Here is a 144,179-nt window from a genome sequence, read left to right on the forward strand (position 1 = left end):
TTGGGCCCCAAATGCTTTTCTACCCAGTGGTACTGCCAAGGAAATGGAAACAGATTTTCAGTTGAATTTCACAGATTGGGGCAACAGTTGATGACAACTGAACAGTTCTACTGATCCAGTAAACCTAGTACTACAGGGGTCTCAAAGTCCCTCCTTGAGGGCTGCAATCCAGTTGGGTTTTCAGGATTTCCCCAATAAATATGCATTGAAAGCAGTGCATGCAAATAGATATCATGCATATTCATTGGGGAAATCCTGAAAACCCGACTGGATTTCAGCCCTCAAGGAGGGACTTTGAGACCGCTGTAGTACAAGCACTCTGATAGGTCAGGCATCCCACAGGTGCTTTTCTCATTCTAGCTCTTAGTTTGAAAGCGGTTTAAAATCAAACCCCATGTTAGTTTTACATAGAACAATAACTGAATAATATGTAAAAACCTTGGGCACAGTATTCCAAAGGAAGGGACCAGCATATGAGAATGTCGTATGATAATCTACTCCTTGAGGATTAATTTCCATATAGATCATTTATTTATTAGGATTTATTTACCACTATAAATTCACTTAAGGTGGTATACAGCAAGAATAAGTCTCCTCCCTACTTCTCTCCTTGCTGTTCGTAACCCTACGATCATTTTGATATGTAACCTCTTGTAACTACTCCCTCCTTACTGTTTGCAACGCTATGTTCAATTTGATATGTTACCACTTGTAACCACTTGTTCAATTTGATATGTAACCACTTGTAATCTTTGTCTAACTAATGTGAACCGCCTAGAACTCTTCGGGGTATGGCGGCATACAAAAATAAAGTTATTATTATTATTAAAAATATTCAAATAATACAAGATATGGCATTACAATGTCAACATAATAGACAACATTTTAATGAACAGCATAGGGTGTAAGTAAAGATGGAAAGTGGATAAAATACAGTAACAGATATTGGATGACCTGGGAACCCTATATCCAGCAGCTACCGGCCAGGGCATGCAGCTTTGTCTTGAACTCTGCAATTGTAACCACATTTATTAGGAAGATTTTGAGAGGTGGAGGGGGGGGGAGGCTAGAGTTGGGTATTTGTTCCTTTTTATATATGGGACTCCTTTTCTATTATTAATGCCAGTGTGGGTATTTGTTGATTTGGGTGCGTTGGCTAGTGTGGGAAGGTGGACTGTCTTCTTGAAAGAAAGTTACACATGAAGTCAGGCAGATGGCAGAATATATGATTCAGCACACCCTGAAGCTGAGAAAATTGATTTAGTATAATAATAACAACAATTCTTTTATATACTGCAGGACTGTGAAGTTCTATGCGGTTTACAATGATTAAAGATGTTACAGATTGAGTGGAATCAACAAAGTATAGACTTGGTGATTGACAGTTCAAGAAATAATTTGTTGAGGAGTAAGATTGTATAGGTTGGTTTCCTAAGTATTTCAGGAACAGATGTGTTTTTAGATGTTTCCTGAATTCCCTATAGGTAGTAGGCACGAGTAATTGTTCTAGATCTTTACCCCACAGTGCTGCTTGTGAGAAAATATGTTGGTGATGACTTTTAAATTTACAACCTCTAACCGGTGGAGAAACAAAGTTCGGGTGTGAGCTTCGCCTATGTCTGTTGGTTGTGAAAGAGAAAAGATGTTATATATTTAGGGGCTAAGCCATAAAGTACCTTGAAGCAAAAACAACCAAACTTGAATTTCACACGTTCCTCCATCGGCAGCCAGTATAGAAGACGATAGGAAGATGTTATGTGATCAAACTTCTTCAGTCCACAAAGTAGCCTAACCGCTGCATTTTGTACCAGTTGCAATCACCGCATATTCTTCTGGGGGAGTGCCAAGTAGGCAATGTTACAATAATCGAGTTGACTCAGTATAAGGGATTGTACCAGAATTCAAAATGATGAGACATCGAAGTAAGCTCTGATGCACCAAAGCTTCCAGAGGGTGAGAAAGATTTTTCTAATCAAGGAGTCTACCTGGACCCTACCCACACAGAAGTAGGCAACATTCTAACATCAATTGTGTGGATTTTTGGCCTACTTGCAAAGAAGAGGATTGCATAAGACAGTTAACAAAATTGTAAGTTTTGCTCTTCATAAAGGCGGTTAATCTTAAATTAATTTAAAAAAAAAAAGGCTGGCCTGCACACAGTACTGGTACTTCTTCAGGCGGTTTGTGCAAATAGTGCTGCAAACAGGAGAAAATGGTAATTGTGTCAGTAATGAAGGGGTTTAACCAGCACTTAGAAAGAGTTTGAAATAGCAGATGATCCCTTATACCATAAAACTGAAAAAAGTTACAAAATACAGTTGGTCTCTTTACATCTCCATGCTGATTATCTTCCTAGCATCAATGGCAGCTGGAATGGGTTCTAGCTCCAGGAAGAAATTGGAAGATTCATACACACAGGCAATTTTAGCCTGAAATTACAATTCATTGTTAAAGCATGTGCAAAGAGAATACATAGTAGATAGGAGTCCTCATCCTGCAGAATAGCTTTTTTATTTTCTCCTGAGTCCATATTATGACATTTTGAAGCAAAATGTTAAAGCATTATAAAATGTAGAATAGGGAATGACACGGTGACAAAATTCATCACCGTTCCCGTGGATAACCGTGGGAAATAATCCCATGTAATTTTGTAGTGTCTATTTCAACCTCAGTCCTTCTACCCCATCATTCTTCAACGCAAAGCTTGAGGGTCAGTGGCTGGGCCCACTCATATTCTATTCTTCCCTCTCTCCTTAAAGAATGACATGAAGATGGTTTCCCGCGGTTATCCGTGGGGATGGGAACGGTGATGAATTTTGTCACCATGTCATTCTCTAATGTAGAATTCAAGTTCCTCTACAAATATAGGGTTACTTCCCCCCCCCCCCCCACACACACAGACCTAGTTTAGTAAGCCTTTAATTGGCTTGAGCTCAGGGTCAACCCTCTAGGTATGTAATCAATTTTTAGTGCGTATGGCCAAATTTATTCTTCTCAACTTAACTCAGCACAGACGGTAAAGAGTTCCTCTCCCAATAATAAGTTTACTCTAGTAACTAGCAAAAATGTTAGGCACAGTAGAACAATAACTGCTGTCTTTAAGATTTTTTTTTTAAGTCCCTTTAATAAGCATGTCATTACTTAACATGTATAATGTAAAAGGCAAATTGTCCATAGCATCAGGGTAAATTTATTAGGATTTATTAAATGCCTTTTTCATGAAGAGATTCACACAAAACTGTTTACAATATATTGAATAGTAATCGCATATTCTTAAGTATTTTCCCTATCTGTCCCAGCAGGCTCACAATCTAACTGTGGTACCTGGGGCAATGGAGGGATTAAAGCCCAGATTCACTATCAATTTTGCATGCTCAGTGAGGGATTCAGTTGGTGCAGAGCGACAGAAGCAGCCTCTGTCACTGCTATCAGGGCTTCTGTTTTTTTTATAGCACAGATATTTTGCGTGTATTACACGCAAAGTATCTGCCCAATAAAAAAAAAACCCCTCCATCCCCCCCACAATGCATATGACACCAACAACAAATGGCAAGAGGAATGCCTACTCCTTCCTGCCACCATACACCCCCTCCTCCACCACTGACCTATTAAATATGGCAGGAGAGATGCCCACTCCCTCCTGCCACCTAATTCCTGATGCCAACAAATGGAAGGAGGGATGCCCACTCCTTTCTGCCAGCGGAGACCACCCTCTCTTGGCCCCCCTCCTTTAGTTGGGAGCAGGAATCCCTCCTACTCCCATCAGACGCCACAATGCAGGCCTTAGGACATTCCCCGTGCATCATCCCTCCTGCCATAAGTTTGGTGGCCAAAACAATTTGAACAAAAAAATAAACCCAAAAAACAAGGAAAAGAATTTAGAACAAGAAAAATTCCTCCTAGTAACAAATACATTGGGAGATCAACATTTAAAGAGGACATTTGATGTTGAATTTACCATTTTGAATTAGTAGCATTTTGCACATAATACACTGGAGAGTTTTATATCAATGTATGTTTTTGTACATTTGTCACAAAACTCACAGAGTCCAGTGATGTTACTCTGTGAATAACCCTGTTGGGTTATACTCTTTCAGCTCTATATTACAGGCTGGGCTTGATTATGAGTTAAGTAAACTGAGGACTCATCACAATTTTTTTAATATATTAATTATAACAATTATTTAATGTGGTTTACATCTTTGCTAGTGATCGCCCAGTGTATCTGTTATTATTAGGATAAGTTCAGTGACAGCAGGGGCACATTTTTTTGTTTTAAGGAGGGAGGGGTTTTGGCATGGGTTGTTGAGGATTTTTATTGGGCAGATTTTTGCATACATAATATATGTGAAAACAGGTTTAGCAATAATTGCTTACTTTAGTGAATCAGGGCCTATGTGACTTGTCCAGAGTCACAAAGAACAAACTAGGCTCATACAACTTCAGGGTGCTGCGGCAGCAGTTTTAACCATTAGGCCAGCAGTTGGCAACCTGCAGCTCTTGGATGTATCAAGGTACCCGATGGTCCAGTAGGGGGCATTGTTGCAAGCACATAGCTTTCTCCCTCCTGCCTCTTCACAGCTGCCTTCTAAAATAGCTGCTGGCTGCATTTCCTGTAGTACCGCTAGCTGCTGTGAGAAGTCACGCTTTTGCCACAAGGACCACCAGCTACCCCGGTAGGCAGGGGAAGGTGCAGGGACCTGCAAGGGGTTGGCAGGAAGAGAAGCTATATACCTTGTGGCTCTTTGTAAATCTATGGTCAAATATTTTGGATAAATTGGCTCTTTGTTGAAAAAAGGTTGCCAACCCCTCCACTAGGCCATATCTCCAGTCACCACTGATCATAACCATTAAAGAAACATAAAGGTCTCCTTGGTATAACTTCACTGATTTCCACCTGCAACATCTTTCCTACTGGTTGCAGATGGCAAAATACAACTTTTTGCTGCTGATGATGTTGCAAGTCTGTTAGTTATTTACATCCCTTTCTTCTCAGCTTGGGTGATGTGCTTTTACAGATGGATTGCTGAGCCTCTTATAATTTAGTTTGGTAGTAAGTTAATACTCTTATCCAATAGCCTTGGCTTTGGAGCTCTCTCTCTGATATCACTTCCTCCCAGAAGTGACATCAGAAAAAGTGTCAAAGCTGACATGGGTAGCAACTTCACTGCTAATATTAAAAACGTGCAGAGAAGGGTATGCCAGCACCCAAGGAAGACCATAACCACCACCACCCCTGACATTCCCCTTACTACACCACTGCATATGTGCCCACACCTAATACACAGTTTAAGTATGTTAACTAGGATAAAACTTCCATTGGGAAAACTTGCACTGTAAGGATAACTATGGCAAATTGTAACCTGATAGTAGTAGTAGACCCCCCTAGTACAGGGCTGCCCAAGTCCGGTCCTCAAGATCTACTGGCAAGCTAGGTTGTCAGGATATCCACAATGAATATGCATTGAGAGAGATTTGCCTGCACTGCCTTCTTGATATGCAAATCTCTCTCATGCATATTCATTGTGGATATCCTGAAAACCTGGCCTGCCAATAGATCTCGAGGACTGGACTTGGGCAGCCCTGCCCTAGTATATGTTACATTACATTACATTAATGACTTCTATTCTGCCTGTACCTTGCAGTTCTAAGCGGATTACAACAAAAAGATAACTGGACATTTCCAGGAATAGGAATACAATTAACGACGTAGGGCCTAATACATCTAAACGATAGCTGGACGTTTTCAGGAAGAGGATTACAGTTAAAGGCGTTAGGTCTAAATCACATTTTGAAGGGAGGATCCTAAGAAGGGGAGAGAGGGGGGAAGAGTGGGGTTAGGAAATTAGGATGTATTTCTTGAATAGTATGGTTTTGATTTCTTTTCGAAAAGCTTTGAGGTCAGTTGAAGCTGTCAGTAGGTTGGTGATGGAGGGGTCCAGTTTAGCTGCATGTGTTGCTACTAAACTACTAACTGTCAAGTTAGAATGAAAACTTGCACTGTAATTTTGGTAAATCTAGTGCAAAATTATAACCTAGCTATATAGTAAGTACATTCTGTTTAACCTGACTGGCGAGGGGGTACTCCAGGACCAACTGACTGTTCTAGTCAGTGGTGTTATTTCCCACTGCTACAGCAGGAATCCACTCCAGATTTTTCACTCTGCCTCTGTTATACTTCACTGGGCTCTCAAGCACCACCTTCAGTTCATACAAGCCCCTGTAGAACAGGCTTAAACAAAATTGTTCTGCTCAAAAAAAAAAATACCTAAAACAGTACCATTAACCACCAACAGAGGCTTGAAAGGAACTACATCCAGTGTGGCAACCATGGATCCCAGCAAGTGAAGAATTCCATGCCAAAGGAGCAAGATGCTCTAGAAGGGAAGAAATCTGGATGCACAGGTTTTGTCTGCATGCTTCTGGTAGACAGATGCAGCCTGCCACCATTTTGAAAAGGACTCTCAGCTATTCCAGCAACTGCTCATCATGAAGTTGACATCCAGACCAGGTCCTCCAGAACCTAGGAGAGTACCCACTCCACCATGTACTGTCCCTCGGTCAGTGAGGGAGCTCCAATCAGCCAGTTCTCCAAGCAAGGGTGAACCTAGAGACAAATCTTTCACACTATCACCATCACCCTGGTGAAGGTCCAGGGTGCTGTCACAAGCCCAAAGGACAGGGTTGAGAACTAGTAATGCTGTTCCAGAACATGAAAATGCAAAAATTCAGTGGACCGGAAAATGGGAATGTTGAAGTATGCCTCTGAGATCCACAGGCAAGAAACGCTCCTGGGGCTATTGCTGCAATGACCAAACACACAGTCTCTATTTGGAACTGGGGAATATTGAGAGCCACATTCATGTTCTGAAGATCCAGAATAGGCCTCTACTCATCTGAGCCTTTCTTTGGCACTTCTTTGAAGTAGGTGGAGTATCTGGGCCCAAGAGGTCAGCTTGAATATCCAACAAGTGCAGAATGGTGGTTTAAACCTTCAGCGCTTTGTCCAGGTGACCCGCAGGAGAGTCCACAAACTAATCTTGCAGAGGTTGGACAAATTCCAGCTTGTAGCCTGACTGAATAATGTCCCCAAGACTTATCTGAAGAGGAGCATCCCTCACCCTGGCACCATTGTGCCTCTTCAGCAGGGTGAACACAACTAGAGGTGGAAGGCCGGTGGTAGCCCTGTGAAAATATCTGTGATGTGATACTCGCATCAGAATTGTTGAGCTACAAAATTAGAACTACCAGAAGCCTAGGAGGGTCTGGGTTTGCTATCAGGCAGAGTCATAAGGTGACAGTCCATCTCAGAATCCATGAGGTCATCCAGCCCTTTGCCAAACAATAACTGCTCCTGAAAAGGCAGTCTAGCCAAAGAAGCCTGGGAAGTGGAAGCACCAGCCCGTCTGAATTAAAAGATGCCTGGAATGCACTCCCAAGAGAGGTGGTGGAGAGGAAAACTGAGTTTTTTTAAAAAAGCATGTGATAAAACAGAGGATCTCTAATCAGAAAATACAGTACTGGGCACACTTGCATGGTCTGTGTCACGTATATGGCCATTCAGTTGAGGCTGGGATGGTTTATGAGCTGGAGTGAGCTTCGACAGAGACTCCAGTATATACACAATACCAGGCAGCACTCTGTTTCTGGCCCAGAAATATCTAAGAAAAAGAACAATTTAAATTAAATTATAGTGTATATGTTTGGGTAGACTGGATGGACCATTCAGATCATTATCTGCCATCATTTACTATGTTACTATGTAAAAGCATTCTGGAGGCAGAAAAGTATGCCAACACCTATGCCAAACTTGCATCACATCATACAATGCATCCGCTATGTAACCTGTCCCTCACCAAAAAAAAAAAAAAAAAAGGTGGAGGAGAATAAGGCAGTGGTTCTCCCTCAGTGTGCACATTTGAGAGACAAGCACGTGCAACAAAGACATCACTGAAGCAGCTTTAATGCCTAAAGCAGCTGCATCAGAGTTTCCCCGAGGACCACATCCAGACAGTGGTCCTGTATATCTTCTTAACACTACACCACCCACACTGGGGAAAGAGGTGCATTTAGCCACCTGTGCCATCAAAAAATCCATCTTGGACTAAACCAAAAGTTGCTGACACTCATGTGCCAGGATATCAGCATGACAGCTCTAGCACTTTCAGAGCACCCTCCGGAGAGTCAAACTGCTCAGAGACCAGAAAGCACATATCAGGATGTCAGAAGGAAGGTAGCAGACTGCAAGTACACACTACAAAGCCAGGGGGAAGAAGTTGACAGGGCTGGCTGAGTGACCAAATTGACCTGCAAAGATTCAAAAATAAGGTCCAGCAAAAATGCAGGACTCAAATAAGTGCAGGATCACAAGAACATTTCCAGGCTCCTAAAACCCCAAAGGGATCCACAGATCCAGCAGACAGTCATGATCTTCTATCCTGGGAAACACTGCAAGTCATCCACATCAGGATCCCCAGATCAGGGTCAGGCAGTGAAAGCATAGTAGCAGGTTGAATCAAGAACATGTCCAAAGAAGCAACACAACTGAGAGATGCAACGGAGGTGGCTTGGGACTGCACCGAGGGAGAATATTGGTTCTGAAATTCAGACCACAAAAAAATTTAAAAAATACAGAAAGTTATCTAGCTCCTGGGGCAGTCACCCTAAGGTGATTAAAATTTGTTTCCTAGGCTGCAAAAGGTCTGGCGGATGGAATTAACAGCCATGCTGAGCCCAGAAAGTCACCCTGCCAGGATAGCTGAGCGTTTGATCACCTGCATCAGTGGGAGAGAGGCTAAGTTGGACGCTACATCCCACCTGCGCCACAAAAATGCTTTAAAATCGCTAAATAGGCACAATCCTGGCAAGCATCCACACGAGGAGAGTTCAAGGACTCTTATCTCACCAGATTTCTAAGCAAAACTTGAAGTTTTGAAGAAGCAGGGAGTTTTAGAAAAGATATTGTTAAAAATCCAAGATGGCTGCCATAAATAAATTCACATCATAATTGCAATATTTTTCTCACTTCCCAACCTCTAAAAACACAGATTTTAGGATTTTTCAGGAGGGGGAAACATTCAGAAACACTCAAAAACCCACTTTTCAAACCTACCCCGATTCCTCTGTGCTATAGCCTCCTTTCAGTTCTCACAGTAGCTGGATGAGAAAATTCACTACCACAATGCTGAGAATGTCTGTAAAGCTGATCTTCTGGCTATCAGTCAGACTCCTACATCTGACTACACTTCCAGCCTGCAGCGCCAACGGTATGGGCTGAGGCGCAACACAGCCAGCACCTTGCAAGACACCGCCAAGCATTCTAAGGGTGCCTAACAGCCTGCACGCGACCCCTGATTAACAGTAGGCGAGACTACCTCAAAGGCAGCCTTGAGCTCGAGAGAAAACTATATAGGCTGGCTAACAGATACCCAGCAGAATCGGCCTGTCAGTTACAGACTGGTTTGTGAATTCTCAAGCAGGCAGAGCTTCAAGTTCACTCAAAGCACTAAAATTGCATTGAACTAAAAATAAAATGGAGAGAGCAGAACTCACTCCTGCAGGCATGGGTGCAGAAAGAAAGAACCGAAGGTGGAGCTAGAGAGCCCAGTAAAGTATAAGACGCAGAGTAAAAAAATTCCAGAATAGATTCCTTCTGTAGCAGCATGCGGCTATAGGGAAATCCTACTGTCTAGATAGAATCTCACCTACTGCACTGTAAATACCTTTTGCATTATGTAGATGGTGGGAGCTCCAACTCCTAGACAGTTGAATAGCCTTACATATAGGGGTTGAAGTTAGGAACTTTTAGTATGTAGCAGATGACGATATTAAGATTTAGCAAAGCCCTTGGGCAGCAGGCTTTTAAGACAAGCTAGTCAGATATAGTAGGTATATTCTAATTGCCGTTTTAATCTTAGGATAGTTACCCCTTTATAAAAAACTACATTCCAGACTAAATATCATGACTACACACATGCTGCTGCCCCCCACCCCCACAAAGGGCCCAAGGGCTGCAGCTGTTGTCTAAGACCATTTGGCATCTCTTTCACAGGAAGAGAGGGCTGTTACAGGAATTCCATACTCAGCTGGGCATTCCAGATCAGTACAACTGAACCATTGCATTGTACCCCAAGCCAGGAAGAGAGTCTATATGCATTCCAGAGCAGTACAACTGAACCATTGCAGGAAGCCAGGAAGAGAATCTATATGCATTCAACTCTACAATTTTAAAAGGCTGCTTGTTCTGCTTTTTAAAATAGGTAAACATACTATGAAGTATTATTTCACAAGTCTGTGATGCCTTCCCATTATTAGCAAAACCATAATTGTCCATTTCCAATCAAGTTAGTGCAGTGACTTTACAAACGTGTCAAAACAATTTTACTTTGGAAAACATGACCGTGCACATTTTATCAGTTGTCTAAGTAAAGTTTTAGCCCTGATGAGGGTGTAAGGCAAAACTCAGCCATAGTGGTTTTAAATGTATCCTTAGAAAACATTTGGAAATTTACACACACACAAAACTCTATCTGGCACCTTGGGGATTAGTGGATATTGGCTAACTGTTGTTTCTGGCTGCTTGAGTTACTGTTTAAAAAAAAAAAAGTTGTCTCCCTTCCCACCTTCCCCCACTTGTAGATCCATCATCTATTCTTCCCTGCTTTCTGGGTTGCTTTCTCTTTCCCCACTCCCTCCCTTACCCAAAGCAGCAGAACCAGTTCTAACTCCTCCTTCCCTCCCTCCCTCACCTGAAGCAGTAGCAGTAGCCAGTAAACAGGCAATTTCCAGCCAGGCCCAGCAGGGCCTTTCCTCTGCTGCTGATGCCTCTGGAGGGAGGGAGCAGGATCATTACTTTGGACATCGAGGAGCACAGGAGACAATTTTTTCTGGTTGGTTGAGAGTGCCAGTTAACTGAGAGTCTACTGTATATAGTTTATCCTAGCCACCTCATTGACTTATGCAGTTGTACAAATGGAATAGGTGTAGATAACAGCTGTTTAGTCAAAAAAACTAAAAATTAGCACAATACAAAGTGGAACCATTTGTGCCTGTGAATTGCTTAGTCAAATTTACCACTTAATACACATTAGACCAGGGATCTCAAAGTCCCTCCTTGAGGGCCGCAATCCAGTCGGGTTTTCAGGATTTCCCCAATGAATATGCATTGAAAGCAGCACATGCTCATTCATTGGGGAAATCCTGAAAACCAGACTGGATTGCAGCCCTCAAGGAGGGACTTTGAGACCCCTGCATTAGACTAAGACAGCCTTCCAGAGAATCAAGCCCCATTTATCCCTGCATATAAATAAGAATTTGAGGCTGGATCTTGTTTAAACCACTAGTTTGCATCTGCTGAGGGGGGAGGGAAGGGGAGGTTTAGTTACCAGAGTTCGAAGATATGGCAATGATCACACAAAAACAGTACTTGTTTTAGATAAGGTGTTAAAGGAGCCTTAACATTCACATTTGTTACCAATATGGTGCTTGGACACCACCTTCCCTAACCCCTTAAATAAAAACATGTTTTTCAGTTAAAGCTTTTTAAATTAGGTTATCTACAAGGCAGTTAGTATTAACTTAGTCTATGATTAGCACAGTTTCTATGGTTGGGTTCAATCTCTAGGGAGCATTCAGTCAGCTTTACTGTATGTTTATAATCAGTAATTCTTATATATTTGCTTTAGAAGAAACTGTCCTTTAGTTAGCAAGACACTATCCAAAAGCAGATTAGACAGTAAACTGAGCAATACTAGTGAGGAAAAAGGAAGTACACAAGCATTTTGATGTTATTTATTCTGACGAGATTACTAAATCCACTCAAACTATCCTCAAGATAAATTTACAATTTGAACACACATGCCATTTGCAGCAGCTCTGGAGACACAAGACAAGAGGTAAAAAAAGGTATTCTTAAAAAAGATGGTAGTACATAAAGTGCTTCTTATGAAAGAAATTTTGAAGATGAACAGTCAGGCTCAAAGTGTGCCACTCACAAGCACAAGGGGGGAACCGTCAGAGGAAAAAAAGGTCCAGGCCATCTGAGACAGCATTACCCAAGTACGAGACTAGACTTGCCTCCTGGGGGGTTTCTTCTGGATGGTATTGTTGCTGGTAACACAGGAATAGGCTCAGCTGGAGGCAAGAACGTGGGAGCCATTTCCTCACTCTGCTCTAGGGTGCTTGTATCCATTTCAGTGTTTTCTATTTAAAAATAAAGTTGCATTTCTAAATCCAATCTACACAGCTGCATTGAAAATTCAAGTCAAATACTGCAGACAATCATACCTAGAATTTGTTTCAAAGTTGATTTAATACTACTTGAAATACAGCAGTCTCACTTAATCCTATAAACTTAGCTGACATCAGCATCAAGACGTGTCTGTTTCTCTTTGGCATCATGTTTAGGTAGCAGTATTAGGAGATTAAAATTTGTGTGAAGTATTGTTACTGCTTCCTCTTGAAATATATACATTAGTACCACACCTACTCTATTCCTTCTCCACTTTTTCTGTATCAACTGTATCTAAGCACCTGTCAGTCCTGTTTACAACAGAAACTACTGTACACTAACTCTGCTCACCTTTAATAAAGCCATGAGATGAACTGTTTCTCACGGCTTTAAGTGTTAAAAACCAATTTACCAATAAAAACTATTTCTGTTACCAGCATCAGGATGACAGCACTGGGAAACATGCTCACAAGTGAGACTGCCAATCTAAAAGTTAGGCCACATCTCACCGGCCAGAAGGGAGCCAAAGTATAGGAAGGTTGAGTGACCCAATTCATACTTACTGCACACTCATACTAGAGAATGACATTGGGACAAATTTTTCCCTGTCCCCACGGGAACTTAATTTTCCCCTGCCTGCCCCATTTCTGCAAGCTCTGTCCTAATCTGCACAAGCCTTAAACATTTTAAAATCATGTGTTTGAGGTTTTTGCAGTTAAGGCAGAGCTTATAGAAAGGGACAGTGATAGAACTTGAAGGGATGGGACGGAAAATTGAGTTTCTGCATAGAAGGGGAAAAATTTGTCCCCATGTCATTCTGTAAATCACACTTTAACAGTATAGCTACTAAACCAGAGAAAATCTAATATTTTGGTGGGAGGACAGTACAAATTTGATACCTTGCATAGGTAAGACCAGCACCATGTTAGAGCCTATTAAAGAGAGTGGTGAGTAAAGAGGTAAGCTGCATAACTCACCTACCTTACAAGGCTTCCTCAGATTCAAAAATCAAAGCATACCTTTTGATCACACTATCTTTGAGGTCTGAAGTTATGACAGTTATGCCTTACACTGAATTATTCACTTGCAAAGTCCAGGGTATAACCATCTTCCCTACTTCTTAACATGACATCTGCAACTTTACACCACATATATGAAACATGCACTGGAAATTATTCCTAGTTCATTCATCCCACTAGAAAATTCCCATTTGAAAACATCCTAGGGTAGCAATTTTTTGCTTGGTTAAGTGACAGCACACTGTTCCTAAGACTGGGCAGCATCCCCTGCTTGATAATCTGTTGCTAGTGCTGAAAAATCAGAGCTAATGAAAATGTAATGGGCAGAAGTTTAAGCCTTGACTATGTTGTAGTCTTTGAGACTTCTGTATTTTTTGCTCCTTAAGGCACACCCCAGATTTAGAGGAGGAAAACAAGAAAAACATTCTGAACCAAATTCTCCCTGCCAGGCTCTGCACTCAACCCCACACTCCTTGCCAAGCTCTGCACCCTGTTCCCCCTCCCTGCCAGGCTCTGTACCCTGTCCTCTCTCTGGTGGTAGGCTGGGATAGGGCAGACAGGCACAGGGCAGGCCAGCCTAGTGGCTGGCTGGCAGGAAGGCCTCCCCCTCCCCGGCATCCCCTCAAGGCATGCAGGCAGTACTCCCCCCCCCTCCCAGACAGGCCTCCCCCTCCCAGGCAAGCAATCAAGCAGGCCTCCTCCCTCCATGCCTCCCTGCAGGCAGGCCCAGCTTCTCCCTGCTCCCTATTTTTAATTCGGTAGGGCAGACAGGCCAGTCCCAGTCTCTCCCTCTTCCCTCCCTACCCCCCAGGCAGGCAGCAGGTAGGCCCTGGCCTCTTCTTCCTCCCTGAGGCCTCCCACGTGTACCTTTTTTTTTTTTTAACTTCTGGACCCGGCGCCTCGCTGAGAACAGCACACCAGGCTGGCTGCCTGGTTCCCGCTGCTTCCTGCGATAACTGGCGCAGGACCAGGTAGGCAACCTGTTGTGCTGCTATGTGAGAGAACAGAAGAGGAGGCAGCCGGCAGTTCTCTGAGGAAGTGGTGGGAACCAGGCAGCCAGCCTAGTGTGCCGCATCCAGAAGTTAAAAAAAAAAAAATGCACAGGAGGCATCAGGGAGGAGGAAGAGGGTCAGGGCCTGCCTTGTGCGCCGTGTCCAGCAAGGGAGGGCGCGCTTTGGGTATTCACTCCATAAGACGCACCCTAATTTCCACCCACTTTTTTGGGGAAAAAAAGTGCATCTAATGGAGCTAAAAATATAGTATGTGACCAGCTATTAGTTCACTTGGGGTTCTCACAAGTGGAACAGAACACGGGTGAAACAAGCCTTTAAGGCAAGCTATATGGCCATAAGAAAAACATGGCTCCCAGTAGTTCTCTCTACCCTACTTGTTTACCAATCTCGCTTGTGAACCATTCTATGCCTCATATCTGGCTTTAGGCTATATTTGCAAGACTGCCACAGAACAAGGGAATTGAAGGAAAGTAGATTAAGAGATTTGCTGAATTTTGCCCGATTTAATGTTACTAGTAGTACATTTTATTTGCTTCATGCTTTGGAATATAACTTATGGTTTCTCTTATTTTCCTTGTGTTAAATGCATCATTTATTAGACAAGCTAAGCTTGTACTGTTCTTCCAGAATATTCAATAAAAATTGCAGCCAAAACCACTGTGTGAGCATCTAAATATATCCCAACCGGTAGTTGAAGTAGATCTCTCATCCCTGCTCTATTCTATGCCTACCTGCATGTCCAGTGCGCCTATTCTCGCTGATTGTTTGCAGCCTGTTCCAGCCCTCTTATCCCTGTATCTGCTTCATGTACTTTAAAACCTTACTTTGTACCTAATCTTCGCTGATTGTCCAGCTCCTCTTATTGTAAGCCACCTCGAACTACTATGGCTTTGGCGGTATAAGAATAAAATTATTATTAAAAGCACCTACGATTTAAAATGCATTTGTTGAAAGTCATCAAGGTTGCAGTTATGTCAAAACTCAGTTTTAGCTATACAAAGGGGAGGGGGGGCCATTATCCTTGACTGTTCAAGGCGAGTGTGGCTGATCATGCTGCCACACTTTCATTGTTTCCTTATGTATTTTAAGAACGTTAACCTTCTTTTTTAGAAAATTACTGAGTCCTAAAGTGTGACCATTGACTTATGAAGTTGCAATGACTGGAAGGTGAACTCTTAAGGAAGAGTAGCAGCCTTCCCTTCAGAGTTTCATCTCTCTGAGCTTTTTTTATATAGTCACTTGGATCACACTTTATGGACTAGTATTTATTGAAGCCAGTTTGGTGTGATACACTTTCATTTTTAGCAGTTAAATGAAACCAAATAAGTGGAAGCATTTTTGAAAGATACTGTAATAAAATGCTTGAAACTTGCTCTTTATTATGTGTATTCTATATATAGTCACCATACATCTCTACCAAGGATGTGCAGGTTTTTTTAAAGCAGTTGCCAAAAGGCATCCATTTTGTACTTCCTACCTCCGAGTTGAGTCGGGGGATGTGCCGTTATAGAACACAAAGTTTTGTACCTATTGCCCAGGTTATATACGAGCACATATGCCATGGTACAGGTTGATAAAATGCTTACACCTTGTTTGGCACAAAACTACAGGTTTATGCTAGTAAGCCCCAACCGCAGTTCCAGTCATCTAAATTTTGATAGTTTATCAAATACACCCCATGGTGTCCAAACTTGTTTATCATGTCCCTAGTCTTACAAATGAGTTTGTACACTGTAGCTCAAAAGCAGAGGCTTGTGGAGTTCTAAAGGAAAATGGGCAGCTGCTCCAGCAGCAAGCCTCTAGAGAACATGAGGGGAGTGAAGCAGGGTTGGTACATAAGTCAAGAGACCTTATAATGGAGGCATTCTTTTCCTATCCTTCTAGGAAAGGATTTGGCAAGGACTGTTTTAAAGTCTTGATAGCAGTTGTTATGGCTGAAGATTGGGCTAAGAGCGTGCAGCTACAATTGATTTGTCTTCCTGTTTAGTAGGGCTTGATCCTAATAAAATAGGAGTATGAGCAACTTAATCTGATGGCATAACCGATCAGAAAAATCTGGGCACCTTTTTGACCATCAGCTATTAGTACCCATAAATTTGGGCTGTCTATAGTGATAGCTGAAGGTTCTCTGAAATCTTGCAAATATGGTAGTTTAAAGAGACACAAATGTTTTTTCTTGAAGTACAAACAGCTGCAGCAATTCAGCACACCACCCTATCAATGACTCATACAGAATGAGCCTGAAATCCTGGTGTGGTATACACCAAGGTAGCAGTTGTCCCTTGGCCATAAGAGTAACCTCACTCAAGAACATAATGAATTCATCTGCCTTCCTATACTAGTTAACCACTCCTCATTTGTCTGCTTTGCAAGCATTCCAGGACTCAAAATTGTACAGACTAAAGTCAATTACTTTTGTCCCATGCATAACTCCCAAGTTGCTATTGCTGACATTAAACCCTCTTAATTCCAGATGGAAATTAAGGCCGGACTATTCCATACAGTAATGAAACACTGTCAGAAGACTATTTTACTACAGTTTAATCTGATATTAAGAGACCCATGCAAGTGTTAAAAGTTAACACTTCATTATAAAATGGAGAAAACCACTACAAGATGTGACCTCTTATCCAGATCAATAGGGAAAAAAATGTTTACTCACCAAAATCATTTGCTTCTCCCTGAAAGAGAACAGACAGTAAGACACATGAATCGTACAAATCCTGAATAAAGCTACAGCACATTAGCACTTCCTGGCCACTTCTATAAGATATGATCTCATTTTAAAAGCCTCTGCCTTAATAGGTGGTGGCAACTTATGGCCTACCAATCACTTTCAGATATTAGACTATGTTCCAAATTAGTTTATGTACTGTTGATAACAGATTACATTTCAGGCTTGCCCAGAAATCTATTTGACTTCTAATCAGTGCTGTCAAAAGCTGAGGATGCAGCAGGAGGACATTTCATAGGCAGGAGTTCAAACCCAGTCAACCCATAATTATCAGATTTAAATCCTGTGACTATGTCCTGAAGGAGGATGAGCTGCCATGACAGCTAGGCCAGCTCTGGGAAGAGAAGGGTGACAGGGGAAAGAACCCTAATAAAAAAAGGTTCATGATACTAAATCCCATCTCCACTTGAAGTCCAGAGGAACAGGTTGGAATTGCTCAACCCCAAAAACTGCTTTCCTGTGTATACGGCACAGCAAATAATAAAACACTTAGGTAGTTATAAAATAGTTTGCTATGGATAACTGGTTTACTTAGTGTGGACAGAAGCAAGACAGGTGAGACAGGTGAAAATAATAAAATGAGGAAGGATGAAGTAAGGGGAAAAACCCCACTGCAAGCTGATTCACTCAAATTAGATACTAGAGGATTGCAATTACTTTAATTAAAGCTGGTGTCCAGACCTCAAAGAATTTGAATTTGGTTTCAGTGGTAGCTCAAGGTGAGCTGTAGGTCCCTGTCCCCAGATAGTTTACAAGTAACACCATTGGGCTTTCGTTTTCGACTTAAGATTCAGGTTCTTTTATCTTTGTTCTCTTTTTGTGACTGTATAAATGCTCATTCTGGATAAAGATTGTAAAAGCAGTAGTATAAGCTTATACTATTCATCTGTAATTAATAAAGATGGACTAAATTGATAAAGCTTTCCTGGTTCTTGGCTTTAAAATGTACTGGATCAAGTCCCACTTCCAGAACTCAATGAATAGTTAAGCTCTGAACTCACTGCTGGAGATATGGTTAATAGTGGTATCTCCTGTCAAAACAGATTTTGATGAGTTCCTGGAAATCCATAATCTACTATTAAGATAGACATAGGGAAAGCAGGACAATTTGCTAGATGGACCAGTCTGACTCAGTATGGCTATTCTTATGTTCTAAGAGTTTGATTGCACTTAATGAACAAGATACTATTTGTGCTAGCAAAATCATTTGCTAGGCAGAACATGTCACTCCAGGCACCAACCTTATCTGCAGAGTCTCCACAATTTCCACCTGAGGAACTTCTCCGAGGGCTGGATTGATTTAATTCTTCATGTACACTAGTGGTCTTGTCCCCTTAAATAGTTAAAATGTCAAAGTTGCAATGAGCTACTAAAAAGAAACTTGGCCACAAACCGTACTTTAAGCCAACATAAGCTTTAAAAAAAACAAAACAAAACAGTAAGTTATTGGACCCATACCCAAGTCCATAAGTAAATGTGATTTATATAAGCATTGTTTTTATTTTTAAGTTATGTAAATTGCCTAGGTTTTTAGGCAGTATAAAAAAATTTATAATAAATAAGGAAGCGTGTTTGGTCTTCACCATTAAGTGGCAACTCATTTCACAACTTGAAGTTTCTGACCTATGAAAAAATTATGTCTAGAAAAGGTTGCAATATCATTTAATATCTGTGGCTCTATCCATCCACTGTCAGCCTACAAACTGACAACTGCATACATGTAGTCGACTTACGACCGCAATTGGTTCTGACTGCTAGGTCATAAGTGGATCGGGACTTAAGTCGGCCTATGTTAAATTAAGGCAAGAATATTAGACTGGGGTAATATTTTAATCATTTTAAAGCAATCTGTTAAGAACATTTTCTTTCTTCAGAAAGCGGAAATCGCGTTGTAAGGTAGAACAGTCATAACTTGGATAGGTTGTAAGTCGACAACTACCTGTACTTCAGTGGCTTATCCAGAAGCAGTCATCCTGTTATAATTATCCCAGAGCAAACTGGAAAATCCAGTCACAAAAGGACCCAGAAATTGTATCTACAGATCTGCAGGCCTCTTAACCAAGGTTCATGCATTATCCATTAGGGATGAGCACACAAGCGTGTTCATTTGGAATTTTATTCCAATGTCTGTCATAAGTACATCCGCTTAACAAGCATACTTAGTGCAACCTCTTCTCAACAGGGCATGCACATGCAATAGTTTGTGCACCTGCCCTATGTGGAAAAGCATACTGTATAAGATACACACTAAGAATTGGGTGGAGTATTACCAGCAGATAACATTTGTTTCAAATGACAGCTTATCCCTATTAGCCATTAGGAAAAAAATAGCACAAGTCTTCATGGAGGTCAGCTAGGAGAAAAATCACTAAGAATATTGAACCTGGAATAGGTAGCAAAGAGCATCCAAGATGAGCCCTAAAGCTTCTAAAATGTTCAAGAAGAAATAGCCACTTTTCCATTACTAACATTTTTGCCAAACAAATTCCTTGTAGGAGAATCTACCATCAAGCATGGTGACAGAAAGCATTGGGCTGCTTAGCTTAGAAGTTGGGACAGCCTGCCATCGATAGAACCTTGAATAAGCTGTATAGTGCTACAGAAATTCTACTTCTTGAAGTTTACTTATGAAGCCGACTGCCTTTAGGGCCACAGAGCATCAGACCATTTATTCTTCAGCTAAAGGGTGGAGGAGACAGGACACGACACCTTTGTAAGTGTACTACAGCATTCGCACATAAAAAAGATTTAGGTTCTTACCTAAATATATAGTTTTGGCCAAGCTTTTTCATATATACATATACACACACACAAGAAAGAGTTAAGATTTAGGTTCTTACCTTGCTAATATCTTTTCTAGTAGACAGGTGTGTCATTCAGGACAGACAGGTAATATCCCCAAGCTCATAAGCCATGCAGAAGAAATCCACTCTAGCTGTTGAAACCTTCACTAGAGGACTCTGCTGCTCCCTTCAGTTAGTACCAAAGCAGGCAATAGCCCCATATAGAAACATGTGAAGGGATACAGGGAACCTCAATGAACCTACAACTCTATTCCAAAATCATAGATGTTCAGCATGGCCACTGAACAGGCAAAACATCACAACAATCAAACCAAAACGTTTTAAGCTCAAGTATTATCCCCAATATGTTATAGCAAGATTTTTTATACCCTTAAAGGTCTGACTCACATCCAAATTTCAGTGTGGACTTGAACTTTCTGATTGAGACAGTAGGCAGGCACAGTAGATAACCAACAGGGTGGGGCTCCTGAATGACATACTATCTACTATAAGAGATACTAGTAAGGTAAGATTATTATATTTTCTAGTGCAATAGGTATCATTCTGAGCAGACGGGGGATATACAAAAGTAGTCCCAGAAATCTAGAGCATGACCATTGCACTGGCTCATTAACACTAAGGGCCCAAGGGCAGAGTCCTCCCTTGCTGTACATCCACTCTGTAAAACTTGGAAAAATGTAAAGTGGACCAAGTCACTGCCCTACAAATCTCCCTGGGGAGACCGCCAGAGCTTCTGCCACAAAGCAGCCAAACTTCTAGTCTAATGCATCTTTATGGAAACTAGTGACTTTTCCACAGGCAATATATGCTGACAAAATGACCCTAAGGATCCATTTGGAAACCATGGCCTTGGAAGCTGGTGTGCCACATCTAGCCTGATCAGCAAGCACAAAAAAAAAAATGGTCAGATAGCCTGAACTTGGTGACCTCAAGATATTGTAAAAACACTCTTCTCATCTAACTTTCTAGAACCTGTGGACTGGAATGCTAGCAATCTGACCTCTTGATTTGACATACAAAGCCAAAACAACCTTCAGTAAAAAGGTTGGAACAGCATTAAAAAAAAAAAACAAAAACCCAAACAAACTCTGGTCCCTGAATTTGAGGAAAGGCTGAAAGAAAGAGCCTGTAGCCTTGAGACTTCCCTTTGAGGTAATGCCACAAGAAAAACCACCTTGTAGCGTCAAATCCATCAAGAATGCTTCCTTCAGTGGCCTGTATGGAGCCTGACCGAGGCCTTGCAAAACCACATTAAGATTCCATGAAGAAAACTTCACAGCAACCCCTTTAGGGATCTGGCAATGTCTGGATGAAATGCCAATGAAGCCTTACACACTCAATCTCTGAAACAAGAGTCCTATCACTTGGACTCTGAGGGATGCCACTGTTAAGCCCCTTGTCAAGGCCACCACCACCAAGATTGGAGCAGAGAATGGCTTTGCCTTCTCCTTAATGCACCAGTGCTGGAAAGTTTCCCATGCCATATCATAAGCAGAGACCATCGTAGGTTTTTTGGCTCCGAGTACAGTAGACATGACTACTTCCGAGTACCCACTGCATGCCAACACCTCGCTAAAGAGCCATACCGTAAGAGCAAAGCAATCCAGATCTTCTATGACCACTGGTCCCTAAGAAAGAAGGTCCAGCTGTACTCACAGTCGAAGACTAGCACCCTTTAAGACAATCTATCCATCAGACTCTTTCTGGCTCATGTGCAGCAGGAAAAACTGAAGGAGGCAGCAGAACCCTCTAGTGAAGAAGGAGAGATTCAAAAGCTGGTGTGGATTCCTGCACAGCTCGTGAGCATAGGGATATTACCCGTCCGTCCAGAATGACACACCCATTGCACTAGAAAGGTTTTGGTAACCTACACCCCCTAAAGAAGCCAATTTAAGTGCTCATACATTTTCACATAATGAGACTTAATGGTTGAATAGTCTGTATACCCTTTGTTCAAGTTACAGGAACAAAAACTCAACTGGCATAAACTTGTACCTGATATATTAGTATAAGAATCTACTGACTGTGCATCTTCAGGGGGCCCAAAGATATTGGAAGCCATTCTATTCTTTCTTACTGGCCGCTGTGGTGGCGCCCCAGTACCAAGGGTAAAGCTGGAACCCCCACCCGGAGGCTGTGTCACTCTGAAAAAAAAGAATTATCCTAGTCAAGTTAGGTAGACAAGATCAAAGTGACCAGAAATACAAGATTTTTACAGCATTTAGCTTTTTGATTGGCTCTCAAAACTATTGAAACCTGTATTTTTAATCCTAGCTTTACTTTACTCAAATTGGTGAAAAAAAATCCAGATTAAAACCTTTATATTAGTAACTATATTTTTTACTCAGATGAAAAAAATAACCAGAAATGAGCTGGGCTTTGGGTCTGTATATACAGCTAGGCATCTTAACTCCAGCTGACATGAAAGGCTACTTGTCCACATACTGCTATGCAGAACAAAGTTTAAGACCACCTGTTATTTCCAGGTGCCATCTAACCTCCGTCCAGCACAAATATCAAAGCAGCATGATGTGCAAGCTATTAATAACATAATTTTATAATATAAGATTGTCGGTTTTGTTTAGAGACTATTGCTTTTTCTAAGGAAAAAAACCCCAAGATGTGCAAGTTTTAGAAGCCACACTTGTTTCAAGGTATATCTTGGGACTACTTTTGAGATGCAGACTACATTCCAACCTCCTGCACTAGAGGGTTGCAGTAGTTTTGTGGCCATCCTTCAAAAATACCCACAAAATGGCTCCTTACAGTGCCGGCTTGGGACCCCAGGCACCACTGCAGTTGTTGGCATATTAGAAACGACTCTTTAAGCTGCAGAGAAACCTAATAGGATCCACTCGGACCCCAAGAACTCAACTGGCATCCGACAACCCCCTCCCCAGCCCCGCCAGCTCTAGGGGAAGCGACCGCAGGAATCCCTTCAAGCTGAATGCAGCCCCACCCAGCTCTCAAAACGTTATAGTCACCACCTCCAGGACCAAAAGGCCAAGAGGGGCGTCAACGACCTCTAGACGGCAAAGTAAGCAGGCAAATGCCAGCATTTAAAATGTCTCTAACGTTATTAGGCTAGAAAGCCGCTCTAGGCGGATCGTAGCAAAGGTGGGAAGCTGAAAGGCTGATGCAGGGAGGGACAAAAAAAAAATCCCAGGGAAGACGTTATAACACTTCCTCTATTCACGGATCAGCCCACAATTCTCTAAGTCAGCTTTTTCCCCTTCTCAGATCTTCCTCTGCATTTTAAAGAGACATACTGTTTTGGTTTTCCTAAAAGCCGTGCGACTGCTCTCCCAACTTTAAAACGCTAGGGGAAAAAACGGGCAACGAGCCTACAAAGAGCTTAGACGGAGGGCAATTAACCTCAAGGATTATTAAGAGGCAAAAAAAAAAAAAAAAAAAGCTTATCCGCTTGCTCGCTGCGCGCGTTAAGCACACCGCGCGCGCAAACGGGGATGGAGAGGACCAGGGTGTATTGGGGGCCCATATAAGAAAGGGCTGCCATCAGAGCCAATAACACTGGAAGGAAGAGAGAAGACAAAAGGAGGAATAAGGTGAAATATACACGAGGATGGCCCGGATTTCACGGAATCCCGCTTAAAATAATTGAGGGAATCCTTACGTATGCGGAAAAGCCCGCCTATGCCCAGCTCCCGATAAAAAGAGCAGCTTCGCCTCAGAATAATCGCTGCTGGTGGGAAGAGTAATAAAAAAAAATAAAAAATAAAAAAAAGGGACGAAACCTCATTCCTGCCTATCATTACTCTATATACACCCCCCCCCCCCCAGGTGAAGGAAGTTTCCCCTCCTCCGCTGGAACAAAGGAAGGGGAGGAGGGGAGCGGGATACACCCTACCAATACATACTGTAGAGAACAAACAGCAGCAAAGGAGACCAGACCGGGGGGGGGGGGGGGGGGGAGACTGAAGACTTAGCCGGACAATAGAAGAAAGAGCCTCCCCCCTCCTCTTCCTCAGCCTAAGCCCCGAACTGGCCCTTCGTCATCCTCTAGCGCGGAACTTACCGGGAGCTGCTCTTCCCCTCAGGATTCATCCCCTTAAACGTGGTAGTGGTGGTCATAGCGAAAACAGCGCGACAACCTAAACTTACGCAACAGCAATGTGAAACCAAAAGATTAAATAATTAACAAGTTAACTACCCTAAAACAAACAAAAAAAAAATACACATACGACCTCCGATCAACGCAATACCGGCAGCCACAGCGCTTACTAGCCGCACCTGAGGGACCAAAGCTCTTATATACCAGAAACCCGCCTTTGGTGTGTTCTCATTGGAGGACTTGTTTTTTTTCAAAGGATGGCTTGGTATTTCATTGGCTAGTCTATTCCAAACTTGTTAACTATTGGTTTGGAGTACAGTCAGTAAAGAGGAAAAAAAAAAAAGAGAGAACTTAGGGTAAATCCCCGCCCTTTATTATGAGTCTGGAGTTATGATTGGCTGTTGTGCGCCCGCATCACTAGGATAGCTGCGGACGCTTGATGGGGTTGTTGCGACTGACTCTCCGAGTCTGAGCTTGTTATAATAATTCGGTAAGTGGGTGCAGATTAGTTCCTGCATACAGTTGCGTAGAAATCATAAGATTGCTGCGTGTGTTTCTGACGTTATTCGTGCTGTAATTAAATTTAATATTTATTTATTCATTCATTTTGTTTTAGCCCGTCCTCCCAAAGGAGCCCAGAACGGTTACAAAGTACATCCATAATAATCAAGACAGGACAGAGATGACATAATTTACAAAAATTACAATATATTCGACAGTAATTTACAATATAATTATAATAATAATAATAACTTTATTTTTGTATACCGCAATACCACAAAACAGTTCAGAGCGGTTTACAGGTTAAGAGACTGTACATTTACAGCTAAGTTACAGCATATCAGAAAACAGTTCAGCATATCAGAAAACAATTTAGAGCAATTTATGCAATGAAGGTGCAGAGAATTAGTTAACAAGTGTATGGTATAAACCAGTGACAATTACAAAATGATCCAATCGCTATTGTCAAGGGGGTGCCAACCGGGGAGGAAGGGTAGGGAGGGGAGGCGAGGTTGGGATTATTAGTTTGGTAGACATAACAATAAAACATATGCACTAAGCAGCTTCTGATGAGATTGGGTGGGGTAGGTGCCTTGACAGTGGCATTGCTGGGTGCATGCTCCAATAATGAATAATAATAATAAAAGCTTGCAACAAAAATGCTTATATATACGAGAAACTATTGATTGTTTTGTGCTTATAAAGTAACCCAACCAACTACAGGATCTTGTAGCCCACATGTTTTTCACTTAGAGCTCCCCCTTCATGACATTTCTCCTTCCTTCCCCAGCCATCTCTTTCTTCATGAGTCAAACACTTTCTGCTTCCTGCATGCTTCTTCTCCTCTGGACCTCATTCCCTTCCCCAACATATTTCTGTCCCTCACATCCAACATTTCTACCTCTCATCCCCCAGATCATGTGTAGCATTTTTCATCACTGCCCAGTGCTCACCAGCCCCATGCCCATTTCTCCTTCTATCACCCCACTCCAGCACAATGCCACATCTCTCCCTCAATGTTTAACATTCCTCCCCCTTCAATCTGTCCCCTCTCCACCACATCCATTTCTCCCTCTCTATGACCAATTTTCCTTTCCTCATGTGCCACCATCTTTCCCTCTCACTCCCCCACTCATACCAAACAATTCTCCCTTTCTATTCCCTCCCCCCTGTGTCCCAAGTTTGTGCCCCTCCCTCTCCCTCCACATAAGTAGCTGCCTATCTGTAGAAAAGACCAGTGCCTCTGAGGATCCTATCTTCCTGCCCACCCTTGAAGCCAACCCAGTTCTAGTTCGAGCTGCACTTGCTCCTTCTGTCTGCAGCAGGGACAGTGATAGCAGCGATTCACACTGCATGTGGCTGATGCACAAGCCTTCCCTCTGATGTCAACTGTGATGTCAGAAAGGTTTCTAGGTCAGCTACTTTCATGCATGTGAATCACTATGTGCACTGTCCATGAAGTGCTGATGACCGGAGCAAATGCAGCTTGAAGGTGGTAACTGTGTTGACTTGGGGGGGGGGCAGGTAGAAATTGCTGGAAACAGCTTCAGTGGCTGCAGGGCAGGAAGGCCATTAGGCCACATACACCCCAAGGCTACACATACCGTGTGTTGAGAAAGACTGGCTTAGACGAATGGGGCAGATATGAGGAAATTGAGTGCCTACAGGGGGAAATGTGGCCCCGTATCATTCTCTAATTCAAATGTATTTAAATATATGCCGATGGCAATAGGTATTACTTTACAAGATCTAGAAGGAAATAATGACTTATAACCCAAAACATTTTCACTAGGTCAGGGGCAGTAATGCAGGTTTTGGAGCAAGGCATTGTTCAGTGGTGTAATGAGGTCAGGTTTTTCCAGTTTTCAATATAATACTGCATATAGAAATAAAACAAAAGGAAAGGAGACTAACAAAGCATTTTATGATTACCGGTAGATTTCAAAAAGGTAAGGCCCTTCTGATCCGAGGAACAACGAGCTACTATTGAAAGCTAATCATAAGGTTATACTAGACCAGGTGTAGGAACTCTGGTCCTCAAGAGCCGTATTCCTGTCAGGTTTTCCCCAATGAATATGCATTGAAAGCAGTGCATGCAAATAGATCTCATGCATATTCATTGGGGAAATCCTGAAAACCTGACTGGAATATGGCTCTCGAGGACCGGAGTTCCCTACCCTACTTAATACATTTTATTTCCTTCATTTTTTGGTTTATTTCTACATAGCACCTTGTTCAGTTTTGAGCTTGAACTGTTGCATTTTGTCTTCTTTCACCCACAGAAGTAGGCTGCTGGAAGTTTTTAACAGTAGAGAAATTACAAATATAGACACATGTCCAAGTAAAAACTCATCTGAACTTAAATATTAACTTTATGAAAAGTCCATGTAGAGGTTACAGTTGAGAGGCTCATATTTTGGCACTGGGAAGCTGACGCTATTGCACAGTTATAAATTAATATCTTGTGTTTCAAAATATTAAGTTTAATAGAGGGCATGTATCAAACCAATATTCGGAGTGGTCCACCTTCGGCCACCCCTTAATAACCTTCTATTAGATATTGATCTTCAGACCCTCAGAAATGCCACAGGGGTTCAACAATATCTCATAACAACTGGCTTTATGCATTCAGTCTTCACCGGGTCACTTATAACTTTTAACTGTTTACTGTGCTTCAACTTTGACTGTATTAAACCTTCAACTTTTAAGTTTATATAATTTAACTACCACATTCATACTTAACTTAGGCGGTGAGTGGTAAGGGATGAGTACGCCGACATGTTTCACCCTTACGGGGTTTCATCAGGGCTTAACTTAACTTAAGTTTATTCTACACGACGGCCACCCAGTAACTGTTATCAACTATTGCACAGTTAGCACAATTTTGAGCATATTAGCTTCTAAGTCTGTAACTAAGGCACTTGAGCATTAAGTTTCTTGTCCAAGCTTGTAAACCTAAATCGTTCTACAAGTATCTGCTCATATAAACCCAGCCATCTCCACCTGACAAGCAACTCATCTCTTGCTACTTTGATTCTACCAGGGACACTTCTGAAAAATGCCCCTTGTTAAAGTACATATAGGCCAACTTGTAGATCTCTTGAGATGTCTCCACAGCCACACTGAACTCAGTCTAGAAACTCCCACCCACGCCTAGGCTCACATTGCATATATAGACCCACCCACCTGTTGCCTAACCAAGTCCTACTGACACAGACTCAAGGTAACAAAATTAAAAATATAATTCAACAATCCAAATGCTATACCTTAAACTTATAATAATCTTACTCAGCATGTTCTTTCCTATCCCCATCATCAACTAGGGCAGATATACTGACCCCCAAAATGCCTCCCAACACAACCCGCACAACCTTAGAGAAATCTCCTTTTTCTCATACACCCCCACAACAAAAAAACATATTACCCTCATAACTGCCAGATCAGTAAATAACAAAGCCATCTTTCTAAAAGGACCTCGCAGGTAAAAACTGGGATATTTTGCTGATTACTAAAACTTGCAATAGAGAGAACTGACTCAGGTTAATTAAACCTCCAAGAGAAGTGCTCATAAAACTGTAACTCTGCTCAGAGACTTGTAACTCTAAAGAGAGGGAGGTAACCCTCTCTTGAAACAAGAGTTATTATTTCAAATCATAGCATAGTATTTTAGTAAAAACGAGTCCAACTCTTGAGGGTATGCAAAGCTTGAAAAATATATTCAATACTTGGATGGAGTGTTTCGCAAAATCTTTTTAAAAGTCCAAAATAATGGTGATTGCATTCAGGAAATGCTAAAGATTGTACTTAGCTTAAATGCAGAACATGCAACTTTCTCTTGGAGGTTTAATTAACCTGAGTCAGTTCTCTCTATTGCATTTCAGCTACTTTCTGACTCTTCATTGCTACATTTTCCCTGTGTATTTGGAAACGCGATTACTAAAACTTGGCTTAAAGACAATGATAGTTATACTACATGTCTGTCCCTTAGGCTATCAAGTTTTAGCAGGCTCCCATACACACAAAAAAGGAGGAGAAACAGCCATTACCTGCCCACGACCAATGGATTCCACAGAAATGTATATTTAGGATAAAAACTTATATTGAAAAAATATGCACCATTAAGGATAGCTATGGCAAATTGTAACCTGGAAACTCTGTTTGTGCCAGATCCCTATAAGTTAGGATACAACCTTCTATTTGTAAACTTGTTCTGCAATTGTCAAATTGTATGTTTAAACTGTAAGCCGTTCTGAGCTCTTTGGGGACAATGGGATAGAAAATGAATTAAATAATAAAGTTTGTAACTAAGGCACTTGAGCATTAAGTTTCTCTTACAACACCACAAGAAGCCACACTGGGATTTGAATGCCGATACTCAGCAGCTACTTCACTTCAGAATCACACTTACTGAAATACTAGTACAACTAGAAAGGTGGTCTATTTCAGAAAAGGTATGCACAGATTTGTATGAACAATTTTTCCTGTCTAAAAACATTAGAAAATCAAAATTTTTTGCAAGTGCAATATTACCTTTACATCCCTTTACTAGACTTAGGCAAGGGGGGTAACCTAGTGGTTAGGAGCTGCTGCTTCAGCACCCTGAGGATGAGTTTCATCCCAGTCTGCTCCCCACTAGAAAATGACACGGGGACAAATTTGTCCATGGGAGTTTTGTCGCTGTCCCATTCCTGTAAGCTCTGACTTAACCGCACAAGCCTCGAACACTTATGATTTTAAAGTATTTGAGGCTTGTGCAGATGAGGACGGAGCTAGCAGGAATGGGTCAGGGACAGGAAAAGAACTCGCCAGGACAGGAAAATGAGTTCCCACAGGAACGGGGATAAATTTGTCCCCGTGACATTCTCTACTCCCTGCAACTCTGGGCAAGACACTACTCCATTATCCCAGGTACCGACTGAGCCTGCTGGAACAGATAGGGAAAATAAGAGTAGCTGGATTACTATTCACTGTAAACACTTTTGAAATAGCGGTCAATACTTAATACTAGTCAATACTTAGCCAGCCAGAAGCTCTGTAGTGTAGCACACATACAGTACATCCCTTGCTTCTTAAAATAGGGCTCTCTTGACTCATTTCAAAAACTCTATGTTGACACTGCAGGGTCAGCCCAAGGACTATCTAATGCCCCTCTCCACTCCTTCCCTTTTGATCTGCAGCCTCTCTCCTCTTCTCCATTATAAAGAGCAGCTTGGTGAATACTAAACATGTCAAGAATGGAAATAATGCAGAAGCTTGGTCAAGGAGTGGTAATACATATTGCTTGGCACCATGTTTAATACCATAGTGGGTAATATATCATTCCCCTGGTGTAGGCAACACAGCAGTCAGTAGATATAGAAGATGCATCACACTAGGCAAGGGCTCAAGGCCTCTAGCAGCTCCCACCCCTTCTGAACTGTTTCAGAAAGGGAAGAAGCCAGGAGGCCTTGTACATCCTTGAGTATCTACATGTGCACTAGTTGCACTGCATCTTCTACAGTCAGTCACTGCCTGTTGTGCTGCTTCCCAAGCAGATTAAGACTGAAGAGCCTGAGGCGGAGGAAAGGAAGGATTCTGGAGACCAAGTGTTGGTGTCATCCCTAAATTGTACCACCCTAAGTACTGCCTAGCAGACTTGCTGGCCTTACTTGACATTTCAAAACAGGTCAGGCGGTACCCCAGCTCACTTGGGTTACTAATAAAAAGGGCCCAGTGTAATCAGTTGCACTATCCTTAACAGTAGATTAAGTCAGCTTTCACATGACTTTTCATAATGCACCTGTCAATGTAGCAAGAGCTTTTAGTACACAAGTTTTCATTAAACAAAATTAAGGATAATGTAGTTGATTGCTTTGACATCACCACTATGAAGCTTTAAAGCAAAGATTATCCTATTTTAAGAAACAAAGGCTGTGTTATATTATATACTTATTGGCCAAACAAAACAGGGAAAACCTTTGATAACACTGTCCTTGATATGTACAATACTTTCATGAATTGCTTTTGCAATATCTTGGAAAATACAACCTGTATCTTATGTTTTCTGGGTCATGCATGAAAATTGCTATTGGTAGACTAGGTAAGTTTAAAGACAGCATTTACTGTACAACCCTATTAAACCCAACTGTACTGACTGCCTTGAATACATCCAACAAAATCCATAGCTTAATTGTGCGTGAATTTTTTCTATGTACTACTTAGCCTTATAGAGGTCCCTTAGTCTTAGAACTCTTTCCAAGGGCAATCAACCATTCCCTTTCTACTTGTTCCACCCTACTCAATTTTATAGACCTCTTACATCCAAATATTCTTGTTTCTCAAACTGTCTTCTATCTCCATTTTATTCCAGCAAGCTAGACTGCATAACTGAGGAAGGGACAAAAAAGATCTATATAGAATATATCTTTTTCAATATTCCATCTGTAGAAAGTTATGAACAGTAGCCAGGCCCAAATTGGTCAAACAAAAAATACAAAAATAGTTCCTTAAAGGTTGAAGTGTCTCATTTTCCAAAATCATTTCTTCCATCAAGCCACTGACCAATAAGCCATTTTGTCACTTCTATTTTAGCATTTGCCGCCAAATATTCTTCAAAACAGGTGAAAGGCAGCTGCACTTATCCAAATAAGATGCCAGACATTTTGGGAAGTACAGCAGCTTGGGGTCCACCCTTTTAGTAGCTTCTAAAACTAGCTCACTGGTGCATCAGGAATGCCAACTGTTTCTAAAATCCCCACCAACTCACGCCATACCAATACAACCTGCATGTTTCTTTTCCTCTACAGTTTAACAAATGCTTCCACTAAAACTTAAGGGAACACCTGTTGCATGAATTCTTCTATTCCTCAATACTATTCATTTGATATAAAAGATTCTAAGACAACTGTGCTCAGCTGGTTACATACATATTAAAGTTAACATGAAGGGGAGGTTTTAGAATAAAGTGGTGACAGGACCAGAGAATTATTTCAGGCAGTTGTAATCTTATGATTTAGAATTAGTTCTAGGTCTACTTTCTAAGCCATGGGTGAAAAAATGACAAAAAAATAAGTGTTTGCATGGTAGAAGGTTATTTTATCTACAAAAGTAGGCGTATGTTTAAATAAACAGTACTTAACAGTTTATTACAGTATCAGGGGGGAGGTGGTCTCTTGTGTGTCCCCAAGCTAGTTTTGACACTTGAAGGAATTTCAACATGTTTTCCAGCATGTGGTCTATATAGAATCTTTGAGACACCTTTTTCCAAAAAGATTATGGGCTAGATTCACTAACCTGCCCCGAATCGGAACAATTTGTTTCCGATTCGGGCAGGTCCAACTGATTCACAAATCAGTCATATTCAAATAGGGGCGATCAGAGGAAGCCCCCATTTGCAAGCAGGGATCGCAAATGTGCGATCCCTGCTCATGCGCAGACCCTGACAGTACTAACAGGAGAAGCAGCCTCCTGTCACTGCTGTCAAGACTTGTAATTTTTTTTTTTTTAAACTGGCCAGATATTTTGCATGTTTTACACACTCAAAATATCTGCTCGGATAAAAAAAAAAAAAATTTAAGCGCCCCCCCCCTGGAACTGCTTCCTCCCTCCCCAACCACTACAAAATACCCCCCTCCCCCAAACACGGCCCCCGCCGATGCCCCACAAAAGGCAGGAGGGATGCCTGCCATGCGAAACCCCATCCTGATCTGGCCAGACCATCTCCCTCCCTCCCTGCAGCTCTACCTAGGCCAGAAGGCTGGCCAGGCCTGGCCTCCCCGCTCCCCCCCCTACCTTTAAGGATTGTTGGGAGCAGGAGGGGTGCTCATTCCCTCCTGTTCCATGCCTCTTCTGAGGCCAGCAAGATGACCGATCAAGGCCCACCCCCTCCCCATACCTTAATATTGTTGGGAACAGGAGTGCTCAGTCCCTCCTGCTCCACACCTCCTCCGCCAATGAGTGCGGCCTTAGGCCACGCTCTGATTCATCATCTGATGCGTGGGGAGGGGCCTAAGACCCCGATTGGCTGAGGCACCTTGAGAGCTCCTTCCGGAGAATCCCATTGCTCCGAGATCAGAATGCTCATATCAGGATGCCAGGGGAAAACTGAAGATTAAGCTCATACTCCACAAAGGAGAAGAGGATGAGGTAGAAGGATCTGGCTGAGTGACTATATTCAACTCTTGCACAGAGTCTCTGAGATGAGATCGGGTAAAGCAGCAGACAAACGCAGAACCGTGGGATCGTCCCCAGGTTTGAAAGCCATAGAAGAATCCAAAGATCCGGCATACTGTCACGAGTCTCCCACCATGGGAACAGCATCCCCAGAAAACAAGGGGTTCACAAACTGATGATCATCATAAGTTATCACCCAAATCAGGGACAGTTAACTCAGGAACAGTGGCTGACTGAGAAGAGCCAGAACTAAATTTGCACAATCCTAGCAAGATTTGAAGTAGAAGAGCTCAAGGACTCCACCCCCACAAGGTCTGAGGCAAAAATTGTAGTTTTGGCAGTGCAGGGAGCTTTTGAAAAAGATTGCTAAAATCCAAGATGGCCACAACTAAGTAATTTGCATCAAAATCGCAATATTTTTTCAGTGAGCAAAGTTCAAACACAGCAATTTTAGGATTTTTCAAGTGGGGAACACAGAAACCTTTAAATTCTTCCCTCCCCCTGATTCACCTCACAGACTGCAACAATCTTACTCAGCCTGCCTTAGCTCTCTTACAGTAGCTGGAATCAGAGAATCACTGCCTCATGTTAGGAATACCTCTTCAATGCTGATCTTTGGACTGCCAGTCAGACACAGTGCTTGATTGTATCTCCACACTTGTGGACCAACAGATGCACTAAGGGACAAAAAACACATCCAGAACCCTTCAAGACACCGCTGAACCTCCTAAGTGCACCTTACAACCTGTGCTCAAACCCCTGCTAAACAGTAGGTGAGGAAAAAGAGGGACAGCCCTGAGCTCCACAGAAGCAAATGCAGGCTGGCCAACAGGTACCAGCTTGTCAGCTGCAGACCAGTCTGTTTCTTCTCTATACAGGCAGAGCTGAAAACGCTCCAAGCACAAAACCCCCCCAAAAGGATTGAAAAACAAAGAAAATAAGAAAAAGGGGAGAGCAGAACAGAAACATTCCAGGCTCATGTGTAGAAGGGAAAAACTACAGGTGGCAGTAGAATTCCTCAAAGAAAGCAAACAGAATGCTGGGCATCATCAAAAAGGGTATCACAACCAGGATGAAGGAAGTCATCATGCCGCTGTATCGCGCAATGGTGCGCCCGCACCTGGAGTACTGTGTCCAGTACTGGTCACCGTACCTCAAGAAGGACATGGCGGTACTCGAGGGGGTCCAGAGAAGAGCGACTAAACTGATAAGGGGTATGGAGAATTTTGCATACACTGACAGGTTAAAAATGCTGGGGCTGTTCTCCCTGGAGAAGAGGAGACAGAGGGGACATGATAGAAACCTTCAAAATCCTAAAGGGCATTGAGAAGGTGAATAAGGACAGATTCTTCAAACTGTGGGGGCCCACAACCACTAGGTGTCACTCGGAGAAATTGAAAGGGGACAGGTTTAGAACAAATGCTAGGAAGTTCTTTTTTACCCAGAGGGTGGTGGACACATGGAATGCGCTTCCGGAGGATATGATAGGCCAGAGCACTTTACAGGGGTTCAAGGAAGGTTTGGATAGGTTCCTGGAGGATAAGGGGATTGAGGGGTACAAATAGAACTAGAGGTAGGTCATAGAAGGGGTCAGAAACCACTTCACAGGTCATAGACCTGATGGGCCGCCACGGGAGCGGACCGCTGGCCGAGATGGACCTCTGGTCTGACCCAGTGGAGGCAACTTCTTATGTTCCCAATGCAGTGAAGAGAGTCAGAGAAAAAATCCAGAGTGGATTCCTTCAGCAGATGGCTCGCAGCCTTTGGGAGTTAACTCACATGTCTAGAATGGCTCACCTATTGCACTGGAAACAAGTGTTACTGTCTTTGAAGACCCAGACTCTTCAGGAGTCTGTTTGGCTTAACTGTTAAGTCAGGGTAATGCTCCTGTAACACTAACATATAAACAGACCTAAAACTTTGGAGATATTAGGCCTACGCTGACTTCAGAGGCCACATTTCTTCCACTTGCCACCAACATTAATCTATCCCCTTTAATACCACCATATTTAATTCAATTTGTATTTGGCAACTTTTTCTTTTAGTGACCTCTTAGTTTGGACAGGAGAAAGGAAAGGTTTAACGCTGAAAGTTGGGACAGGTGATTTAGTCTAATAGAAGAGAGTACGGTAATCATCTAATATTTAACCACCTTACATCCATGCTAAAGAGTCAAACTGTTATTTGTCTAAGCTCTTATAAAATCAAGTTCTGTTATTTTAACAATGGGCACAGCTACAGTATCTCTTTCAGGTTTTTCCCTAGCTGGCTTTCATTGTGCACTTTGAAAAGAGCTCATTCACCAAAAAAACCCAAACCCACCACTCCACGTCAGAGTTCTCAACTCAGTCCTCAGGACACCAGTCAGGCTTTCAGGATACCTATAACAAATATGATTGAGAGCTTTGCATATAAATGAAAGACAGTGTTTTCAAATCTCTATATATTCATTGTGAATATCCTGAAAACACTGGCTGGATGAGTGGGTTAAGAACCCCCTGTTTGAGGTAGATTTTTCTTTACTCCCTTTCAAAAAAGAGCAAGGCTGTTTCTTTACTTTTCATTTCAATACATTTATTAGTTTCATTCCTTATCAAGATATAAGATTGGGTGCTGAGATTTGGGCACCTGCAGTCAAATGTACTATTCTGACCCTCCCTTTGAGACCTGGATACAATTTTTCAATGGCAGGCCATATGTAAGAAACAATAATGGAAATAGAAGATCACTCATTTCTGATTTGCTTGATATGCAATAAAGTTAATTCAACAGCTGCAGATTTCCCAGCTGTATCTAAAAAATAAAAACAACAACACAACTCATAGCACCCTCAGATTTACTTGCAGAAGGCTATAATGTTTGATCTTTCCTTTAGGGCAAAAGCAGTCAACTTGAGTCAAGGAATCTTCTCTTTAAATCCCAAAACCCCACAGTTGCATCCATGAAGATCAAGGGAAAGTATTTCTATGCTAACTGGCTACACTTTGTGCTAAATGATTTCAGCAGTAATACTTATTATAAACCTCCTCATCTAAAAAAATGAGACAAGCCACTTTTGCAGATTCTTCTGCTAATAGCTTACCATATGACCACATACTTACCAGCCTTAAACACCAAGGCCCTGGATACATAAAGCTCTAGATACCACAGTAAAAAAATAAAATACTGTGCAGGAAGCGATTTTTCTTTTACTAGCGATACTCAGGACAATAACATGCAAATTATATGCATGCTATTCGTGTAGAGCATTGCCAGTAAAAGGGGAAGAACTGCACCTAGCACTTGCTCAGAAGAGCACTTGCTCATCCTCCTGCCTGCCTGTCAAAAAGCAGCCCATGCTCTCCCTGCTTGCCAGTTCAGCTGATTGGGGCAGGGGAATCCACAATCATCTGAACCAGCAGGACTCCCCAAAGCTGCCAATCAGTGGCTTTGGGGAATCCTGCCGGTCAAGCTGATTAGGGGATTCCCCTGCCCTGCTCAACTGAACAAGTTGTTTTTTTAATGGACACAAAAACTCCACACCCTCCCATTAGGATGGGACACCCTGTACCATCCCCCCCCCCCAAATCAGCAGGATGGATGCCCACCATCCACCCAGACTGAAAACCCTAATCCCTCCCCATACCTTTTATTCAGAAGATCAGGAGTAAAGTAAAGAAATGCCCATTTCCTTCTGCCTCTGGGCCCGCCCATTCAAAATGACGGCCCTACCTCTACTAGTACATTCTGGGATGCACTTGAAGGGGCCTTAGGTGCCAATCAGGGCCTTAGGCCCCTCCTAGTGCATTCCAGAAGATCAAGGAACCCCCCTATGCCTAGGACCCTCCTCACTTTATTCCAGCAATGTGCAGGAGGGATGCCCACTCCCTCCTGCCTGACAGGCCTGCCTCTTCAAAATGGCAGGTATTTCCCCCTTCCCAGTGCATCTTGAAATATACTGGGAAAGAGAAGGTGTACCATTTTGAAGAGGCAGGTCTGCCTGGCAGGAGTTGGCATCCCTCCTGCCCATTGTCAGAATAAGGTAGAGGGTCTTGGACCTGTGGCAGGAGGAGTGGGCATCCCTTTTTGGAGATTTTTTTATTTTTATAACATGGGGGTAGGTGGGCAGTGGAGGAATCAGGGGCATTTTATTTCATTGGCAGGTCTGAGCTGCTGTCTTAATTTTCTGTCATTGCCCGAGCTAATCAGCGCTGGTTTTTAACCACTAACTTAAAAGGAAACCTTTTGTACATCAGGGTCCAAGTCTTCAGTATAACAATAAAGCAATCCAATTATAGGTTTTGTTTTCTTAGTCACCGAGCTCCTCTGCTGGCTCTACGCCTCTCATGAAAGCAAAAACAAAACACGTAAAATGATCCCAATTAATTCATACACCTTTGCAACATGAGGCATACGAACTAAAGCACAGCCATGTGCAAAGCATGCCATCTCATTGCTCAATGGATTTAAATACCCGCATCTAAAAGTTTTGCAATATCTCAAATTTGTTAAAAAAAAATAAAAAATGAAAACTAGTTTCTTTTAAACAAGTTTATTTAAACAAGACACTGGACTTAGGGATAAACTAGCTAGAAAAGTTTTCTAGTAAGTCACCCCTACTCAAAGACAGATTGCTCTACATGTAACAGCTACATACAAAAAAGTTATAAAATCGTCCTTGGTTTAACAATGATAAAAGAAACAATGAAATTATCCAATGAAACAAGGTACTCAGGTTTGCTTCCTTTTTTAGTTTTTTTTTTTTTTTTGTTTGTTTTTTTTAAACAGTGAAAGCAAAATAATTTACTGTAATAAAGAAGATGAATGAGCGTGCAACTGATAGGGATAATATTCACAGAAATATTTCCAAGTCTGTCCACCCCATCTCCTTATGTTGATCAAAAGTGGGGCCAGTTCTAAAAAAAAAAAAGAAAAAGAAAAAAGAAAGCAAGCATGTGTGCACATATACTGCATATTTTATGTACAATAAAGAAAAGGAAGAGGCTGAAGAAACTATACTGCAGTAGTCAGAATATGGCCAAACAGATCTTGGATATTTTTGTGACCATGTGGGTGGTGATGGTAGAAGTACAGTTCAAGAATAAAGAAGTAGGCTCCTCTTTAGAATATTCCTCCTGTTTGCTGCTGGAATACATCAATTGTATCTTCATCTTCCATTTCCAACTGAATAAAACAAAGTTAGATATAGGTTTTTCAACATTTCTGTAGCTTAAAATAATAAAAGCTGGTCCAGCACTGTAATCTTTCTGCATAAAGATAAGGAATTAGCCCTCAACACATCTAGGCAGCACTGAACTGGCAACACCACTTACCCTTAAGAGCATCATAAAATGAAATCTCCCCTACCACCCCCATTCAATAATTTACAGTAAAAAAGAAAAGTAACTTAAGGTTATTTGCTCCATATTTCACACAAGCCACCCTTACAGGCCCTGCAGAGGAGAGAATGTGAACACAAAGCTGAAAAACCACAAAGAAAAAAAGTTAAATTTTCCGCCCCAATGGCTGTATAAACGCTATGCAGCATCTTATGACTCAAAATTAGTACAGACTATCTTGACCAATACTAATGCCTCCAAATACTGTCAGCTGTAAACATGCTGTAGCTGCATACAATGCACTATAGTCAGACTGAGTGGTCATCTATTTGCTCACTACCAAGTCCAGTCAAGTTCCCAAATTAAACTAAAAAAATTAAGTCATTTCATTCCCCTATAAAGCTTAAATAATTTAGCTTATTCAATGTCGCTGTTACACTATATGGGTTATAGCAGTGGTCTCAAACTCAAACCCTTTGCAGGGCCACATTTTGGATTTGTAGGTACTTGGAGGGCTGCAGAAAAAAAAGTTAATGTCTTATTAAAGAAATGACAATTTTGCACGAGGTAAAAAACTCTTTATAGTTTATAAGCCTCCCCCCTCCCCCCCGAAGGCCTGCATGTTCCCCCCTTCTTTGCAGCATCCTCCAGCTTCCCCCCTAGCCTCCCGGTCTTAGTTTCAGCTAATTACCGCAGCCTGCAGAGAGGATCGTTGGTGCTGTAGAATTCCTTGCAGGCTGCCATCGACCTCCACAGCATGTTCCCTCTGCTGCAGTCCCGCCCCTCTTCTGATGTCAGGGGCAGGATCACGGCAGAGGGAACGTGCTGCTAAGGACGACAGCAGACTGCAAGGATCGCTACAGCACCGGCAATCCTCTCTGCAGGCTGTGGTAATTATCTAAAGGTAAGAGCAGGAGGCCAGGGGGAAGCCGGAGGATGCTGCAAAGAGCAGGCAGCACTAGTACAGACCGCGGGCCGCAAAATAGTATCTGGCGGGCCGCATGTGGCCCCCGGGCCATGAGTTTGAGACCACTGGGTTATAGTGTAACAGCGACATTGAATAAGCTAAGTTATACGGGAACGAAATACAATGAAATGACTTAAAATTGATAGTAAATGAATTAGAAGGTGTACAAGATATTTGATGAATTGAAATCCATGAAGAATAATTTTTAGCTTAATTGCTCAACTTATTTATTCAGAATAGGAATAAGTAGATATAAGAAACATATAAAAACATACAAGAATATAGGAAAAGAAAGAAAAAAAGACCATGAAAATATAGGTTTAGCTAGTAAATGCACAACTGAGTGAGTCAGTGATGAGTGCTGCCACACTGTGCTGTATCAGACAGGTGGCGTTCTGAGATTCCCCACATGTGTTTAAACTCAATTTAGTTAAGAGGCATGATATAGTTTAAGTAAATTAATGAAGTGATTATCTAAGAGGTTTCTAGTACTATTTTGAATGCCAATGTGAAGTGTGAGTTTCAAGACAATACAGTTCAGCCAGTTGGGCCAACCCAGTGATCAGTGGCACTGCTACACACAAGTGCCCCTCCCCCCTGTTTAATATGAATCAATTAGGGTTGCTGCATTGATGATGAGCAGAATTTTTTTTATTTTGTAATTGTTTATTTTGAGTTACCAATGTACACAGAACATATACATACCAGTAAACCCCCAAAGGGAAAAAAAAACAAACACACAAAACTATACAATCAATCCCCAAAAGTCATTCCCACATCCTCAACATAATACACATAATGCCATTGAACTCTGATAAAGACCCACCTCTCCAAACAGAACCACTGTCTCTCCCCCACTGATGCTAACATTCAGAAGGTACAAGGAATTAAATATGACCCTCTATACATAAGCAACTAATACATCTAGGAGTGGCAACATCTAGGAGTGGCAACAAGAAAAAAAAGCAGTACCTTGCTACGCATATATCGATCAAACAATGCCAACTCTAACAGTCTTAGATAATTCACCCAACTTATAAGAATTGAAATATTGTCCCCAACCACTTCACCCTCTACTTCCAGATATAGACATGGAGCAGAATTTTAGAAGTCCACTATATATTTAACTTTTTTTTTTCTTCTTTTTAGAGTGTGTGTTCTGCTTTGTTGTAACCTGCATAGGCTGATCCCTTTGGACCAGAAAAGTGATTCAAGCTCAAGATTCACGCGGGTGGGAAGGTGGCAAGTGAGTCCTTGCCATTACTCAAGAGTAACACCTGGTATCTGGATTTAGAGCCTATGATTGCAGGATTCTTGCAATAGCTTTGCTAAATGACCGCTGGCCTAGGCCAGTGGTGCAATTAAATCTGGGTATATTTGGGGAAGAGAGAACAATTGGAGGAAAAAATTCAAGTGTAAAGGTAAGCCATTGATCCCAAGTCCTGGTTTCACCTAACCTGGATGTTCTAAGAAGCAAGAGAAACAGAAAAAAATGAATGACAGCAGATAAAGATTGCATGATGTATTCAATCAGCCCAACTACATCTAAGCACTACAATATACTTCTCTTCTTCAGACATCCTCTGTATCTGTCCCATGCTAAGCAACAAAATACTGAATTACTCATCCTTCCAAATCATAACTCAAAATGGTTATCTCCCTGCCCAAAAAACCCTTACAATTTAAGTTGTACCTGAGGCAATGGAGGATACATTTTACTCCTGATGGAATTCTGCACAAAAAATTAGCAAATTCTACATGTTGATTTGTCAAAATTTAGATACATTTTTGCTAATTATCCATATTCTGTTTTAAACATTTAAAATAAAATGGTTCTCTTCTACATTTGTTGCCTGGTTGTTTTATTTTACACTACTACCAACTGGGATAAATGTAAATCTATAATTGTGAGAGTCTACTAAATCTCTACTTTTGAATCACAATCCAAAAAATATTTATATATATAAACTAAGATATCCCTTCCTGAGGAAGCACCCAGTGCGAAACTCGAGTAGAAGGGAAGATTTGTACTTTATGGCTTCCAGGAGTCTTTTATAATTGGCACAAGCACTTTATAACACGGAGTTGCCTGTCACGTGACCTTCGAATGCAGAGTTTCCACCATATAAGATAAGTTCATTTTGCTTTTTTTAAACAAGTGTATTTATAAAGATATTAGGTAGTACAGACAATGATGGTCTGATGGCAACCTGTGTTTTGCAGGCCGCAGCAGGCGAGCACGGAGCCATCTTTCAACTTCTCTTCCTTCATCCTTTCACTCCTACTCCTCCCTTTCCTATCATCTCACAGTTGCTTCTGCCGTCTTCATAACCCTCCCTTCATTCACTTCTTTCTCTAATAGAGACCACATCCTCCTTCATCCCCAGCCTGCAGCCACCACTGAAGTGTTTATAGGAAAGGAGGGGTGTGCAGCCCCAGTTTTCAAGGACTGGAACTGCCCACCCCCCATAAGCTCAATAACTGTGCTCTCCATTTATTTAATACAGGACACTGCTGTTCCCTGTAGCTATCATAAAATTCATTCCTGAAAATTGGTATTGAAGGGTAGTCTGTCTGGCACCTTGCACAAATGCACACTTAAAGTTAGTCAGCGCATGGTTGATAACGCCCTTATGGATAGGAAAGGCACTCATAGTGAAAACCCAAAGCAGCTGCAGAGGAAGCCTGAAGGAGGGTGCTAACCATCAGAAGGGGAGAAACTGCACCTACCGACAAGAGGAGAAAAATATTATTTCAAAACAAATCACTGCAATTTTTTCATGTGTTTGTAAAATGTCACTAAAGTTCAATATATAGTTAAAAAAAAAAATTAAAAAAAAGAACCTCAGAATATACACAAATTAATATTCCACTTTCACCTACCACAAAATTTCCCCTTCTGAAGCTGGTCCAAATTTAGCATCTGTCGTCACCAACAGCTACTTTCAAAGTGTATTTAATAAAAGGGGTGAAACAGGGTCAGAGAGAGATGTTAGAGGGTGTGAAAGGGGAAAAGGGAGAGATGGAAATGGTAGGACCACTGCTGCTTTGGGGCACTGAGGGAGGAAAGGTTGGTATGTCAGGACTGCTGCTGCCGCCTCGGGTAAGTAAAGACCCTGTCGGGTGATAAAGGATCTATGAGGGCCAAAAGGGTCAAAGGAAATGGTGATAGGTGAGGTGGTGGGACTGAGATCAGTGGGAGGCAGGGTCCGGGCATGATAGATGCGGGGCATGGGTGGGGTCAGAGTCAGGGTATAGGTGGGGCTATTCTAGCACCCGTTACTGTAACGAATGTAACGGGCTAAAACACTAGTATCTTTATAAATACACTTGTTTACAGTTTTATAAATCTTTATTCATTTTCTTATGTTACAACAAGTGTTTTAAATAAATTCATTATAAACTTGAATAATCACACTTGATTAACTTACAGATTAATATCAAATTTAAAATTTCTTTAGAAAATCAATATTTTATAAAGTTATAATATTATGTAAGAAATTTAAATTAATATAATTATTATTGAATATAATAATTTCCCCTCCCTCCCTATCAATACTGAATGAGAAATCTTTATTCATTTTCATATGTTACATCAACAATATAAATTCATACTAATATTTCAGAAAACTAAATTTATATAATTCTTAGTTAATATAATAATATACCATCCCCTCCCCCCTCCCTTCTATTCAGTAATACATGAATAAAATTTTTAAATGCTATTATTTCCATATTTCATATTATAAATCAAGTATTAATATATTATATAATATTTAGAGATATGATCCCTTTTTCTTCTAATCAAATTCTATACATGGGAAAATTAATCATTCTTTACAATATTCAGTTAATGGTCTCCATATTTTTTGAAATTTATCTATATGTCCTTTTTGTGTTGCTATAGTGAGCTCCATTTTGTATATATGACATACAGAATTCCACCAGAATGTATAATTTAATCTGTCATGTTTTTTCCAATTGAATGTGATTTGTTGTATTGCTATTCCAGTTAAAATAAAAAGAAGTTTGTTATTACTTGATGATATTTGACTTCTTGCTCTCATAGTTGTTCCAAATAATATGGTATCATATGTCAAGGCTACCAGATTTTCTAACATCCTATTTATTTGGGGTCAGATTGATTTCCAGAATGTTAAGATGAATGGACAATAGAATAAAAGATGATCTAATGTCCCAATTTCAACATGACAGTGCCAGCATCTATTTGACCTAGAGCTATCTATTTTTTGTAATCGAACAGGGGTCCAGAAAGCTCTATGTAAAAGAAAAAACCAAGTTTGTCTCATAGATGCTGATACCGTACATTTTAGCCTCCAAGACCAAAGTCGTGGCCATTGAGATGCACTAATTTGGTGCTTTATCTCAATGCTCCAAATGTCTCTAAGACCATTTTTTGGTTTTTTATTTATATAACCGGATATTAATTTATACCACTGTGCAGCTTCATGACCTGTTGAATTAATCTGGAAACACAGGAATTCCAAACTGTGATAATTAGTAAGATTTTTCCATTCAGGGAACCCTACCTGAATGGATTGCTTCAATTGCAACCATTTAAAATATTGTGTTTTTTTAAGATCAAATTTATGTTGCAATTGTGAAAACTCCAGCAACTTTCCATTTTTTATTATATCATCTAAAATACGAATACCTGCTGTCATCCAGTTTTTCCAGATTATTTTGAAACCGCCTATTTTGATCTTGGGGTTTAACCAAATCATTTGAGTTGTTGATTTACTAATTGGAATAGGAGTTAGATTACTTATATATCTTAAAGTTTTCCATGTATCCATGAATATTTTATGTTCTTTGTATAGCCTTGGCATTTTGATACTAACTACATGACTGAGACGTAAAGGAAACATGAGTCTCCATTCAAGCCAGAACCAATCTGGAATATTATCAGTGGGCTCTGGGAGGATCCAATACATACCTTGACGTAAAATATAGGCTTGATGATACCTATAGAAGTTGGGAAAATTTACCCCTCCCTCCGCAATTGGTCTTTGTAATGTCACTAAAGCAATTCTGGGATTTTTCCCAAGCCAAATAAATTTTGTCAATACCTTATTTAACTTTGTATAAAAAGATTCTTGAAAGAAAACTGGTATCATTCCCATTTGGTAACAAACTACAGGTAAGATCATCATTTTAACTGTTTGTACTCTTCCCCACCAAGATAAATGTAAAGGATTCCATTGTTCACACATCTGTCACTTTTTGTAATAAACATTTTTCATTAATTTTCATTGTGTCTTCTAAATCTTTTGAAATCCAAATTCCAAGATATTTAATAGTATCCTCCTTCCAAACAAAAGAGAATGTATTAAATAAACCTTTTGTACAGTGTACATTTAATGGAAGTATTTCTGATTTATTCCAATTTATCTTATACCCTGAAAACTTTCCGAATTTATCAATTAGTTCAAGCAATTGTGGAATGGTGGATTCTGGATTCCTCAAATATAATAATAAATCATCAGCATAAGCTGATATTTTGTATTCTCTATCTGAATGAGGTATACCTTGTATTTCCTTTACTTGTTGGATTGCTAATATTAAGGGTTCTAAAACTATATCAAACAGTAAAGGAGACAAGAGACATCCTTGTCTAACTCCTCTCTGTAGATTAAATATTTCTGAAAATGTATTATTTATATATAATCTAGCAGAGGGGGAGCTATATAATGTTTGTATCATTTGTATGAATCCAGGACTTATACCAAACCATTCCATAGCCTGATACATAAATGTCCATTCTATTCTATCAAAAGCCTTTTCTGCATCTAAAGAAACAGCAAAAGTAGGCTCATTCATTTTCTTTGTTAAGTATAACATATGGAATGCTAATCTGGTATTATGAGATGAATGTCTTTGAGCCGTAACGAATCCTGTTTGAGGCATACCTATAATATGGGGAAGAGCATTAGCCAATCTTAATGCAAGTATTTTTGCTAATATTTTTCCATCTACATTTATTAAAGATATTGGCCTATAGTTTGAAACCAATGTGGAATCTTTATTTGGCTTTGGTAAAACAATAATTAAAGATTCTGCTATAATGCCATTTATACATCCTTTAAGTTGATATTGAAAAAGATTTAATAAATAGGGTAATAATAAATTTTGAAATGTTTTATAAAATTCCACTGTATATCCATCACCACCTGGAGCGGATCCAACTCTAAGGGATTTCAAAGCTGTTTCTAATTCTTTTAATGATATTGGCTCTTCCAAACTTCGTTTTATATGTTCAGGAACTTTTGGACCCTCTAACATTTTCAGAAATTCTAAACCATCTTTTTCTTTATTTAAATAAGTCTCGGAAGTATAAAGAGATTTATAAAATTTTAGAAATTGTTTTAAGATAGGTTCAATTTGTGTTAATGTGTCACCTTTTTCATCTTTTATAGCAATTATTTTTGATTTCTTTTTTTTCGCTTTGAGATAATTTGCCAATATTCTTCCCGACTTATTTGAGTTTCCATAATACAATGCCTGCTGGGAGAATAAATCTTTTCTTATTATCTTTGATGAGAATTCATTGAATTTTACTTTAAGTTTTAATAATTCTTGTTGTATAGAATATTCCCATTTTTCTATTAATTTTGATTCTAAAATTTTTATTTCTGTTTCCAAATTAGAAAATTGTTTTCTATTTTGTTTATTAAGATAAGCCGAATAAGAAATAATTTGTCCTCTTATTGATACCTTAAAAGCATCCCATAATATTTCCCTAGAGATTTCATCTTTATCATTTATTTGAAAATAATCTTTCATTTTTGTTTGAAAATTCTCACAGAATATTGGGTCAGCAAGCAATGTATTATCAAATTTCCATATTGGTCTATTTGTATTTTGATCTGTGATTTTAATTTCAATCCACACTCCACCATGATCAGATAATATGATTGGATCAATGGCAGCTTGTGTTACTTGATGTGCTAGGTGTTTTGATATAAATATATAATCTATTCTTGAAAAAGAATTATGAACATGAGAACAGAAAGAAAATTCCCGTCCATTAAAATGAAGTATTCGCCAAATATCTGTCAAATTACAAGTTTGTACCAAATTATCTAGTCCCATCGATTTCATATATCTACTTGGGTTTTTGTCTAATAAAGGATCCATAACAGCATTAAAATCCCCAGCTACTATTAGATTTGAAGTAGCCAGTGGTAAGATCAGTTGTTGAAGAGTCTTAAAAAATTCATTTTGTTTTGAATTAGGGGCATATATATTAAACAACGTCATGGTTGTATTTCCCATGCATATTTCCACTTTTACCCATCTGCCATGAACATCTGATTCTTTTAATTTAAATAAAGCTGAGCATTTTTTATTCACTAGAATAGCAACACCTGCTTTTTTCCCTATGGCTGGTGAATAAAAACAATGCTTTATCCAACCACCTGTCAACTTATTAGATTCAATGTTTGAAAGGTGGGTCTCTTGTATGCAACATATATCTGCATTTTGCCTTTTTAAGAACAGTAATGTTTTTTTCCTTTTTATAACATGATTTAGACCATTAACATTCAAAGATATTATTTTAAGAGACATTTATAATTATAATTTTTATAATATATTTTCTATATAATGATATATGTTTTTTATTAATATATTTTCCCAATATATTTAATAAATTATAATTTCCTTTTATTATTTCTATATCTCCTTTATATCTTTCTTTCCCATTCCCTCCCGTATCCCTATTTCCCTCCCTCCCCCCCCCCTCTTATTAAATACGATTACTTGGGTACGCAAGATGAGGTTAGGTTAAAATAACTCCCCCAAGCTAAATTAAAATATTCTTTATTTACTACTAATAATTTATCTCCCTTTATCTAATATATTTCCTATATATCTAGCAAATAAATATTTTTCTTATATAAATTTTATATAAAAAGTTAAAGTATTTAAATCCATATAAGAAAATATTATCTTATCTTTTGATAAATCTATATAAGATTTATCAATGAGATTTACAATCTTGCATATATTTATCAAGAATCAACTTTACATTCATTATACTGATATCTAATAATATTATTATTTTAATAGTACTATGTGGATCATGAAGTGGAGTCTGTGTGTCTTAAAATGTCTTTATATAGGTATGTTTGTTGCAATCAGTCTATTTTTCAACCTTTACTCCAATTTGTGTTGTGAGGAAGAGATTTAGGTAAAATTCCCAGTTTAAGACTCCTAGATTCTTTTCTTTCCCCCAATTTCTGTCTCCAAAAACGTTTTTGTGTTGCCTATTCAGTTCAACCTTGTAGGATTCAGTATTCCTCTCTCATTGTTTCTGCTAAATAGTCCAAGACATTCATCATTCCCTCAAGAGAGCAAGTAATGAAGATGTTTCCTGACTAGGGACTTGATTTTATTTTTGTCAGTATTGAGGACAGCCCGTCAGTCAAAGTGCCAGAGAAATAAAAGCGCTGAATAACTTCGAAGCTAGTTCAGTATTCGAGAAGGAGAAAATCAGTTACACCTTACATACAGCACAGTCTTTTTGGATTTATTCTGTGTTATTCCAGACTGAATCTCCTCTCTTTCATAACAAACTTAGCAACATTTTAGAATCAAAACGGAAGCACTTCCTATTACAGGATATTCTCTCTGTCAACCAATCTCTTTTTGTTTTGTATTTTGTAACTCCCCAGCAGCGTGATTGGAGATTTTTCCTGTCCATCAACCACATTTCCTGTTTGTATATAACCACTCCCATATTTAGTTACCATATTTACTTCTCTGTAAATTTTTCATTCGGATCTCCATTTAATCCACGTTTTCTTCTGTAAGTACATTTTCTTCAAAATGTTTATAAAACTTTCCTTTAAAAAGTATAAGTTTATGTACTTTTATAAAGTTTGTTTTATTTCTTTTATTTCCTTCATAGAATGTTGGTTTTGTATAGTTCCATGTGTATGCTGTAGCATGTGTAGTTCCAGTCCGTTGTTTTTTGAATCCACTTCAAAGTTCTAAATTTTAACTGTAAGTCATATTATTAATAAAATCAATTCTTATATGGTGAATATTTTAGTAAAGTATTAACAGATCTATACATACTCATTTTTCTCATTAGGTTTTCCATTAAGATGTTTAGGATGTCATGGGTTGTTCATATTGGTCCAGAAATTCTTGTAGTTTTGTTGGATCTGTAAAATTCAGAGTTTTATTTGCAATAGTGATCTTCATTATTGCTGGATAAAGGAGCCCATATCTAGCCCCTAAAGATTTCAGTTGTGGTCTCATATCTAAAATTTTTTTCCTTTTTAATGCGGTTTCCCTCGCAAAATCAGGGACAATATGTATTTTTGAATCTTGACATTTGAGATTTTTATTTTCTTTAGCTAATTGACAAATTTCCAGCGCTTGTTGATGTCTCAGTAGTTTGAATATTAATGTCCTTGGTACAGTTTGTGAAGTTTTCCTTTGTGTTGGTATCCGGTGTGCCCTTTCGATTTCCAGTGGTGTTTTAAATTTTAATGGTAGCACTTTAGGTAGAAAGTGTTCCAAAAAAGTAATAGGATTATTTTTTTCTACCCCTTCCGGTATTCCTATTATTCTTAAATTATTTCTTCTTTCACGGTTCCGGCTGTCTTCAAGGTCTTTTTTAATTTCTTCTACCTCTTTCCATATGATTTTGTTTTGTCTTGCGTTCAGATTAAGTTGTTCAAAGTTATCCTCTATTAGGTTTATTCTGTTTTCCGTCACTTCCACTCTTTTAGTTAATGCTGCTGCATCTTCAATAGCTTTTTGTAGTTTTTTGTTGCTGTCCAGAACAATTTCTTTAATTTGTCTTAATTCTTCCATTACATCGAGGTTGTCATCTGATGGCAGTGGAGCTTTTGAAGGAGTGATGCTTGGCTCCGGTTTTGATCGTTTATTACTTCCTGTACCGGATCCTCCTGCTCCTAAATCGCTTTTGTTCTGTTTGCTAGACGTCATTGTCTTTCAATATTTAGATATTTTTCTTTTGAATTTTGATTTTTTTTGTAGTAATTTCAAAAATTATAGCTTTTGATCATGGAGCTATTCGTTTACCCGACCATCGGAATGCGCGTCCAAGCCACGCCCCCCCAAATACACTTGTTTAAAAAAAAGCTAAATGAACTTATCTTATATGGTGGTAACTCTGCATTTGAAGGTCACGTGACAGGCAACTCTGTGTTATAAAGTGCTTGTGCCAATTATAAAAGACTCCCGGAAGCTATAAAGTACAAATCTTCCCTTCTACTCGAGTTTCGCACTGGATGCTTCCTCAGGAAGGGATATTTTAGTTTAGCCACCAGGGAGGGACCAACCCATACTGCTCAAAAAAACATAGAAAGATGACGGCAGAAAAGGGCTACAGCCTATCAAGTTTGCCCACTCTTCCGACCCACCCCATCAAGTCTGAGTGCTAATGACCCAGTTCCTTAACTCGACCCTCTTAGGGATCCCACGTGGATGTCCCATTTATTCTTAAAATCGAGCACGCTGGTGGCCTTGACCACCTGCACCGGAAGTTTGTTCCAGTGATCTACTACCCTTTCTGTGAAGAAATACTTCCTGGTGTCACCATTAAATTTCCCTCCTCTGAGTTTGAGCGGGTGCCCCCTTGTGACCGAGGGTCCCTTGGGAAAGAATATGTCGCTTTCCGCCTCTACACGACCTGTGATGTACTTAAATGTCTCAATCATGTCTCCCCTTTCTCTGCGCTCCTCAAGAGTGTAGAGCTGTAATTTGCCTAGTCTTTCTTCGTATGAGACATCCTTGAGTCCGGAGACCATCCTAGTGGCCATTCGCTGGACCGATTCAGCTCGAAGCACATCTTTACGGTAATGTGGTCTCCAAAATTGCACACAGTATTCCAGGTGAGGTCTCACCATGGTTCTGTAAAGTGGCATTATGACTTCAGGTTTGCGGCTGATGAAGCTTCTATTGATACATCCCAACATTTGCCTTGCCTTGGATGAGGCCTGCTCTACTTGTTTGGCAGCCTTCATGTCTGCACTGACGATTACTCCCAAGTCCCGTTCTTCTGAAGTCCTAGCTAGTGTTTCTCCATTCAAGGTGTAAGTTCTGCATGGATTTCCGCTGCCGAGATGCATGACCTTACATTTCTTAGCGTTGAAGCCCAGCTGCCATGTCGAGGACCAGTTTTCCAACGTGATCAGATCCTGTATCATACTATCCTTGAGATTGCTTTCACTTACTATATTACATAGTTTGGCGGCGTCGGCGAACAGTGTTACTTTACCCTGAAGCCCTCGGGTCAAGTCCCTTATGAATATGTTGAAAAGGGATGGTCCTAGGACTGAGCCCTGCGGCACTCCACTAGTCACCTCCGATGTCTCAGAGAGGGTGCCGTTGACCACCACCCTCTGAAGTCTTCCACTCAGCCAATCATTGACCCATGCAGTTAGCTTCTCACCTAAACCCATCAATTTCATCTTGTTTAATAGTCTACGGTGTGGGACACTGTCAAATGCTTTACTGAAATCCAAGTATACTATGGCCAGAGACTCTCCCAAGTCTAGCTTTCCTGTCACCCAATCAAAGAAGCTCCAACTACTTGCTTTGTTTGCCTGTGTAGTTGGAGCAGTATGGCTTGGGGAGAAACTTAGGTGCCCATCCACTAATTTTGAGCTCCAGTCCCTCTCCCAAAACAGCTGTATATGACTATGCCACTGAATACAAAAATAATTGTGATGTACATATTCCAGTTAATAAATTCAAAATAAAAATTTTCTCTACCTTGTTGTCTGGATATTTTGTTTTTCCATCATCTTGGTCCCAGTTTCTGTCTGCTTTTTGTCTATCTGCAACTAATTCGCTTTCCAGTGTCTGCTGTCCATTTTTTCTCCTCTTCTCTCTTGTTCCATTTCCTCCTTCTTATGCCTGTCTACAACGTATTGATTTTTCCCTTTCAGCTTTCTTAACTTTTTTTGCCTCTGTTCTTGCCTTCTTTCTCACCCATTTCCCATCTCACTCCTTTCCCAGCCTCCTATTTCCTTCTATCTACTCCCCATTATCACATTTCTACCACTGTACTCACTGCTCTCTCACTTATCTTGTCATCTCCCTTTAGACCTCACCCACATGGCTCATCACTTTCAGAATCCCCCTCCCTCTCTCCACTAGACAGGCTAAAACTCCCTGTCCCTTTCTTTCCATCCCCTGCCTAGCATCTTATCCAAACTCTCTTCCCTCCTGCCCTCCCATGGGTTCATCTCTCCTCCTCTATCCCCATTGGACTCCACCTCACAATCGCGTACAGATGCAGGAAAGCACTTGCGTGAGGTTACAGTGACCGCCGGACACTTATGGAGTGGACAACTGCATTCAGACCGAGGGCCTCAAAATAGTACCTGGTGGGCCGCATGCGACCCAAGGTCCACAAGTTTGAGACCGCTGCTGTAGAGTGAATACAAATAATTTCCTGACCCTGAACAATTTTTAAGTGCAAGAACTATGTAATAGCTGTGCAAGAAAAACACAAACTCAAACCCATGCTTTTTATGACTTCTATGGCTACTACCTGTGTTCCACCCATCCCTATATCCTCTTCAAATCTGGTCACTGCCATAATTAGTATTCCAAGAACCCAGCAATGATAGGTTTTAAATATGACTATTAGGGATTACATTTATACAATAACTACAATTTGCCCTCCCCTTATCCAGAAGCCTTTACAGCATCCATTGCCCCAGCCAACCCAGAAAGTAGATGACCTGAACTGGGACAGTACTGCCACAGCCACTGGACCAACCCAAATGTGCAGAGCACACCACTTAGAGAAGCTGAATGCTAACCAATCTGTGCCAAGTGCTTCCAGCAACTTGTTTGCCATTTTATCACTTACAGTGACAAATGCGACAAACTTCAATTACTACCTTTGGCAACCCATGCTATAAAATTTTCTGCCAGAAGATTCCATACCTGTGCAGGTGTGTCTGTTTCGTTGATTGGCTGCCCATCAAACCGGAATCTGATCTGCCTCATTGACAAACCCTATATACCAAAGAAAGCAGGTGAAGTCAGTATGGATTACTGTGGTTCATAAAGTAATGCACATAGCTTTGCACAAAAGGTGATGTACTTCTGGTTACCAGTGCTGCCCAATTCACTTCGGGTGAATCGATTCAAATTGTTTTGTCAAAAAATAAAATAAATAATTTTTTTAAAACAAACAAACAAAAAAAAAAAATTTGAACTTATCAATTCGTCAGCCCCCTTGCTAGAGACCTGTTCGGGCTTTCCCTCTGCTACCAGTGTCCTTCCATCTAATGTAACCTCTGGTTTTGCAAAACTGGAAGTTACATCAGAAGCAAGGACTCTGGTGGCAGAGGGAATGCCCAAAGGGTCTCTGCATGCAGATCAGCAGCAGCAAGGCTCTCCTCCCTAGCCAGGCAAACGCGGCAGTAGCGAATGTGATTCACTACCCTGCTGCTACTCCGGGCGTCTTCTCTCCATTTAGCCACCCAAGCGGAAACAGGAAGTTTTCACTGAGGGAGAGAAGACGCAAGGAGTTGCGGCAGGAGTGGATCACTAAATCACTACCATCACCGGCAACATGTTGTAACGTCAAAATAAAGGTAGATGGGAGGAGAGGGAGAGATGGAGGACAATGGGATTTAGGGAGGGAAGGAACAGAAAGGGAGAGAAATTGGACACAAGGGATGGTGTAGAGGGGGGATAGATATACTGGATAGGAGGGTAGTTAGAAAGAGATAGGTAGAGCTGTTGGGGAAGGAGGGAGAGATGCTGGATGAAAGGGTAGTTGAGAAAAGGAGAGATGGTAGATCTGGGGATGGTGGGGTCCATCGCTGCATCTATGGGAATAGAGATGAAAAAAAAATGGAAAGATGCCAGACCTCCAGGGGAGGGAAGAGAAATAGAAGGGGAGGAAAGAGATGTAAGATGGATGGTTAGCACAGAGAAAGAAGAAAATGACAAATGGGCAAGAGAACCTATCAAGCGAGTTATAAGAAGACGTTTGTTGCAGAGCCTGGGACCAAAATTATTTGAATAATGACTAGACAACAAAAGGTAGAAAAAATAATTTCATTTTCTGTTTTGTGATTACAATGTGTCAGATTTGAAATGTGTAATGTGTATCCTGCCAGAGCTGGTATTAGACTACGAACGTGAGCTAGGATTTAACTGAAAGAGGAAAAGTCTTTTATTTTGTTTACACCACAGCGCCAGTGTTGATGGAAGAGGGCAAAATGGGTGGAGTGGGTAAAGAGGCTATAAAATAAACCCACCAGGATGTTTGAAAAAACTAAAACAACAACAACAACAAAAAAAACCCCAAAACAAACACCCAATTGGGCAGGAAAATCAAATTAAAAAAATCGATTCAATAGGCTTAATCGAATCAAAATTTTTCTTCCTGAATCGGTCAGTACTACTGGTTACCATAATTTCAGCTGCTGAAAGGCAAAGTAATTTGAAACCCTGAAGCTCTAGAACTGTATTCCTGTACAATATGTAATAAACCTGCTTATGGTTTTATGAAAGTTACATTATATACAGACAGTTCCCTAGTTATGGACATCCCACTTACCACACCCCATCCTTGTATCATCACTATGTAAATATAAAACAAATACTGTTTACTCTTAATCTGATCTTCTAAGCTTGGATCCCAAGTAACTCTCTTCAAAAAACAAACAAAAAAAAAAAACTCCCACACACCCCACCATTAGCATCACATAGTTAAGAAGGAAAATTCAAGGCAGCCTCCATAAAGTTCATTAGAACTGTTAACATTAATACTCCATCACAGACTGAATTAGTCACGAGTTGTTGTTTTTTTAAAACGACATTTTACAAATGCAAAAATCTGGTAAAAATTGATTCAAGATATATTTTCCCCATTTGTTTTAAGCTCGGTCAATCTGAAAACATTGGAATTTGCAATTCTGAGGGACAAGGTGGTGTCAGGAAGGAAGCGCTTGGTGAGCTCCAGCCCGTTTTATTATCCTCTTTATATTCTTGTAATATGCATGAACAGGGAAGAGGAGGCAGTATACATTCCCTGTCATGCCCTGTAACAGACCCGATGGATTGCTATGCCGTTTCAGCACATTGTACTGTATCGATTGCCTTGCCAGTGGAGGAACCATTAATAGGGTACTGCCCCCTCCAGAGGCCGACATCACTCAGTCCAAACAGATTCTACCTCTGATGCTTGTGCTGATGAACCAAAAATAAGGGTTACCCACAATATCCATGCAGGCACGAGTTCTGTGGCAAGGCCTTCCCAGAAGATATGCTTAAAGTTGCGAGGGAACAAGCAGGACATTTGTCTTCTGCCCTCTCAATTTCAAGCTACCCCAAGCCAGTCATCTTTTCCCCAAAGCCATCAGATATTACTTTAAATCAGTAGTCTCAAACTCGCGGCCCAGGGCCACATGTGGCCCACCAGGTACTATTTTGAAGCCCTCGGTATGTTATTCTTCTGGAATGTTGCCTGCCTCACTGCTGTAACATCACGCAAGCGCTTTCCTGCATCTGTACATGATTGAGAGATGGAGTGGAGAGGACAATCGCGTATTGATGCAGGAAAGTGCTTGCGTAAGGTTACAGGAGTGAGGCGGTCAATGTTCCAGAACTTAAGGTAACCACTGGAGGCAGTGCAGCTTGTGTATGTGTACGTAATCTCGTGCTGGAGGTGAGAGCTGAAGGCGGTTGCGGACACAACCACCAGACACTTAAGGCACAAGTTTTCCATAAAACAATCATTCTTTACAATACCGAGGGCTTCAAAATAGTACCTGGTCTCTTGCAGTTGATACTTTGATAGTTTTTCACTTTCTGCATGTTGCACTCCTTTCAGCTGTGTATAGCTGAAATCAAAAGCAATTAAGGAAAGATTTATAAACTATAATGAGTTTTACCTCATGCAAAGTTGTCATCTCTTTAATAAGGTATTAACTGAATATTTAAGATTTTATTCCCACTCTCAGCTGTTGGACTGGCCATGGATTCTTGGGGAGGGGGGGATGGGAGGGGAACTGCTTATATTGTTGAAAATGTTATTTTCTGAATGGTACTACTGTTTGTATTTGCTTCTTACTGCTGGAATAATAGAAATCATTTAAACATTTATAACAAAACTATTTTTTCTGCGGCCCTCCAAGTACCTACAAATTCAAAATGTGACCCTGCAAAGGGTTTGAGTTTGAGACCACTGTTTAAATGCTTTATGGGACACGATGTCTGGTATGGAGAATACCTTGTCCCAAAAATTGTCATCAATATCAGCTCAATTTTCTGGGATCTGAGCAGGTCTGATAGAAAAGGTTTTCAACACTGAAAATATGTTTGAAACTTAGGAAAAGGATCTTCAGAGGAAACAAAGCGTTGTGCAGTGGTTAGAGCTACAGCCTCAGCACCCTGAAGTTGTGGGTTCAAACCCTATACTGCTCCCTGTGCCTCTGGGCAAGTCACTTACAGACCATGACCCAGAAATATGAAAGAGGAGACAAGCCGATTGTGTATTTTTAATGGGTATAACTAATGGGCAGACTGGATGGACCATTCAGGTCTTTATCTGCCGTCATTTTCTATTTTATGTTACTTAATCCTCCATTGCCACAGGTACATTAGATACATTGTGAGCCCACCAGGACAGACAGGGGAAAATGTTTGAAGTACCTGTGTGTTAACCACTTTAAGTGTGGCTGTATAACTACAAAAGGCAGAATACAAGTCCCAATCCCTTTCTAATTAAGAACAATGTTATTATATTTTCTAAATTCTCAATTTCAGTGGAAAATACTTCAATTTAGAGTTTTTCCAAGAGTTCCTTCTGTGGCACCTCATTATTTTTAAGAAGTATCTGAAAGATTAAAGTACCTAAGGAACTATACCCTCCGTTATTTCAAATACATACCACCTTTTATTAAGAAGTTGGACCACCTGCAGAGGGCACAATTAATTTAGATATTTCTTATGATTTCTTTGAATGTTACTTAATTGATTGAAGGAGATGAGCCAGAAATTAAACCTGCAACATTAATAGCAGTTCTTGTACTGGTCTCAGATCATGATCAGGCATTAAGGCTCTTTTTCCTACCAATACTCCTGGATTTATCTAGGACAAAGCAGAAGTTTCAACATAATTTTTTGAGTTTAAGACCACATGTGCAGCAACTGAGCACCTTTATTTTGGCTGAACTACCTGCGAGTATGTAATTAACCTTTTAGCTGCCAATGTTCCACAAGTGGAGCATATATTCAAATTGTTATATCTCAGGATTTATTGCCATCAATTTTGTTTAAACTGTGCAAATAAGAGAAGGCAGACATGATGTCTTCAGGAATGGAAAAAAATTGAACTTACAACTAGAAGACTCTATAATTCATTGGTTTTCCATGCATATGCTCCATCAAATGTTCTATCACTAAACTATTTTCCTATATGTTTTAAATGTATTACGTTACGACTGGTCATCTTTTCATGCTATATTTGCAGATATAAGTTTTGGCACATGCTGGTTAATGTTTTATTCACATGCTCTACATGGGAACTTGAACACAGAGTTCACTACATGTTTCTCTTTACAGAAATTTATAGTATAATTGCTGTTAAGTTGTCTATGATGCCTGTTAGATACTGTATTACGTTGGAGGAAACTGTTGCGTTACTGAAGCTGAAGATCTTGAAGAACTACCTGAAATAGCTATTTTACCAGTTGACGATACTTTGGAAGCATCCGATGTCAACAACAAAATGCTTTGATAAGTGACAATAGAATCGTACAACTTTGGCAGCTTTTCTATCTTCGAGTCAAATTGTCAACTAAATGGAAATGTGTTCTCAATTCACAAAAGCACTTTCTAGACATTATTTGTGGCACAGTGGAGGAGTGGCCTAGTGGTTAGAGCTGCTGTCTCAGCACCCTGATGTCGTGAGTTCAATTCTCACTGAAGCTCCTTGTTACTCTGGGTAAGTCACTAAACACTTCATTGCCCCAGGTACAAAAGTGCAGTACCTATCTAAAATATCTAAACCACTGACTGTATAAACCACACAGAAAAAGCATTATACGAGTCCCATCCCCTTTACTGGATAAATCTGCTGTCAATGGTCTTCTTTTGTAACTTTATTATAGCTGCTAAATATCAAAAGACCAAGGAATTGAACTATTTCATCTAGATTTGTGTTCACATTGGCCAATGTTTGCCAAGTATGTAGGTCTGTCATGTTCACCAAATGCTCAATATAGTCAGCACTCAGCTTCATAAAAATGTCAAAAGAGGTTTTGACAATAAACAATGGATTGATGTCCAGTAAGGACTTTAGCTTTTCCCGGATAAACAAATTGATGAAAGTTTCTATGTCCTTCCAATTCACTGGTTCAGATTTTTGATGCTTCTAATTGGCATACTGGACTAAGTATGTATCTTCCGAATCTAAATCAGCCCGACTTTCATTGTTATTCTGTGGATGAATTTGTACATCTAGTTGCCTACATGATTCACCTGGTTCTATTTCACCTAGATGATTATCATCAATGCTCTCCACGTCAGATACTTTCAAAGTATCAACATCTAATAGGCATCATAGACAACAGCAATTATACTATAAGTTTCTGTAAAAAGAGAAAAAGTTTCTGTAAAAAGAGCTACAGATCTGCCAATGTTCCATATGTGGAATGTGAATAAAATATTGAACAGCATGTACAAAAACAAACTATATATTAGTATATAGTATGAAAAAAAATGATGATCATTATAATACATTTATTTTAAAACTTTTTTTAATTGATTTTCCATAAGAACAGTACAAAACCTGAAAAAGAAAAACAATCTCATACTACTTAATTACCTCATTAAATTCCCACATCCCAATACAATATCCCCTCAAAATCCCCTTCAAAACACACCAAAAAATTGAACCCACCACATTCTGGGATAAAGCAGACCCCACAATCGCTACCATAGCCCCCAACAAATTCATATCCCAATGTCGAACCTTAAGCGAAACCTTCCTGAATGAGCTTGCTCCAGAAAAATCAAAACTCAGAATCTGCAGATCGTCAGATAAATAGTTCAACACCGAACTTCTCCAATTAAAAAAGCTCTGCAGACAACTAGAAAGAGAATGGAAAAAAAGAACCTAAAACACACCAAAATAGCATGGAGAAGCCAAATCAAACAATACAAGAACAAACTTAAGGAAAAACAGAAAGCCTACTACTCCAAAATGGTAGGCAAAGAAACTCTAGACACAAAAAAGCTATTCAATCTAGTAAAGAACCTCACAGATACCAAACCTTTCCTAGCTACACAAGGAAGCCATCCACCGACAGCCCACTTCAAAAACAAGATCACCAAGATCAAAACTACCTTCAACAATACACACCCACCTCGATGAGATAACTACAAACCCTTCAATAGGTGAAACCATTGCTGCAAACAGAAGCTGGACCAACTTCCCAGTAGTACATTGGTCAGATATGAATCGACTCTATAAGAAATACAGCCAAGCATCATGCGACCTAAATAACTGCCCCACCTACCCGATGTCAAACGCCTCCACCACATTCAGAGCTAGCCTCATGCAATGGATACAAACCACACTAACGGAAGGACAATTCCCACAGGACCTAGGAGAGATCATAATCACCCCAATTGTGAAAGATCACAAAGGCCCAATAGACAACCCCTCCAACTACAGACCCATCGCTTCAATACCAATATACGTTAAAATAATAGGTCTAGTTGCACATTTCTGGGCTGAGGAAGTTTGACCACATGACACCCTACTACCGGCAGCTGCATTGGCTGCCAATGGAGGCACGCGTAAAGTTTAAATTTGCCTGCTTCTGCTTCAAAGCACTATCTCATAGATATTGACTGAAAATTTCAGGATTATATGCATGTAAAACATAGGTGCACAATATAGCATCTGCATTGCTGCATACTATCCTCCAGATTCTATATAGGTTGCCCAATGTTGAATGCCCAAATTTGGGCATGGACCCAGTTGTGTGTGCAAACTAATTAGTTAACAAGCCATTAGCTAAGAACAAAGAATAGTGATATTGGGTCAGACCAATGGTCCATCTAGCCCAGGGGTCTACAACCACATGCGGCAATTCTTGTATGTGGCTGTGGCTCTCTAGGCCCTGACCCTTTAATCTCTTTCATAACCCCATGATCCCTCCCCCTGGGGCCTACCGAGGTACCTGGTGGTCCAGTGGGGGTATTCGTGGCAGGAGCGCAGCCCTCTCGCTCCTGCCTTCTAAAATAGCTGCCATGACCTCTTGCAACTGCTCAGGCATTTCCTGCAGTACCGCAAGCTGTCACAAGAGGTCACGGCAGCCATTTTAGAAGGCAGCCATGGGAAGGCAGCAGCAAGAGGGTTGCCCCTAAATATATAACTGACCTTTTCGTCTTCTCAGCCAACAGACACAAGAGAAGCTCATTTCCCCCCCAGTGAGAGGTTGTAAACTGAAAAAACACCATGAACATCTTCTCTCGCACCAAGCAGCATCATGGGGTAAAGACCTAGAACAATTGCTTTCACCCACTACTTATGAGGAATTTAGGAAATGTCTGAAAACACACCTGTTCCTAAAGTATCTAGACAACTGATCCTCTCTTCTCTCTCCCCTCTATAGCGATTAACTTGTTCTATTGATCACTCTCTCCTCAAAAATGGATTTCCTGTCCTATTAACCAACCCTCTTTCTTCCTCCCCTCTTAGTCAATCAATTTGTACCTTTGCTTAATCTTTGTAAACCACATAGAACTTCACGGTATTGTGGTATATAAGCTGTTATTATTATTATTATGTCTCACCAACTACCTGGAAGACCATAACCTACTTCACCCCTCACAATCAGGATTTTGAACCAATCATAAGAACATAAGAACATAAGAAATGCCCCCACCAGATCAGACCAAGGTCCATCTAGTCCGGTGCTCCGCACACGCGGCGGCCAAATTAGGTACTCCTTTTTGGAGACCCGACTTTACCGTATCCCTCAATATGATATGCAAGAAGGTGTGCATCCAACTTGCGCTTGAATCCCAGTATCGTAGTCTCCGCCACAACCTCCTCCGGGAGTGCATTCCAAGCACCCACCACTCGCTGAGTAAAACAGAACTTCCTGAGATTTGTCCTAAACTTGCTACCACTCAGTTTCAGGCTATGACCTCTTGTCCGTGTCACATCTGAAAATGTTAGCATTTCTGCTTCTTGGTCTATCTTATCAAATCCTTTTAATATTTTAAAAGTCTCAATCAAATCCCCTCTCAGTCTTCTCTTCTCGAGGGTAAACAGTTCCAAGTTTCCCGAGTCGTTCTTTGTAGCTCAAATGCTCCATTCCTTTGACGAGTTTCGTGGCTCGCCTCTGCACTTTCTCCAACAGAATTATATCCCTCTTGAGGTATGGACACCAGTGTTGGACACAATATTCCAGTGCGGTCTGACCATTGTTCTATAAAGTGGCATTATGACATCTTCCGATCTACTCGTGATCCCCTTCTTAATTATGCCTAACATCCTGTTTGCTTTCTTCGCCGCCGCCACACATTGTACCGATGGCTTTAGGGTATTGTCAATCAGTACCCCTAAATCTCTTTCTTGTTCGCATTTTGTTAATGTCACCCCCAACATCTTGTACTCATGTTCCTTGTTTTTCTTTCCTAGATGCATCACCTTGCATTTGCTTATGTTAAAGTTAATCTGCCACTTTGTCGCCCACGTTTCCAGCTGGTTCAGATCTTTCTGGAGATCCTCGCAGTCCCTTTGAGAACCAACCGCCCGACATAGTTTTGTATCATCCGCAAACTTTATTATATTACATGTTGTTTCCTCTTCTAGGTCGTTTATAAAAATATTGAACAAGATAGGCCCAAGAACCGAGCCCTGAGGTACGCTGCTAGTCACTTTCTCCCAGTCCGAGAATTTCCCATTTATGCTAACCCTTTGCCTTCTGCTTTCTAATCATTGCCGATCCATCTGTGTACTTCTCCTCCTATTCCATGGCTTAGTAGTTTTTTCATAAGCCTTGCGTGTGGAACCTTGTCAAACGCTTTCTGGAAGTCTAAGTAAATTATATCCACTGGATCTCCCCTGTCCATTTGTTTGTTCACTTTCTCAAAGAATTGTAGTAAATTTGTCAAACATGACTTCCCTTTTCTGAAGCCGTGTTGACTAGCCCTTATTAGATTGTGATCCTCCAAGTGTTGTACAATGTTATCTTTTATTAGTGTTTCAATTATCTTCCCTGGAACCGATGTGAGGCTCACAGATCGGTAGTTTCCTGGATCGCCTCTTGATCCTTTTTTGAAAATTGAGATGACATTTGCTATCCTCCAGTCTTCTGGTATTTGCCCAGTTCTAATAGACATGTTAGCTACAGATTGTAATAATTCACTAATTTCCACCTTAAGTTCCTTTAATACCCTTGGGTGAATTCCATCCAGTCCAGGGGATTTGTCGCTTTTTAGTTTGTCAATCTGAAAGTGTATCATGTATTAACTGATGTGAGTCTTTCCTCTATGGCCCCGGTGAATATCTTCCCTGTGGTTGGTACTGCTGAAATGTCCTCATTTGTGAAGACTGATGCAAAGAATGAATTTAACCTATCGGCAACCTGTTTGTCCTCTTTAATTGACCCTTTCCTTCCCTGGTCGTCGAGAGGGCCCACTGCTTCTCTTGCTGGTTTCTTTCCTTTTATATATCTAAAAAAAGGCTTGAAATTTTTGGCTTCATGCGCTATCTTTTCCTCATATCCTTTTTTGGCATCTCTTACCACTTTATGACACTTTTTTTGGTCGATTTTGTGACAGTTCCAGGCTTCCGTCGTTTTCTCCCTTTTCCATTTTTTAAAAGAGTTCCTCTTCTCCCTCACTGCATCTTTCACCTCTTTGGATAACCAAGCTGGTTCTCCTTTGTTCTTTTTTCTCCTTCTACAGCACGGACATTACTAGTAACCCTACTAGACACAGCTCAACAGCACATTAGCAAAGGCAAAAAGATGCTGATAATCCAACTTGATCTCTCTGCAGCATTTGACCTGGTTGACTACTCCATACTGCTACAGATACTTGACACCATTGGGCTCTCAGGCAAGGTTTACAATTGGCTCCAAGGATTCCTCAAATCAAGAACCTACAGAGTAAAGTCCAACGATACCAAATCAGAATCATGGTCCAACCCCTGCAGAGTTCCACAAGGATCACTACTATCACCTACGCTCTTCAATCTCTTTATCTCCTCCCTTGGAACCACTTTAGACAATTTAAATGTTACATCCTTCAGCTACGCAGGTGACATCACCATAATCCTCCCCTTTGACCACCAGAGCTCACCTCAACAGTAAAACTGGAAAAAACACTAAACGCAGTGGAAAAATGGATGGTAGACCACAAACAAACTAAACTCAGATAAAACAAAAATCCTTCTGCTCGTAAAGGCCAAAACCCCCACCATCACAGAACTGGAAATTAAGAACACCAAATACCCAATACAGCCCGAACTTAAACTCCTAGGAGTAACGATAGAGAGATGCTGCACAATGCAGGCCCAAATCTATAGAATGTTGCCTGAGTAAGACCTGGGCTTCAGTGTCTCTCTCTTATATTTTTAAGTTTTTAGTTATATTTAGTTTTCTTTGTTGATTTCTAGTTTATTTTGTTCCTTTCATATACCTTATTCATAGTTTTACAGGGTTCTGCACTTTTTTTCTTTTAATTTTCACTCGGGCGAGTCAGAAAACATCTTGGAAAGGAGGAGTTTTGACAGTTATAGAATCGCAGCATAACTGTCTACAAACCTAAAGGCCTAGAATGGTGCATTTTCAGCAGAGGCCCTTTCTGCGTCCTTCCTTCCTTCTCCCCTGATTCAGTAGGGGATAACGGTGAGCACAAGTAGATGCTGGGGCCACACCGAAACCAGCTACAGGCAACAGAATCAGCAGCAGGGACTTAAGAGCACAGCTCCGCCCCTCCCCCGATCCAGCAGGGGATAAAGGTGAGCACAAGGAGACGCTGGGGCCGCACCGAAACCAGCGGCTGGCAGCAGAAGCAGCGGCGGGGACTTAAGAGCACAGCTCCACCACTCCCCCGATCCATTAGGGGCTAATCGGTTGAGCACGAAGAGACACCGGGGCTGTACCGAAACCAGCGGCAGGCAGCAGAAGCAGTGGCAGAGACTTAAGAGCACAGCTCCGTCCCTCCCCCGATCCAGCAGGGTTCTATACCATACTAGATATCGGATCTGAGAATGGTGGCAGTTGACCATTTAATGCAGCTGATGCACCGAGATGATAGTGGCGGTTGTCTGGCTGTTGCAGAGGTCATCTGATCCAAATGACATGCCTGCATTTTAGCATTGCATTGACTCTGATCTAAATGACTAGCCTGTATTTTGGCACTCATTACTACCGTATTTTCGCGGATATAACGCGCGCGTTATACGTGATTTTACGTACCGCGCATACCCCTCGCGCGTTATATGCCTGAGCACGGTATAGAAAAGTTTTTAAACATAGTTCCCACCCCGCCCGACGCCCGATTCACCCCCCCAGCAGGACCGCTCGCACCCCCACCCCGAACGACCGCTCGCACGCGCTCCCACCCGCACCCGCATCCACGATCGGAGCAAGAGGGAGCCCAAGCCCTCTTGCCCGGCCGACTCCCCGACGTCCGATACATCCCCCCCCCCCGGCAGGACCACTCGCACCCTCACCCCGAAGGACCGCCGACTCCCCAACACTATCGGGCCAGGAGGGAGCCCAAACCCTCCTGGCCACGGCGACCCCCTAACCCCCCCCCGCACTACATTACGGGCAGGAGGGATCCCAGGCCCTCCTGCCCTCGACGCAAACCCCCTCCCCCGAACGCCCGCCCCCCCCCCAAGAACCTCCGCCCGTCCCCCAGCCGACCCGCGACCCCCCTGGCCGACCCCCACGACACCCCCACCCGCCTTCCCCGTACCTTTGTGTAGTTGGGCCAGAAGGGAGCCCAAACCCTCCTGGCCACGGCGACCCCCTAACCCCACCCCGCACTACATTACGGGCAGGAGGGATCCCAGGCCCTCCTGCCCTCGACGCAAACCCCCCTCCCCTCCAGCCGACCCGCGACCCCCCTGGCCGACCCCCACGACCCCCCCACCCCCCTTCCCCGTACCTTTGGAAGTTGGCCGGACAGACGGGAGCCAAACCCGCCTGTCCGGCAGGCAGCCAACGAAGGAATGAGGCCGGATTGGCCCATCCGTCCTAAAGCTCCGCCTACTGGTGGGGCCTAAGGCGCGTGGGCCAATCAGAATAGGCCCTGGAGCCTTAGGTCCCACCTGGGGGCGCGGCCTGAGGCACATGGGCCAAACCCGACCATGTGCCTCAGGCCGCGCCCCCAGGTGGGACCTAAGGCTCCAGGGCCTATTCTGATTGGCCCACGCGCCTTAGGCCCCACCAGTAGGCGGAGCTTTAGGACGGATGGGCCAATCCGGCCTCATTCCTTCGTTGGCTGCCTGCCGGACAGGCGGGTTTGGCTCCAGTCTGTCCGGCCAACTTCCAAAGGTACGGGGAAGGGGGGTGGGGGGGTCGTGGGGGTCGGCCAGGGGGGTCGCGTGTCGGCTGGAGGGGAGGGGGGGTTGCGTCGAGGGCAGGAGGGCCTGGGATCCCTCCTGCCCGTAATGTAGTGCGGGGTGGGGTTAGGGGGTCGCCGTGGCCAGGAGGGTTTGGGCTCCCTTCTGGCCCAACTACACAAAGGTACGGGGAAGGCGGGTGGGGGTGTCGTGGGGGTCGGCCAGGGGGGTCGCGGGTCGGCTGGGGGACGGGCGGGGGTTCTTGGGGGGGGGCGGTCGTTCGGGGGAGGGGGTTTGCGTCGAGGGCAGGAGGGCCTGGGATCCCTCCTGCCCGTAATGTAGTGCGGGGTGGGGTTAGGGGGTCGCTGTGGCCAGGAGGGTTTGGGCTCCCTCCTGGCCCGATATTGTTGGGGAGTCGGCGGTCCTTCGGGGTGAGGGTGCGAGTGGTCCTGCCGGGGGGGGGGATGTATCGGACGTCGGGGGGGGGGGGGCATCAGGCTTTCAGGATGGGGACAGACCTTCAAGGGGGGACAGGACTTCAAGGGAGGACAGTGCACGGAAAGTCAGGGGGGGTGAACGGAGAGTCGGGACAGCGCACGGAAAGTCATGGCAGTGCACGGAAGTCAGGGGGGTGAACGGAGAGTCGGGACAGCGCACGGAAAGTCAGGGCGGGCGAAAGGAGAGTCGGGCAGCATGCGCGTTATATGCCTGAGCGCGGTATAGAAAAGTTTTTGTACATATCATCGTGATTTCTGCGCGCTATACCCCTGTGCGCGTTTTACAATGGTGCGCGTTATATCCGCGAAAATACGGTACTTCCTGGGAAACCTCATGGCTGAAATATTGTGTGTTGGCTTGGCTGCATACGTCAGGGCTTAAGGAGCATACCAGCTTTCTCTCCTTGGCATATCGTCTTTATGAACTTCTAACATCAGATCCTATTGTCTGATTGGAATTTATTTTATTTTATTTCATTTCATTTATTTTATTTTTATTTATTGTTTTCTCAGGTACTTTAGCTAGATTGTGAGCCTTCGGGACAGCTAGGGAAATCCAAAGTACCATTTTTATTTATTTTATTTTAATGTATCTTTAATCTATCTTCATTGTAAACCGCTTTGAACCTCACGGTATAGCGGTATATAAGAAATAAAATTTAAAAAAAAAAAAAAAAAAATTAATAAGACAACCCTGAAAGTTTTTTTAATTACGAGAAATCTACGTAAAATAAGAAAATTCTTCGTCCCAGAACAATTCAGGCTAATTGTCCAATCCCTAGTCCTAGGACTACTGGACTATTGCAATTCCCTCTATCTACCTTGCCCTGCCAACATGCTAAAACAATTCCAGTCAATACAAAACACCGTTCTCAGACTGATCTACTCTCTGAGAAAATATGATCACATCACCACTGCCTTCCTAGACTTTCACTGGCTACCAATACAAGCACGAATTCAATTCAAATTCTACTGTCTATTCAAAGCATTAAACAGCTCTGCCCCCTCCTACCTAAACAACCGCCTAAATCAGATCCTCACCACAAGACAAAGAAGAACCCTGACCCCATTTGCCTACCCTCCGCTCAAAGGCACTCAGCGCAAGAAGATGTTTGACAACCTTCTTGCGACGCAAGCAGCAAAACTTGACTACTCCATCTCCAATCTGCTGACGGCAACGGGAGATCTCAAAACATTTCGAAAAGAAATCAAAACTCTGCTATTCAAAAAATTTATCCAGTTACCTTAACTCTCCCCCTCTTCCCTCTCCTCCCTGGTAAATTCCCCTCCCAAAGCCTCCACTTTGGTAATCTCTTCCTCCTCAAAATACCAACCAAGAATACAGATCCCTAAAATGTAATGTAATCTTATTTGTAACCTATTTGTAATATTACCTAGAAATGTCCAGTCATTTTTACTATCCAATTTGCAAGTTCTCCTGGAAATTATCAAGCTATCTTACCTCTATTATAACCAAAAAACAATTGTAACGTTACTGGAAATGTCCAGTTAGCTCTTTTGTAATCCGCTTTGAACTGCAAGGTATAGGCGGAATAGAAGTCACTAATGTAATGTAATCACAAAATGGAAAATAAAATTATTTTTCTCTACCCTTTGTTCTCTTATCTTGTTTCTCTTGGTCCCAGTTTCTCTTTCTGATTTTTGTCTATCTTCTACCAATTCTTTTTCCAATCTCTGCTGTCCATTTTTCTCTTGTTCCATTCCCTCCTTATGCCCGTCTCCAACGTATTGATTTTTCCCATTCAGCTTTCTTAACTTTCTTTTTTGCCTCTGTCCACACAAAATCTTGCCCTCTTTCACCCTTTTAACATTTCCAGTTACTTCTCAATTATCCATCTTCTCTCAGTCCCTAGCTCTCCCCCTCTCTCCCCATGGTCCAACATTTTTCTCCCTCTTTTCTGTTCTTCCTTCCCCCCTTGATGCTGAACAATGAGATGGAAGGAAAAAAATGCTGCGTCTCTCCCCCCCCTTCCAACCCCCAGGCCTAACATTTCTTCCTCCCTTCCATCCCCAGATCCAACTTCTCTCCTTTTCTCTTCCCAACTGCCCCCCATCCCATCTCTCCCCCTGCCTGCCTCCCTCCCTTCCCCCAGGGTCCACCATTTCTCCCTCTCTTCCCAACAGATCTCCCTTCAAGAATCTCTTTCCTTCTTCCTCTACACCACCCCAGATCCAACTTCTCTCCCTTCAGACCATTGCCCACCATCTCTCTGTCCTCCATTTCTGGTCCCATAAGCTGTCCCCCCACGCCCAATCTGACACTGCTTTTAATACCCTCCCCCTTCGTACTTTTTTTTTTTAAAGCAAAAAAAAAACCCCCCCATTAGTCCAGGAGGTTTCCTTAGCCCAGCACGTCCACCCCCTTCTCTCCGCGCCAGTCTGATGTCACCCTCACCTTCTGTCATGCTGAAAAATCTGCCAGCCTCAGTAGTGATTCAGCTCCCCTTCCTGCTTTCTGTTTGCCATGGTCTGTCTCCAATGACGCAACTTCCTGTTTCCGCCCGGGTGACCACAGCAGATGGAAAGCAGGAAGGGGAGCAGCGGACATCGTTGCTGAATTACTGCTGAGGCCAGCAGATTTTTCAGCTTGCGTGACATTGGACCAGCGCGAAGAGAAGAGGGATGAAATGCTGGGCCATGGGGACCACCTTGGGGCCAGGTTGTGAGAAGGGGAAGTTCCCAGACCATGACTCCAAGGCAAGAAGCACTGCTGCAGGCCACATAAAATGGCCAGGCAGGCCAGATTCGGTCCACAGGCCTTGTGTTTGACATGTGCTCTAGAACAATGATATCTTACTAATGAGAACTCTGTTCCCCTATTTCCACACTGTCCGGGATACAACAGTAAAAGAGTACGCATTTACCTCTTCCACTTTATAGAGATTTTGTAGATTTATCATATCCATCCTGCCCAAGTTATCTTCATACTGAAGACCATAACCTCGTAAGCCTTTCCACATATGAGGAGTGCCACTCCCTTAATCATTCTGATTGCCCTTCTTTGTATCTTTTCTAATTCCACTATTTGAGTTATAATATACTTATGGTAAGGTTGTACCTGAAGTGAAAAAGGAATTAATTATTTTCTATTTGTTTCCTATATCCTAACATTCTATTTGTGTTTTTGGCCACTGCTGTCAAAACACATCAAAATTTCAACATACTGTGATTTGGGGGGGCATAATGTAGCTGTAATTTGGGTTATTCTTCCCAATGTTCACCATTTTGCACTTGTCCACATTAAATTTTATCTGCTATTTGGATGCCCAATCTTCCAATCTTGTAAGGTCATCTTGCAACTTGTAAAGTCATCTTGCTATTTCTCAATCTGCATGTAATTTAACAACTTGGATTAGTTTTATGTATTTGTAATTTGCAACATTTAATCACCTTGCTTGTTTTTCCCATTTACAAATCATTTATAACTGTTAAAGCATAGGTCACAGTACCAATAACTGTGGCCTTCACTATTCACTTTTCTCCATTGAGACAGCTGCCCATTTAGTCCTAATCTGTTGTCTCTTAACCAGTTCCCAATTCCTAACAGAATGTTGTTACTTATACCCATGGCTGTTTAATTGTCTCAGGATTCTCATAAGGGACCATCAAAAACTTTAACCATCTAGATCAGGGGTGTCAAAGTCCCTCCTCAAGGGCCGCAATCCAATCGGGTTTTCAGGATTTCCCCAATGAATATGCATGAGATCTATTTGCATGCACTGCTTTCATTGTATGCTAATAGATCTCATGCATATTCATTGGGGAAATCCTGAAAACCTGACTGGATTGTGGCCCTCGAGGACCGACTTTGACACCTGTGATCTAGATAAACATCAACCTTTGAAGGGCCACTACTCGGACTGGAGGAGGGTCACGAGTGGGGTCCCGCTGGGCTCGGTGCTCGGGCCACTGCTACTTAATATATTCATAAATGATCTAGAAACAAGGACAAAATGTGAGATAATAAAATTTGCGGACGACACCAAACTATTTAGTGGAGCTCGGACTAAATAGGACTGTGAAGAATTGCAAAGGGACATGAACAAACTAGGGGAATGGGTGACGAGATGGCAGATGAAGTTCAACGTTGAGAAATGTAAAGTATTACATGTGGGAAACAGAAACCCGAGGTACAACTATACGATGGGAGGGATGTTATTGAATGAGAATACCCAAGAAAGGGACTTGGGGGTAATGGTGGACATGACAATGAAGCCGACGGCACAGTGCACAGCGGCCGCTAAGGCAAACAGAATACTAGGCATAATCAAGAAGGATATTACAACCAGAACGAAAGAAGTTATCCTGCCGTTGTATTGGGTGATGGTGCGTCCGCATCTGGAGTATTGCATCCAATATTGGTCGCCGTACCTTAAGAAGGATATGGCGATACTCGAGAGGGTTCAGAGGAGAGCAACACGTCTGATAAAAGGTTTGGAAAACCTTTCATACGCTGAGAGATTGGGAAAACTGGGACTCTATTCCCTGGAGAAGAGGAGACTTAGAGGGGATATGATAGAGACTTACAAGATCATGAAGGGCATAGAGAGAGTAGAGAGGGACAGATTCTTCAAACTTTCGAAAAATAAAAGAACAAGAGGGCATTCGGAAAAGTTGAAAGGGGACAGATTCAAAATGAATGCTAGGAAGTTCTTTACCCAACGTGTGGTGGACACCTGGAATGCGCGTCCAGAGGGCGTAACAGGGCAGAGTACAGTACCGGGGTTCAAGAAAGGATTGGACAATTTCCTGCTGGAAAAGGGGATAGAGGGGTATAGATAGAGGATTACTGCACAGGTCCTGGACCTGTTGTGCCGCCGCGTGAGCGGACTGCTGGGTACGATGGACCTCAGGTCTGACCCAGCAGAGGCATTGCTTATGTTCGAAAATATAGGATGCCAACTGAGCTGAATTCTCAACCCAGTCCTTAAAAGATACTGTATATCCAGCCAATCTGATTTCAGAATTCTGACAATATGCATGAGAGACTTGCATCAATTGGAGGTGTTATATGCAAGCCTAACATCTACGTATTTGTTATTCAATAGCTGGATAAGAAACGGGATGAGAATCTATGGTCTAGATTTTAAAGGAAAGGTCCCCACATTTCTATCTCTGTTTCTCCAAAATAATCAGTCTTCTGAAACACAATGCCTTTTACAGTAAATTTATACAATTATATTTTGAATTATGAAAGGCACTTTGGGTAATTCTTCCAGATTGAAAAATAGGGGGTACCTATCACTTGCACTATGGTTTTGTTCCATAGTGATTTCTGAACTACACATGAGCCAGTGGCAGCAGAGAAGAGCCAGGTTGGATTACATATCCAGCACCTACTAGCTGACTAAACATCTGCTTTGCATGAGGTCCATGTGGTTACTACTCAAGGGGATGTCACCAACATTCATGACTGCATTTTCCTGCTTGTCTATGAAGATCCCTTAAGGAAAGCAATTCTTCATGTGCCCCAAAGCATTAATCTGCAGCTTCTCAACATGAACACACAAGCATCAACACTACCCAAAATTCAGATTTTAAATTTGTTTTGATTGGAGTTTCAGCCTATTTTTGTAGCTAATTATTTCAGTAGCTCTCTTCACAACAGGTAAATCTATGCCCTTAACCTAGTTAGTACAAGTGTGGTGACACCACTGGACAGCTAGGACTTTCAGGAAGTGGGGAACACATGGATATTAGGACCATTGTGAAAGCAACCAGCAAATGCCCTAAACAGAACTGGAAACCAAACCCAGTTCTTAAGTGTTGCTGTACAGAACCAGAGTAAACTCATTGCCAAATATAGATGCTAAAGTCTAACCTGCCCTTGAAACTGACAGTAGCCACATTAGAAGCATATAACAGTTCATGCAAGAAAAGTGACAAGATAGTTCCTTCAGTTCATACATCACAGAACAATATGTATCAGATCACACCCAAGTGCAAACTGTAATTATTCATCTAACAGTTTCTTCTAAAGGTAGATATTCCACAAACTCTCAGAACTTCAAAACATGAATGACAACCTACAATCTGTTTTAGGGCTAATTTCTAAAAGCAGCTACTAAAACTAGGTACCTTTTCTTGGATTTGGGCAGATTAGTCTCTCACCATGCATATTAGGGTACTTTTATGTTTTAATTGATAAGGCAACAAAAAATACCCAATGCAAAAATGTTAATAGGTGTTTTACTGGTAAATATCAGAAAGTCATACCCTAGTACTCATTCCTCCCTTAGCTTATCTTATACCCTCCACTCAGTTATTTGCCTTTTCTTTACTAATAACTTGTATGTCAAAAATATACAGTTGCCTGTACCAGAAAAGATATCAGCAACAGTCACACACATTTCTGTTCCCTTAAAGAGCCCTTAATTAGCTGAAAAACAGGACATGCATTTACAATTTACAGACAGTCTCCGTTTTAAGAACTTCCGACTTACGTCAAATTTGTACTTATAAACCTGGGTCCTGCCTCTCCCTTCCATGTCCCAACGCGACCCTCCTCATCTTTCCGAGTTCTGCATCCCAAATTCGTGCCTCCTAAGGGTGTTTATCTCTTCTGGCTGTCTCCTCATAAAGCCACAACCGCTGGTTCTAGCACAAGGCTCACGGCTGACTTAGAAGCCTTTCCTCACGTCATAGGGAAGGCTTCCAGGTCAGCCACAAGCCTTGTGCTGGAACCAGCTGCCATGGCTTCACAAAGAGAAGTGCCACAGAAGGAGAGCACCCACCAGAGGAGGTAAACACCCGCAGGAGACACTTGCTGGGTCAGCTGTGCGCAGGAACCGAAGCTGCGGTTTTGCAAAGAGAACTGCAATGGGAGGAAGCAGCTGGCCAGAGGAGGTAAACACCCGCGGGAGGCATGAATTTGAAATGCAGAACACAAGGAAAGATGAGGGGCGCGTTGGAACACAGAAGGGAGAAGGAGGGTCACGTTTGGACAGGAAGGGAAGAAGGGGCGCGTCGGCACAGGAAGGGAGACGCTTTGGGACACAGAAGGAAGGAAGGGAGGAGCACAAACTTCGGACAAAGGATGAATGAAGGAAAAAGGGGGAGGGAGCATGATCTTAGGAGATAGGATGGAACAATGGAGGGAGTAAGGGAAAGATGCTGATATGGGGGAGGGAACAGAAAGGGAGAATTGTTGGGCATGGGTGTCTGAGTGAGGGAAAGTGCACAAGGAGAATTGTTGAGCATAGAGGGACAAAAATATTGGACATGGTGGTGAGAGAGGCATGAGGTACAGATGCATGGGGAAGAGATGAGGGGAAAATGTTGGATGTGGTGCTGGAGAGGGAACAGTGGGATGGATGGATGAAGAGAGGCATGAGGTACAGATGCATGGGGAAGAGATGAGGGAAAATGTTGGATGTGGTGCTGGAGAGGGAACAGTGGGATGGATGGATGAAAAACAAAAAAGTATAAACCTATCTTTTCTTTCTATTTACTTTGTTTTGAGAACTGTTTCTTTAATGTTTTTATAGACTGTGTACATTACAGGATCCAAGTTACATACAAATTTTTTTTTTTAAACAGAACTCATTCTTAACCAGGGGTCTGCCTGTACAAGCCTTAATCATAATTTTAACTCTTATGTATTAGGAAAATACATGTTCAATTCCAAATTGACAAAATAACTAACAGTCTTTAGAGTACCAAATTACATACCTATGGATTAACTTGTTAGAATAAAGACATTTTATAGAAAAACTGAACTACCTACCTAGATGACAGATTGCTTCACTGACAGTATGAAAAAAACTTTAATGGGATTGGCAAAGAAAGCAAAAAGAAACATGCTTGGCTTTATGAAAAGAAAAAAAAAAGTCCAACACCACAATTAAAGCCAATTTCTATGAAATCGGAAACATTCCAGAATAAAACATACAAAAGGAGAGCTGTCAAACATACCCAAGTTCATAAAACCACAAAGTGTTAGGGCTCCTTTTACAGAGGTACGCTAAGCGTTTTAGCGCATGTTAGTTTATGGATGCATTAGCGGTTAGTGTGTACATATATTAAGCTCTCGTTAAAACGCATAGTGCGCCTTAGTAAGACAGGGGGTTAGTGAAGGGAGCTATTTGAATAAAGCATTTTATAAAATTTGGAACATAACAAAATACTACTAGCGATTCCTTGTACAAAGATTTATTTTTACTTGCTACAATATCTACAATATACATATTTCATAATTAAGGTATAACTGTCTCAGAAAGAAACAAGAACTTGCACTCTGGAATTTTAGTGCAATATCAGTATTTATCCCAGATGCTTACCTGTCTTTCACAATAGGCTTTCATTAGTTTAGTAAGTGCCGTATGTTTTTTAATCTTAAACTGCACCACAGAACCATCTTGCCCTGCTACTTTCAGATTAATATGGTCATTATTTTCAGTCTTCACACCTTCCTGTTCAATGTACAAGGAAAAGGAGAAACAGTATTAGAGATCTGAAATACAGACATGTTAGAATTTTAGCATCTCAGTCTAAAAGCTGGTGATACCCTTTTGATTACTTTTTTGTGCCAATTCTGTCATTTATGTGCCAATAATCTATGAAATACATTTTGTTTATAAAGAATGAAAGATGACAAGATTAAGCCATCTGGTCTATTCAGTTTCATGCTTGCTGCTATACCATAAAACCAAGGTTTGCTTTTTCCCTCACACTATGGATTATCTGTGTTTATCCAGGGTTATTTGACCTGTTTGCTTGTCTTACATATAAAAATATATACAATGTTGTATGCAAACACCTATGAGACATCTAGTAGCAGTACATTTTAAAATTCCATTGTTTGCATCCACCACTTTCATGAACATATACTGTATAGCATACATCCTTGGGAAAATAGCATTCTTTTCTTGGGAAAATTTTGATGCTCCTCTATAAGATTCTTCCCTCTGAAAGAGATCTACTTATAAAGTAAACATCTTTGCTCTTAAGTGGGAGCCTCTGTGTTCCCCCAAAAATTCAATGCGACAGCCAAGACAATCAAGACAACAAAATTAAACATCCTTTCTCCATCCCCATTCCCTTCAAATAGGCCTATACCAATACCCACCTCCCCAGTTTTCAATTTTCCCATATACTTTCTTTGGAAGCCTGTTCACAGTGCAATATTCTAACCAACTATTTTGTTTTCTTCCAACACCACACAGTTCTTAGCAAGTTTGAGCTGCATGGTGCTCTCAGTCTTCCAAGACTTAAAGCAAAATATGTGGCAGCACAAGCTGACAGAGTTGTATAGTATAGAAAGAGAATAACTTATTAAAATATATCAGCAGCAAGCTTGAGGGGGGGGCTGAATAGTAAGAATCAGTGCGCCGGTTAAGGTTGCTTAGGGACACCATTGGTGCTTGGGTCTTGAAACACTAAAGTCTGAATACCTCTCATATCCCTTGTCTCTCCTTTTACACATATTTAGTATAGGTCTCGTCTCATAGGTCTATCAGTATTATTGACAGGAGCAAAACATTGCTGCAGACACAATACACAGGTTACCAGTTTTGAACTCAGAACCCGTTCTAAATAAGCCAAGAGCTAAATTAAACAGCTGTATTTTTACACATTCTAGAACCCCCTTAGCCTATGCGCTGTCATTCTAAAACACTGAGTTCTAGCACATACTATAAACATCCCGACATCCCCCACAATCGGTGCTCTTCTGGACACACCTGAATCTTTCAGGGCTCTGGTTAGGAACCTGTGCAAATAATCATTTCGATCCTGTTACACTGCTCCTCCCAAACGGCATCACCCCCTAGCATCTTAGTTTAAGAAAAACGTTCCAGCATGGAAGCTATCAGTTGAACACAAGCTAATAAACTGGTCCAACTACAAGAAATTAGATTTTACAAATGCTGCTTGAGTGAAGATCCCCCCCCCCAACAAACCATAAGCCCCAGACAAAGAAACAGAATCCGAGGCTACAGACAAGACAACACAAGCACATCCGAGGAAATAGAAGGATCACAGGAGTTTTTATGGTTTTGCATTGTAACGGGAAGTTACCGTCTCGGTCGTCCAGGGGGGAAAAAAGTCCCTCAATGTTTGGTCCCATAACCCCTGACTATGCCTTTAAGCCTTCCTCCCCCCCGGCCTGGAAAAGCTCCCTCCCCGCCCCAATCCCGGGGAACCGGCTCGGAAGCCGTTAATGGCGCCTAACGCGAGAGAAAAGCGATCACTTCCCCGCCATCCCTCAACTTCCAGTGGGAGAACGGGGAGCAAACGCGGCTCGCGAGGAAGAGGACGCCTTTCACACCGCTACATTTCACCGCCTGTCGAGGGAAAGGAAGGGGGAGGAACCCAGGGCGCCGAGGGTGGGTGAGGACACTGGAGTAGGCCCCTGCCCACCGCGAGGGGAAAATGGCGCGGAAAGGGGCCCGGAGCCGGCGCCCTGCGGAGCGACGGAGAAGGGGCTCGCGGTTCCAGCGCCCTCCGCCGGGCTCCTCGCGGCCCCCTGGGCGGGCGGCCGCACCTCACCTTGGGCTTCTCATCCGCCATAGCGATACCGGATAGTCGTCCGCCGCACAAAGAGCCTGAACCTGCGCCGAGTGCCTGTGGGAAGGGAGGGAGCGCGCACGCCCGGCCCGCTTTCCCTTATCGCCGTCACGGCCCGGGCGTGCGCGGGCACAATCCGCAGCGTGCCGTGCCATTGGCGCCGAAAAGCGTGCGTGGCTTCGCGTGAACGCGGCGGGATTATATAAGAGGTTGCGAGGCGATTAAAGGCGGGGCGCGCGGGAGCGCGCTTGGTCAAGGGGTTTGTTGTGTATTGTCTGCAGGGCGGGCTGGGATGGAGGACATGTTGGAGGCCTTTGCTCATTACTTACAATAAGCATGGAAGCCTATTGTAAATGCGTTGCAAGCTAGTTTTGGTGCTTTTGTATTTTTCATTTACTGTCTTTAGCTATAAAAATATAAATCTTCCTGGAAAATAGTATATATAAAATTATAAAAGAAAACAAAACAAAAAAAAGAGTAGTGAATCCTTTTTCATTTATTGTTTGAGTCAATCATAGATATAGTCTTGACATAGTTTCAAAGATTTGCTGGTCCAGTATTCAGAACTGACTTTAGTTTTTTTTATTCAGCCTAGTTAAGAAAATTGATAGATTTCATTTAAAGTAAATCACCCACCATGTAAATAATGTAAACACTGTCAGAAAGATTAATTCCTAATCACTGTTATGCCATTGCCTAAAATGACAGAGGAACTCAAACTTGTGCCAGATTAAAAGAGATCCATCTCAGAAGATACAAAGTGGCTGTGGGTAAACTTTATTTTCTTTCCCAGGCCACCCTGCACTGCAAGGGTTGCTTGGATGAAATGTACTATCTCTCACAGTTACAAAATTCACAGACTTGCCCTGGAGCACACAAGTACATCAAATAGGCTAAGGGCTATAGTATTGCAAGTCTGATATACCCTTTCCTTCAGTAATGTCTAGACTGAATGTGAACATATTATGGACTCTGATACTTTTGGGCAGAACATAGAACATGACAGTACATAAAGACCATATGGCCCATCTATTCTGCTCATACTTTACTATCTCTTCCTTGACCATTAATTGACAAAGATAGATGCCAAAGTAGTAGCATTTCCAAGTAGTATTTTATACACAAAAACAACAACACAACAGGCCTCAATGAACCAATACAAATCTTTATTGACCCAACATGAGCCATGTTTCAGTGCACAGCACCTGCATCAGGGGTCCAATTCGAGCAAAAAAAAATTGTCGGCATCCTGTTTGCCTCCCCCTTCCCCGTTCTGAACGGGACAATTGTTTTTGCTCAAATTGGACTTCCTGATGCAGGTGCTGTACCTAGGGTTACCATATGGCTCCAGAAAAAGGAGAACGGATTTAGACATCCAGATTTTACTTCCATTTAAAGCAATAGAAGTAAAAACCAGATGTCTCAATCCATCCTCCTTTTTCTGGAGCCATATGGTAACCCTATGTACGGTGAAACATGGCTTATGTTTGGTCAATAAAGATTTGTCTTTATTCATTGAGGTCCACTGTGCTTTTATTTGTCTGACGTTTTGGTGTACTTGACCTTTTCTGTGCTGCTTCTATTACTTTATGTCAGCCAATGGTAATTGCCTTAAAGGCTAGCACTGGGTTCCATCTTCCACTCCAGCTGTAACAGGAGAAAGGAACCAAGTTAAAAAAGATTTCAAGTCACTGACTAGCGTAAAATTGCCTCTGATATCAATAGCATAATGATGGCCCTGGAATAAGTAGTGGTAGATATATCTACTTTGGTTAGATATGCATACAAATTACCAAATGGAAATCACCCCCCCCCCCTCGGTACCTTTAAATCCTTTAATACTTCACTAGCAGTGAGCAGCACACATACCTCCTGCTTCCCCTACTGGGTAAACTAAATGGTTCAGTGGTGTAGTCACAAGTGAGCTTGGAGCAGACCAAGCCTGTCCACTTTCACTTCAAGTACTTCCAATTCCCCCAGACCAATAATGGTCAGCACCGGTTTCAATGGCTGACAGGGATGGAGAAACTCTGCCAGCAAAGGAGATTCAGGAGCCTCTGCCTTTCTTGAAGTTCAGCCAGCATCATGAACACATTAAACCTTCATAAGGAACATGTCTCATTCATGTAAGCCCTCTGGGAGTAGAAAAATACCTACTGTGCCAGAGAGAAATTCAATTTGAAATACTGAGAAAGGTATGGACTAAATTTAAATAAATAAATAAATAAACAAATTAAATAATTACATTTTTGTAATATGCCATGCATACTGGATAGCCTTGGGATTATTTCCAACACTTAAGGAATTGGAAGAATATGAAAAACTTTCATTCATTTCTCATAGTAGTCATAAGTGAATCAGCTTTCAAGACTAACTTTTCTGAGTAGATTAATTTATGTGTTCAAAAAAAAAAAAAATACATAAAATATTTGGGAAGATACTTGATACTTATATCCTTATTTGGGGAAAAAATTCATATACTGTATTTTAATTTTTATGTTGCCCTACCACAGCAGTACAGAGCAGTTTACAAATCCATATAAAACAAACAAAAGCAACATAATATCACAGAAGACATAACATTCTAACAGATAAATTATATTCATATCAACTAATTCAATAAAAACAATCACACTGACCCTCAAATTCTGTATGTGGTGCCTTAAGTTGTGCAAGTAAATCAGTGTGCACAACTTGTTTTACAAGCCTAATTGATGCAGATAATTGATAATTAACACCTCATAATTGATGCTAATTGGAACTAATTAGAAGTTACATGCACAACTTGGTAGGCATATTCTATGAAGTGTTGCATACCAGTTCTAATGCATGACTCTGAAAAGGGGGCATGGCCAGAGGGGGAACATGGGTGGATCATGGGAGTTCCTAAAATTTACGCACACTGGTACAGAATATGCCCAATGCATGCACAAGTTAGGTGCAAGTATTTAGGCCTGCCTAAATGTGTGGGCTTAAAAGTTATGCCACGCACTGACGCTTAGTACAATTCTATAAGATGTGCATACCTTTTAGAAAATTGTGCAAAAAGTCATTCTAGTAAGTGCCCTATATACATATATGAACAAACAAAAAAGAGTCACTGGAGATGTCAAGTCCAACCTGTGGTCACTCACAAATCCTTTATTTGCAATTTGTATCAAAGCTTTATAATGAGTCTTTAAAAAAAAAACGCTACAACAGGCAAAGTTCCAAAAGAACAAAGTCCTGACTAGGTTCAAAGTTTTGGCAATACCATCACCTTCCTCAGAGGACAGTTATGAACTTACAATGTACTGCTAACTGTGCATATAAACACATCAGTTTCTCTCAGTCCAAAAAGAAGCGCTTCTTTTTGGACTGATAGAAGCTGATACATTTATACACACAGTTAGCAGTACGTCATAAGTTCATAACTGTCCCCTGAGGAAGGTGATGGTATCGCCAAAACTTGGATCCTAGTCAGGATTTTCTCCTTTTGAAACTTTGTCTGTTTTAGCAGTATTTTAAAGACTCATTATAAAACTTTGATACAAACTGCAAATAAATAATTTGTGACCACAAGTTGGACTTGACATCTCTAGTGCTTCTTTTTGTTTGTTATCGAGGCTTGGTACAGTGTTTCCCCGAAAATAAGCCATAGCATCATTTTTGGGGTAGGTCTTAATATAAGCCCTACCCCAAAAATAAGCCCTAATCTCGGGATTCACTGGCAGCAACTGTTCAACCCGCCCCCACCGTGCAGCCAAATCCCTGCTGACCCTCCATCCTTTCCGCCAACCGCAAGTGAGCTCTACCTTGATCCAAAGCAGCTTCGGTCCGGCAGCACTCTAAACAGGCTGCTTGGCCTTGTCCGTCGGGGAATTCACTCTGCCGTGTTACTGATGTCAGCAGGGGTTCGGCTGCACGGTACGGGGGAGTGCTCAAGGGTTCTGCTGCACAAGGGATGGGAGGGAGGGAGTGAATGATGGATAGAAGCTGGGCAAACTTCTGTTGCACAAGGGGATGGGAGGGGAGGAAAGATGCTGCACATGTGGGGGAGAGAAAGGAAAGAGGAAGAATTGGGGTGAAGGAGAGGAAGGGAGAGATGATTATGTGTATACCCTGAAAATAAGACCTAGTCTGTTTTTTTGGCCCAAAATTAATATAAGATACTATCTTAGTTTTGGGGAAACACGGTACCTTCTTTCCCTTTCCTTATTTACATATATACCATATTTTACAGGACCTTCTCTGAGATCCAAATTATCCTTTTACAATTTAATTAAATATTCTAAGCTGCATAATCCTTTTCAATTAAATATCAACTAACAGTCTGAATAAAAAATAAGGGCAATATGAATTAATTACTACCAAAATTAACAGTGATTGATCTGTTTCAATCTCTGTAGCATGAGCACTGATGTAACCATGGAATTAATCAATTCTGTTATGACACATAGGTTCTTACAATTAACTTAAATGCTTCTCTGGTGTAGCAAAAGAATGGTGACTTTATTCCACATATGCTATATGCCATAGCATATCAGAATAAGTGATTTCGTATGACCATTGTATACCAGTACTACTTTAAATAATAGATTTGTTACTGCATAGAAAGCAGCTTTTTGACCACTTATCCATTTCCATTATTCTCTTTGCCCCTGACTGCACTGGTATCTGGGGTAGGTATTCATAAGATATGAACAGACATGATCTTTTCACCAAGTCTTCATATCTGTTCTTGCTCATTGGTCAAGTTCACATTGACCTTGAGTGTATCCCTTGGGTGGTGTAGATTATTATCTGAGACAGGATAATTTTTTTTTTTAATTTCAAGGATATCTATCCTAGTTTATTACTTCCAGCATCCCACAGGGCATCCTAGATAAGAAAGGTTTGTAAATATTAAATTCAGACAGCAAAAATACAATAGAAAGATGTCCTAATATAAACATTGCTGGAGGGGGGGGGGGGTCACATGATGTAGTATGGAGTGTGGACGTATTTGCCTGCAACTCCCGGGGCCTCGCTCTGCATCTGACATTATAGCTGAACTTACTGGATTTCTAGCACTCTTACCGTAAGTTTTTGGGTCCTTACTTTATATGCACAAATATTTGCAATCACCTGGAGGTGCAATGGCTATCTGAAATCTAAAGAAAGATAAGGATAAACCTCGCACGGTGTAAGGCAACATGGCGCTTCTTGAACAACCGCTGCTGGGTGATTTTACTGAAGGGCAACTTTCCCAGCTTACTACAGCAGTTTCGAGAGCCCTGCATCCGCAAATGGATAAATTATCTGGACAATTGACTCATCTTGTGTGGCTGTTGGGCGATACGGTCCAGGGCATGGGTGAACTGGAAAATCGGATGTCCGCAGCAGCAGACTCTGCACGTGCTGTGGAGGAAACACTGGCACAGCTGAACGGCCTCGTGCAGGAGCATGTGGCTAAGCTAGAGGATCTCAAAAACCACTCGAGAAGGGATAATGTGCGGTTCATCGGACTTCCTGAGACCATCCAGAAGCAGAGCTTGGGCAGTTGGCTGCAGGAGTGGATCACTAAACATTGCTGGATTTCTAGTTAACTACACAAATGACCAGTAAATGCCAAATTCAGCTTCCTTCTAATTATCTGGCTTATGAATTTAAGCCGCCATAACAGCTTGTCTGTATAAAGACTGAAAAGCTACTTCTGCTACATTTTTATTATATTTTGACAAATGTTGATGACATGTTACATGAAGAAGACTCATCATCTAAGTCAGGGGTGTCAAAGTCCCTCCTTGAGGGACGCAATCCAGTCGGGTTTTAAAGATTTCCCCAATGAATATGCATGAAATCTATTAGCATACAATGAAAGCAGTGCATGCAAATAGATCTCATGCATATGCTTTGGAGAAATCCTGAAAACCCGATTGCAGCCCTCGAGGAGGGACTTTGACACCCCTGATCTAAGTGAAGTGCTTCCATGGCCCTTTCTAATTCCTATGAGTTCACATTCTGTTCTGGGTTCACTTCATGAGCATGTTTGCAGATGAGGTGTTATAATGGATTCCACAACCTGTTTGCATAGATGGGAAATTCTACTTGACCTTGAAATCTCCCATGCAGTGGCGTAGCAGTGGTGCCCCACCCTCACCCTCTTCTCAGCACCCCATTGCTATGCGCACTCCATTTTCCTTCCCCCATACCTGTTTAGCTTCCCCGTCATGAGTGGTGTCTCTAACTTGCTGCCTGTGCTGGCATCGGTTCTCCTTCTGATGTAACTTCCCAGTCACGGGACTCAGAAGTGACGTCAGAGGGAGCATCGCGGCCAGCGCGAGGAGCAGGTTGGAACTGAGTTTGTGTGAGTTGTGGGTCAGGAACCTTTTTGATATCTTCTGGATCTCATGATTTATTGAGATTGCTAGATTACCCCCTCCCTCCCCACCTCTTTTACAAAGCCAAGTTTGGCTTTTTTATCACAGGCCGTGGCAGTATTAGTTTGGACACTCATAGGAATTCAATGAGCATTGGAGCTAATACTGCCACAGCCAGTGATTAAAAAAGCCTAACGCAGCTTTGTAAAAAGGGGGGAGGGTAAGTTTGAAGTTATATTTCAAAGGAAAATCGATAAGAATTTTTAGGGCTCCTTTTACTAAGGTGCGTTAGGGCTTTAATGCATGCGCTAGACCTTAATGCCAGCATTGAGATGGCATTATTCTAGAAGCATACCACGTGGTTTAGTGCGCAGTAATTTTGTGCATGCGCTAAAGGAGCCCTTAAAGTATGTTTCAGAATTTAAACTGGATTTTTATGACTTCTGTTGCTAAAAATAAGTGTTAAGTATTAGGAAATAGAGAATTTTAATCCCTTCACTGTATAAGACCACTGATTCAGCTCAGATTGCCTAATATTATTGCTCTTTACAGCAAATGTTTTGTATATAATTTAGTATTCAGCTGTTTTTCTGCTGGAGTGTATTCCAGCAGTCTTTTCTGATTACTAATCTGCTGAGATCTTAAGCAGTATGCACAGTTGTGTGAAGCTTAAAGAATCTGAAACTATTTTTTTTTTAAGCTAAATGTTCTTTGGAGACCTGAAGGTCTAAAGCAGGGGTGTCCAACCTGTGGCCCAAGGGCTGTATGCGGTCCCATGAAGTATTTTGTGCGGCCCCAATCGAGGGTGATGCAGTGTTTTCCTTTTCTGCCCCCGGGTGTTTACCGTCTTGCCGGCTCCCTCCTCTGTCTTGCTGCAGCGAAACATTTTTTTCGGCCAATGTGGCCCAGGGAAGCCAAAAGGTTGGACACCCCTGGTCTAAAGTCTTAAGAATGACTGCTTGTCCTAGAATTCTAAGAAGTTCTGTGGTGCAGAGCTGTTTCCAGTCAGTATTCCTGATATACTAACAGGCTCTATGTGAGAAAACTGTGAGGTTATTACTGAGCAGTTTAATTACCTGTGAATCAAAGACACTTGGATATACAGATAAAGCTGAGATTATGTTATATTAATCAGGTTTTCTATGCCACCTTTACCTATTCAGTTCAAGATCAGATTACATTACAAAAGGTTGGGTCAGTTACCCAAGAAGTTTAAATGGACAGTTTGACATGGACATTCAATATGGTTGCTAGTACAAATAGATCAGTACAACTATTAATACAGTTAGGGGCTCATAACAAAAACTTAAACATGTCTAAAACCCCACCCAAGTCAGCACTTGGATGACTTAAAGGACAGGTTGCCCAAGTGCCAATAATCAAACTGACTTTCTGGATGTATCCAGGGGCTTTTTAAGCCTCTGAATGCTGCTGTGCACCCAGAGCTAAAAAGGGTGTATCTTGAGGAATGGTTAGGGTAGTATGTGGGCCGACCTAGACTTAGTTGTCCTGCAGGGAAAAATCAAATGTTTCACGAGACTTCCTGGATGAAACTTATACGTTGTGAGTTAGACGATCTAAATGCAGGTATAAGTAGCAAAAAGGTATCCAAAGTGACCAGTGTGGTATGCAGCCTATGCCTGCTAGGATTGTCCCTAGAGCAGTGCCCAGGTCAAAAGTAAACCTTATACAAAGAACCCCAGTTAAACCACAATCTGAATCATTAGATGACTTTCCCTCTTTGACCTGTAGAGCAGTGGTCTCAAACTCAAACCCTTTGCAGGGCCACATTTTGGATTTGTAGGTACTTGGAGGGCCGCAGAAAAAAAAAAATAGTTAATGTCTTATTAAAGAAATGACAATTTTGCATGAGGTAAAACTCTTTATAGTTTATAAATCTTTCCTTTTGGCTAAGTCCTAATAATAATATTATAATTTATAGCTAAAGAGACATATGATCAAGAAACTATTTTATTTTACTTTTGTGATTATGATAAATAAACCGAGGGCCTCAAAATAGTACCTGGTGGGCCGCATGTGGTCCCCGGGCCGTGAGTTTGAGACCACTGCTGTAGAGGGAGCGGGAGAGCAGAAGTGCAGGTTTCCCATCCCCCACTCTATCCCAGGTTAGTTCCCAGGAAATCATTTCCACCTGAAGGTTTGGGGCGGGGCTGCAAACTGCTATCTCAAAGAACTAGAGAGTCAGAGGGAGCAGGGACAGCCAGAAGCACTCAGGGCTGAGAGCTCTGAATAACAGTCAACCTCCAGAATGCATGGAGCTGACAGAGGCTGGAGAGGAAGCACCTCTCAGTATGCTGGAAGAGCATCATGATATGGAGCTGGACCTGGAGCCAAATGCTGAGCTGCCAAGTGAAGTCCTACCGATGGAAGTGTGCTGCATCAAAAGCAAGTAACTGAAGCTTTGTGTGTGAGTACCTGAAGCCATGCTTATCTAAGTTGCTTTCAAGTGTTTGATAACCTGGACAGAGCTAAAGCATGGTGGAGCTCTTATGAAAGCTGTAAAGGACTCGTTTTGTTTTCTTTTGAAAGTTTGCTGTTTCCCTGGTGGGGAGAAGTACTGTTCCAGATACAGACAGTGGGGTTTGCCCTGTGTTCAATGTGGTGGGATTGAGGGCCTATTGTTGGCAAGTTATTACCACACGGAGCACACTGCTTGGCCAGCATGTCAACTGCTGGGAAAGTCAGCACAGTTGCGCTGACCTATGCTGGAGTTATCAGGCCTAAAGACTGTTTTGATTTTTGTTTTTTTCTCTTGTTTCTTTTTCATGAGTTTATGGACTGTGAATTGAAGGTGGAACCAGCTTTGTGGTGAAAAAGATTTCTGCTGTTTGCATTTGAAACTAACTGTAGTCAGTATCTTCTTAGAGACTGTTTGCTTATATATTGTTTTTGAATTGCTATTTTTGGGACCATTCTTTTACACAGAACATCCTGATGAAGTTTGTGTATTATTCTGGTTGGAAGAATAAACCCAAGTTTGCATAAAGAATTACTTACCTGGTGTGGCAGTGTTTCTTACTCTGAACACTTCACTTCTTTCCCTTGTGCCGCCCAAAGCGGCGCACAAGAGTTTTCCCTTGTCCCGGCGTCCCAGGACCCATTGCCCTGAGGTGACACCAAATAACCACTGCAGAGACAACATATAGAGCCCATACACTCCCCCAGTGATCACTAACCCCCTCACACTGCCACAAATATCAGAATACAAATGTACATACCTCAGTCCTGCTATAGCAGGGGTAGGGAACTCCGGTCCTCGAGAGCTGTATTCCAGTCGGGTTTTCAGGATTTCCCCAATGAATATGCATGAGATCTATTTGCATGCACATTCACTGGAGAAATTCTGAAAAGCCGACTGGAATACGGCTCTCGCAGGACCGGAGTTCCCTATCCCTGTGCTATAGGAAAACCTAGTAGAGTTGCATACAGGTATCTTAAGTAGCCTGGGGGGTGGACTAGAGAACCATAGAGAGGAGGACCCAGGCCCTTAAGCAACTCTAACCACTACATTCAGGGTGGAAAATGTGAACCCACCAAACACCCCAAAACCCTACTGTACTGCCATACAGGTGCCACCTGCAGTCATAAGGGCTATTGGGGTTATATTACATTACATTACATTGATGTCTTCTATCCCGCCAATACCTTTCAGTTCCAGGCGGTTTACAACAAGAAATTAGCCTGGGCATTCCCAGGAAGATTACAAGATTGATAGCTATAAAATGCGTCGGAATCTGGGAATGGTCAATACAGTTTGGTTAGATCATTTGACAAATTTCTTGAATAGTTTGGTTTTCAGTTCTTTCCTGAATGTTTTGTAGTTGGGTGTTGTGGTCAGAAGATTTGAGAGGTGGTGCTGCTCTGGTGACTAGTAGATCATCATATATTTTTTTGCTTTGCATGCCTTTGATTGAGGGGTGGGTAAAGTGTGATTGAGTTCTCCTTGATCTGGATGTGTTTTTACTGATTATGTGGTTGTTCAGATAGCTTGGTCCATTTCCATTTAGGGCTTTGAATAGGGTGCAGTAGAATTTGTGTTGTATGCGTGCTTGTACTGGGAGCCAGTGTGAGTCTTGGAAAGCTGAGGTAATGTGGTCGTATTTTTTCAGCGAGTATATTAGTCAGGGCTGTATTTTAGACTGTTTGTAATTGTTTTAGCATGTTGGCGGGGCATGACAGGTAAAGTATGTTACAGGAGTCCAGGAGTTGTAGACAGGTGGGTGTAAGGTATTGGCGGGGGGGGGGGGGGGGGCGGCTCACCATATCCTTTAAGGGAGTTCTGGTGAGATGTTTGTGGCACCCTTTTTGTGAAGTTCACAGCAGTGCCATGTAAGGTGCCACACTGCTCTGTTGCCATGTCTGTGTGGCTAGTTCATCACAATGCTAGCCCTTTCCACATCCAAATGGTCTTGTTCTTGGCATTTGGGACTTAGGCAAATTTTTGGTCGAAAATGTGGTATAATGATAGACGTACTGGCGGTCTGGACGATCAATGGCCTGGATGACCAGATAGACAATTTTTCAGAAAAAAAAAAATTCTAGACGTATTTTTTGAAAATGGACATTTTACAACTGCCAATTTTAGGGGTCTGGCGCCATATGTCTGAATGGACTTAGATGGTTTTTTTTTCATTTTGGCCCACTTAGGTTGTAATTACAAATACATAGTTACAAGTACAAGTAGGTCATTGTTGGCTCTTTTTGTATCAGGAGTTGCATTAGATACAGCTTAGAGATAGGCTTTTACAATTACCATTACTTCAGAGTTGGCTCCTTGTCTTGGTAGAGAAATGCTTTTACACGTTTTTTGAATCTGAGATAGTAGTCATAAGATCATAGTGTAAGTGGTAGTTGGTTCCAAGATTTTGCTAATTGATATTGTATTGATAAGATAATTTTCCTGGTAGATTTGATATTGTTGCATGCTGGGAATTTTAAGTGGAAAAGATTTCTGGTGGAATATCTATTAGAGGCATCCTGGAGTAAGGTGGCCAACTCTGTTTGGTAGATGGGGGCATTTCCTCTTAGGATCTTAAAGGCAGTGATGCCTAATTTAAACTTTATCCTCGTGCTTATGGGCAGGCAATGTAGTTTCATATAGTAGGGCTGTAGGTGTTCTGATTCCATAATCCATATATGAGTTTTACTGCCTCATTTTGAACTAGTTGAAGATGCAATAGTAACATTTTAGAGCAGAGAGCTAGTGTTACATTACACCAGTCTAGTTGAGATAGGATTATGGATTGCACTAAGAATCAGAAGGCCTCCTTTTTGAAGTATTTTCAAATGGATCTTTTATTCTATCAGCTTTTTCATCACAAGGAAAGAATGTTTTATTATTGATTGTACGTAGCTTTTCATGGATAGATGGTTATCGGTTTCTATTCCTAAGATTCAGGATTGTAGTTCTAATGGAAAATCTGCATTGTCTACTGTAATTCTCGGAGTGTAGCAAGGGTCAGTAGCATGGGTCAGAGTGTAGCATGGGTCAGCTAAATGAATTTGGTATTGTTCTTATTTAGTTTGAATTGGTGGGTTGAGGTCCAATTTTCTATGATGTGAACACATTTCTTGGTGTGGGTATTGACTAATGCAGCCATTACAGGTACTATGATTGTTATGTCGTCCGCATTGGTGAAATGTTTTATTCATGCAAGATCTAAGTTGGCTCCCAAGGACTGCATTAAGAGGTTGAACACTGATGGTGAGAGTGGAGATTCTTGAGGGACCCCCTGGGAGGGTGCCAGCTATCAGTCCAACATCCTTATGTATAGCATAGTGTCAAGTGGTAAGGAAGCCTTGGAACCAGAAGCGGACCGAGCCGCTAAATCTAAAATCATTGAAGATCTGCTAGGTCAAATTAGATTACGATTGTGTTATGACCCTTGTTTAGTAGTCCTTTGCCATATGTTACTAGTGCTGTGACCACCATCTCAGTGCTGTGATTTTTTTCTGAATCCCAATTGTGAAGGGTGGAGGATATTGAAGCGTTGTAAATAGTATTCGAGTTGTTCTGTAATATATTTTCTTCCATCATTTTGATGAGTAGGGGGATGGAGGCTATTGGTCAATAATTAGTCACATTAGAGGGACAGAGTTTTGGGTTCTAAGGAATGGGAGTTAAGATAATTCCTCCTCCTGATTTGGGGAAAAGGCCAGTTTTTAGGTGATAGTTGGGTTATTTTTCCTATAGTTATCAAGGTGGCTGCTTTGATCAGGTAAGGTGAGCAGGTGTCGAGACTGCAGTATACTTTGGAGTATTTTAGAAGCTGTTTGTCTTTGAATGTATTCTCTTCAAAATCATTCCAAAATCTGTCTGCTGGTATTTCCATAGGTGGTTTTGTTGTAGTGGGTCTAGCTGATATTGTGTGGATTGGATCTTTTTTTTAAAATAGTTGGCTAGTTCTGGCGCAGTTGGAATAGAGGGGTTGTCACCATTTGTGATCTTGTTCTTATTGGTTATGCTATCTAATATTGAGAACACTTTGATTTTAAGATTATCTTTTGTGCTGATCTGTTTAGAGTAGTACGCTTTCTTCTTTTGTGTCAATAATAATTTATATTCTATGATTTTCTGGCACAACTTAGTCTTGTTTTCCGGGAATGTGTGTTTATGCCAGTAGTGCTCAGCTTGTTGGCAAGCACTTTTTAGGAGATCCAGGATGAGCAGAGAAGGCCAAGTCTTTAAGTCAAACTAATTTTAATAGCAACCATATATATATCAAACGTACACGAAATTCATAAGACATTCATATGACTCAACATGGGCTGTATTTCTACTAGAGAGCCTGCTGCCTCAGGAATCCTAAAATATATAACCAGAAAGGACATAAAGCAATATTCTGTACAAATATACATCGATATAAGATCTGAACAAAAAAAAAAAGTCTAAGAATAATAGCATACATTGAGTGGTGCATCAGTATCACAAAAAAAGTGCTAAAATAAGAATATATATAAAAAAATAAAAACAATTAATAAAACTACATAGTGCATATTGTAACAAGTAACACATTTAGAGATCTTGGACACCAAAGTACTATTAATTTAGCGCGTTAAGGCCCTAGCGCACCTTCGTAAAAGGAGCCCTTAGTTAGAAATGTTTGGCCTTAGCTTAAGAAGACACTGACTTTAGCCTGCATTCATCTAGGGAGGCTAGGGGTTTGCTTCCTTTCATTTGTTTACAGATAGGATAGTATCAAACATCTGGATCTTCAGAGGAGCTACTATTTCCAGACAGGTGATGGGATATCAACTCAGCAGTACCCAACGCAAGAAAGCAGCAATACCAGTGAAAACAGTTTTTTTAATACTTTATTTTTGTGCGCACACATATATACACTTTCTGTATTTTATTGAACTTTGGGACTGAGAGTCAAATACTTGTTGTGGTTCTAGATATTCTGGAACAAAAGTTGGTATTAAGCTGAAAGGCATGACATTTTTATTTGAGGTTTGAATATTATCACTAACTATAATGGTAACATCAATGTAAATTTGATCACAAGTGAATGGTAAATCAGCTTTGATATTCATTTATTGTAATTGCATCAAATCACTATTAGGAGGTTTTACATTGAGCACTCTCAATATTAAACAAAGACCTTGACTGTGTTTAGTTGAGTTAGTTAGGTGCCATAGACTTGTGTTTGAGTCCTAGCAACTTGATGAATTACAGATCTAAAAAGAAACTGGTTTAGTGCTAGCCCAGTAAGATCCTCCAGCATCATCCCCATGGTTGTTTTCAATGTGTCCAGCCATCTAGTTGCAGGTCATCTTGTTCGCCTGGTTCCTTCAGTCTTCCTAAACATGATATCCTTCTCCAATGATCTTTCTCATTGGGCAGTGTAACCAAAATAAGACAGTCCTAACTTCATCATTTGGACTTTGAGTGACATAGCCAGTTTTATCTCTTCCAGAATTGATTTGTTAGTTCTTCTGACAGTCCATGGCACACATAAAATCCTCTTTCTCCAGCAGTAAACTCAAATGAGTCAATCTTTCTGCCTTGTTTCAATAGTGTTCAGCTTTTGCATCCATAATTAATCACGGAGAAAATGAGTGTGTGGACAAATCTGATCTTGATTGGAGTATTATTTCCTAGCATATGAATACAGTAAAACCTTGGATTGCAGTAACTTGGTTTGCAAATGTTTTGCAAGACAAGCAAAACATTTTATTAAACTTTAACCTGATATACAAGCAATGTATTAAAATACAAGTACATACAGTATACACACATCACAACTGAGCCATGGTTCTTCTCTCTCTGAGGCTGGGGGAGTGTAGTGACTGTTCTAAATGAGCAAGGTCTTGCAATACAAGTACGTATAGTATTTTGTTTTAAAGTTTTGGGGTTGTGGAACAAATGGTCAGTTTCCATTATTTTCTGTGGGGAAATTTGCTTTGATATACCAGTGCTTTGAATTACAATCATGCTTCTGGAACGAATTATGCTCGCAAACCAAGGTTTTACTGTACTGTACTTTGTAAGAGCCTTCATTGAAGACTGTGTTTAGGAAGAGGTACTAATAATTTTGGAAAAGGCAGTAAGTGTGGGAATGTACAGTACATGCATACTTGAACCTGAGTGCAGTGCAAGAGTTTAGGAGACGCTTTGCAGACTTCCTATTGTAAAACTGCTGCTCGAAATAGGAATTCTCTCCTTAGAGATTTCCAAGGATCCTGCGCCCTTCTTCTAGACAGCTTCCCGGACAAACCCAACACAAAAAAACACCAAATCTGAAGCAGCAAACGCTTAACTTACACGCGGCGGCATTCCCTCAACCTCTCTCTCTCTCTCTCTCAAATCCCACAATCCAGCAACTCTCCTTGATTTTCAAGCTCCCCGTCTGTCACCCGCCACCAAGCCCATATCAACCTCATCTTCTCATCGCCCCGCCCCTCTGACGCCTCTACTCTCCTCTGCCGCTTCCACCGCCTCCCGGAAACAGGAAATGGCGTCTGAGGGGGGCGGGGCGTCAGAAAAGGAAAACTGGCGGGGGACGGCAGACACGAATTTGAAGGTGGGGGAGGGGGTGGATTGTGTGTGTGTGAAGAGCGGTGCTTGGTCTAGGTCCAGAATGTGAGGATAGTCAAACGCGTGTGATTTGGTATCTCTCGCTTATTGTGCTCTTGATGTTGGGGGAGGGGGGCAGCTTGATTTGGAATGAATTAATGTAATACTTATTAAATGAGTGCTTTTATTCAGAAGCTGGAGATTCGTGGAATCTGAGTGGTTGGCGATGGAGGAGCTGGACGTGGATCCCCCGGTGACGGTAAGACCCGGCGGTGGCTTCCCGCCATTCTTATTATGAAAGGGGGTGGGGAGAGACAGCGTTTGGCTTAACGGGAACACCTTACCTCTGCTTAGCAGTGTTACATCGCAAGGACCCCGGCCCCCATTGGACCATAGCCGCGGTGTCTTGCTGCTGCAGCTCACTTCATTTCCTCCAGCTGTTCCATGTTTAATTTTCCGGAGAATGACATAACAAAAGTAACGCGTCTTATCCTTTAGTAAGATAGCGTGGATTGTGGTTGTCAAACTGGTTTTCCGTGTTAATCTGAAAATAATCGTTTGTGAGTGAAAAGGTTCTCCAGTTTTGAAGCTCCCGGATGAGGGGGGCATAGGATGGTGAAAGGGGGATAGACTCGAGAATGATCTGAGGAAATGCAGGGTATGTGGAACGGAGAGACGAAGACTGTATCTGAATTCAAGAAATCTTGGAACAAGCCAGAGGATCTGTAAGGAGAGAGAAGGGATAGTGGTAGGTGTGGGTGAGCAGACTGGTTAGGCCATATGGTTTTTATTTGCTGTCATTTTCTTTGTTTATTAGCTTGTGTAAGGGAAAGGGATAAAGTAAAGCTAGGAGAAACAAATGCCTTATGAGCAGGTACAGCAAAGGAGCAGTGAGCTCAGACAAGGAGAGTCTAAGACAGTGGTCTCAAACTCCCAGCCCACCAAGTACTATTTTGCTGCCCGCGGTCTGTACTATTTATTTATTTATTTAGATTTTTATCCCGTCCTCCCAGTAGCTCAGAACGGTCTACAAGTGAACATACACAATGGAGAGTAATTAGACATATAAGAAGTACAATAGGTTTAAATGTTTGGACATACAAGACTGTGCAGTAGTTTAAATACAGGGAGTATACAGCAAATTAAGAGTAGAGTTTAAGTATAAGTAGTTTAGTATTTAAGTACAAGTTATTTGAGTTTAGATACAATTTGTCAGAGTACAGACTGAGAGAGGACTATACTGAATTTTAGGGAGAAGATAGACAGGGGAGAGAAGAGAGAGGTGGGGCTTAAGGGGGGGAGTAGACTGAGGGTGACCTTTAGTTGAAGAGGAGGGTCTTTAGTACTGGTACTAGTACTGGTACTAGTACTGTCAGCTCTTTGCAGCGTCCTCCAGCTTCTCCCCTGGCCTCCCGCTCTTACCTTCAGATAATTACCGCAGCCTTTAGAGGGGATTGCCGGTGCTGTAGTGATCCTTGCAAGCTGCCGTTGTCCTCAGCAGCATATTCCCTCTGCCACGATCCTGACGTCAGAGGGGGGGTGTGGGACCGCGGCTGAGGGAACGTGCTGCAGAGGTTGATGGCAGTCTGCAAGGAATGCTACAGCACAGGCCATCCTCTCTGCAGGCTGCAGTAATTAGGTGAAACTAAGACTGGGAGGCCAGGGGGGAAGCCAGAGGACACTGCAAAGAAGGGGGGGAGGGAAGATTTATGAACTACAAAGAGTTTTACCTCATGCAAAATTGTAATTTTTTAATAAGACAGTAACTATTTTTTTCTGCGGCCCTCCAAGTACCTACAGATCCAAAATGTGTCCCTGCAGAGGGTTTGAGTTTGAGATGTACAGTATTTGTTAATAAATTAAAGTGACTTTACAGCACTCATTCAATAATAACACAGGACTTGACACAGCTGTGTTTCAACACAAAAGCCTGCATCAGGAGTCCATTATAATTATCGGTTTTAACTCTGGTATGTATGTGATAGAAGGGAAAGTCATATGTATCCTCAAAATAAGAAGAGTCTGTATGTCATCCAACTAATGTTTGAGGTCATTTGTGACCAATTTCACAGCTTTCCTTCTCCAGCCACAAACTTTTAACTACTGCACATTGTTGAGTTCCGCTGCACATTGTGACTTGCTGCTTCACTATGGATATATATTTTCATTTTTTAACAAATATGTACAAGGGTGTACTGAAAGGTTCTTAGCCCAACCAAGAAGGGAATGTCATAGAGCTATGAAACATACAAGTTATTTCACATATTTGCCCCTAAGTTCAACACACATGGCACATCGTGTCTGAAGTTTCTGTAACCCTTCCAAAAATGCTCTGATGTCTGGTCACTGAAATACTGCTTCGCTGCTGTAATCGCCTCCAAATCACTCAAAAATTGTCACCCTTTCAAACTCTTTTTAAGGTTTGGAAACAGAAAATAGTTAGATGGAGCAAAATCCTGGTGAGTAGGGTGGATGGTCTATGCACTGAAACCCCAACTGTGTCAAAACATCCATCTGTTTTGCCAGCCTTGTGAGCAGGTGCATTGTCTTGCAAAAAGAGAACTATTTTTTTGAAGTTTTCTTCTCCTTTTTTCTTTCAATGCCTCCTTTAATCGGCACAGCAAGTTACAGTAGTATTCTGCATTAATTGTTTGGCCCCTTGGAAGATAGTCATTACAACACCTTCCTAATCCCAAAACATTGTGGCCATGATCTTTCCTGCTGACTTTTGTGTCTTGAATTTCCTTGGTCTTGGAGAGCCTGAGTGCTGCCATTGCATGGACTATTGTTTTGTCTCGGGATCGTAGTGGTGTAACCATGTTTCATCAACAGTAATTAGCCATTCCAAAAAGTTGGCACTAGCTCACTGAAAGTGCTGCAAAATCAACTTGGAAGTATCCACTCAATGTCGTTTCTTGTCAGCATTCAAACATTTGGGCACCCACTTGGCTGAGAGCTTCTGCATAGATTATACATCCAACACATTTTCTGGATATCTGTAGTGTCTCAGCAATTGTTTTAGCCAATATTCGCTAATCTGCAAAATCGGGTAATGAACATGGGCAACAATTTCAGGAGTTGACAGTTTGAGACCTCCCAGACCTTGCTACATCTTTGGTCTCAATCTCCACGCTGAAAGTTTGCATACCACTTCTTCACTGTGGAGTATGATCGGCATTTATGGTTTTCCTTTGGAGTTTTCTTCCGCAGAAATAGGAACATCATGACTGCTCAAAGTTCCATTGGTATGGTTCAATCAATGATCTGAAAAAATGTCAAAACATAGCATTATGATTCTGCAAATTGGCACTTTGCAAAATAACACAGCTACAGTGGCAAAATAATGCTCAGAATTTAGGAAGCTGACTGGACTGACACATAACAGAAAGAATATGCTTGTCTCCCTGCTTGGAGTCAAAGAGAAAAAGACAATTTTTGTTGTAAATTAGGAAAAGCCAATAGAAGCCTTTTATAAAATGAACTCCATTCTTTATCCAAACAGGGAGAGAACTGCAGTTGCATAGACATTTATAGGTTCTTTATTTTAATGTTTTGTTTTTTTACTTTTATATTTATTAAATTAAAATATTACACCAAGAAAACCACCTCGTCTACGATATAAAAGTCACTCCTATTTATTAATAAATACAACACTTGTGCTGTCATAACACAAAACTCAAAAGATATCAAAGGGGTGGCTGAAATTTAAAAAAAAAATGTCCACACAGAAGAATGGAAATAACTCGGTATAAAAATGACACAGGTAAAATCAGTGTGCACAAGAGGGTTCTGGAGTTCATGCCACACAAGACAACCATAACTGGGGAGAGTTACACCAACACAATGATCACTTTGCAGGAGTCGGTCAAGGAGAAAAGACGAGGGAAAACTCACAGCAGGCATGCTGGTTCTTCATGACAATGCGTTGGTGCATGTCACAACAATCACAGGCTGCCATCCAAGAATGTGGGTTTGAGCAGCTGAACCTTCCACCCTATAGTCCAGACCTGGCTTCCTTGGATTATTTCCTGTTCCAAGTTTTGAAGAAATCTCATTGGACAGCAGTTTTCAACTGATGAAGATGCCAAGGGATCTGTGATGTCCTGGTTTGAAGGTCAAACAGAAGAATCCTTTACTAAGGGGTTAAAGTTATTGCAGGAAAAGTGGATGAAGTGTATGGAGCTATTAGGGAACTAGGGGACTATATTGAAAAATAAAACAAAAATTTTGTGAAAACTTTTTTTGTCCTACTGAGGTAGGTATAAGGGGTGTTCAGCAGATATACACTGCAGCTAAACTTATCTTTGGTAAGAGTAAATTTAATCATGTAACCCCTCTGCACTAGGAATTACATTGGCTTCCAGTGTATCTCAGAATTCAATTTAAGTGCATTTGTATTGAATTTAAAATCCTATTTGGCATTTTTGACACTTTGATTCCTTTAGACTTGAATGTTCATAGATCTCATCTTGCCAGAAGTTCTCAAAAATTAAAACTTACATTTCCCTCTCAGTGGTAAAAACAGAGACCCGCTTATATTGGTTAGTAATAAATATCCTTTAGTGATAGAGTGAAGCAACCTTTCTGGATTTTCAAAATCTCCAGCATATATCCCCCCTTCACCAGTTCCCTTCTCTTTAGCCTCAAGCATGTCAACTGCTTCCCTAGCGGTATATATACTGGATCTGCACTATTTCCTATTTGTACAGCATCTTGTAGCTCTTGAAATATACAGCTCCATTATTCTTGTAACTTCTCCTGGAAATGACCAGAATTCTCTCTGTAATTATCCTGGAAATGTCCAGTTGTCTCTTTTGTAATCCGCCCAGAACTGCAAGGTTGAGGCAGAATAAAAATCAGTAATGTAATGTAATATCCTCTTGTCATAATGTCCTTGTTAAACTTTTTTAGTAATACTTTTTATGCCTTATTCATTTATCTATTGACCCAAAATGGGAGAAACTCCTCAGTACATATGAGCCAAAATACTTAGAAGTCAAGTAGGAACATAACATTTCTAGACTGACTTCTAGTGATTTGAGCTTTTCAGAAAGATAAGGCAAATTATAAGTCCAATTTAAGATTAACCTGTTATTTACTGTACCTTACACAACATTAAAAGGAAATTATTTTCTTCTGTGTAACCAAACTGGCAAAAATATTAGTTGTTATGGTGTTGCACATGGGCAGAGATTCATTTGTAGCTTAGCTTACAGAAAAGAAGCTCTTTGTGGGATATTTCCTTGCATTGATTGAATAATTATTAGCTTCTATTTTATTTTCTATAGATAATTCCTGGAGTGGATTCTAAGAAGAGGCACATGGGGTTTGATTGGGGACCTGAAGAGTTGCTGGTATATGAAACATGCTATGAAAATAAAAGTATGGATCTTTGTAAAGGTTTATTATTATCCTTGTTTCTAGCTAACTGTGCCTCTTCCTCTGCTTCGTGCTACCTTAAGTAGATTAAGTAAGCCTTTTAAATCCTGGATTAATTAATTTTGTTGTATGAAGTCGGGTTGATGGTATTTTTATAATAGGGCTCCTAGTCTGTCAAGGTACATAGGTTTCCTGTTTTATAAAGGTGGTATTATGCTTATGTGCCTTTATAAAATTGCCTGTTCACAAGCTGCTACAGAGAGTGCGCAAAAATAACCCATTTGGAGAAATTGTTCCTTGGACCTGCTCCAAGCCAAGAACAACTTTGTGTCAGTAAGAATTAGTGCTTATGCATGTGCTATGCGTGTGTGAGTATCTTATAAGTTCCAATTATACTCCTGCTCTTGTCTATTCATTGCCACTGGAAAGCCCTACATATATGAGATCTAATTTTATAATAGTGTTTCCCCTGCAAATTTGCAGTTCGTGAATCGCGAACTTACTAATTCGCAGTATTCTCCGATCACCTCTTCCTGTACTAAATTCAGGCTACACCAATCAGGAGCTGCATGATTTTGCACCCGCAAACACCCCAGCTGCTTCTCCTGCCTTTTAACTGTATTCACGGGGGTTCCTGCAACGGAACCCCAATTTCGGGGAGTACTGTACTTTTCTTGTGTGAAAATTCCAATGGTCATATTTTGCAATTTGGGAACAAATTTCTGACTAACTGACTTTCCCGCCAAAATTCAAATTGGTGGACTGCCCTGTTCCCAATCAGACCAGTGAACCCACTACGGTATTTACAAAGAAACTGCAGACCTCAGAGCACATACCCTGAAGAAAGCCACAGCATGGTGGCTGAAATGTTGGTTTCTACCTGTCAAGACGCAGTGAGACCCAGACACCTGCAACAGGCAACTCCTTCTCTCCTTTGTTTTTACTGGCTGCTGGACTGGGACTGAGGCCTGTGGGAGTCTCAAGTCCCGGGGGTGTTGCATCTGGGTAGTTGGGTCCCTTCTCCCTCCTAGATCTTAGATCCTTGTTTTTGGGGTTTTGATCTAGTTAAATAAAAAAAAACCTTGGTTGGTCAGCTCTGTTTATAAACAGATGACCAGTCTGGAGAGCCTGAGGGGGTCTGTCTGCTATATAGCCAAACAAGCAATTTAAAAAATAAATAGAATAAATTAACTAGAGAAAACCAGAGTCATTCTTTCAATCTACTTCTCGCAGCTGCCAGCCTCTCCCTTTGTTTCTTGGCGCTGTCTGCTGGTTTTATTCTGTCTCCAGGGGGCATCCCTTTCTGTGCCAGAGGGAAGATGAGCTTGCAGTGCCAGAAGCACCGTGTGATTTGCCAGCATGGAGCGCTGTATGTGGCTGGTATCTGCACTTTTTTTCTTTTTTAAAAAAAAATATTTATTGAAAATTTTTCCAAAATTTTCCAAAGCAGAAAAATGGGAAACGTCACATTGCATGTAGCAAATACAACAGCAATAGCCATCCCAACTAGCATTAGATAAGTATAACCAACCAAAACACAAGTCTTACAACCCCAACGCCCACCTGCAGAGCAGGCTTGCATCCCCCCTCCCCCTGCAATAGCAAAACCAAGATTGGCATGGAAACAGCAAACATCATGAAACTCCCACCTCCCTCCCAAGTGTAGTCTTCCCAGTCATTAAAGCTCCAATTTAGTAGATATCATAGTCCAAGAGTCTACAAATTGAGCATAATAGCCCTTCCTTTTAGCAATCATCAGTTCCATTTTCCTCATATTATAGAATCGCAATCTCCAGGCAGGCAAGTCAGGTGCAGTAGGACGTTTCCAAGAACCCGCTATCAAACACTTTGCTGCTGCCAAGACCCATCTCAATAAGTGGGTTCGTCACTTAGAAGAACAGACATTAGAGAGCCCCAACAGACAACTCTGAGGCGTCAGTGCCACTTGGGTACCCAACAACCAGCTCAAAGAATCCACAACCCCCTTCCAAAAAGGTGACAAAACCGCACAGCCCCACCTGGCTCTGCACTTTTTGTGCCAGCTGCAATTCTACGGCAACAGGATAAGGGCTCAAAAAGGGGCTGCCACCAACACTGATAAGACTACATTGAGGTCCCAAGATGGAAAGGAGGGCTAGACCAGGAAATAAATAAGATGGACCCCCAAAGAGAACAGACAACATCCAGAAGGGAAGCTAGAGGATGACCACAGAGAAAGCAGGACAAAGTCATTAGCTAGACCTTCAGGGAAGGCGGGGACAAGCCCTTGTCCAAACCGTCATGCAAAAAAATCCAAAATGGTTAACAACAAAGCCTTTAGAGGAGCAAGGTGTTAGAGTATTTACCTTGCCAGCCAGTGGTAGAGCTTTGTAAAAGAGCGCCTGAGTGTGTAAAATGATGTTCTAGAAGCTGTGGACCTTTTGACAAAGGAGGCCCACCACATATCAACATTCTCTCTCACGATATGTCTATACTAGGGCAAATCCAGAAAATCATGAAGCTTCTTTTGCCATTGGTGTCACTCCGGACTACAACAATGGCAAAAATCAGGATGCAAACAACTAAAAGGGATATGGAAAACAGCAGACATGAAAACTTGCATAGCCACCTCTTCCTTCTGGCTATATGTACAGGATTATCACTCTAAAACACATGCCCTGTTGTCACATCTCAGTGCCAGACTTAAACTGATTCTATGGCATCCCAAGCTGGATGCTATCCTGAAAGACATTGACCAAAAATGCCCAATGTGTATCAAAGTAAATCCAAGGGGTACCTCCACTCCACTGGATGTTATCCCCATTCCTGAAGGGCCCTGTAAGAGGTGGTATATAGATTACACAAATATGATCTTTGACAATCAGGGAAAAAGATATTTGTTGGTGTGTGTGTGTGTCATTTCTCTCAATGGGTAGAAGCATATCCCTGTGTGTCAGAAACTGGTAAAGAGGCTGCTCAAAAAATTTTGCCATTGGCAAATTCAGTTGAGTACATGGGCCATAGGATCATGATTCCAGGGACCTCTCGGAGCCAAACCGCCATAGCTTTCTGTCCAGTTGTTTTTAAGAGGAGTACGACAGGAATTTCATGGAGTCCATAAGCTCCATAGCTTTCTGTACTAAGGATGGGTCTTTTGATTATTATTAAACATATATCTATTATATAGCAATTGGGTTGTGATTGAGAGGTCATTGAAACACTGTAGGAGACCCCCAGCCTGTCTTCCATTGGTGACCCGTGACTGTGAGAGGTGGGGTGTGACCCCCGAAACTGTGCTTGCGACCTCTAATAACCTTTTATTTTTATAGATTTTAGCCCTGATCAGCTTGGTACAAGACCAACTGTGGGTATATAAGCCCTGATCTGACTGGTAGGTGACCAGCAGTGGGTAACCCTGATCTGACTAGTTACTTATAAAATCACCCTGTAAGTGATTAGCAGAGCTATATGCCATTTGGGATTTTAGTACTGATCCATTTCATACTGTTTTCAGGAAGAGCTGAGAGAGGCATTGGGTGTCCCTTTATCCGTATTGTACAAAGAGATGAGGATATATACTCGCCAGTTCTACGTAAGCTTTTTAATGAATCGCATAGTATTTTTGTGGGGCTTCAGAAGAGTGAAGAAGAGCTTCCTTCCAAGTCACGTAAATCACAGTGAGTAGGTTTTTTTTGTTTGTTTGTTTATTTTTACATCATGTTTTCCTCCTGCATATTTAGGCTTCTAACTCAGTTAGAACAAACTTCAGTTGGGCTATGGTGCATATGAAAACTCATGGCAACTTTTATTTTTGTTCTAGTATCCCTTCCAGTCATGTATTCTGAGTTTGATCACTAGGTATTGGCTTATGGTTACTAAAATTTCCTTAATAGGTCTGTGAGCACTGCCTCTGCAGCACTCATGGCTTCAATTCATCAAGGAAGGAAAGTCCTGGTCTAAGAATTTAACCCAGGTCATCTGAATGGTGGTGCACATCACTGACTTTTGAATTATCAGACCAGCTCAATCCACAGTATATATTTCCTACTCTGTTCTCCTTAAGATTCCAGAACCAGCAAACGCTGCAGTCCTTCAACTGCTTCCCCTCCATTTTAAGCATGGTTTTTTTTTTTTTAGTATTTATGAGTGCTGCAAATATGCTGCATTATTGGACTGGGGATAATGGTAGTGGTGGTGGTGTGATATACAAGGCTGTAGAGTCGGTAGATAAATGTTCGACTCCGACTCCTCAGTTTTTTGTACTTCTGACTCCGACACTCCGACTCCGGTAAACAAACGACCCCGCACGTGAAACATGATCTTCATCCGCGTAAAAAGATGTTGTGCGTATGGTGGGAGAGCTTGGTTGGATGAATTTTTCGAGTCTACACCAGGTGATTTCTACCAACGAGGTATTGAAAACCTTGTTGAACGTTGGAAATAAGTTGTAAACAACAACAAGGGAGAATACATTTATAAGTATTGGTGCTCCGAATTGTGCGTTGCGTGCCATATAGTGAAGCACGTGTTCGTTTTGCGGTTACGTGAGGCACTGCATGCATTGGTTTTTATTCTTACAGTAGAGAAGCCATTAATTATAACTTTTTGTGAATTGGGACATTTAAACTTGCTTTTTTTAATTCCAATCTAAATTTAGTCGGAGTCGGTGCATTGTTTGGCAACTCCGACTCCAGGTACCCGAAATTTCCTCCGACTCCTCGACTCCGACTCCACAGCACTGGTGATACACTGACAGAAAAAGAATCCACCTTATCTTACACCTTCACACACAGCACATTCTGTCCATTATGGTGAGGTACTATCTATATGAGATGTCCAGATGAATTTCTCTTGCTGATGGACAGTTTTAAAATAGTGGTAAGGAGGGAGGGGTAGTATATCAACCAAATTACACTGAATGCTTTCTTTATCTTCCATACTATCAATGTGCACCTAATATATTTTTAACTGAGGTTTCCAAATTGCACATGCTATTGTAATACTTGAACCTAGGTAGCTGGGGATCAGTTAAATGCTTTCTAAAGGTATAAAGCAATTTTTTTTTTATTTGCTCCCTTTAAAAACTGAAGATTTGACTTTTATTGATGGTCACCCAGTGCTTTGGGCTTTGTTTTTTTGGCAGGTTGGTTCGGGTGAGTAAAAACTATCGGTCGGTCATCAGAGCTTGCATGGAGGAAATGCATCAGTTGGCAGGTAAGTGGTTCTTCAAATCCTCTCTTGCAGTCATTCTCAACTCATTCTTACTAACTGTATGAGTGAAACTGTTTTCTATTTGCTTTAGCCCTTGTACTTCATATATTTATAGGGCAGTAGTTCCCAAACTGTAAGGTTGAGATCCCCAAATGAGATAACGGAAACAAAGCCATTTCTCTCCTTCCTGACCTTAATTCTGTCCTGCACCCAGCTAAGTTGGCCCATGTAGGGCCTATAAGCCTGTTCCACCCTCCAGTGCAGCCTTCCAGTTAGACTGGAAACATGTGCAGAGGGTCAGAGCTGATGTCTGAATGCACATGGTGAGCCACAGGCCCCATTGCTCCAGCTGCTTTTGTGCTTTTAAGTGTAAGGGAGAAATAGGGAAACAAACATAGTCCTCCAAGTGTTAAAATGACATGATTGGGAAACACTGCTCTGTGTGAATGCAATGAGCAATTGTTGTTAGAAGGTCCCTGTTGAAAAAAAAAAGAGACATAGCAGGTTAGTTGTGCTGTTGACAAAAACTACAAATTTTTATCTGAGATATTGGGTAACTAGAATTATTAGCATATTAAACATTTGAGGTGCAGGTACCTTTATTTTTTTTCTTTTTAAGTAGGTGGAGGAACTGTCCAGACCTTAGTGCTTAATGTTGAAACATTAATAGAGAATTGACTCGGGGGAAAACTTTGTCCCCATCCCCACAGGCTCCTTTTCCATCCCCGCCCCGTCCCTGCGAGCTCTGTCCCCATCCCCATGAGCTCTGTCCATGTGCGCAACACTTATGATTTTATATTTAAATCTTTTAATTAAAGCATAAAAAGGGACAATATTCAGTGCAACGATTTATAAATCACAAATAGAGCCTTCCATTTCTATCTGATTTTGATTCAACCTCCCCAAAGATTCAGTTTCCTATGCTTTTACATCACCTGGGAAGGTAATTGGATTGTCTTTCAGACCTGGATGTAGAAGAGAACCTAAACTATGTAGTGAATGAACAGGAAAATAAGTGTCTATTAAATGTTAGAAATATTCCTTGATGTTAGTAACGATGGATGAATCTGTTGCAATAACAGTAGGATGCTTGAGCAGCTGGACACGTGATGGAAGAACTTTGCAGATGGCAGACAAGACACAAATGTAATTTTAACAGTAGCTCATTGAAATCAAAAGCAGCTTCTGGAGGGATTTTCAATCATTTAATTTGGTTGCCAATTGTTTAAGATGGTGGTCTTCACTAATTTTATGTCGGGACTGTTTCGAGTCCAAACAAACTGAAGGAAAGCCGACAAATATCTTCCTAATTGGGGCCATGACACCAACTAAAGTTTCTGGACTTCTATCCCCACCAGAACACCTGGCCTCAGTCACACATGCAGAAAACAGGGGAAAAAACCCCTTTTGAAATACAGATCCACAAACAAAACCCTATTATGCCAGACCCTGCACACAGTACACCACAAGGGAAATAGAATGAAATTCATTTCTTCCTGAACAGTACAAAATATAAAAATTTAAAGAGATATGGAGACCATTGACAAATTATTGTAACGAATAGATACCAGTATAAGTACAACATAAGGGAAGGGATGGGAGGGAGGGAATTATTAAATGTTTAGATCAGTAAAAAAAGAATATTTCATAGGATATACATTGATTACATATGTTATGGTAGGGTTAGAAACATAGAAACATAGAAACATGGTGGCAGAAAAGGGCTATAGCCCACCAAGTCTGCCCATTCCAAAGTATTCGCTCTCGAATTTACTCCCTTAAAGATCCCACGTGCGCATCCCATTTACTCTTAAAATCCTTCACGCTGCTGGCTTCAACAACCTGCAGTGGGAGTTTGTTCCACTGATCCACCACTCTTTCGGTGAAGAAGTACTTTCTGGAGTCTCCTTGAAACTTCCCTCCTCTGATCTTCAGCGGATGCCCTCTGGTGGTCGAGGGGCCCATAAGACAGAAGATATCATCTTCCGACTCAATGCGACCCGTGATGTACTTAAACGTTTCAATCATGTCTCCCCTTTCTCTTCGTTCCTCAAGTGAGTACAGTCTCAACTTCTTTAGTCTTTCTTCATACGTTAGATCCTTTAGCCCCGAGACCATCCTGGTGGCCATTCGCTGAACCGACTCGATCCTCAGCATGTCTTTACGGTAGTGTGGTCTCCAGAATTGAACACAGTACTCCAAGTGAGGCCTCACCATGGATCTGTACAATGGCATAATGACTTCAGGTCGCCTGCTGACAAAACCTCTGCGGATACAACCCATCATTTGTCTTGCCCTGGAGGAAGCCTTCTCCACTTGATTGGCAGCCTTCATGTCATCACTAATAATCACTCCTAGATCACGTTCTTCCTTGGTCCTAACCAAGGTCTCTCCATTTAGTGTATAAGTTCTGAGCGGGTTTCTCTTACCCAGGTGCATTACCTTGCATTTTTTAGCATTGAAGCCCAACTGCCAAGTCGTTGACCATCTTTCCAGCAGTAGTAAGTCCTGTGTCATATTGTCAGGTAATAAGCTGTTGCCTACAATGTTGCAAATTTTGGCGTCATTGGCGAACAGTGATACCTTTCCCCTAAGCCCTTGCGTCATATCTCTTATGAATAAGTTGAATAAAATCGGGCCCAAGACTGAGCCCTGCGGTACTCCACAGAACACGTCCGACGCTTCTGATGGGGTACCGTTCACCACCACCCTCTGTACTCTACCGCTCAGCCAGTCCCCAACCCATTTAGTTAGAGTGTCTCCCAAGCCCATTGATTTCAGCTTGTTCAATAACCTTCGGTGTGGGACGCTATCAAATGCTTTGCTGAAGTCCAAATACACCACGTCCAGTGCCTCCCCGGCATCCAGTTGTCTAGTAACCCAGTCAAAAAAGCTAATAAGATTGGATTGGCAGGATCTACCCTGAGTTGGGAGGGAAGGGGTTGGGAGGGAAGGGGTTAAATTTTATGTATTGTTAAAAATTACAGAAATTCAAGTGATGTATTTAATTTCAATTGCCAATTTATTGATACATTTGTTGTAAGATGTAAAATAAATAAAGATTAAAAAAAAAAAAAAGATGTAAATTTTCAAAACTTACATATTTCAATCACTAAATTGAAAATAAAAACATTTTTCCTTCCTTTATCTGGTGATTTTTATTATTTTTTTTTATCATCTTGTTCCCTCTGTGCTCTTAACTCTATTTCCAAGTCCTTCTTATACATTTGCTGTTTCTTTCCTCTCCTTCTCTTTTTGTACTACATCGATCTTTGGTACTGATTTTCATATTCAGTTTTCTTCAATTTTTCTGCCTCCATCTCAAATTCATCTACCTTTCCATCTCTACCCCCTCTTCTCCATCCATGTGCACCATCTTTTCCTTCTCTTCTCCTCCTCTCTATCCATCCATCCATCCGTACCATATCTTTCCTCTTCTGTTTACCCTCCATTCAGCATCTTTCCTTTCTTCATAGATGGGAATTTTTAGGCTATCCACTGCTCCCATTATAATCAAACTCGTGTATAGTTTTGTGTGTATTCTGAAAACTAGGGTGATTATGTGTGTTCCAAAGACTGGGCTAGACTAGATCCACTAGACTTGTTTTACCATGACCTAATTTAGATCCAGGCAGAAAACCATTATAAATAGTATTTTGTGGTATCTTATTTAACAGCTTTGATCTTGTTTCATGTTTACATTATTTCAAATACTCAGTAACATTATTAGTATCTACTGAGGTCCTTCATATCCATACATCCTGAGCCGGAATAAAGCTGCTCAAACTTGTCTGGGGATCCCATATAAGGATAGTCATGTTGAATATGCATGAATTTAATTTGCATATCCCTAATCTCCATTGTTGGTAGATTTCATTGTAAGCATATTCAGTATGAAAGTACTTGTGGACTTCCTGAAAACCTTACTGGATGTGAAGTTTGGGAAGCCTTTACATAGATTATATGTGTAAACTTTAAGAGAGTAGCAGTTTCATTGTTAAAATTCCTTAGCATCCTCACCAGTCCAGAACCTGTGGGTTATGGCTGTTAATCAGTGGATGGAGACCAAGAAACAGTAGTTCCGTGTGATCTGCTCTTCAAGGGAACTGTGCAGTCTTAAGAATGTTCAGTAGTGCATGCTCTGCCTTCAGTGAATGGATGATGGCTAACTGACAGCTCATGGACTGGTCAGTGGGATAGTTTCTGAGCCAGGGCTGCCCAAGTCCGGTCCTTGAGATCTACTGGCAGGCCAGGTTTTCAGGATATCCACAGTGAATATGCATGAGAGAGATTTGCCTGCACTGCCTTCTTGGTATGCAAATCTCTCTCATGCATGTTCATTGTGGATATCCTGAAAACCTGGCCTGCCAGTAGATCTCGAGGACTGGACTTGGGTAGCCCTGAAAAAACTGAGTTCTAGTGGAGTTTGTAGCTACCTTGTGGTCTGAGCCTCATTTAAATAAATAGAAAAGAAGATTAACAAAGAGATTAATTTGGAATGGAGCTGGGGTATAGCTCAATTGGCTCTGAATTTTTTCCCCCCTCCCCCTTCCAGCAGCTGTTCATTATATTAGCTTCTGAGCCAGTTGCAAAACTCAGTTTCATTTGAGCTGAAGGGATAACTTGAGGCAGAGCTTCTCGATTGAAGGAAGAAGATATTTGGCTGGAGCTAGGATTTAACTCAAAGATGTTTAAGTGTTCCTGTTCCTCCCTTCCTCCTCTGCCCTCTCTTTTTTTTTTAATCTTCAAGAATGAGGATAGATTTTTCTCATTGAAACAGTTTTCAGCATTGGCAGAGCTGTTTTACATGTCTTACACTGCGGTGGTAAATAACTGTTTTGTAAGTTAAGAAAAAAATGTTTGCATCACAAAGAGGGGTGGATACTTTTTGTGACTGGCAAATTCCAGAGGATCCCAAATTCTGGGCCACCAATTTTGCCCATAGAGCTCTCCATTTTCTTTTAAGGGACTTAGGCTAGTGCAGCACTCTTGCATACCTTTCCAGCCTACATGCATGAGGTAAATTTTGAGTTATGTATTTGACCGATCCCATTTTGCTGTGTCAAAAGATTTTCCTTTCAGCAGCTCTTCCCTCTATCTCTGGACAAGGTATTACATTGTATCCTAGTTATTACACAAGCCCAACAGTCACTATAATATTTTTCTACAGTAGTGACAGCCTTTATCTCTTATCTCTTTATTGAGTTCCTGGCCACATTTTTTGATACTGAGGCAGCTGATTTCCAGCTGCAATAAACCACAATACTGACCTTAATTTTCTTTGTGGCTGACGTGCTTGAGATAAATTCCTGGGCATTGATATTTGAAGTCCTAGTTCACCACCCTGAGATGCTGCTGGTAGTGGATCCCAGCTATATTTAGTGAGGGATGCTTCTGCTCTGTGTGGAAGGGAACTTGGCATAATGCTTTTCCTTAGTTTAATAGTGGAACACCAGATATTTTGCCGGCAACCCTGGGTGCTTGGAAGTGTGAGCAGGAGGAAAGACTTTTTTTAGTGCTGAAGGGTAATGATGTCTTATAGCTCTGATGCTCATTATGTAAGGCTAGGCACCTTTTAACTTTTGACCCAGTCAGGCTCAGGTTTTCTGTTGGTTGCCTTTTTTTTTTTTTTTTTTTTGTGGGTAATGTTGAATTTCTTTATTCCTCAGAATGCTTTTAAGTCCTAACCACCTGCAGAATATAATAATCTCCCTTCATGCAATAACTAACTGAATGCCACATGCTTGTGTTGCTATCATCATCCAGCTAGACTGGTCCACACCACTGAGTTATGTCCCCCCAACCAACAGATGCAGGTAGAGAAAGAACAAATATATTCAGCCGACATCGCCAGGAGCTAATCAGTATTTTTCTCTATATTCCAGCAGATGGTCAGATTGGATTGGTGCATCTTTTTTTTTTTTTTCTTGGTAGCCCTGAACCCACAGCCGAGCCTGGCTGGTTGAGTCCTTGATGGTGTGTTCTCCCTGGGATTAGTCTGCCTGGTATAGCTTCATTTTTCAAAACCTTTTTATTCCAGTTATGAGCAGATTAATTGTCTGCATTTTCAACATTTTTCTTTTTTTTCAACCAGTTTACTTTTTCCAGTTTCATTATTGATGACAAGATAACATGAGGATTAGTCATATGAGATTGCTAACCAAAAAGTGAAAAAGCTCAGGGTCCATTGCACAGTGCCCTTGAGGAGCGGGTCACAAAGAACTACTTTGCTTCTCTGTCTCTATCCACTGGTCAACAGACATAACCCACAAGTTTTGCACTGATGTAGTTGGGCTAAAGGAAATGATCGGGTATGATCTAATTTCTCTCTCTTTTTTTTTTTTTTCTTCTTCCATCAGTTTCCACCCGGGATGCCTCCTTGACTACCCAGTACACCAGCCAGGTAGATAATCTTATAAATTCCTGTACTTAAACCAGCTCTTGTCTTACACTACTTGGATCCTTGTCTACACTCTCGTAACCTCACACTTAGATTATTATAATCTACTTCTAACTGGTCTCCCGCAGTGTCACCTTCCCCCTTGCAATCTGTTCATAACTCTGCTGCACGACTCATCTTCTACCAACCTCGTTACACTCATGTCGCCCCTCTTCTTAAATCACTTCACTGGCTCCCTATCCGCCTTCACATACAGTTCAAGCTCCTGTTGCTGACCTACAAGAGTGTTCATTCTGCTGTCCCTCTCTTCTCTCTCATTATACACCTGGCAGAGAACTCCTTTCCTCAGATAAGCCGCTCTTAGCTGTACCCTTCTCCTCCACTGCCAATTCTAGACTTCGTTCTTTTCATCTAGCTGCCCCCTATGCCTGGAATAAATGACCTGAGTTTGTCCGCCAAGCCCCTTCCCTTGTTTAAAATCAGACTGAAAACCCACCTTTTTGATATAGCCTTCAATCCATAACTCCTCTGCCCACCAACCAAGCCAGCTGATTTGCTGTTCCCCTTAACTGTATCCATGGTATCCTGTTTGTTGTCTTTTTTGTTTAGATTGTAAGTTCTTTTGAGCAGGGACTGTTTTCTTCTTCTTTGTAACTCTGTACAGCACTGCATACGTCTGGTAGCGCTATAGAAATAATAGTAGTAGTTGGCCATTTCAAGCATTATTGTAGTCGTCTTTGGTTCTTAAAGCCATTCTTCATCCAGCAGTCAGCCTCTCCCTCTTGCCAAACTCTGCAATACTGTGAAACCTTTATAACACTACTAGCTTTATAGCCCGTTACATTAACGGGTGCTAGAATGTATGTGTGTGTCTGTCTTTATTTTTTTCTCTCTCTGTCTCCTTAGCCGCTTTCTGTATTTCTGTCTTTCTTTGTTTTGGCTGTCCATCACCACCCCTTGCGTGCTCCTCCTGTCCATTCTCTCTTCCTTTTACCTCCCCTTATCCAGCAGCAGCCCTTCTCCCTTGTTTACCTCCCCCCTGTCCATCAGCACCTCTTCCTGCTCCCCCTGTCCAGCAGTACGCCTCCCTTCCTTCCCCCCCATCCATCAGCACCTCTTCCTGCTCCCCCTGTCCAGCAGTAGGCCTCCTTTTTTTTTTCCTCCCTATCCATCAGCACCTCTTCCTGCTCCCCCTACTCCCCCTGTCCAGCAGTAGGCCTCCTTTCCTTTTCCCCCCCCTGTCCATCAGCACCTCTTCCTGATCCCCCTGTTCAGCAGTAGGCCTCCCTTCCTTCCTTTCCCCCCCACCCCCTGTCCATCAGTACCTCTTCCTGATCCCCCTGTCCAGCAGTAGGCTTTCCTTCCTTTTTCCCCCCTGTCCATTAGCAACTCTTCCTGCTCCCCTTGTGCAGCAGTAGGCCTCCCTTCCTTTCCCCAACCCCCACCAAAGCAGAATCTCCCCTCTGTCTATCCCCCCAATGGTCCAGCATCTCCCATCAATCCATCCTCACCTCTGTCTGCCGTTCGCCATGAGGTCGATCCGCTGCCGACAGGCGGGGTCCAGCTCCGGCGCGTTGCTCACGCACAGCAGCAGGAGCAGCGCCACCAGCAGCAGTGCCACCATCGGGAGCCCTTCTCGAGGGAGCGGGACAGGCTGCTGAGAAGCTTCGGGGGCTGCTGAGACCGCAGAGATGGTGCGGCCAAGCTGAACTGGCGTCCCCCACCCCTCTCCGGTGCCAGCGACGCTCTCCCTCTCAGCGAGCCGGGCTGTAAAAAAAGGAGACTGTGACGTATAAGCACGCAAGCGCACTCGTGCTGTCGCAACGGAACAGGGAACACGCGGCGCGAGTGCGCATGTGCGCTTAAATTTTATTATTATTGATAAAACAGTAGTTCTCAACCCTATCTTAGGGGACCCCCCAGCCAGTTGGGTTTTCAGGATATCACTAATGAATATGCATGAGAGAGATTTGCATATAATGGAGGAGACAGGCATGCAAATATGTCTTATGCATATTCATTAGGGCAGTGTTTTTCAACCTTTTTTGGGCAAAGGCACACTTGTTTCATGAAAAAAATCACGAGGCACACCACCATTAGAAAATGTTAAAAAATTTAACTCTCTGCCTATATTGACTATATATAAAGTAATTCTCTTGAATAGGAATCAAATAAACACAAAGAAAGTATTTTATAATTACTTTATTATGAAATAAAAATTATAAAAATTATAAAATACTTTATTCAGTGCGAAACCTGGGCCTGTTTGGCTGAACACAAAGCTGATATTCTGGCTGGAATGGAAGAAAGACACACACGTACCTCTTCGTCAACAGCTCTCAGTCTCTCTCTGTATTTGGTTTTTATAGCATACAAAAATAGACAAATATACCCTCCATCCTTTTTATTAAACCACAATAGCAGTTTTTAGCGCAGGGAGCTGCGCTGAATGCCCAGCACTGCTCTTGACGCTCATAGGCTCCCTGCGCTAAAAACCACTATTGCGGTTTAGTAAAAGGTGACCATATTGTAAAATATAGACAGCAGATATAAATTCAGAACTGTGCATAGTAAGTGAAGGGAAGTTTTCATCTCTGGGAATTTACCCAGTTAACTATTAAGTTATTTGGGCAAATTCCTTTGAAAACTGTGGTAATACTGCCTCCACTTTGCTAAATTTAAAATAAAATCATTTTTCCTACCTTGTCTGGTGATTTCTGGTTGCACTTTCTTCTTCTGACTGTGCATCCAATCTTTCTTCCCTTCTATCAGCCTGTATGCTTTCTCTCCTCCACACCTCATTCCCTCCCCCAACTTTTTCTTCCTCTCTCCCTGACCTTTCTTTCTTTTTTTCTGTTTCTCTTCTTTCCTTCTGTTTCCCTGCCTGCCCCCTTTCTTTCTTTCTCCCTGCCGTTCCCCAAGCCACTGCCACTGCCATCGGGGAACAGGACCCACCAATGGATAACAGGCCCCAAAGCCGACGCATGCTCTCCCTGACGTCAATTCTGCAATCGGAGAGGAAATTCCGCCCAGCCAGGCTGGTGATTTCTGGTTGCACTTTCTTCTTCTGACTGTGCATCCAATCTTTCTTCCCTTCTATCAGCCTGTATGCTTTCTCTCCTCCACACCTCATTCCCTCCCCCAACTTTTTCTTCCTCTCTCCCTGACCTTTCTTTCTTTTTTTCTGTTTCTCTTCTTTCCTTCTGTTTCCCTGCCTGCCCCCTTTCTTTCTTTCTCCCAGCCTCCTGTCCAGCAGTAACTCTCTTCCCTTCCTCCCCTCCCAGCAGCATCTCTCCGTCTCCCTCTCCAGTAGCAGCTGTCCCTTTTTTTTCCTTGCCCAGCAGCTTCCCAGATTCCTTTCCCTCCTCCCCTCCCAGAAGCATCTCTCCTTCTTCTCCCTCTCCAGTAGCAGCTGTCCTTTTTTTTCCTGGCCCAGCAGCTTCCCAGATTCCTTTCCCTCCTCCCCTCCCAGAAGCATCTCTCCTTCTCCCTTTCCAGTAGCAGCTGTCCCTTTTTTCCCCTGCCCAGCAGCTTCCCAGACTGATAGTGGTTTTCTCCCCTCCCAGCAGCTCTTCTTACTTCCCAGCGCAGCGATTCACGAAGGCAGCCTCGGGTCCTTTGTTGGGTCGCGCCGCCTCTGAGGAAAGAGGAAGTTGCATCATCAGAGGCAGCCGCGACTCAGCAAAAGCCCCGAGGCTGCCTTCGTGAATCGCTGCGCTGGGAAGTAAAGGAGAGCTGCAGAGAGGGGAGAAAGCCACTGTCGGAGGCTCCCCAAGATCTCTCCGGCCCAGCGCACGCTTCCGATGCTGATCTTGCCGGTCCTGCGCGGACCGGCAGGAAGTTCAAATGAGTCAATCTTGCCGGTCCTGCGCGGACCGGCAAAAATTTCCTGCGGACCGGCGGTTGAAGAACTGTGGATTAGATCGCCAAGACAAAGTGAGTCCTGGGTGATCGACTCACTTTGCCTTGGCGAGCTACTGGCGCCCCTGCCTCGGGCCCCCTGTAAGCTCCGGGCCCGGCGGCCCTGCGGCACACCAGGCAACATCTCGCGGCACACTAGTGTGCCGCGGAACAGCGGTTGAAAAACACTGCATTAGGGATATCTTGAAAACCCAACTGGCTGGGGGTCCCCGAGGACAGGGTTGAGAACCACTGCTATAAAACATTTTGAAGTATTGCACAGATACCCAGGCAGAGGGGGCAAAAATAGCAGCAGAATTCAAAAAGCATAGGATAAACGCAGAGGATCTCTTTTTATAGGAAGAGGATGAAATCAAAGCAAATCTGAAATTACTTCAATACTTCAGTAAAGACATAAGTGTTTGACCTGTGTCATTTTGCTGTATTGGTTCAAGGCATTATTTTGACTCAGATTATTGAAACTCTATTTACATTTGCTTGAGTAAAGGAAATATCAACCGGTTACAATTGATTCAGAATACAGCAGCCAAATTGATTTTTGGAAAAAGGAAATTTGATCATGTATTTCCATTACTGAGAAATCTTCACGGGCTCCCTGTTCATCTTAGAATTCGATTTAAATGCGCTTGTATGATAATTCAAAATTATCCATGGTCTATTTTTGCCTATAGTCCCTCTAACATGGAATTCTCAGAAGTACAAACTCATTTCCTTCAGTGAAAGGGATAAAGCTTGTTGGTAATATCTCTTGCTCCTTTTCGTATTGGTTTACAACGATTTGGAATGAAATTCCTACTTATATTAGAACTCTTTTCTCTCCAGATTTTTTTGTAAATTGATGAAAACCATGCTATTTCAGTGGTTTTGGGGAAATGGTACTAATTGTCTTTTGGTCTGGTACTAATTGTCTAATGGTACTTAATTGTGTTTTGTTTTAGTAATTCACATGTTAGTTAAACTAATTCCCTGCTTATTGAAGTCTTATGTAAACCGAGTTGAGCCCCTATTTCAGGAGATGGTACGGTATATACAGTCATGTGAAAAAATTAGGACACCTCATGAAATATTCAGTTCTTTCTTAAGAAATGTTCACATATCGATGTCAAATCTTTTTTTTAATTTATCTCTGGAAAAGAAAGTGATGTAATTGCAGGTAAACAACAAACATTTTCTTTGATAGAAGGATTCAGGAATGGTAAAGAAAGGGGAACTGTCAGACTGGCGCAACAGTCTAAAGAAGGGATAGTGAGTAAATGATAGGTATTGACTAAATGCATCGTTAAAGAGAGAAGTTTTTTTAGTTGGGCTTTGAATTTGTCAAAGGAGGGTTCGGTGTAAGGCAGGGGTATCAATGTCCCTCCTCGATGGCTGCAATCCAGTCGGGTTTTCAGGATTTCCTCAATGAATATGCATGAGATCTATTTGCATGCACTGCTTTCATTGTATGCTAATAGATCTCATGCATATTCATTGGGGAAATTCTGAAAACCCGACTGGATTGCGGCTCTCGAGGAGGGACTTTGACATTCTTGGTGTAAGGTAAGAAGGGAGACTGGTCCAGCGGGAGGACCCAATTACACAGAAAATGCGGTGGCAAATGGTATCATACGTTGGGAGTTTGGGATTACCAAGAGAGTTTGTTGAAGAGAGGAAATATAGGGGATAAGGTTTACTCCTCCTTAGTCTTTGAAAATTTTATATGAGGGAACAAAATTGAAGCTGCCTCTCTTATTTTGTTCTGTTTCTTAATCCCCTGCTTGTCTGTCCCAAGCATGTTTATATTTTATTGGGTTGATTCCACTTCTGCTGGTAGGGCATGCCAGGCATTTACCAGTATCTCTGTAAAGAAATATTCTCATATTTTCTCTAAATCTTTCTCCTTATACCTATTTCTGCCTTATGTAGAAACCTTGCATTTATTTGAATGTTTCTGTTGTGCAGCCATCCCTATTCCTCTTCGCCTCCAGAGAATACATTCCAGAGCCTCTGCTTTATTCCCCAGGTCTCTGTGCTGTCTGCCATGGAACTAATCTGGAATCTTTGTGAAGTCCTTTTCATTGAGGTAGCCACAGGTGAGTTCTTTGTAGCAAGTTAATCTTGGAAATGTCTTCTCCCTTTCCTCCTTCCACCAAGATGAATTTTATGGTTGCCTAATAACTTGTGTAATATGATAGCTGGATCCTGATTACATGGTCTCATGCTTACAGCTGGTTCACTTCTGCTTCACCTTCTTGACTGGGTCCAACTCCATGTGTGTGAAGTGGACAACATGGCCCAGGAAGTCCTGAACAGTGAAAGTCCGACAAAGCATGATAAATACTGGAATGTTGTAAGGAATGACTTTTAAAAATCTTTTTTGGTCATTGCCATTATATGTTTCTCTTATATATCTAGACTAGTCGTTAAGCCCGTTACATTAACAGGTGCTAGAATATATGTGTGTCTTTCTGTCTGAGTTTCTTTATCTCTCTCTCCTTGGCCGCTGTCTGTGTCCTTCTGTCTCCCCCCCCCACCCCGAGCAAAGCTGTCTGCCTCCAGCACACACCTCCCCCCAAAGCAGCCCCCTTTCTCCCTAACTTTCTCTCCATGGCCCCTTCTGTCTTCCCCCAGTGCAAAACTGTCTGTGCCCAGCACACCTCCCCCCAAAGCAGCCCCCTTTCTCTATCTCTCCATGGCTCCTTCTGTCTCCCCCCCAGCACACCCCTCCCCCAAAGCAGCCCCCTTTCCCGCTCCCTGTCTCTCCATGGCCCCTTCTGTCTCTCCTCAGCACACCCCTCCCCCCCAAAGCAGCCCCCTTTCCCTCTCCCTCTGGCCCCCTGTATTGATTCCCCTGCTTACCCTCCCTGCATCCCAGTGTCTTCTGGCCTGCTCCAGGCCGCTCCCCAACCCAGAAACACGCTCCCTCCCGACGCGATCCCGTGCGTCAGAGGGAACGTGCCACCGAGGCCGTAAAGCGGCCCGTGAGACCCGCCAAAGCCGGCCACAATCGCAGGCTGCCCCGAAGAGAAGGATCAGCGGCAGCAGCAGTGGTGAGCGAGGGCGGGAGGTGAGGTGCTTGCTTCCGGTTGGTGAGGAGCTTGCTTCGGGTTGGTGAGTGAGGAGGGGAGTGGCCAGAGTGATCCCTGGCCGCGTTCTAAAATAGAACGCGGCCACGGATCAGAAAACACGTCGCCAGGGATCACGATTTTTCAAGAGCGCATGCGCGCTCTAGGGTTTTATTATATAGGATGTGATTTGTTTGCTTAGTTAAAGAGTAAATTGTGTTCTGCATCTGCTCCCCCTGTACATTACAAATTACATTTATTTAGGAGAAAAACCATTTCGTTTAGTTCAGCACTTTACATTTATAGGAAGATGGGCAGAGGGAGGCAGGGCACTGGGAAGGAGAGGAGAAATAACAAAGCAGCGGTTTTGATGCCTGCCAGCACATTAACCATAGCAATAACTGGGCATGAAAGAATAGAGGGAAGCATGGGAAGAATGATTAACTGGTTTGGTTGAGATCACACCATTAAATTGTATAGAGCACATCTGATATTTTCTCAGGTTTGCAGTCTGCTTTTCCCTTTGTGCTGCCAACTGTTTCTTTAGTGCTTCCCTCCTCTGTGCTGTCTTCCAGATTACCAGCTATGTACTGCAGGGCCGGATGGATGAAGCACGACAAATGCTTGCCAAAGAGGCCATTGCAACAGCGACTTCACGGAGCATGTGCAGGATTCTGGATGGATTGATGAAGAAGATGCCCGTCTTCAATGTATGCAAACCTTGGGTTGTGAGGGAATAATTTGAGAGAGGGTAGGGGGGATTACCACCTCCCTTTCGGTATCGTTTTTCCTTATGTTTCATCTGTTTCAGGTTGCAGAATCGAGGCTTATTTGGACATCCAGAAGTTTCATTCTGTATCTAAAATAAGAGTATATGTCAGTGCAAACCCACTGTACCAAAAATAAATAATAATAATAATAATAATAACTTTATTTTTGTATACCGCCATACCCAAGGAGTTCTAGGCGGTTTACATTAGATTAACAAAAAATTACAAGTGGTTTAAAAACAATTGAACAATATTAGAGGCAAGCAATAAATAATACGTGGTTCGAAAACAATTGAACAATATTTGGAGCAAGGAGGTAGAATGAAGTTAGGAGAAGAGAGGGGGGTAGGTTAGGGGGGGAGGGGGTGGGTAGGTTGGGAAAGGAGGTGGAAGGGGGGAGGAGGAGATTGTTGTTCATTGGAGAGGGGTGTTAGGTGTCTTGTCCATGGAATAGGTGAGTTTTGAGAGATTTTCTAAACCCAAGGTAGGTGGGGGCCTCAAGGACAATTTGGGCTAGCCATGGGTTCAGTTTGGCAGCCTGGAAGGCAAAAGTTTTATCAAGGAATCTTTTGTAGTGACATAGTTTTAGGGAGGGGAAGGCGAAGAGTTGAATTCTGCGGGAGTACTTGTTTATGTGATTCAGATAGAAGTGAGGGTTTAAGTAGCTTGGGGATAGGCCAAATACTGTTTTATAGCAGAAGCAGGCAAATTTGAATAGGACTCTGGATTCAAAGGGTAGCCAGTGAAGTTTGTGGTAGAAAGGGGTGACATGTTCCCATTTTTTCAGGCCGAATATGAGGCGGACCGCAGTGTTCTGGATCATTTTGAGTCTTCTAATGGTTTTCTTCGTGGAGCTCAAGTAAATAATATTGCAGTAATCTAGTATGCTAAGGATGGAGGATTGTACTAGCAGGCGGAATGAGGTCTCGTCAAAGTATTTTTTAATGGTGCGGAGTTTCCATAGCACCGCGATGCATTTCCTAACTGTAATGTCTGTGTGTTTCTCCAGGGATAAATGTTTATCTAGTGTGACTCCCAGTATTTTTAAGGTTTGTTCGAGGGGGAAAGTAGATCCTTTCACTTGAATTGTGGTGTCTTTGATTTTGTCGTTGGGGGTGGCTAGTAAGAATTTTGTTTTGTCGGGGTTTAGTTTTAGTTTGTAGGATAACATCCAGCGTTCAATCTGAGTGAGTATATTTGAGAGTGAGGTAAGAAACTCTGGTGTGAAATTGGTTAGTGGGATAGACTCAAAGCACATTTTGTGACTTGCTTCCTCTCACAGAATTCTCATTCTTAGCTATATATATTGCTTCTCCCACGCTCATCAGTTATCATTCAAGAAATGCTACTGTGCAACTTTAGGCGTTGACATCTTGTGTTGACTTCTAAATTTTTTAATATTCCACAAGGGTGAGAGGTGCCTTTGTGACTAGAGACTTGTGAGCATTGTAAATATGTCCCTGACCATCGTGTCAGTTCTGTTTCTTGTTCACATTATCAAAAAAATAAATTGAAACGTACTGTTGGTAAGTATTGGCGGGAACACCATTCATTCAAACAAAACTGAGACTTGTGGAGGAAAACAGACCTCAATACTGTGACTCTTGGGCCTGTTAGTGCCCGTAGGAACCTGTATCATCTTGGGTCTTATTTACATTGCCATGGAGTGATTATCAGTTGCATTTCTGAGTTGTGTATCTTGGCTCTTACATAGCCTTTGGGTGGGTGGAGGGAATAATTGGTAGACAAAATGGGAAAGCCCAGGCCCATGTCCATTGATATTTCTTCTAGTAGAATCCATGAAGCCTTGCTTTCGACCATCCGCAAATGTATGTTTATGGTAACGATGAGCCTAGTTTCTTCAGTCTACAGGCTTTGACAAACCACTGTTGGCATATAAATGGATTGATAGATGCTATGAAGTGGGAGTGATAAAGGTTGGGAGGATCTGTGTTTTTATACTATACTTGAACATGCCATTCAGATCCACTTCTGATTTTTGTGACACTTGTGTTCTTTGGGATGTTCACAGCCTGGTGGTACACAGATTCTAACTGAGTATGAATTGAAGTGGCAGCACTGGCACGAAGAGTGTGAGCGGTATGTGCAGGATGGGACATTTGCATCCAGTAGCCACTTGGAGTCCATCTGCAAGGTTAGTCCAGCTAGCTGGGAGCTGCACTGATGTCATTCAAATTAACTGCACATTATTTGGGGGGGAGAGGGAGGTTCCTATCTACCTGTCCATAATCTCCCGAAAATTGTTTTATTTTTGAAATGTAAAGATAAAATGCAGCAAACAAGTTATCAAGTCTGCTAAAATCTTGTTAGGCTGAGCGCCCCAGGCTCAATATTGACTTTTTAAAACATCAACTGCTGCAGGCAGATTTTGGACCAGATATTTAATGCTGGGCTAAATCCAGATTCAGTACTGAATATCCAGCACATTGGTGGCCACAGGAAGTTATTCAGAAAGTTCTGCTTCACGCAGAGAGTGGTGGACACCTGGAATGCTCTCCCCAACGAGGTTATTGCGGAATCGACCGTCCTAGGATTTAAAAGCAAACTAGATGCACATCTCCTTATGAGGGGCATAGAAGGATATGGGTGACTACAAATTATGCCAGGTGTACACCTAGGAGGGCCTCCGCGCGTGCGGATCACCGGACTTGATGGACTGTAGATCTGATCCGGAGATGGCACTTCTTATGTAGATCTGGCCAATATTCATTGTCAGTACCTGAATGACTACCCAAGCAGGTTAGGACAGTCTTGTATCTGGCTCAGATAGCTATCTAGGAACTAGCACTGAATAGTATCATTGTCTGGATAACTCCTGGATTTGAATTAGTTCTGTCCTTGGATGTTCATGGCATTAACTGGAGAGTCTCGCAGCAGTCTGTGCTGTTCTTCAGCAGCGTTCTCCAATTAAGTGCTGTTATATCTGCTCTGGACCTGATCAGTGTGATTTAACAAGGCAGGAGCCCTCTGACCCAGTTAAATCTTGCAGAATATTGATCATTTTATTTACACTTCATGTACAACTAGCACAGTGGAATTGAAATTAATCTTTATGATGGAGCTAGTGACTACGTCCCACAAATACAGGGCAACTGATTAGAGCTTTAAAAAGGTTCCCATGTCAGTTACTCTTTTCCAAATATCAACTCGGCAATTTTTTGTTCCTTATCAGCCCTCCAGAGAGTCCAGACACTTGGATTATGCATGCCTACCAACAGATGGAAATGGAAAACACAGTGTGCTGACAATTGCGCGCAGGGACGAATGCGCACTGCTGCCTGAAGCTACTCTGACCGTTCCCATTAGCGCTGTGAGGTGTGTGGGGGGGGGAACCCCCAGTACACTGAGAAATATTAGTGCTCACGTTGAGGGTGTGTGTGTGTGGGCCCCCCCGCCTCTCAGAGCAGAAGAGCTGGTGTTTGGGAGAAGAGTGAGACTTTTTGATGTATTGGGAGGGGGGTTCCCCCCCCCTGAACATGAGTGCGAGTATTTCTCAGTGTAGTGGGGGGTTACCCCACACCCCCTCCCTCACAGCGCACACACACCCTCACAGCGCTAACAGGATCAGTCAGAATGGCTTCAGGCGGCGGCACGCTTTTGATGGGTCACCGAAAACACCTTACTTTGAGAATGTATAAATACGCAAGTTAGTATTTCTCAGTCTTCCAGCAGATAATGGACATGCAAGCCTGTGCAGTCTGAGTTAGTCTGGTAGGCCCTGAGGTTCTTGGGAGCATTAATTTATTCTAATTTACTTTAATATGCGAGTATATAAAGGAAAAAAATCCTTTTGGCTGTGTCTTTCTTTCTGAGCCTTTGGACTTCTGGGGTGTTGGTTCATGGGGACCATCTTTACCCCAGGAATGTCACATCAGAGTGGCCAAGTCCCTTCCTCCTCCCTCTCCTGTCAAAAGGACTGCATTGTGCCTTGGCTCATGTTTCTTAAAACGGGAGCCTTGCATGACCTTTAAGCATCCAACAAAACAAACATCTCTTCTGAACTTTAGCAGGGTATGTATTTTGTTTATAATGTACATTGTTTGACTGTTGACTTGTGGTGGTTAATAAAAAATTTTCAAAGTTAGAAAAAACCCCAAAACTCTTCATCCTCTCTGTTTGTGGTCCTTCTCTAGGCTAAGCGTTCTTCTGATGCCTCAATGCCAAAGCTGGCCAAAAACTCAATTTGCAAATTTTTGGCTTCATATTTGAGGTGCCATCGATTTGTAACAAATTTAAGTGGTGACTTCTTGCTTGACGATGGGCATGGCAACGCTGTAGTCTGTATGATGTTGGTGTGAGGAGGAATCTATTGGTTCAGCTGATAAACTATAAACGGGTTTATTCTACATGTTTGTTCCTAATATGTGTTGCTGCTGTCCCCCCCCCTCAAAAAAAAAAAGGGAAAAAGAATAATATTTAACAAAATAAGGATCTGCCATGGTTGGTCCTCTTTATCTAGCTTTGTTGTTGATATACTGACTGACTAAGAACTGTACAGCATACTTATATGGCTCTCAAAGTCAGGTGTTCTGTCTGCATTTACAGCTCCAAGCATCTGGATCAGTTTAGAGGGCCTAAAGGAAAGAAAATCAGTAAATAAAACCTAATTTCTCCTTACTCTGTAATCTGAAATGATCATGTTCTCTGTTTCATTGCTCTTTTATTTATTATAGAACAGGGGTGTCCAACCTTTTGGCATTAGCCGAAAAAAATGTTTCTGGGGCCGCACAAACGCTGCAGCAAGACAGAGGAGGGAGCCAGCAAGACAGTAAACACCCGGGAGCAGCAGAGGAAAACACTGCATCACCCTTGACTGGGGCCGCACAAAATACTTCTCGGGGCCGCATGCAGCCCTTGGGCCACAGGTTGGACACCCCTGTTATAGAGCTTCCCAAACCTGGCCTGTGGACCCCATGGCCAGTTGGGGATTTCAGGATATCCACCATGAATATGTATGAGAGAGATTTGCAAGTATTGAAAACTTATTATATGTAAACTTTTTTCATGCATATTTGTGGTGGATTTCTTGAAAATTTGACTGACTTGCGGGGTGGTCTAGGATGAATTTGGGAAACTCTACTTTCTAAGAAAAGAAAGCCCTTTTTATGTGAAACCTAAATACAATGAGTTTCTCCTTTTATTTTTCACTTGTAACATATTTGACCCCATGGTTCCATCCTTTATTTTTAATTTAAACTTTTATATACTACTACCCTGAATTACCCTGAAATGGTTCACAATAATTGTATACTAACTTGACAGATAAAATATTACACAAAAACCTACACACAGCCTCCCCTTTATAAATTACAAAACAGAAACAAATTAATACCACGTCACCCCTTCATCCAACCATGATCCATTGTGCCCTTCCATTAGAAAACAAACTTCCTATATGTCAGCTCTCTTTAGGATCAAATGCTTGAAATAAAAAGTTAGATCTTTAAATTTCTCTAACATGAAAGAAATGATCTCTCTCTGCAGCTCTGCTATAGGAATTCCACAGCATAGGTATATAAATATGAGTACTAGAAGCAGCATTTCATGTAAGCGAAGGCCTGGCTACTGACATAGTTGGCGTCACCAACAGATCCTGTTGGAAAGAATTTAATGTACTTGATGGAACATTGTGTCTGGTCTTTTGTTGAATTAAAGTGCAATCTGATGATAAAAGCCGTAGAGGATTCTTGCACATCATTACTAACGTGTTTTCTCCTTTTTATGTATATATTTAGATCCTTTTAGGAGATGAAGCTGCTTTGCTAAAGCAGAAGGAACTTCTGACGACATGGTACCATTTCTTAGTGTCACGACTGTTGTACACTCATCCCATGGTGAAACCAGCAGAACTTCATGTCTATGCACAGGCAAGTTCCACCTGCATGCAGATCAGAACTATTTACCCCTAGGGGAATTTTCAGCAGCTGCACAACACAGAATGTTGCACAATGCCTAACCTGACCATGCGTCCCGTTTTGAATGGGACTATCCCGTTTTTAGGCAGCCTATCCCGTTGTCCCCAAAGCACAGCTTTGGGACGCCGAAATGTCCCATTTTCAGAAAGAGAGCAACCCACTGTAACAATTTTTTTAAAAAAGTGCTATGCTTGGGGACAACGGGATGCGACTTTACAAGTGGCGGGCCCACAAGCCTCCCCCCCACCACGTCAATTCTGACGTCGGAGAGGAAGTTCCAGGCCAGCCAATCGCTGCCTGGCTGGCCCAGAATTGACATCGGGGGGGGGGGGGGGAAGGGAAGGCTTGTGGGCCTGCCACTTATACAGTCGCTGCACGCACCTGGCCTGTTGCTGCGTTGGCGGTGGTGGCTTGGAGAAATCAGCAGCGGTGGAGGGGGGGCAGGGAGAGAGAAAGAAAGAAGGGGAGGCAGGGAGAGAGAGAAAGAAAGAAAGGGGAGGGGCAGGGAGAGAGAAAGACAGAAAGGGGGCGCAGGGCGAGAGAAAGAAAGAAAGACAGATATCTACAATGTTAATACCTAAAAATTAGTAGAAGTCCTGTTTTGAGGAAAAAATAAATGTTCACTTTAAGAATGCCCCACCTGTTCGGAATTTTGTGCAGCTATCAGCATCAGCTGCTCTCCTGAATATGTCTCCCTCCCCCACAAAGATTGTATAGCAACTGAAGCAGAAAGTAAACTGCTGCATGTCAGGCCACTTCCTCCTCTTGTGCTGGCTTGGTCATTGAATTCTGGGGCTGGATAGAGACCTGCACAGTTCACATGAACAGTAGGGCCTAGGACTACATAAGAGGAGAATGCAGTCCAATATGCAGTTCACTTCCTCTTGCCATGTGATCTTTGTGGGGGAGAAGGAGAGTAGCTAATTATGGTGACTTGAGTGTGTGCCATGGGGATGGGTAGTGGGGGGGGAGAGAGAGAAAGCTGTGTGCCAAGGGGATCAGAGGGAGCAGAGATAGCTGAGACTGTGCTGTGGAGGTTGGGGTTGGGGCAGAGAAATCTCTGTGTTTAATGTACAGTGCTTTGTACATCTAGTAGAGCCATAGAAATAAGTAGTAGTAGTGTGCATACAGGTATTGGAGAATTCAGAGGATGTGCCTTGAGGAGGGGTGGATGGAGGAGAGAAAATGATAGCTGGGGATGGGAGGTGTAGAGGGAGAATGAGAATTGGAGGTATTACATGAGGGAGAAGACTTTGGGGATAGACAAATGAGGAGTTTTACTGGGAGCTATAGTTGAAGTGAGAGGCAACTGGGGAGGCTAGAACCTGAGGGAGGGAAAGGCAGGATGGATTTTATGCCTTATTTTGGAGGAATTCTGTGCAAAAACACTGCTGATAAACTTTGCAGAATTTTCACAAATAAGTTTTTGCACTGAATTCCTCCAGGAGTACCTTGTAGGCAGGGATTGCCGCTTGTAATAGTTTAAACAGATGAATCAATCGGATGGGGTAGCCTCAAGATGACTAAAGGATTATTGCTTTGTTATTCTTTTGATTTAACAATTAGAATGTTACTACTTTGTCTTGTGATTTCCATTTGATTATAAGGCGAGTGAGAATCCATTCAGGAATATTTCTTCATGTCTCAGAACAGTCCTTTAATTAATTAATTAATTTTTTGTATACACTTTATTATCCCAGGACAAGCAGGCAGGTATTCTCAAGTATGGGTGACGTCATCCGACAGAGCCCCGATGCGAAAGCATCACAAGCAGACTTGCTTGAAGAAACTAGAAGTTTCGAGTCGCCTGCACTGCGCATGCATGAGTTGCCCGCACCGCGCATGCGCGAGTGCCTTCCCGCCCAGCACAGGACGCGTCTCCTCAGTTCTTAGTTTTCCGTGGAGCCGAGAAGTCCATCTTTGACTCTCTGCGTTCAACTTTGTTCTCTTTTGCCTTCTCTACAACCGCGGTTGGTGTTTTTTTCTTCATGAATCGCTGTTTTATTTTGTTTATTTAAAAAAAAAATAATAATAATTTTTCCGTTCATTCTCCGGAACGGGCACTCGGTCGCAGCTCACCAGCTTCAACTTCGCGGCGGCTATTTTTCATCCTATGTCCCGGCCTGCTACAGGCTTTAAGAAGTGTAGCAAGTGTCGGCGCGCAATCTCTCTCACGGACCCTCATAGACGCTGCCTCAAGTGTCTTGGGCTAAACATCATCCCACGTCGTGCCTGCCTTGCCAAACACTTCAGCCTCGTGCTTTTAAGCGTCGTTGCATTCTGGTGGACAAGCTCTTCGAGATGGTGTCTTCGACTAATCCCTTGACTTCGGCGTCTTCGGCCTCGACTTCCCTCGAGCCTCCTTCTGCGCCTCCTGCTTCCACCTCGAGCCTCATCAAACCTTCATCATTTGCAGCAGCTCTTGCTTCGACGTCATCTGCTGTATCTTCCCCTGTTTCCTCAGGTCAGATAGCTCAGCAGTCGGTTCCGCCAGTAGTGATTAAGGTGTCTAAGACTACTAAGTCGAAACACACTCACACCTGCCTCGAAGGAACCTCCAGCCAAGGCAGGTGGTCCAGTTTCAGACGCGGATCCCACCTTGCCGGCTTCTTTCCAGACCATTTTAGAGAAGCAGTTTCTTTAGTACCTTACCATTATGGGTCCTAAACTGCTTCCTATTATCCTGCCTGGGTATTTAGCAGACTCCCGCGAGGTCAAGCCGCTTCCTATGTCCCAGTCGGAGTCACACTCTTTGCAGGGAGCAGTCTCTGCGAGTGTCTGGTCTGAAATCCAAGCACGAAAAGCAAGGAGTAGATTCTTTGTGAGTGCATCGACAGGACTCTTCACACTCTCAGCAAGGAGCAGAGTCTTTGCGAGTGCATCGAGGTTCCTCTTCCAAGCCTCTGGAGCTTCGATCTACAGCCTCTAGTCCTATTCATACATTGGCATTGGCTGCTTTCGTCTCCAAGGTGAAATCTCCTTGATCCTCGAGATCTGGTTCTAGACACAGTTCTCACCATCATTCGAGACCATCAGCGAGGCATTCTTCCAGGCATCGTTCTTCGCAGGATAAACCATCTTCCTCAAAGCCTCACTCTACTTCAACCTCAACCAGACCACCAACTCCTCGTTCGAGGTCTCCGATGCTGGACCTCAAGGATATTCCAACCTCGATTACCTCGTCCAAGTCACTGGGTTCCTATGACACTTTTTTCCATGTCGAAGCTTCTTCTTCGACGCATGCTGCCTCGACGTCCTCGAGTCCTTCTCGAGACAAGGCATCACTGGATCAGCTCTCTTTCTCCTCTTTCCTCCAACGGCTGTGGACTTGGACGTCAAATTGGATACTGGCTCTAAATATTCTAAGGAATATCTCGAAATCATGCGTTTTTCTCAGCCTCCAGCAGAGTCTCTCAATTTTCCACTTCATAAGCTTTTAGACCAGACTTTTACTCGATGCATGGAGACTCCCTTTTCCATACCAGCAGTTCCAGGAAAATTGGACTCGAGGTATAAGACTGTGCATCACAAGGAATTTGACAACTCACAGTTATCTCATCAATCCCTGCTTGTTGAATCGTCCTTGAAGAGATCTCATCCTTCCAAGGTCTATGCTACAGTCCCTCCTGGACGGAGGGAAAAACTATGGACAAATTTGGATGTCGCATCTACCAGAATGCTATGATGTCCTCTACAGTCCTCAATTATAATTTTTATTTCATTACTTATTTTGAATTTCTTCTTTCCCTTCTGCCAAAGTTTTTGACTTATATGGATGACCACATGCATTTGCATTTTGAGTTTCAAGAAGTCATTGCTTCTTTTTCTCAGTTACATCTCCATCTCCTGCAATCATCTTACGATGGCTTTGAGTTGTCTGCCCGAGCGGCTGCTTGCTCTGTGGCTATGCGTTGTCTTGCATGGCTTCATACCATTGACATGTACCCTAACCTTCAAGACCGCTTGGCTAACATTCCTTGTCAAGGCAACGACCTCTTTGATGAGTCAATTGAGGCGGCCACTAAAAAATTATCTGACCATGAAAAATCATTTGCTTCAATCGTCAGACCTGAACCAAAGCCAGCTCCTGCCAAACCTGCACGCCCTGCTGTCATCTATCAAAGGCGTTTTGCTCCAAAGCCGGCTCCTTATACTCATATTCCCATCCATCCAGCCTCCCGTCAATATCTCAGATTTCGGGTGGGAAATCTGCATTACCAATAGAGTTCTACCCTTCGGCCTGGCCTTGACTCCCAGAGTGTTCACCAAGTGCCTGGTAGTGGTAGCCGCAGCTCTACGGAATCATGGTCTTCGGGTATTTCCCTACCTAGACGACTGGCTCATCAAAGATTCCACATCTCAAGGGGTTATTGTAGTGACCCAACGGACTTCCTGGTTCCTACAAAGTTTGGGATTTGAAATCAAACCCTCTCAGAATCTACAATTCATTGGAGCTGTTCTGGACACTGTCCAACTCGGAGCATTCCTTCCACAACAACATCTGGATGCTCTGCTTCACCTCTGTCACACAGTGTCTTCTCGCTCTTCCATCTCTGCAAGACACATGATGGTGCTTCTGGGTCACATGGCCTCCACAGTACACGTGACTCCTTTTGCCAGACATCACTTCAGAATTCCTCAATGGACCCTGGTATCTCAATGGACGCAGGTTTGCGATCCTCTTTCTCAACACATCAGTCACTCCTTCTTTGAAGAAGTCTCTCCGTTGGTGGATGCTCTCTTCCAATCTTTCCAGAGGCTTGCTTTTTCAAATGCCCCCTCATCAGAAGATCCTCACGACAGACTCTTCGACCTACGCTTGGGGTGCTCATCTCGATGGTCTCCGTACTCAAGGCCTCTGGACCAGTATGGATCGTCAGTGTCATATCAATCAGTTGGAACTCAGAGCGATCCTCAAAGTTCTCCATGCTTTTCAACATCTCCTTCACGACACAGTAGTCCTCGTCCGCATGGACAACCAAGTCACCATGTATTATGTCAACAAACAGGGAGGGACAGGGTCTGCCTCCCTTTGTCAAGAAGCTCTAGAAGTTTGGGACTGGGCAATCCGTCACAACACCTTCCTCAAAGCTGTCTACATTCAAGGGGCTCAGAATTGCTTGGCAGACAACTTGAGTCGTCTCCTGCAACCTCACGAATGGACTCTCCTTTCCTCGTCTTTTCATCACATTTTCTCACAGTGAAGAACGCCTCAGATAGACCTCTTTGCAGCTCCCCACAACTACAAACTGCCTCAGTTCTGCTCCAGGATATACTCTCCTCACCGCCTCGAGGCAGACACTTTTCTTCTGGAATGGACGAATCTTTTCCTCTACGCATTTCCTCCATTCCCTCTCATTCTCAAGACTAGTCAAATTGAAGAACGATCATGCCACCATGATTTTAATTGCTCTTCGGTGGCCGAGACAACCATGGTACTCCCTTCTACTTCAACTTGGCAGCAGGGAGCCATACCTTCTTCCAGTTTTTCCTTCTCTGCATACACAGAGTCAGGGATCTCTGCTTCATCCCAACCTGCAGTCTCTATACCTGACAGCCTGGTACCTCTCAACATAACCCCTCTTCAGTTTTCTCAATCTGTAAGAGACGTTTTAGAAGCTTCTAGAAAGCTTACCACTAGACAATGCTATCACCAAAAATGGACTAGATTTTCTACATGGTGTTTTACTCATCATAAGGAACCTCAGCATTTCTCCTTATCTTCTGTTTTGGACTATCTTTTGCACTTATCCAATTCTGGCCTCAAGTCTACATCAATATGAGTCCATCTCGGTGCAATTGCGGCTTTTCATCAGCCTATTGAAGGGAAACCCCTCTCTGCTCATCCGGTGGTTTCTAGATTCATGAAAGGACTTTTCAATGTCAAACCTCCTCTCAAACCGCCTCCTGTGGTTTGGGACCTCAATGTTGTCCTTTCTCAACTCATGAAGCCTCCATTTGAACCAATTGATAAGGCTCATCTGAAGTATCTCACTTGGAAAGTGGTATTTCTCATTGCCCTCACTTCTGCTCGACGAGTCAGTGAGCTACAAGCTTTAGTTACTGACCCACCATTCACTGTGTTCCATCATGATAAGGTGGTTCTTCATACTCATCCGAAATTCCTACCTAAAGTGGTCTCAGAATTTTATCTCAACCAATCCATCATCCTTCCAGTGTTTTTTCCAAAGCCTCATTCTCACCCTGAAGAATCATCTCTTCATACTCTGGACTGTAAACGTGTTTTGGCCTTCTACTTGGAACGCACCAAACCACACAGATCTGCTCCTCAACTTTTTGTCTCCTTCGATCCAAATAAATTGGGACATCCTATTTCTAAGCGTACCATCTCCAACTGGATGGCGGCTTGTATCTCATTCTGCTATGCCCAGGCTGGACTACCCCTTCACAGTAAAGTCACAGCCCATAAAGTCAGAGCAATGGCAGGTTCAGTAGCTTTCCTCAGCTCTACACCTATTGAGGAAATTTGCAAGGCTGCTACTTGGTCCTCGGTTCATACCTTCACTTCTCACTATTGTCTGGATACTTTCTCCAGATGGGATGGACAGTTTGGCCAAACAGTATTACAAAATTTATTCTCCTAAGTTGCCAACATTCCCACCATCCCATTCTGGTTAGCTTGGAGGTCACCCATATGTGAGAATACCTGCCTGCTTGTCCTGGGATAAAGCACAGTTACTTACCGTAACAGGTGTTATCCAGGGACAGCAGGCAACTATTCTCACAACCCACCCACCTCCCCTGGTTGGCTTCTCTGCTAGCTATCTCAACTGAGGAGACGCGCTCTGTACTGGGTGGGAAGGCACTCGCGCATGTGCGGTGCGGGCGACTCGAAACTTCTAGTTTCTTCAAGCAAGTTTGCTTGTGAGGCGTCCGCATCGGGGCTTCGTCGGATGACGTCACCCATATGTGAGAATAGCTGTCTGCTGTCCCTGGATAACACCCGTTATGGTACATAACTGTGCTTTTTGGTGGTACAATCCTTTTTTTAAAAAATGACGTTAAAATAACAAGGCCAAAGAAGTCCATAATTGTAGTTTGTTTGTTTGTTCTGCAGTCTAGTTTGGACATGTTCCTGGGAGGAGACAACAGCCCAGAGCCTTTGGACAATATCTTAATGGCAGCCTTTGAATTTGATATCCTCCAAGTGATTAAGGAATTCAGGTAAACTTTTTAATAATGTTTCTGCTTCAACAAGACTTGAATTGCATGTGGTTTCATTGTATCAAGCAAGGACTGGTTATGATGTTTTTCTTTCTCCTCTTTCCACTTTGGACATGGATGCACAATCTGGGCAAAATATTTAGTACCCAGACCTTCCACGGAAAGGGCGATTTGTGTGCGTGACACTGAAGTATTATTGCAAAATATGTTGGAGTCCCATCTAAGTGACAAGTGCTATACAATTTCTATATTTCCTGTACTATCCAATATTTGCTTCCTGTCCCATAGGTGTCTATAGTGGAATGGGGTAGTAGTGAGTCTTTCCAGTAAACATCTTTAAGCAAGAAAGTACATGAGTACTTTCAAAATTACTTTCAAAAGGAAAGTAATTTTTCTGTTCACTGGCCTGTAAATATTTGTAGCCTGCTGTCTTTAGTAAATGGGTTGGTAAACAGAGTAAGATGCTAATTTCAGGTCTTTGAAATAACATGTGAAAGTAAGGAAGGTGTACTGATTTTTAATTTGGAGATGCTCCCTTGATGAAAGCTTTTAATTTGGAGATGCTCCCTTGATGAAAGCTTTTAATTTGCAGATGCTCCCTTGATGAAAGCTTTTAATTTGGAGATGCTCCCTTGATGAAAGCTTTTCACTGCATATAAGTTCCAGCCCCAAAAGACAGTTCAACAAGTACTTCTTCAGCAAGAGCTTTACATACGTAATAACATAAGAGTTGCTGTCCTGGAACAGACTGAAGTTTCATCAAGCCCAGTATCCTGTTTCCAACAGTGTCCAACTCAGGTCACCAGTATCTCATAAACATCCTTTCTGATGTAAACAGAAAAAGAGCCAGATGAGGCATAAATGTTTTAGACAAACTGAAGTTTTATTGTTTATATATTATGATATTTGTCACTTTTTGTTCATTTGTGACCCAAAGAAGGTAGTATTTGTTCTTGAAAGCTAGTCAAATTTCTATTCATCACCTTTAAAAGTGGACTATCACAGCTAAAGTTAGAAGGGAAAAGATTCCGTACAAACGTAAGGAAGTTCTTCTTCACCCAGAGAGTGGTGGAGGTCTGGAACACTCTCCTGGAGGCTGTTACAGGGGAAAGCATCCTTCAGGGATTCAAGACAAGGTTGGATAAGTTCCTACTGGAACAGAATATATGCAGGTAAGGCTAGACTCAAATAGGGCACTGGTCTTTGACCTAAGGGCCGCCACGTGAGCTGACTGTTGGGCACAATGGACCACTGGTCTGACCCAGCAGCGGCAAATCTTATATTATATTCTTATGTACTGCACCATTTTATCCATTATCTTCATCAGAAAGGACACTTAAGAAATACTTTGCCTGTAAGCTTTTGTGGAAGAAGCACTTGTTGGAACTGTCCTTTTGGATTTGGAGCAGTAAAAGCAGTTTTTATAAGACACTGCATTGTTTGAGCATACTTTTTGTTCTTTTACCATTGACATTTTTATCGTTATCGATAAGAGAAGCATCAGTGTTTTAAATTGAAATAAGAAAGTATATATTTTGCTTAATGATTAAAAAAAAAAAAAAGACTAAAGCATGAGTAAACATTATAGTAGTTGAAAAGATATATGAACCCTATAAACCAGGTATGCCAAACTCATGATGATGGGCCACAATGGCAACTGTGCATAAATATTCATCCTCCCTATTATTCCATTTCTACACAGTTCTCCCAAGGGAACTCAGAATGGTTTTACATTAATTTATTCAGGAACTCAAGCATTTTTCTGTCTGTCCTGGTGAGCTCACAATCTGTCTCATGTACCTGGGGCAATGAGGGGATTAAGTGACTTGCCCAGGGTCACAAGGAACAGTGTGTTTTAACCATTTTAACTACATAGGAGCCAAATTGACATTTTATAATTAACCAGATGTTAAATTTAGAATGTACAGTTTATTAGATACTACAATATGACAACATTATAACCAGATGTTAAATTTAGAATGTACAGTTTATTAGATACTACAATATGACAACATTACATGTTTGCCATGCCTGCTATAAACTCTGTGTATGGATAGTTTGTAAAATTTCATAAGCCAATTTTTTTTTTTTTTTTCTGCATCGCACACACCGGCAATGTAGCATAACTTCAAGCAATTGGTGGTTTGTTGCGCATCTGACCGACCTGTTGGATCACTGCCAGCTCCTTCAATCTCACAACCTCTAGTGAGTATACCTATAAAAGGAGGATGCAGGGGGGACTAGGAACTATCCTTGGACATAGTGGAAAGAAGTGAGATGATCCATTGACCTGTGCATGGTAGTAAAGACTAGTTTTTGGACTAAGTTGGGGGGGGAGTAATATGGAACCAATTAAAAACACATTTTGAGGGGTGAGGAGATCACACACCCAGTGGTGTAGTAAGGGGGAAGGGTTGGTCCATCCCAAGCGCAGTCTTGCTGAAGGTGCAGCGCCCTTCCTTCTCTCCACCCCTCCCCTGCTCCTCTCCTTTCTGCGTACCCCTTGCCTCTCCCGTACTTTTTTTAACTTCCTCGGCATGAGGTTGCTGCCCACATCGGCATTGGCGCTGTCTCTGACGTCACTTCTTGGACCCGTGCCTAGGAAGTGACATCAAACGGCGATCCAACACCGTTGGCATGCTGCTCGCACTGGAGAAATTAAAAAAGGTACAGGGAATGGGAAGGGGGCGGAGAAGACGGCAGGGGAGGGGCACCTCTCACCCTTACTATGCCACTGCACACACCCACACTGCCTAATATATGATGGGATTCTATTCAGTGGTAGTGAAAAGCAGGCAATGTCCACTTTCTGTATTCCAGCTATGCACCGTTTAAAGGCTTAAAAGAAAAATCAGGCCATGTGCATACCCATCCAATTTCGCCATCTGGTGAAAAGCTTTTTATGCACTCACTACTTTCTTTCTTCATAGTTGTTAGAACCAGAATGGGCCATGTCCATGTGCTGAGATAACATGTGGGTGTAGAATGCTTACAGATTAAAGCCTATTCGGGCATTGCTTGTTCCTTTTGCTGAAACGTCCTGTCAGCATTTCAAAATTTATATATATATATTTTTTAAATTCTATTCTGCATAAAACCTATGTCTCAGGGCGCTGGTCTTTGACCAGAGGGCCGCCACGTGAGCAGACTGCTGGGCACAATGGATCACTGGTCTACCCCAGCAGCAGTAATTCTTATGTTCTTAGCTCTTTGAAAAGGTCATAAGAGGGTCAATCAGGGTAAGTGTGGTAGATATTTGGACCCGTAAAACTTTGACACTTTTCTAACCCAGGCACTAAGGTGCCTAACTCCCTTTTTGAAAATTGTTTTCATAAGGGGCAATAACATGATTTGAGAAGTAGGATAAAAGATATGGGTGGCATGTAGGGAAACTGTAGATAACCCCCTCAGAGGAGAACAACTAGGCAGATAGGAAAGGTGAACCGGTCTTTTATTGGCCATCATCTTTCATGATAATTATATATAAATATGAAAAATTACAATACTTCTGCTTTGTAGTCTGTCATGTCATATTTTTTTGCCTGTCAGCTGCCTCCTTGTCCAGTTACAGTTTGTACAAAATGCAAATATAAATGAGAGAAAAGAACATCAAGCAAATTCTCAAAAAATCTCAGTCCAAACAAAGAGAATTTAAATAAATATCTTAAGAAATGACATGATTAAGTTAAATAATTAATTATGTGCTCAGTGACGTGAACATTCAAATATGCCAGTGAGGGGCTAAAAAATTTTCAACTCCTTACAACATTGCACAGCCCTCCCTGCCTCCATTATGAGAATACAACTTGGACAATATACATATATAGTAAAAAAAAAAAAAACTACTTAGCTTGATAGATCTTCTAAGTTTATAGAAGTTCTTGTAATGTCCAAGCCGGGAGTGGGGGGGCACTGATGCAGGAAGTGCAATGGCGTTCTTAATTAGCTGGCATCCAAAATCTATGAGCTCCCAAATGCCCAAAACCACAAAAAGTGTACAAAATAAGTAGTCCAAAAACCAAAAAAAACCTCAAAATAAATGACTTCAAATCCATAATCCTTCATTCATATAATCCATGTAAGACAGTAAATCCACACTCTGCATCCTCAACACAGATCGTGTTTCGAGAATCTCTTTTTCAAGAGGAAGGTAACGCTGAAAAAATGAGAGCACACAGAAAAAGCAACTCAAACTTCAATTACAACTAAACTTAGAACAAATGTTAGAACTTCCTTACTGGGTAGAGAGCAGAGACAGCACACAGCCAAGAACAGCAGTGTGTGATCAGCCAGACGGAATCACATGATCCCTCACAACGGAAGTGAAGTTTAAACACAAAAAGAGAGCTGACGTCAGTAGCTCAGGTGAGATGATCAGTGAGGCTGGCAGTGAAAATGTCACAACTCGCAGGACAGTGACTTTCAAATCATAAAAAATCTGACTAAACACGCATACAATTCAATGTAATGTAAGCCAGTTACAGTTTGTGCCATGACCCTCATTTCTGGCTACACATAGGCTTTACACTTAATTCCACTCCCATCTTGGCCAACCTTTTGACAGAGAAACATGGAATGAGTCTTCGTTCCTTGGAGCAATATTTATTAGCAATCCCAACCTTGAACCATATTAACACTAGAAGAAACACTATCTTTTCAGTAGTTGCCCCAACCCTCTGGAATTTGGCACCAAATGCTCTAAGAGAGATAACCAATCTTGAGAAATTTAAATCTTTTCTAAAAAAACATTCCTTTTCAAAGATGCCTTTCAAGTTTAAATGTCCTTTTAAGGATTCAAAAAAATTTTTTTTCTTTTATAAGTCCATTCGCATTGGGTTTACTTATTTTTAATCCCGCCCTTTTGTTTATACCTTTATATCTTACTTTTCTTTAATCATTGTAGTTCTCCCCTTTTTTCCACTCGTACCTGTTTGTCTAATGGTTCATAGTCAAATGTGCGCAAGACAACAGCGCGCGGACAATAAGCAATGTTACTTACCGTAACAGTTGTTATCCAGGGACAGCAGGCAGCTATTCTCACTAGTGGATGATGTCATCCGACAGAGCCCCGATACGGACGTCTCACAAGCATGTCTTGCTTGAAGAAACTCAGAAATTTCGAGATGCCCGCACCGCGCATGCGCCAGTGCCTTCCCGCCCGATGGTCCGGGCGTATCTCCTCAGTTCAGGTAGCTAGCAGAGAAGCCAACCCAGGGGAGGTGGGTGGGACTTGAGAATAGCTGCCTGCTGTCCCTGGATAACAACTGTTACGGTAAGTAACATTGCTTTATCCCAGGACAAGCAGGCAGGTATTCTCACTAGTGGGTGACCTCCAAGCTAACCTCAATGGGATGGTGGGAGAGTTGGCAACTTAGGAGAATAAATTTTGTAACACTGTTTGGCCAAACTGTCCATCCCTTCTGGAGAAAGTGTCCAGACAATAATGAGAGGTGAATGTATGAACCGAGGACCAAGTGGCAGCCTTACAAATCTCCTCAATCGGTGTCGATCTGAGGAAGGCTACAGAGGCCGCCATTGCTCTGACCCTATGGGCTGTGACCCTACAGGGAAGGGGTAATCCAGCCTGGGCATAGCAGAAAGAGATACAAGCTGCCATCCAGTTGGAGATGGTGCGCTTCGATACAGGTCGTCCCAACTTGTTTGGATCAAAGGAGACGAAAAGTTGAGGAGCAGTTCTGTGTGGTTTGGTGCGATCCAAGTAGAAAGCCAAAGCACGTTTACAGTCCAGAGTGTGTAGAGCTGATTCTCCAGGATGAGAATGAGGCTTTGGAAAAAAACACTGGAAGTACAATGGATTGGTTGAGATGAAATTCAGAGACCACTTTAGGTAGGAATTTTGGATGAGTGCGGAGGACCACCTTGTCATGATGGAATACTGTGAAAGGTGGGTCCGCCACCAAGGCCTGAAGCTCACTGACCCTGCGAGCAGATGTGAGGGCCACCAGAAAAACCACTTTCCAAGTGAGAAACATTAGTGGAGCCTTTCTCAGAGGCTCAAAAGGAGGTTTCATAAGCTGAGAAAGGACAACATTGAGATCCCAAACCACTGGAGGCGGTTTGAGAGGAGGATTGACATGAAAAAGTCCTTTCATAAATCTGGAAACCATAGGATGAGCAAAGAGAGGTTTCCTCTGCAGAGGCTGATGGAAAGCCGCAATAGCGCTCAGGTGGACTCGAATAGAGGTCGACTTGAGACCAGACTGAGACAAGTGTAGAAGATAGTCCAACACAGAGGATAGGGAGGCTCGCTGAGGCTCCTTAGAATTGGAAATACACCATGAAGCAAATCTAGTCCATTTTTGGGAGTAGCATTGACGAGTAGCAGCCTTCCTGGAAGCCTCCAAGACATACCTCACCACCTGGGAAAACTGGCGAGGAGTTACGTTGAGAGGAACCAAGCTGTCAGGTAGAGAGACTGCAGGTTGGGATGAAGTAGCGATCTCTGATGCTGAGTAAGCAGTGAAGGAAACACCGGAAGGAGAAATGGCTCCCTGCTGCTGAGTTGAAGTAGAAGGGAGAACCAAGGTTGTCGGGGCCACCGAGGAGCAATCAGAATCATTGTGGCGCAGTCGGACCTCAGCTTGACCAGAGTCTTTTGTATGAGAGGAAATGGAGGAAACGCATACAGAAAGCGATTCCCCCAATCCAGCAGAAAAGCATCTGCCTCGAGGCGATGAGGAGTGTAGATCCTGGAGCAAAATTGAGGCAGCTTGAAATTGTGGGGAGCCGCAAAGAGGTCTATCTGAGGCATCCCCCACTGAGCAAAGATCTGATGAAGGGGTGTGGAATGGAGCGTCCATTTGTGAGGCTGGAGTAAATGACTCAAGTTGTCCACCAAGACATTGTCCTTCCGCTGAATGTAGACAGCTTTGAGGAAGGCGTTGTGGCGAACCGCCCAATCCCAGACTCTGAGAGCTTCCTGGAAGAGGGAGTCCGAGCCCGTGCCCCCCTTCTTGTTGACATAATACATGATTGTACGAATCAGGACCACCATGTCGTGAAGCAGATGTTGAAATGCCTGAAGAGCATTGAAGATGGCTCTGAGCTCCAGAAGATTGATTTTATGGAGTCGGTCCGCACTGGTCCAGAATCCCTGTGTGCGAAGCCCATCCAGATGCGCTCCCCAGGCATAGGTCGAGGAATCGGTTGTGAGGACCTTCTGGTGGGGAGGAGAGTGAAACAGCAAACCTCTGGATAGATTCGAAGAGGTCATCCACCAAAGTAGAGACTGCCGAAGAGCAGGAGTGACGATGATGTGTCGAGTCAACGGATCCGACACCTGAGTCCACTGAGATGCCAGGGTCCACTGAGGAATTCTGAGATGGAATCTGGCTAACGGCGTCACATGAACTGTAGAGGCCATGTGGCCCAGGAGGACCATCATGTGTCTCGCTGAGATGGACTGGCGAGAAGACACAGACTGGCAGAGATGAAGAATAGCATCCATGCGCTGAGGAGGAAGGAATGCTCTGAGACGAATGGTATCCAGGACCGCCCCGATGAAGGGGAGCGACTGTGTAGGCTGTAGATAAGATTTGGGAAAGTTGATCTCGAACCCCAAACTCTGCAGGAACAGAATCGTGGACAGGGTCGCCGAGATGACCCCCGAGGCCGAGGGAGCCTTGATGAGCCAGTCGTCGAGGTAGGGAAATACCTGAAGACCCTGGTTCCGGAGTGCAGCGGCCACCACTACCAGACACTTCGTGAAGACTCTGGGAGACGAAGACAGACCGAATGGAAGCACTCGATACTGCAGATGCAGATGTCCCACCCGAAATCTGAGGAATTTGCGAGAGGCCGGATGAATTGGAATGTGAGTGTAGGCCTCCTTGAGATCCAGAGAGCATAACTAGTCGTTCTGCTCGAGGAGGGGGTAGAGAGAAGCAAGGGTCAGCATGCGAAACCTCTCTTTGACTAGGAATTTGTTGAGGACCCTGAGGTCCAAAATGGGTCGCAGGTCGCCCGTCTTCTTCGGAACAAGGAAGTACCGGGAGTAAAACCCCTGGTTGTGTTGGTCCACAGGGACCGGCTCGACGGCCCGGAGCCGAAGCAAAGCCTGGGCTTCCTGAAGAAGAAGGGCGGTCTGCGTCAAGTTGGAAGGATACTCTCTTGGAGGGTGTTCCGGAGGGACCCGATGGAATTGAAGAGAGTATCCCTCCCTGACGATAGTAAGGACCCAGAGGTCGGTGGTTACGGCTTCCCAGCGATGATAAAAATGATGGAGGCGCCCTCCGATGGGAAAAACAGGGGGAGGCAGAACGAGGCTGGTTATGCCCTGGACGAGACAGTCAAAAAGGCTGAGGAGCCTTAGGGACAGCAGACGGCTGAGACTTTTGCTGAGCCTTCTGAGGAGGCTGCCGCTTCGCAGGTTGCCTCGCAGGAGGAGCTTGCCTCGGCTGATAACGCCGCTGATAGATCAATGGCGGTCAAGAGGGTCGAGACTGCTGAGGCTTAGGCTTCGGCCTAAGAATGGACTGGAAGGACTTTTCATGATCAGACAATTTCTTCCTGACTGACTCGATGGATTCGTCAAAAAGATCCGCCCCAGCACACGGGTCGTTTGCCAGTCGGTCCTGAAGATTCGGGTCCATGTCAATGGTCCGTAACCAGGCCAAACGGCGCATCGCCACAGAGCAGGCTGCTGCTCGGGCCGAGAGCTCGAAAGCATCATAGGCAGATTGCATCAACTGAAGACGAAGCTGGGACAGCGAAGCAACCACCTCCTCAAACTCAAACCGAGCCTGGGACTCGATGTAGGGCATGAATTTCCGAAGCACAGGCAGAAAAAATTCCAAGTAGGTGGCAAAGTGGAAATTATAATTTAGGACTCGGGACGCCATCATAGAATTCTGATAGATGCGTCGTCCAAACTTATCCATGGTCCTGCCCTCGCGGCCCGGAGGCACCGAAGCATACACCTGGCCAGGATGAGACCGCTTGAGCGAGGATTCAACCAGGAGGGATTGATGAGAAAGCTGAGGTCCCTCGAAGCCCTTATGATGCACCGTGTGGTACCGAGCATCCAATTTCCCAGGGACCGCAGGGATAGAGTAAGGAGACTCAAAGCACCTCATGAAGGTCTGGTCGAAGGGCTTGTGCAGAGGCAGGCGTAAGGACTCGGCCGGAGGACGAGGCAAGTGCATGGTATCGAGGTACTCCTTGGAGTATCGAGACCCAGCATCGAGGGTAATGTCCATGTCATCCGCCATCTGTCTGAGAAACGAGGAAAAGGACAGTTGGTCCGCCAGCGCCGGTCTTCGAGAAGGACTAGAAGAAGTCGAGGCTTCGGGCTCCACAGAAGCCTGTGAGCAACAGGGCGAGTAAAACACCTCGGGGTCCTCGAACTCCGGGCCCAGAGGAGGAGACCCAGCCGAAGCAGAATACCCCATCCGAGGCAATTTCTTCTGAGGCGAGACGGTCGAGTGCCGAGAGGAATGCCTCGAAGAGTGTCTGGATCGATGCCCCTCTCGATGCCTGGAAGGGGATCGAGCCCTTCTGTGAGAATACTGGTCCCCAGAAGCCTCCAAGGAGCAGATAGGACTCGAGGCCATCGATCGGAGAGGCGGAAGAGTCGGTGCCTCCCCAGAAGCCGCCCAGGCTTGATAGGGGGTTCGGAAGAACTCGTCCTGCTTCCTGCTATGCCCAGGACTGGGAGGCCTCGAAGGTGGACGCCACACTGTGTCATGGGGCGGGGTAATAGGTTCCAAGGGAGGCAAGTCGCTAAGGGAAGCTTTCCTCGAGGGAATAGGCTCCAAGGGAGGCATATCACTAAGGGAGGCCTTTCTCGAGGGAATTGGTTCCAAGGGAGGCATGGCACTACCCGAGGACCGCCTCGAGGAACCGGACACCGCCCACCGCTCCTCCTCGCCGAGCAACGAGGTCGAGCGGCGCGGTGGAGGAGGAGGGGGTGGCCCGCCCCTCGGAGCTGGAACTGGGAGGTCACCCTGGATCGAGGCAATCAGCCGGGGACCCATGGTGGTCATGAGTTCCACAAACTGAGCCTCCAGAATGGACCGCAACGAAGCCGATATGGAGGGATTCGCACCAAAAGGGGGCCCTTCCGCACGGTCTCCGTGCTCTTTCGGTGCCGCGTGCTTCTGCTTGCCAGCCTTCGGCACTTTAAGCACCACCGGTGGAACTGTAGGGGTCGATACCTGTTCCGAGGAGACGGAGAAAGGCACCGGCGCCGAGGTCGAGGCCGAAACCGGCGTGAACGAGGCCGGTTTCAGAAGGCCTGAAGCAGCCGGGGAGGCAGAGGGCTTCGCCGAAGGAGTCGAAGCACCAGTCGATGTCGAAGCTGAAGGATCCAACGAAACTTCCATCTTGAACATGGACTCCCACAGCAGATAGCGGCGCTTAAACGCTCGCGCCGTCAGAGTGGAGCAAGGCCGGCACGATTTCGTAAAGTGGTACGGACCCAGACACTGTAGGCAGCGTCGATGCGGGTCCGTGAGCGAAATCGCGCGCTGGCACTTGCTGCACTTTTTAAAACCGGTGATTGGCCGGGACATAGGCCGGAAAAGCTCCGCCGCAAGGTCGAAGGCGCGGGGCCCCAGCAACACGGCCGACCCGGTGTCGGAAGAAAAAAATTTTTTTTTTTTTTTTTTTTTTTGAAAAAAGAAATCAAAGAAAGAAATAAATGCACGGGAGAGCCAAAAGAACCCAACCCGCGGCAATACAGAAGGCAAAAAACAGATTCAATGGGTGCAGAATTGAAGTAAACTTCTCAGCTCCGCGGAAGAAAAAGAACTGAGGAGACACACCCGGACCATCGGGCGGGAAGGCACTGGCACATGCGCGGTGCGGGCATCTCAAAACTTCTGAGTTTCTTCAAGCAAGACATGCTTGTGAGACGTCCGTATCGGGGCTCTGTCGGATGACATCACCCACTAGTGAGAATACCTGCCTGCTTGTCCTGGGATAACGGTCTACGTTTGTGTGAACCGAAAATATAAACATACCAAAAATATAAACATACCTGTAAATGAAGAAGTCAATAAAGTAATTTGAACAAGTTCACTCAGAGTTTTATTATTATACCCTCGGTTTTCTTGCGATTGTGTAGCGCGCATCTTATATAGCTTTCAAAAGTAGCGACATAAAAATATACGGTCCGCATGCGCATGAACCGAAAATATAAACATACCTGCAAATAAAGAAATTTGGAAGTAGTGTTGCTCTCACCAGAGGCGAGTAAAATCCGCGCAAGACAAATATTCGTTATAGATCAAGTTCTAGCAAAACCAGATCTTTACCTATAACGGACATGGTCAGGCAGCGAAAGGAGGGCAGGCTGTACGGAGCACATATATAAAGAGGAAACGTAACCATAGTAACGAAAATGCATTCACGTGACTAATATTCAAAACGCAAAAAAGGCAAGGGAACCATACTTATAATGTGGTGACGTGATCACGTGTTAACGTGCGCGTGCCCTTCATTCGCCACGCACCATTTTGAGGTGTGCAGAATTGTCGTTGCGCTGAGTTATCCTTGCGCTCAATTGTCTTGCGCTGAGTTATCATTGCGCTCAAATGTCTTGCGCTGAGTTATCCTTGTGCTCAATTGTCTCGCGCGCTATTGTCTTTGCGCGGTATTATCTTTGCGCTGATTTGTCTTCGCGTTTTTGTTCGCGCGCTGTTGTCTTGCACGTATTTGACCTGTCACCTTGTCTAATTGTGTATGTCATTGTTTTGTCTAATTTTGGATGTTTATTTGTTAAAGTTATGTATAATTGTATTTGTTTTTACCCTATTTTAAAATGTATAATCACCTTGAAATAAATAAGGTGGTATATCAAATTTTTAATAAACTTGAAACTTGTGAATGTGATACAATTGCATTCCTAAGTCAGTCAGTAGATATTGTTGGGACTTTATCCATTTGGTCTGAACAAACCACATAGCTATAAAATGTTTTTAATACATTGGGAAACAAAAGCTGAAATTAGGAGTGAGGTTCATTTCCTGTCATGGTATTCACAAACTCATTTGGAGGCATTGACCCCCAAGGTCTGTTGTCACTGGGGGTAACTTTTCCAACTGGGTTAGTTTTGTGCATACCATGACAGGGGATGAACCTCGCTCCTAATCCCGGGTAAATGGAGTACGATTTTAGTCTCTCAGATTTACTACTAAAGTGTGCCAAAGTACATGCATTGTGCCAAAGAGAAATTCCATCTGGGGTTTGTTTATACATGTTTCATTTTATAATCTACCATTTGCGTTTGGAAATTCTTTTTGATCAAGCCCGTGGCACTCGAAACAATGGGAAATACTTCTACTTTCTACCATGTATTTTTGGTCTGGCTGCATTTCTTGGTATTTAATGATCTCTTGCTTTATGCGATTCACAGAGTAAATGCTAGGGATTGACACCTCTGTGATGGTTGTTCCATTGCTGTGAGAGGGATCATGTGGTCAAGAAGTGTTGATAAATTTAAATGTATATAGACAGATTTCCTTTGCAAGATTCACTCAAGATGGCTTGCAAAGCAACAAAATCTAACGTTGCATGGCCAATTATCATCCAAATACCAATGAAAAATAACTTGCTTTACCTAAAGCAACAATGTTAAGTGTATGTGAGGTGATTATACTGGGTTTTCTATCATCTACTAATAAGACTAGTGTCAATTTTCAGCACCTCTTAGAAAGAGAATTAGTAAATAAAAGCAGCAAATATTTGATGACGTTCTTTAGGACTTCCATCTTGTGATCTTCTCAAAGATTACACAGGATATAGAGCTGAAGAGCTAAGGAAGAAAGAGGGAACTCCTTGGTGTGGGACATAATGAAACATTATCATTCATGCATTGAATTACTATCACTTTGTGTGGGTTATATGCTTGTTTTCTTGTTGCAGTTTTGGCTCCAACATGCGTGAGTTCCTTTTGCTAGAATATGCATCTGGGCTCTTTGCCCATCACAGGTAGGAATTTTTGTTCTCTCTTTCATGTGCTAGTTCCTCAGAGAGCTGGCTGTTCCAGTCTCTCCAGAAATCCTGATCCTGAATGATCATTTTGGTGTTAACAGGGCAGTTTTTGAGGGACTAGCAGGAAATCTAAAATACTGGTGCTCAAACTGATCCTTGGGGATTTTCAGGATATCCCTAATGAATATGTATACAAATATCCCAAAAGTTCAATTGGGGGGAGGGGACCTAAGAACTAGTTTGTGCACTGCAAATTTAGAAGGCTGAGTTTACCTGCCACCTGTTTTGACAGCCTATTTATTAATTCTTTTATTCAGTTTTCTTTACCAGTGGTTTCCAACCCTGTCCTGGATCAGGTTTTCAGGCTAGCCCTAATGAATATGCATGGAGCAGATTTGCAAGCCTATCACTTCCATTATATGCAAATCTCTCTCATGCATATTCATTAGGGCTATCCCGAAAACCCGATTGGCCTGGTGGTCCTCCAGGACAGGGTTGGGAACCACTGTTCTATACCATTCTCCCATGAGCGCTCAGAATGGTTTACATGAATTTATTCGGGTGCTCAAGCATTTTTCCCTGTCTGTCCCAGTGGGCTCACTTTCTCTCAGGGTGCCGAGGCTGTAGCTTTAACCACTGCACCACTTTAGGAATCAAAAAGTAGTAAAAGTGAGCCAAGTAAAGGACAATCAAGTCATTGTGACATCAGTGATTTGGTTGGCTCTTAGGCATTGGTGGAATGAGGCATTATGATGTCACAATACCAGCTCTGGTTGTCAGAGGCTGAAACTTTTCATGCTATTTATTCATTCAACTTTCTATACCATCCTCAGGGTGCTGATCTGAGGCTGTAGCTTTAACCACTGCACCACACACTCCCCCCTGTGCTGATACTGGAAGATAGTGCTCTTTGGAAAGTTTCTGGAATAGCAAAGCAAAGGTTTTTAAAAAGCAAACCAAACTGAAGTTCCTGCATCTGTCTATAAATCCACCAGTCTTTGTGCCCCTCTATTGTAGGCTGCATCTCTTTGTCTATGCTGTACCTACTGTGTTGTCGGATTACAGTAAAGTGCTTGTAGCTTATTGCTAATAGTTCACTTGTTTCTGTGCTCTGCTGTCTAAAGCTTGTGGCAGCTGGGGGTGGATTACTTTGATCACTGCCCGGAGCTTGGACGTGTTTATCTGGAGCTTCACATTGAGCGGATCCCCCTGAACACTGAGAAAAAGGCCCTCAAAGTGCTGAGGATCTGTGAACAGAGACAGATGGGAGAGCAAGGTACCTTTATGCTTCTTACCTAATAATATTAAAGTGAAATTTGAAATTGGAATTGTGTGATGGAATCTCTCTGCCAGAGCTCAAATTACTTTTTAAAAGGATTACAACTCGATCTGTGGGTGTGTTTGTTTTTTATTGGTGCAGAATATCCAGGCTTAATTTTGGCAGTGAAGTTAAACATTTGTCTCTTGGCTTCCCTTACAGTCCGTAGCATCTGTAAATCTATGGCCATGAAAGCAGTGCGGAATAATCGCTTGGGATCAGCCTTATCCTGGAGCATCCGTGCAAAAGATGCAGCCTTTGCCACTCTCATCTCAGATAGGTGAATCTGCAGATCTGTTTGAAATCACTGCAAGGGATTATAAATATTGTTTCACCTGAAACCTGATGGCTATATTTAATAGAGCTGAAGGGTTTGTGAAAGTTACACGTGTCCCTTGTATGTATTGATTCTCACTTTGCACCATGGTCTTTATCATTGCTTGATACATATCTGATCCCTTTGATTTGCTTTCTTAGGTTTCTGAAGGATTACTGCGAGCATGGCAGGTTCTCCGACCTTGACCTTATTGATAACTTGGGACCAGCCATGTTACTCAGTGACAGACTTACATTTCTTGGTGAGAAACATCTGTTTCAGTGCTTCCCAGTTAGTGGAAAAGTGTTTGTTTGGGGGGGGAGGTCTTTCTCCTCTTCCTGTATAGTCCTTCATATTCTGTTTAATGACCATTTTTTGATAGATGTATTCTTTAATTGGAAGATGGAGAATGTGTGCATACTTTCTGTTGTCTAATCTCCTTGAGAACAATCCAAAGCTACTGCCTGATTTGGCAAAGATATCTATTGTCTGAATTAAGACTTTCCAACTTCTGACTTTCATGGGATCTTGACTGTTTACTCCTTAGGAAAGTACCGAGAATTTCACTGTCTCTATGGTAAGAAGTGTTTCTCGGAAGCTGCCAAGTTGCTGCTCTCACTGATGACCGCTCGGATTGCTCCTTGCTCTTTCTGGATGACTCTGCTGATGGATGCCCTGCCTCTCCTAGAGCAGAAACAGGTGAGTTGGAAGGGGGAAGAGAGACTTTCCAGAACCATCCAATTGCAGGTTGAACAAACAGCAGAGCTGAATTAGATTTTCCTTTTAAAACTCTGTGGGCATGAGAGTGGAAAAATGAGATGTGTATTCTACAGAGGCTGGTAGTGTGTGATGTCTTTCCCAATATTTTTTCATCATAGATACATTTTTGCTGATGTTAGCCCTCTTTACTATGAGAACTGAAAAGCAACAGAGTCCCACTCCCCTAGTCAGGTTTCTGTAATACAAATAAAATCATG

The 144,179-nt window shown here is 42.5% G+C and overlaps 3 protein-coding genes across 6 annotated transcripts in view; 1 reads left to right on the top strand and 2 right to left on the bottom strand.

Annotated features, from left to right (window-relative positions):
* Positions 1 to 11,774: 11,774 nt before the first annotated feature.
* Positions 11,775 to 24,051, bottom strand: JPT1 (Jupiter microtubule associated homolog 1). The gene is made up of 5 exons (XM_033961098.1): positions 23,836 to 24,051; positions 21,795 to 21,943; positions 18,237 to 18,328; positions 16,924 to 16,942; positions 11,775 to 12,201 (listed from the first exon to the last, which is right to left on the bottom strand). Exons 1-5 carry the CDS (start codon positions 23,889 to 23,891, stop codon positions 12,050 to 12,052), a joined length of 468 nt encoding a protein of 155 aa, XP_033816989.1. The 5' UTR covers positions 23,892 to 24,051; the 3' UTR covers positions 11,775 to 12,049.
* A 13,158-nt stretch (positions 24,052 to 37,209) lies between these two features.
* SUMO2 (small ubiquitin like modifier 2) lies at positions 37,210 to 75,549 on the bottom strand. 2 transcript variants are annotated; one of them, XM_033961274.1, is made up of 4 exons: positions 75,391 to 75,549; positions 73,182 to 73,313; positions 51,769 to 51,840; positions 37,210 to 37,686 (listed from the first exon to the last, which is right to left on the bottom strand). In XM_033961274.1, exons 1-4 carry the CDS (start codon positions 75,409 to 75,411, stop codon positions 37,624 to 37,626), a joined length of 288 nt encoding a protein of 95 aa, XP_033817165.1. In that variant the 5' UTR covers positions 75,412 to 75,549; the 3' UTR covers positions 37,210 to 37,623. The 2 variants fall into 2 exon arrangements, with proteins under 2 accessions (XP_033817165.1, XP_033817166.1); XM_033961275.1 differs by lacking the exon at positions 37,210 to 37,686 and adding an exon at positions 39,442 to 41,534.
* Positions 75,550 to 90,706: 15,157 nt separating this feature from the next.
* The window catches only part of NUP85 (nucleoporin 85), a 55,615-nt gene continuing 2,142 nt past the window's right edge, over positions 90,707 to 144,179 (top strand). Inside the window, exons 1-18 of one of the 3 annotated variants that reach the window (XM_033961672.1) lie at positions 90,707 to 90,796; positions 90,982 to 91,048; positions 96,078 to 96,171; positions 99,662 to 99,824; positions 101,291 to 101,361; positions 107,718 to 107,761; positions 113,682 to 113,751; positions 113,887 to 114,008; positions 115,299 to 115,433; positions 117,526 to 117,648; positions 121,250 to 121,381; positions 128,508 to 128,614; positions 130,736 to 130,819; positions 141,500 to 141,565; positions 142,693 to 142,844; positions 143,049 to 143,166; positions 143,364 to 143,464; positions 143,750 to 143,901. In XM_033961672.1, the coding sequence (XP_033817563.1) occupies positions 91,016 to 91,048; positions 96,078 to 96,171; positions 99,662 to 99,824; positions 101,291 to 101,361; positions 107,718 to 107,761; positions 113,682 to 113,751; positions 113,887 to 114,008; positions 115,299 to 115,433; positions 117,526 to 117,648; positions 121,250 to 121,381; positions 128,508 to 128,614; positions 130,736 to 130,819; positions 141,500 to 141,565; positions 142,693 to 142,844; positions 143,049 to 143,166; positions 143,364 to 143,464; positions 143,750 to 143,901 (1,767 nt within the window). In that variant the 5' untranslated portion in view covers positions 90,707 to 90,796; positions 90,982 to 91,015. The other 2 variants (XM_033961673.1, XM_033961674.1) reach the window with 2 other exon arrangements.

Source organism: Geotrypetes seraphini, chromosome 10, assembly GCF_902459505.1.
Source record: "Geotrypetes seraphini chromosome 10, aGeoSer1.1, whole genome shotgun sequence".
NCBI classification, from domain to species: Eukaryota; Metazoa; Chordata; class Amphibia; order Gymnophiona; family Dermophiidae; genus Geotrypetes; species Geotrypetes seraphini.

Excerpts from the sequence above, each read along its gene's own strand:
- JPT1 (XM_033961098.1), bottom strand. The coding sequence starts at position 23,891 with ATGACCACCACTACCACGTTTAAGGGGATGAATCCTGAGGGGAAGAGC. Across the intron at positions 21,944-23,835 it reads GAGGGGAAGAGCAGCTCCCG|AGTGACACAGCCTCCGGGTG; the intron begins GTAAGTTCCGCG and ends CTTTTTTTTCAG. Across the intron at positions 18,329-21,794 it reads TTCTTATACTAATATATCAG|GGGACAAGACCACTAGTGTA; the intron begins GTACAAGTTTAT and ends TAACTATTTAAG.
- SUMO2 (XM_033961274.1), bottom strand. The coding sequence starts at position 75,411 with ATGGCGGATGAGAAGCCCAAG. Across the intron at positions 73,314-75,390 it reads TGGCGGATGAGAAGCCCAAG|GAAGGTGTGAAGACTGAAAA; the intron begins GTGAGGTGCGGC and ends TACATTGAACAG. Across the intron at positions 51,841-73,181 it reads AAGCCTATTGTGAAAGACAG|GGTTTGTCAATGAGGCAGAT; the intron begins GTAAGCATCTGG and ends TTTGGTATATAG.